This window comes from Cervus canadensis, chromosome 32 (genome assembly GCF_019320065.1).
Source record: "Cervus canadensis isolate Bull #8, Minnesota chromosome 32, ASM1932006v1, whole genome shotgun sequence".
Taxonomy (NCBI): Eukaryota; Metazoa; Chordata; class Mammalia; order Artiodactyla; family Cervidae; genus Cervus; species Cervus canadensis.
Window position 1 is genome coordinate 39,599,336 of NC_057417.1, and position 119,750 is coordinate 39,719,085.

General features: G+C 64.4%; 15 protein-coding genes, 1 long non-coding RNA gene and 1 other non-coding gene across 39 annotated transcripts; 10 read left to right on the forward strand and 7 right to left on the reverse strand.

Moving 5' to 3' along the window:
- Nucleotides 1-752: 752 nt before the first annotated feature.
- PRR35 (proline rich 35) lies at nucleotides 753-6,400 on the forward strand. Of its 4 annotated transcripts, none has more exons than XM_043455914.1 (3): nucleotides 753-1,404; nucleotides 4,169-5,314; nucleotides 5,584-6,400. In XM_043455914.1, the coding sequence occupies exons 2-3, from the start codon at nucleotides 4,206-4,208 to the stop codon at nucleotides 6,203-6,205; spliced, it is 1,731 nt and encodes a 576-aa protein (XP_043311849.1). In that variant the 5' UTR covers nucleotides 753-1,404; nucleotides 4,169-4,205; the 3' UTR covers nucleotides 6,206-6,400. The 4 variants fall into 4 exon arrangements, with proteins under 4 accessions (XP_043311849.1, XP_043311847.1, XP_043311848.1 ...); XM_043455912.1 differs by lacking the exon at nucleotides 753-1,404 and adding an exon at nucleotides 1,456-1,590; XM_043455913.1 differs by lacking the exon at nucleotides 753-1,404 and adding an exon at nucleotides 1,528-1,653.
- NHLRC4 (NHL repeat containing 4) lies at nucleotides 6,287-9,316 on the forward strand. Its single transcript, XM_043455223.1, has 5 exons — nucleotides 6,287-6,363; nucleotides 6,441-6,527; nucleotides 6,984-7,104; nucleotides 7,318-7,403; nucleotides 8,202-9,316. The coding sequence occupies exons 1-5, from the start codon at nucleotides 6,287-6,289 to the stop codon at nucleotides 9,184-9,186; spliced, it is 1,356 nt and encodes a 451-aa protein (XP_043311158.1). The 3' UTR covers nucleotides 9,187-9,316.
- A 336-nt stretch (nucleotides 9,317-9,652) lies between these two features.
- On the forward strand, nucleotides 9,653-22,815 carry PIGQ (phosphatidylinositol glycan anchor biosynthesis class Q). Of its 3 annotated transcripts, none has more exons than XR_006267072.1 (11): nucleotides 9,653-9,688; nucleotides 13,652-14,350; nucleotides 15,871-16,002; nucleotides 16,082-16,202; nucleotides 17,509-17,635; nucleotides 17,836-17,989; nucleotides 18,107-18,218; nucleotides 18,783-18,863; nucleotides 19,294-19,446; nucleotides 20,746-20,807; nucleotides 21,532-21,618. XR_006267072.1 is itself a non-coding variant. In XM_043456105.1 (11 exons), the coding sequence occupies exons 2-11, from the start codon at nucleotides 13,662-13,664 to the stop codon at nucleotides 21,682-21,684; spliced, it is 1,746 nt and encodes a 581-aa protein (XP_043312040.1). In that variant the 5' UTR covers nucleotides 9,662-9,688; nucleotides 13,652-13,661; the 3' UTR covers nucleotides 21,685-22,815. The 3 variants fall into 3 exon arrangements, 2 of the variants coding, with proteins under 2 accessions (XP_043312040.1, XP_043312041.1); XM_043456105.1 differs by having other exon boundaries at nucleotides 9,662-9,688; nucleotides 19,332-19,446; nucleotides 21,532-22,815; XM_043456106.1 differs by lacking the exon at nucleotides 9,653-9,688 and adding an exon at nucleotides 10,649-10,791 and having other exon boundaries at nucleotides 19,332-19,446; nucleotides 21,532-22,815.
- Nucleotides 22,816-26,369: 3,554 nt separating this feature from the next.
- On the reverse strand, nucleotides 26,370-28,379 carry LOC122433138. Its single transcript, XR_006267034.1, has 2 exons — nucleotides 27,958-28,379; nucleotides 26,370-27,871 (listed from the first exon to the last, which is right to left on the reverse strand). It is a non-coding gene; the product is annotated as an uncharacterized LOC122433138 (long non-coding RNA).
- A 42-nt stretch (nucleotides 28,380-28,421) lies between these two features.
- RAB40C (RAB40C, member RAS oncogene family) lies at nucleotides 28,422-49,981 on the forward strand. Of its 3 annotated transcripts, none has more exons than XM_043455733.1 (7): nucleotides 28,422-28,566; nucleotides 29,289-29,506; nucleotides 41,173-41,233; nucleotides 41,681-41,741; nucleotides 47,097-47,174; nucleotides 47,472-47,694; nucleotides 48,192-49,981. In XM_043455733.1, exons 2-7 carry the CDS (start codon nucleotides 29,365-29,367, stop codon nucleotides 48,470-48,472), a joined length of 846 nt encoding a protein of 281 aa, XP_043311668.1. In that variant the 5' UTR covers nucleotides 28,422-28,566; nucleotides 29,289-29,364; the 3' UTR covers nucleotides 48,473-49,981. The 3 variants fall into 3 exon arrangements, with proteins under 3 accessions (XP_043311668.1, XP_043311669.1, XP_043311667.1); XM_043455734.1 differs by lacking the exon at nucleotides 28,422-28,566 and adding an exon at nucleotides 28,573-28,708; XM_043455732.1 differs by lacking the exon at nucleotides 28,422-28,566 and adding an exon at nucleotides 45,222-45,292 and having other exon boundaries at nucleotides 29,097-29,506.
- A 137-nt stretch (nucleotides 49,982-50,118) lies between these two features.
- On the forward strand, nucleotides 50,119-53,871 carry WFIKKN1 (WAP, follistatin/kazal, immunoglobulin, kunitz and netrin domain containing 1). Its single transcript, XM_043455731.1, has 2 exons — nucleotides 50,119-51,419; nucleotides 52,294-53,871. The coding sequence occupies exons 1-2, from the start codon at nucleotides 51,249-51,251 to the stop codon at nucleotides 53,773-53,775; spliced, it is 1,653 nt and encodes a 550-aa protein (XP_043311666.1). The 5' UTR covers nucleotides 50,119-51,248; the 3' UTR covers nucleotides 53,776-53,871.
- A 338-nt stretch (nucleotides 53,872-54,209) lies between these two features.
- On the reverse strand, nucleotides 54,210-55,945 carry METTL26 (methyltransferase like 26). Of its 5 annotated transcripts, none has more exons than XM_043456169.1 (6): nucleotides 55,590-55,940; nucleotides 55,266-55,503; nucleotides 55,048-55,107; nucleotides 54,655-54,722; nucleotides 54,487-54,565; nucleotides 54,210-54,407 (listed from the first exon to the last, which is right to left on the reverse strand). In XM_043456169.1, the coding sequence occupies exons 1-6, from the start codon at nucleotides 55,784-55,786 to the stop codon at nucleotides 54,360-54,362; spliced, it is 690 nt and encodes a 229-aa protein (XP_043312104.1). In that variant the 5' UTR covers nucleotides 55,787-55,940; the 3' UTR covers nucleotides 54,210-54,359. The 5 variants fall into 5 exon arrangements, with proteins under 5 accessions (XP_043312104.1, XP_043312106.1, XP_043312102.1 ...); XM_043456171.1 differs by having other exon boundaries at nucleotides 55,266-55,428; nucleotides 55,590-55,935; XM_043456167.1 differs by lacking the exon at nucleotides 54,655-54,722 and having other exon boundaries at nucleotides 55,590-55,945.
- A 377-nt stretch (nucleotides 55,946-56,322) lies between these two features.
- Nucleotides 56,323-56,393, reverse strand: TRNAG-CCC. Its single transcript has one exon. It is a non-coding gene; the product is annotated as a tRNA-Gly (tRNA).
- A 6,676-nt stretch (nucleotides 56,394-63,069) lies between these two features.
- MCRIP2 (MAPK regulated corepressor interacting protein 2) lies at nucleotides 63,070-68,254 on the forward strand. The gene is made up of 5 exons (XM_043456173.1): nucleotides 63,070-63,241; nucleotides 63,350-63,464; nucleotides 67,180-67,307; nucleotides 67,539-67,640; nucleotides 67,866-68,254. The coding sequence occupies exons 1-5, from the start codon at nucleotides 63,190-63,192 to the stop codon at nucleotides 67,934-67,936; spliced, it is 468 nt and encodes a 155-aa protein (XP_043312108.1). The 5' UTR covers nucleotides 63,070-63,189; the 3' UTR covers nucleotides 67,937-68,254.
- Nucleotides 68,255-69,062: 808 nt separating this feature from the next.
- Nucleotides 69,063-82,767, forward strand: WDR90 (WD repeat domain 90). Of its 2 annotated transcripts, none has more exons than XM_043456707.1 (40): nucleotides 69,063-69,175; nucleotides 69,377-69,468; nucleotides 69,592-69,768; nucleotides 69,858-69,966; nucleotides 70,148-70,309; nucleotides 70,571-70,685; nucleotides 70,762-70,829; nucleotides 71,174-71,271; nucleotides 71,353-71,568; nucleotides 71,719-71,781; nucleotides 72,017-72,085; nucleotides 72,703-72,813; nucleotides 72,881-73,026; nucleotides 73,095-73,152; nucleotides 73,550-73,668; nucleotides 73,750-73,893; nucleotides 73,981-74,111; nucleotides 74,181-74,297; nucleotides 74,602-74,837; nucleotides 75,010-75,149; nucleotides 75,286-75,416; nucleotides 75,734-75,864; nucleotides 76,103-76,264; nucleotides 76,455-76,583; nucleotides 76,667-76,821; nucleotides 76,913-76,953; nucleotides 77,130-77,258; nucleotides 77,383-77,550; nucleotides 77,846-78,496; nucleotides 78,673-78,794; nucleotides 78,902-79,061; nucleotides 79,155-79,345; nucleotides 79,422-79,590; nucleotides 79,720-79,831; nucleotides 79,935-80,106; nucleotides 80,754-80,876; nucleotides 81,066-81,240; nucleotides 81,354-81,916; nucleotides 82,028-82,112; nucleotides 82,373-82,767. In XM_043456707.1, the coding sequence occupies exons 1-40, from the start codon at nucleotides 69,166-69,168 to the stop codon at nucleotides 82,528-82,530; spliced, it is 6,108 nt and encodes a 2,035-aa protein (XP_043312642.1). In that variant the 5' UTR covers nucleotides 69,063-69,165; the 3' UTR covers nucleotides 82,531-82,767. The 2 variants fall into 2 exon arrangements, with proteins under 2 accessions (XP_043312642.1, XP_043312643.1); XM_043456708.1 differs by having other exon boundaries at nucleotides 74,602-74,720.
- A 156-nt stretch (nucleotides 82,768-82,923) lies between these two features.
- On the forward strand, nucleotides 82,924-88,257 carry RHOT2 (ras homolog family member T2). 4 transcript variants are annotated; one of them, XM_043456712.1, is made up of 19 exons: nucleotides 82,924-83,094; nucleotides 83,198-83,256; nucleotides 83,329-83,410; nucleotides 83,488-83,531; nucleotides 84,382-84,435; nucleotides 84,848-84,900; nucleotides 84,977-85,085; nucleotides 85,168-85,269; nucleotides 85,341-85,439; nucleotides 85,567-85,675; nucleotides 85,767-85,887; nucleotides 86,083-86,167; nucleotides 86,241-86,383; nucleotides 86,467-86,567; nucleotides 86,652-86,782; nucleotides 86,871-86,957; nucleotides 87,067-87,189; nucleotides 87,280-87,479; nucleotides 87,694-88,257. In XM_043456712.1, exons 1-19 carry the CDS (start codon nucleotides 83,058-83,060, stop codon nucleotides 87,818-87,820), a joined length of 1,866 nt encoding a protein of 621 aa, XP_043312647.1. In that variant the 5' UTR covers nucleotides 82,924-83,057; the 3' UTR covers nucleotides 87,821-88,257. The 4 variants fall into 4 exon arrangements, with proteins under 4 accessions (XP_043312647.1, XP_043312648.1, XP_043312646.1 ...); XM_043456713.1 differs by having other exon boundaries at nucleotides 82,925-83,094; nucleotides 87,277-87,483; XM_043456711.1 differs by having other exon boundaries at nucleotides 82,925-83,094; nucleotides 87,277-87,479.
- Nucleotides 88,258-89,344: 1,087 nt separating this feature from the next.
- On the forward strand, nucleotides 89,345-92,253 carry RHBDL1 (rhomboid like 1). 6 transcript variants are annotated; one of them, XM_043456721.1, is made up of 8 exons: nucleotides 89,351-89,767; nucleotides 90,210-90,368; nucleotides 90,598-90,822; nucleotides 90,903-91,051; nucleotides 91,170-91,282; nucleotides 91,354-91,454; nucleotides 91,536-91,596; nucleotides 91,667-92,253. In XM_043456721.1, the coding sequence occupies exons 1-8, from the start codon at nucleotides 89,486-89,488 to the stop codon at nucleotides 91,936-91,938; spliced, it is 1,362 nt and encodes a 453-aa protein (XP_043312656.1). In that variant the 5' UTR covers nucleotides 89,351-89,485; the 3' UTR covers nucleotides 91,939-92,253. The 6 variants fall into 6 exon arrangements, with proteins under 6 accessions (XP_043312657.1, XP_043312653.1, XP_043312652.1 ...); XM_043456719.1 differs by having other exon boundaries at nucleotides 89,355-89,767; nucleotides 90,207-90,368; XM_043456718.1 differs by lacking the exon at nucleotides 91,354-91,454 and having other exon boundaries at nucleotides 89,346-89,767.
- Nucleotides 92,254-92,455: 202 nt separating this feature from the next.
- Nucleotides 92,456-93,859, reverse strand: LOC122433627. The gene is made up of 5 exons (XM_043456727.1): nucleotides 93,626-93,859; nucleotides 93,460-93,553; nucleotides 93,168-93,327; nucleotides 92,843-92,995; nucleotides 92,456-92,742 (listed from the first exon to the last, which is right to left on the reverse strand). The coding sequence occupies exons 1-5, from the start codon at nucleotides 93,751-93,753 to the stop codon at nucleotides 92,579-92,581; spliced, it is 699 nt and encodes a 232-aa protein (XP_043312662.1). The 5' UTR covers nucleotides 93,754-93,859; the 3' UTR covers nucleotides 92,456-92,578.
- Nucleotides 93,860-93,970: 111 nt separating this feature from the next.
- Nucleotides 93,971-96,335, forward strand: STUB1 (STIP1 homology and U-box containing protein 1). The gene is made up of 7 exons (XM_043456724.1): nucleotides 93,971-94,251; nucleotides 94,739-94,937; nucleotides 95,024-95,189; nucleotides 95,374-95,461; nucleotides 95,611-95,667; nucleotides 95,755-95,871; nucleotides 95,949-96,335. The coding sequence occupies exons 1-7, from the start codon at nucleotides 94,093-94,095 to the stop codon at nucleotides 96,072-96,074; spliced, it is 912 nt and encodes a 303-aa protein (XP_043312659.1). The 5' UTR covers nucleotides 93,971-94,092; the 3' UTR covers nucleotides 96,075-96,335.
- Nucleotides 95,224-98,083, reverse strand: JMJD8 (jumonji domain containing 8). 2 transcript variants are annotated; one of them, XM_043456726.1, is made up of 9 exons: nucleotides 97,889-98,083; nucleotides 97,702-97,800; nucleotides 97,467-97,515; nucleotides 97,293-97,389; nucleotides 97,135-97,203; nucleotides 96,928-97,047; nucleotides 96,792-96,841; nucleotides 96,555-96,689; nucleotides 95,224-96,462 (listed from the first exon to the last, which is right to left on the reverse strand). In XM_043456726.1, exons 1-9 carry the CDS (start codon nucleotides 97,978-97,980, stop codon nucleotides 96,382-96,384), a joined length of 792 nt encoding a protein of 263 aa, XP_043312661.1. In that variant the 5' UTR covers nucleotides 97,981-98,083; the 3' UTR covers nucleotides 95,224-96,381. The 2 variants fall into 2 exon arrangements, with proteins under 2 accessions (XP_043312661.1, XP_043312660.1); XM_043456725.1 differs by having other exon boundaries at nucleotides 96,774-96,841; nucleotides 97,889-98,082.
- A 125-nt stretch (nucleotides 98,084-98,208) lies between these two features.
- On the reverse strand, nucleotides 98,209-103,713 carry WDR24 (WD repeat domain 24). The gene is made up of 8 exons (XM_043456709.1): nucleotides 102,391-103,713; nucleotides 101,044-101,221; nucleotides 100,232-100,904; nucleotides 99,593-99,711; nucleotides 99,393-99,514; nucleotides 99,196-99,300; nucleotides 98,764-99,104; nucleotides 98,209-98,622 (listed from the first exon to the last, which is right to left on the reverse strand). The coding sequence occupies exons 1-8, from the start codon at nucleotides 102,869-102,871 to the stop codon at nucleotides 98,269-98,271; spliced, it is 2,373 nt and encodes a 790-aa protein (XP_043312644.1). The 5' UTR covers nucleotides 102,872-103,713; the 3' UTR covers nucleotides 98,209-98,268.
- Nucleotides 103,714-104,633: 920 nt separating this feature from the next.
- On the reverse strand, nucleotides 104,634-116,188 carry FBXL16 (F-box and leucine rich repeat protein 16). Of its 2 annotated transcripts, none has more exons than XM_043456716.1 (6): nucleotides 115,797-116,188; nucleotides 108,806-109,461; nucleotides 107,383-107,891; nucleotides 106,928-107,012; nucleotides 106,574-106,637; nucleotides 104,634-106,384 (listed from the first exon to the last, which is right to left on the reverse strand). In XM_043456716.1, the coding sequence occupies exons 2-6, from the start codon at nucleotides 109,445-109,447 to the stop codon at nucleotides 106,236-106,238; spliced, it is 1,449 nt and encodes a 482-aa protein (XP_043312651.1). In that variant the 5' UTR covers nucleotides 109,448-109,461; nucleotides 115,797-116,188; the 3' UTR covers nucleotides 104,634-106,235. The 2 variants fall into 2 exon arrangements, with proteins under 2 accessions (XP_043312651.1, XP_043312650.1); XM_043456715.1 differs by having other exon boundaries at nucleotides 115,802-116,187.
- Between the last annotated feature and the right edge of the window lie 3,562 nt (nucleotides 116,189-119,750).

Here is a 119,750-nt window from a genome sequence, read left to right on the forward strand (position 1 = left end):
CCTCCAGCCCTCCCACCCTGCCCAGTGGGCTTGCAGGGGGGAAGTTGGGTCTCCCCAGTTGTATCAGGGAGGGTGACACTGGACAGTCACCCTCACACCAGTGTCCTGGCACCGGATGCCCCCAGAACATGGCGCCCTGCTCCTTACAAACGCCGGTCAGGGTTGACTGGAGCGCCAGCGACAGTGCCGTGGCCAGTCACCCTCCTGCGCAGCTGGGGAAACCGCAGCCGGGCTCACAGGCCCAGAGAGCTCCATCCCAGAGACCCTACAGGACACGCCCTTGCCCCCAGAGTGCCCCTGTCCCCGCACTGAGTTGGCTGCCCTGGGCTTCAATGGGGGCTCTAGCAAAGGTGGAGTGGACGCTCACGGGGGCCTCCAGGGCAGCACACGCCCCTCCGACGGCCGACCCCACCCCTCCTGAGATGGACATCATGCACCTCCGGGTTCGGACACCGTCCCCTGAACAAAGGCAAACATCCCCTGAGGAACACAACTGGCCTGGCCTGCGGTCTGTGTCCACTTCCAGAACGGTGCTGGCTGCTCAGGGGGACTTCTGCTAGGACCCGGCTGAGACGTGGGGCCCCGGACCATTGAGTTGAACGTTTGGTATCAACATGGAGTCGAGCTCCACGGGAGGTGGAGTGGCTCAGGCTGTGAGGATAGAGGGGGCGGCGTTTCCTGGTGGGCCCTTTCCCCGCCCCCCCTGGCTCAGCGGCCCTCCCGAGAGGGACAGGCAGGGGAGAGGAGGCCTGCCAGCAGGGGGCAGGGGCAGGGCCCTCCCCAGAGCGCCTGCCAGGGGACTGGGGGTGATGCTTCCAGAAAGTGGGGGTGAGCGCAGCGGACCCCCTTTTCCCGGGTCAGTGACCATCAGTGGGCAGGGTGTGGGCTTGGGGGTGCAGAGCCATTCAGCCTCCTGTTTGGAGAAGAGAGAAGGGCACTGCAGGCAAGCCTTGGTCAGCAGAGGAGACTCTGCCCGGCGTGTGATGGGCTCTGCCCTCCCCTGCCGGCTCTTTTCTCCAAGGGCCTCCTGTCCCGGGGCTCAGCCTCCAGGCCCTGGCTCAGGCGGAGGGGCTGTCAGGGGCCAGAGCCCTGCCCTGACGAATGAGTGCTGACGGCCCCACTCCTGTGCCCTCGGCCGCTGACACCCCATCACACCGCTGCGGGGACCCCGGGAGACCTGGCTGCCTCTGCGCACCCCCGCGGCAGCCTGCAGGCGACGGGGGCGGGGACGTGCCAGGCGCCCCTCGTTCGGCCGCACACCTGCGTCTCCACTGCGCGCTCCTCCACGGGGCTGCCCGACCCTGCCCTGCTCGGGTGGCGCCACCGGTGTCACCGGCCAGGACTCCATCCACGAGTTGCGGGCGCGGCGCAGATTGCTGAGCCGGTCCTGGGCGCGCGAGCCTGGTGAGTGCGCCGAGGGGGCGACTGCGGGCCGGGGAGTGGGAGAGACGGGGGTGCACCTGAGGTCGGGATGGGATCGCTGCCGGCGCTCGGGCGCCTCCGCCCCCCTCGAGCCTGGGTCGGAGGTCGCCGCGCCCCCCGGAGCCCGGCGCCGTGGCGCACGCGCGGCCGCTCCTGCTGCCAACTTCGGTAGGTGCGAGTCGGCGTCGGGGAACGCGGTCCGTGGCGGAGGCTTCAGGGACTCGCTGCCTAGTGAGTGACCGCAGACCGCGCGGGGTCCCTCCGCAGTTTCCTTGGCGGAAATCGGGGTCGCGCCCCGAGAGCCCGTGCGGGTCCCGGGGAAGCGGGGTCGCGGCGGCGCCGGTAGGGGCGGGGCGGGAAGTTCCCGCGGGGTCCCGGGGCTACGCGCAGACTTATCGCGGCGCAGCAGGCTCCGCTCAGCCCAGGGCGCAGGTAGAGCGGCGCGGGCGGCGGCGGGTCTGAAGTTTGGGGGCCGCGAGGGGCCGACAGGATTGTCTGGGCGTGGGCAGGGCTGCCCCAGCCCCACGTCCCCCACTTCTCGGTGTCCAGGCTCCACGAACTATTAGGGCGCAGCAGCAGCCTCCTTATAGGAGGACGCCCTGGAGGGAGGCAGGGAGGGAGTCGGGGTCTGGACTTCAGCCGCGGAGGAGCCTGGTCACCTGCACCATGCCCTGTGGGGTGCTCCCAAGTCGCAAGGGCCACAAGCTCTAACCCCCCGGTGGCTGGTGGGGGCTCCAAGCGCTGGGTGCCCCCTCTCCCCCCTGGGGTGGGGCTCCTGCCTGGCCGGCCCTCAGCTCTCCCCCAGCCAGGGAAGGGTTAGTGGGACCAGGTGTCTGGGCAAGCACCCTGGGGCGCAGGCCGCGCTTGGGAGGCATGTGCGAATGAATATGCCTTTGGGGGTGTGGGGTGTGTGCTGGTGTCTGGGGGTGTCTTCTGCTTGTGCACAGTCATGCTGGGCAGGTACCAGGTGTTCTCTGGGCTCCCATGGGGTCAGCGGCGCTGAGATGGCTCCCTACCAAGCCCCCCTGCAGCCAGGTGACTGCTTCGAAGCAGCAACACAGGACAAGCCTCTTGCCTGCTGAGTCCAGGGGTCTAGGAGGAGCCCCCCCAGTCCAGGGGCCCGGCTGGGAGGTGGGGTGGTGGTGGCACCAGGCGGCACAGCTGTGTGGCTCCCAGGGCTGGGTGATCGATGGCCCCAGCACAGCCGCCTCTGTCTCTGGAGCACACACGCCCATTTGTCATCTGTGTCTTAGGGGGGTGGGGGGCAGGAGTGGGGCCTGCCTCTGCACCCACCAGCAAGTTCAGGGTGTGTCTGCGGCCCCTGGGGGCCCCAGCCCCTCTCCTCAGCCAGCCCCCTCCTCCCAGCCCTGCTGGGAGCCCTGTCCTTTCCCAGATAATCGCAGCCCTCCACACCTGAGCCCTGGCCGTGCTAGCCCCCTCCCAGGACCTGTCTGAATGGGCGGCCCCCTCTGCCCCTCTGGCCATTCCCATAATGGGGGTGCCTGCTCAGTGTTTGGAGGCAGCAGACGTGACTCCCCGCCATGTGCAGAGCCCAAAGGCCGGCAGGGAGGACGGTCTGCTCCCAATGACTGCCCCAGCCCTGCCCGGCTGAGCCCCAGGGAGTGGGACACATGCCCGTGTGTCCACGCCCGTGAATGACTGTGACCCTATGCGTCCTCGGTGTGTGTGTGCGTGCATGTGCAGTGCATTCACGTGGGCGGTGGCCTGTCCACTCTGAGTGGTCTGTGAGCCTTGTGTGCCTGGGCCCCCTGCCTTCTGGCAGCTGCCCGGCTCTGTTCCGAGGTGGCCCAGCTGTGCCGAGGTGGTCTCTGTGGGCGCTGCGTGAGGAGGGCTCGGTAGGAGCCCTGCATGCTTGTGTGCACGCACTCGCCGAGCCCCGGCCGAGGCGCGCGCTGGGGCGGTGGACGGCCCAGGTGGCAGCCCAGATGGACCGCGGAGTGGCTTCTGAGCAGGCGAGCGGGGTGTGGGGAGAGGAGGGTCTTGGCCAAGCTCGGCCGTGGCAGGCTCGGCCGCCGACCTGCCGGCAGTCACCCAGATGGAGCCGGGCTGAGCAGGTGGCCATGCTGTGGGGCCGTGCCGGACATCCACGCCCCTCAGCCTGGCCTGGCCCACGTGGGGTGACCCCCTCGGAGACCGCAGTGCCCAGAGACACCCTGCAGAGCAGGGACGTGCTGTGTCAACAGGCTCTCAGAGCTCCTGCTGGTTCCTCATCTCGGCTGCCCAGCTTCCGGGGGCAGGGGTCTCAGGGGGCGGGGTGAGACAAGGAAGGGCCGAGTCCCCAGGAGGGAGTCTGCTCATATGCTCATACTTGGCTTCCTCCACTCACTCACCAGTGCCCCCGGGGTAGACGGAGACACAGGCTCTGCCTGGAGCGGGGCAGATGGGTGTGGATGGAGTCACCCCAGAATTGGGCCTGCCGGGGACTGGCCGACATGTATGTAGGGTCAACCAAGAAAGTTCAGGACTTAAATTTTGGATAAACAACAAATAATTTTTTAGTGCCCAAATGTTGGCTCGGCCATGCTTACACTAAGAAAGCATTTGCTGTTTGTCTGAATCCCATTTCCCTGGGCGTCCTGCGTTTTTGTGTGCTGACGTGTCTGCTGACCCTCCAGGGAGGCCTGCTGGTCTGGGCATCAGAGGCCAGGGAGGCGGAGGGCCGCTGTGGTGACGGGGTGGGGGGCGTCGGCTAGGGCGCCGGCGCTGACCCAGGCCCCATCTGCAGGTGGCATGGGGCCGTGGCCCGCCGGCTAGCCACCGCCATGTCCCGAGAGGCCAGCTCCTGCCGCCTAGGCCCCGGGGCGCGCGCACGCGCGCGGAAGCCCAAGAAGCCGCACTACATCCCCCGGCCCTGGGGCAAGCCCTACAACTACAAGTGCTTCCAGTGCCCCTTCACCTGCCTGGAGAAGTCCCACCTCTACAACCACATGAAGTACAGCCTCTGCAAGGACTCGCTGTCCCTTCTGCTGGACTCCCCTGACTGGGCCTGCCGCCGCGCCCCGGCCACACCCCGGCATCCCGCGGCCACCCCGGGCCGCCTTGCGGACCCCTCGGCCCCAGCTGACCCCGGCACCCGGCCCCGAGGGGCCCGGCTCCTGGACGCCCCCGCCACGCCCGACCTGGACCTCACAGCCGCCGACATCCTCTCCCTGCGCAGCCGGGTCGGGGGCCCCCAGCTGGGGGCCGAGGGCTCCTCCCCAGGGACACCACCCCCTGAGGCCAGGGACATGCAGAAGGGTGCGGGCTTGGGGGGCCTCCTGGCTGAGGCATGGAAGCCGGGGTCGGGCGGGGGCCGGAGAAGTGCAGCCGTGGTGGGTGCAGGTGCCTCGGGCCCCAAGACCAGCGTCCCCTGCTACCCCCCGCCCAGCTCCGGGGAGCTCCCTGAGGCCCAGAGCCTCCACCTGTCCCTGCTGGGCGTCAACTACCCTCTCGGCCCGAGCCTTTTTTCCTACTTGGGGCCCTCCCTGGCCGCCGCCGCACACGTGCCCTTCCTGGCCTCGGCCAGCCCCCTGTTGCCCCCGGCCGCTGCCTTCCCTGCCCCACAGCCCCCCGAACGCCCCACCCTGATCCCCCGCCTGTACTACCCCCTGCTACTGGAGCACAGCCTGGGGCTGCCGGCCGGCAAGACCGCCCTCACCAAGCCCCCCATGCCCCCGAGAGGGCCCCCTGGGGCCCTGGTCCCTGGGCTGCTGAAGGTGCCGGTGCCGGGGCTGGGTGGGCCCTGGCCCCGGGGCGCCCTCAGGGACCCCGGGCAGGAAGAGCAGCTGGGGCGGGCTGCCCAGAGCGACCCCAAGAGAAAGCTGGCCCTGGGGGCCCAGCCAGAACCCCTGAAGGCCCCCTGCAGCCGAGCGAGCATCAGCGCCCAGAGCAGGTGGGTATTGGGGCCCAGGCATGGGGCACTCAGGGAGGCGGGAACAGGGCTGAGGGGGCAGGGTGGCCGGGCGCCCCCCCACCCCACCCAGAGCTCAGCCTGCAGAGGGGAACTTCAGGCTGCAGGGGGGAGACTGAGAGCACACGGCCCGCCTTCCTCCCTTCTGGGGTTCCGAGGCCCCCCGGCCAGGGTGCCAGGCTGGACAGGGTCATGGGGGGCGGGCGCCATGGGGACAGTGCAGCCTCCTGACCGGCTCCCGCCACCCCCAGCCTGCGGACCGGCCCCTCCGCGATGCTCTGGCCCGAGGACAAGGAACTGAGCGACCTCGAGACAGCTGGCCCCGCGGCCTCCCTGCCCCCGCAGCCACTGGGCCTGGCACTGGGGGGCCCCGGGCACATGGGTGAGGACCTGACGCGGGCCCTGGGCGACTGTGCCAGGGCGGAGCAGCGCCTGGGCCAGCTGGCGCCTGCCGGGGGCTTGGCCCCACGGCCCCTGCGGGAGCAGCTGGGGAAGATCCGCCGCGAGCTGCTCACCATCCACCAGGCGCTGGCGCGGGCTGTGAAGCCACCCGACGCGCCCCTCGACCTCTCTGTGAAACGGGCACCCACCAAGGCACACGAGGTGCCCGCGGGGCCGTGGGCACAGCCGGAGCTGGGCCCCACACTGGCCCGGGGGACCCCAGAGCCCCGCGGCCTGCTGGCAGCCCCGCCTCTGACCAGCCACACCACCAAGTGTGAGGCTGATTCCAGTGTGCCCCCGCCGGCCCTTCCCCTGCAGGCGCCCGAGGACCCTGTCATTCCCGGCAGCTGGGGTGCCCACGCTGGGGCTGGGGGCTCCTGGCCCCCCGAGGCTGTCCCGGGCCTGCAGAGCCCGCCGGGTGCCGAGGTCTGACCACAGCCCCCGCTGCCCCTTCCCAGATGGGCGCCCTCCTCTGACCCCGCGCCCACCGCCTGGCTCCCCTCCCGCCCCAGCATGCCCGGGGGCAGACCCCCACCCGCCGCGGCCACGCCTGTCTCTGGGGCCACGCAGTTACTGCCCAGGGCCCCTTAGTGAGCAAGGTTGTGGACATTAAAACGGAGACGACCTTCACACACCCGTCTGGGCTCCTTCTTCACTGCCGCTGCAGCGTCGTTGTCCACGTCAATGTCTCCAAACTGGGTGTCGGGGCACAGTGTCCTGGGCCCTCCCCGGGGACCCAGAGTCTGGGGAGAGAGTGGGGTGCTATCCACGGGGGCAGAGCGGGGGCGGGCAAGGCAGGCATGCACAGTTTCGGATTCTCTGCGTTTCTGCACTAGGATGGTGGGCAGGGACCCTGGGGCATGCCTCCAGCCCCATCTGGCCGGCCAGCCCTAATGTCCGATTCGTCCAGGAGGTGGCTCGCTCTGGTTAAACGGCACCCCACGTGCTGTGGCCCAGGGCTGGTCGCACAGCGTGGCCTCCACTGGGCCCTGGCCAGCCCCTGCAGCTGCGATAGGCATCGGGCGGCTTTCACAGCCCACTGCCTCCCTCCCAGCGCGGCCAGACTTGGCTTTCCCACAGCGGGGGGAGGGGTGCCCCGGGGACCCTTGGACCCAGCTAATTGCTTCTCTGCCCGGGAGCTGGCCACACCTCTGTGCCCACCCAGGAGTGGCCCCAGGAGGGCCGCTCCTGCCTGCTTTCGGCTCCCCAGGCTGGGCCGGCCGGGCTGGGGCCAGTTGGATCAGGACTGCTGCTGCCCATCAGCCGTGGCGACAGCAGATAGCATCGCGCCCACCCCCCACGGCCTCCAGAGCTGGGGTGCAGGCGGCTGGGTAGGGAGTGCTATGGGTCACAGACACGGACTGACCCCCACCTTCCAGGGGCTTCCTGGAGGGGCTTAGGGGCTGAGGGCTGAGCCACGCACAAGGGGTCTGGAGAACCCCCAAGTACCGAGTCTGAGGAAGCCTCCTCCACTTCAGCCCCCCGTTAGCACCCCGTGACTGCCGCACCCCGACTTCTCAGCACCCACTGGACTGACTCTGCAGGAGGTGTGTGACCCCCGCACCACAGGTGCAGAAACAGGACCCAACCTGCTAGCCTGTGCGGGGGCACCCCCACCCTGGACTCCTAGGTGGGTGACCTAGCCAGCAGGTCAGGGGCACAGCCCTCCCCCCAGTCCTGAACTTGTGGTCCCGCTGGAGGACAGAGGGGGTGCTATCCCCTGAGATGGTGGCGGTAGAGGCCCTGGATCCCTGGGGAGGGTGGCTGGGTGGACCTTGAGTGCAACCAGCTGGGCAGGCTGAGGAATGTCCCAGAGGCCAGTGCAAAGGCCCCGAGGCGGGAATGCGGCGGCGCTGGAGGGTGTCTGGCAGGGTAGCAGCTGAGCACCGGGCTCCTTCGGGCTTCCTTGGGCTTCAGCTCAAAGGCCGCCTGGCCAGAGCTCTGCTGGCCCCTCCCCAAGGCCAGGTGGCTCCTCCCACTCCCTTGAGCTCTGGTTTCCAACAACACAGGCCCGTGGCCCAGGGAGCCTAGCCCCAGGTAGGAGACCCCTCCCCCCCGCCAGAGAGGCCTAGGAAAGGACCCCTGCTTTACCCCTCAGGGGCTGGAGGTCTCCAACAAGGCCCCGTTCCTCTGCCCATAGAGAAACACTGCTCATCCATCACCCCTCCCCCACCTCGGACAGCAAGGTGCCCCGAGCTCCTCTTGAACCTCAGATCGGAACAGCAGCCGTGGGGGTGGGGGGGTCGTGCATCTCTCAGAACTGTGCTCAGGGACCACAGCTGGGAAAACAGGGCCCAGAGGCCCGACTGGCAGTCGGGGCATGGTGGGACAGTCAGGTCTGTAGGTCAGGAAGACACCAGGATGCCAGGAAGCGGTGTCGGGCCCGCAGCGCTGCCCGGCACATGGCGGGGTGTTACTTGTCTTGTAGCCCCACGCTTGGCTGGGCTGGAGGACCGGCTCAGAGAGGCCGAGGCCGTGACGGCCGCCCAGCGCCTGCTCCCGGGCCTCCTTCTTGGACTTCCTGGGCCTCCCCCACCAGTGCGCCAGCCACGGCCCAGGGACCGCGCCCCACACTGGACCTTCCCGGAGACCCTGCCTGCTGCCGGCGGCCTCGGCTGCTTGGGCGGATCCCAGTGCCCGCCACGGCTACCGGGGGACCCCGGGGCCTGCACTGCTCCCCAGATGGTCTGCTCTTCCTGACGGCGGGCGCCACACCCTGCGTCCACGTGCTGGACCTCGAGGGACGCTCCGTCTGCCACCTGCCCTGCCACGTGCCAGGGGCTGGGGCCTTTGTGCCGGAAGATGTGGTGGTGACAGCCGCTGGGCTCGTGGTGGTCAGCGACCTGGTCCACGGGGCTGTCCATGCGCTCCAGCACACCGCCCGAGCCCCTCAAGGCCGCTGGGTGACGGTGGGCTCCTTCTCCGCCCCCCGGGGGCTGGCTGTAGATGCCTTCGGCCGCCTCTCAGTGACAGACTACGTGCCTGGGGCTGTGCACAGCTTCACACTGGGCCCTGACTTGGTGCCACTGGCCCCCGCCTCCCTGCTGGGCCTGGAGGGCCCCTGCTGGGTGGGCCTGGCGCCCAATGGGGGCCTGGCAGTGAGCGAGGAGTTTGGGGACGTGCGGCTGTTTGGCAGTGCCCGCCAGCCCCTGGGGTCCCTGGGGGACCTGACCGGGCACCCCTTTGGCAGCCCAGCAGGTGTGTGCACCGACGCAGCGGGCGGTGTCATTGTGGCGGACCAGCGGCGGCGCCAGGTGACCCTGTTCCCCCAGGTCAGGGCGCCCATCTGCCTGGTTTCCGAGGGGCTGAGGCGACCCCTGGGTGTGGCCTGTGGGCCCCAGGGCCAGCTGCTGGTGGCAGACGCAGAGGACGGCGACATCAAAGTGTACCAGTCCCACCTGGAGTTGGCCTGATACCGTGGGCTTGAACCGGAACGCCCCTCTCTGTGCGTGGCATAGCCCCCCAGACCCGGACCACGATGGGAGAAACGTTCAGGGTTCTCAGGGTTCTCCTGGGCCGTGGGCCTCGCCCTCCTGACCCTGCACATTTGCAGACAGTCCTCAGCCCCGTCATACCAGGCCCTGGCCTGGTCTCCTCTCCTTCTCCTGGGGAGGATTCAGATTCAGGGGGCAGCTGGAATCAGCTGCCTCCAGCCCCCAGGGCCCAGGAGGCCTGCGCTTTGGGCCAGCAGCTGAAGCCTGGAGGTCTCCAGCGTGTTGGGCCAGCCGCCAGCACTTACCCGGGCCGGCTCTCCATTCAGTGCTCCAGCCCCAGCCTCCTAATCAGAGGGAGGCAGGCAGGGTGGGTGTGGCTGGGCTGGGCTGGGCTGGGCAGGGGTGCGGCTCCTCACTGTCCCCTGTTTTCAGAGACGCCTTGGGTGCCCAGACTGCTGCAGCTTCTCTGGGCCCAGCTGAGGTAAGGGGGAAGCAGAGGACGGGCCACCTGGATGCGCCCTGGGGTGACACAGGGCTGGGTTACCAGCCTCCATGCTCCGGGCCCACGTGAGACTGTCTGACCTCCTGGAGCTGGACCAAACAGCTCAGGCTCATGGGTGGGGGGAGAGTCCCTGGCAGTGGTCAAGAGCAGGAGAACCTTCCTGTGAGCAGACAGGAAAACCAGGCTGAGGGTGCGGAGGAGTGAGGTTCCTCTGAATCTGGGCCCAGCCAGGCTCCCGGCTCCCTCGGGGGTCCTAGGGGGCAGGCCACGCCTAGTCTGGCCCCAGGCGTGGTGAAGGGGTGGTCTCAGGGTCCCTCCATGTGTCCTGGCTCCTGAGAGCATGGGCCTGGATTAAGTGGGTCAGAGTAAGGAAGTGCAGGGAACAGGTGCTGCGTCAATGCTGACGGCTGCTGCTGAGTTAGAGGTCTTGTTCCCTGGAGAAGAGGGAGCCAGGGGCGCCCCCCAACCCCCACCCCAGTTGGCTTCACCCTCTGGACTGGCCCTGCAACCTCAGGGATCACTTGGCCTCTGCAGGGAGCAGAGTGCAAGGGGGCCAGCCCGGGGCTGGAGAGGCAGTTTCTCCTGGGACCCCCGGCGCCCCACCCGCTCCGGAGCCTGGGGGGTCCTTTAACCCCGCGGTGATGGGGCAAGGTGGGGTCTGGAGCCTTCAGAGTAGGAAACCAGGGACAGGGGAGGTCTGGCCACCGTGGTGGGGGACTGGAAGGCAGGGGTTTGGGGGACACTGTAGGTAGACCGGGGGGGACAGTAGTGCTGCGACGGGGACAAGGTCCTTGGGCACAGCGCGTGGGGAGACAAGGCCGCGGAGGGACCGAGGCACGGCGCGGGTCGGCCGCTGGCTCCGGGACCGGAACGTTGCGTGCGCGGAACGCTCCGGCGGGGGCCAGCGGGCAGCCCGGGCGCCTGTGCGGCGGACCGTCGCGCGGCAACGCCGGGAGCGGGCGGAAATGGGGCGCGTGTCCCGCGGCGCGGCCGCAGCGGGGCTGGGGGCCTGGAGCGCCGCCGCCCGCCCGGGCCCGCCCGACGCGGTTCCCGACACTAGCCGGACCCAGTGCGCGGCCCCGGTGAGCACCGCGGGGAAGGCCGGCGGCCTTGGGGCGTAACCTTGGGGGCTCGCCCCGCCGGGCTGTGCGCCCAGACCCCGCTGCGGCGGCCGGGGAGCCCGGGGGCCTCCGGAGCCGACGCGGGCCTCTTACCTCTCGGAGCCCCTGCTTTCTCAGCCGTAAAGTGGGGGCGCCACCGGAGGCCAGCCGGGGCGGGCCTGGGACGGGAGGCGCTGCGGCCGCGCAGCCCAGCGACGCCGGGTTCGCGGCGGGCCGCGGGGGCGCTCTGGCGGGGCGTCTGGAGCCCGGCCCTGTGGGGTGAGGGGCGGCCGGCCAGTGCCTTCTGGCCCGCCCTACCCGGTCCCGCCGTGGACCCGGCGTCAAGGGGTCAAGGGGACCGGCCATCAGCGCTGTACCGTCGTCCCTGATTGCGGTACAGGCCAAAACCCAGAGCCCTGGATTCGTGTCCTTTCTTCTGAAAAGAGAGGGGGAAATCCGTCTTTAAACACAATCCTTGTTGTTTTTAAACACAGACATAAGGAGTAACAAGGAATTCTTGTGAGCTACCAAGGGCAGTGATCAGGAGACTCCCCAGAGGATGATTTTAGGCAGTAAGGGGTTCTGGCCAGTCATAACTGGGCGTTTGCCTTGAATCAGTTCTGGCGGAGGACGACAGACTGCGGGCTTCACAAGGCAGATGGTTGAGTTCAGGTCCTGTGGAGAGGGGTGTCCCACAGACTGTTGCCTGACCTGGGATGGTGGGCTGAGTCACAGGGCACCTGGTGTCCTGGGTAGCAGGCAGCTTTCCCGGGCTTGTGCCCTTTATCGCAGTCTTTAAAGATGCACACGGTGCTGAGTTGCTGCCCCGCTTTCTCCCATCTGCACCTCTGCTATCGATTGCCTGCTCTTTCATCTTTTTCTGGCTGTCTGATCTGAGCAGACTTCTTTGTGTTGGTCACTCCCAGAGGCTGAGGTGGGGGTGGGGATGGAAACTTGCTCCTAGATTTAAGAGTTCTTTCTTACTGCCCCACAGATGGGAACACCACCATCTGCCTTCTGCTGCCTTCCCCAGACATGAGGAGCTCTTCTTCCCCTTTCTTTATTTTTTTTTAGGTAAACTTTGTAGATGAAGCATAAAACACACAAAGTGCACAGATCGTATGTGTACAGCTCGATGAATTTTCTGCAAGTGAACCCACCGTGTAACCAGCTTTGCCCAGAGCATCTGCTCACTGTGAGGCCAAGTGTGTTTGTCTTCTGACAGTAGCTATGGGCGGTTTTCCTTAGCTCCTGTGAGAGGAGTCCCCAAACAGGGGACCGTGATCCTGTCATTTGGCCGACCTGGTGGTTGCAACTGGCTGGTGCTGAGAGGCTTGGGCTGTGCTGGCTGCTCCCTGTTGGTGGTCAACATGCATTGGTGGGACTCTGACACACAGAATGCCTCTGTCCCTTTCATGATGCCCTTGACAGGTGTCAGGAGACTGGGCGGTCCTTGATGTCCCTGCCAGTGGCCACAGGGACTTGGCCCAGGGCTGCCTTTGGGCTCCAGGTTTCCCTGCAGACACCATGTTGCTTGCTGTCTCTGATCTCTGCAGGGAGGGGCCTTTGGGAGTTTGGCTGCTGTTGGACTCAGGGGGACCCTTTGAGTCAGAACCCACAAGTGGGAGAGGCCTCTCCCTCCAGCCTGCTCTGGGCGCCCTGGAGGGGAGGAAAGTAGCTGCCCCAGTTGCCTGGGGTTAAGTCCTGTGTGTGTGAGGCCCCCTCCAGAGCCCCACAACCCTCAGGAAAGGGCTCCCTCAAAGTCACACCTCCTCAGCCTCGCTGTCCCCCTGTTCCCGAGGGCCTGGTGAGCCCTGGGGCCTGGAGGGCCAGGCTCAGTGGGAGGCCTGTGTCCCTCCTACTCCAGGGTCTTAGCTCGGCGCTGCTGCTCTGCGCTTTGTGCTGCTTTGTGCTGACTGTGGGGTCGTTCGTGTCTGGGAGAGGGCCGGAGCCCCAGCGAGCGCTCACCAAGGCGAAGCTCCTGCCCGCCAGGCCCGCTCGCAGCCCCGCAGGACTCAGAAAGCATGGCCTACTGGGGAGGTTCTTGCTACCCAGGATCACGTGAAGGCTGGGACAGCTGGGGAGACCCACCCCGACCTCTAGAGCCTGCGGAGGTGGGGGCGGGGGAGGTCCTGAGGGAGGTGCTCAGCTGTGACAAGAGGGTGGGGCCCCAGGGAGGGGTGGGCCCCACGTAGTTGGAGGCTGGGGCTGGGTGGATGCTGGTGGCTCCCAGCCTGAGCACTGAGGCTCCCCGGGGGGTCACTGGGGCACCAGGCATGTGCCCAGACATCTTCTGGGGCCCCCACACCAAGGCTCACAGCTGCCAGCAGTGGGCTCACGCCTCACTTTGCTTAGCTTAGCAAGTGATTTGTTTAGGTGTCCCATCTTTGTTCTTGCTAGCTTAGTAAGTCAGTCAAGCTTTGAGATGTTTAAATTACTTTAATTGTTAATGAGATTGTAGATTTTCCCTTGTGCTACACTTCAAAAACTAATCAGTTCTTTAAAAACAAAAATTGAGCCCTGTACTCAGCACCCTGTTTCAGGTGCTTGTGTCTGGAGGAGGGAAGCCTGGCCCCGCCTCTGGGTGGGGGTGGGCGTGGCCTGGGCCTGAGCTCACTGCAGCCCAGGGCAGAGATGGGCAGCTGGGGGCTCCCTCGCCAGCCTCCTGACCAGACCTGAAGCCGGGTCGCCCCCACCTGTGGGCCCAGTGGCCACATGGACGTGTCTGAGAGGGTTGTCTGAGCCACGAGCCGTGGCCAGAGCCTGTCTCTCCGGCACTGGCAGGCACCCTGGGCCCTTGCGGGGCGGCGGCGGCTCTGAGCTGAGCCCTCCTCTCTTCCAGCGACCCCGGCATGGTGCTCAAGGCCTTCTTCCCCACGTGCTGCGCCTCGGCGGACAGCGGCCTCCTGGTGGGACGGTGGGTCCCGGAGCAGAGCAGTGCCGTGGTCCTGGCTGTGGTGCACTTTCCCTTCATCCCGGTCCAGGTCAAGGAGCTCCTGGCCCAGGTGCAGCAGGCCAGCCGGGTGGGCGTGGCCGTGCTGGGCACCTGGTGCCACCGCCGGCAGGAGCCGGAGGAGAACCTGGGCCACTTCCTGGAGGGCCTGGGCGCCCTCTTCTCCCACGAACCCTGGCTGCAGTTGTGTCGGGAGAGGGGCAGCAAGTCCTGGAGCTGCAAGGCCACCCGCCGGCAGGGGCCCGGCCCCCTCGCCCCTGCCTGCGAGGACCCGGTCATGCTCATCTTCTACGACCAGCGCAAGGTGTTGCTGTCGCAGCTGCACCCGCCTGCGGCCCTGCCCGAGCGCCAGGCTGGGGACGCCACGGCCAGCGCGGGCGGCCTGGCTGCCGTCTTTGACACAGTGGCACGGAGCGAGGTGCTCTTCCAAAGTGACCGGTTCGATGAGGGCCCCGTGCGGCTGACGCACTGGCAGTCGGAGGGCATGGAGGCCAGCATCCTCGTGGAGCTGGCCAAGCGCGCGGCGGGGCCCGTCTGCCTGCTGCTAGCCTGTCTGCTGTCACTGGTCTCCGCTGCCAGCGCCTGTCGGTAGGTGCCCCCGGGGCGGGGCAGGTGGGTCAGGCTCACAGGCCAGACAGGCCCTTCTGAGGCCCACGCCGCCCCTGCACCCCAGCTCTCGTCCTGTGCCCCATCCCTCCTGGGGGCTGCTCTCCTGGTGCCTCTTGCTCAGGGTAAAGCCAGCAGCCTCGGTGGTTGCCTGGGACCCGCTGGGTAGGGGATGTGGTGACCCTCAGACAGCTCAGGCCCCGACAGGGAACTTAGGTGATGGGAGACCCAGGGTCTGCACAGGGCCCCCTGTTGGTCCCCCGGCACTTGCCCACCCCCTTCCCTGGCGCTGCAGGAGTGGCCGCCCCGGGAGGCTGTGGGCAGTAGCCCCTTGCTGTCCACTGGGGGCTGGTCTCAGGGTTCACCAGAGCACTTCTGGCTGCGGACCCTCTCCCTGTGAGAAGCCCCCCAGAGGCACCACTGGGTGCAGAACAGCCGTGCTGCACCCCAGATTGAGAGGTTTGGCCTCAGGTCTGGGGACGGGCCTCGCCGACTCCCCAGGGGCTCTGGGGCAATGTGGCCCTGTCCCCACAGAGAGACCTCAGCAGCTGTGTATGGGCAGCACCTTAGGTTATGGGGACTGCTAGTGTCTTGACCTGCGGGGTGGGTTCCAGAACTTCATGACTCCTTGAAATAAGTCACGTGAAAGTGTCTGGGCTTGCCTGGTGGCACTTTGGGGAAGAGAAGTTCCTTTGCTTTTGTTGGGTTTCAAAGAACGCAAGAACGGCCGTGAGTTGCCATGAGTTGCTCGCGTGCCCCTAGTCCCGAAGCCCCAGGGGCAGGTGCTAGTCCTTGGTGGCCGTCAGGAGCCCCAGGACATCAGTGTGAGGCATGGCTGTGGCTGCAGGAGCGAAGCCCTGGGGTGCTGCCCAGGGCTGGCCTTGGCCTTGGGGAGACCCTGCCCATCGCCTGCCTTCCGCTGAGTGGAACAGGGGTGTGCTGACTGCATTTCTCTTTGGGAGTTGGGTCAAAGTCTAAACCTGCAGGGTCAAGGCCTCCTTCCCCCCTGGGGGCCTGAGTGTGCTCGTTTGGCGGCCCTGCACTTGGCAGGCGCCCTGCCGGCCCCTCTGGCCAACAGCAGGGCTCTGGCTTGCCCCGGAGTCAGGTGCTGAGTTGCCATTGGAAGCTTTGTTCACCTTTGCTAGAGAACACGTCTGCAGGTCTGTGAAGCGTCTGGTGCTTCCTTTGCCGCGTGAGGGGTCAGCTTTGCTGGGCTTGACTCTTGACACGGTCGTCCGTCCGGCAGGTGCTCAGCTTCAGTGCCTGGAGTCAGCACCTCGTGTTCCCAGTTGACAGTCACGAGCGACTGCCGCCCCCGCTGGGCTGCCAACCGGGGCCCTCTCCCGTGTCCGCAGCCCACGGAGTTCAGCAGTGTGACCATGGGTGTTTGGGGCCACCAGGGCCTTTTCTCTCTGCACGTCTGGGGTAGTGGCTGTGGCCGCAGCGGCCCCAGCACAGGGAAGCCAGAGGCCCCGAAGGCCCACCGCCTCCGTCCCTCACAGGGTGTTCCGGCTGTGGCCGCTGTCCTTCATCTGGAGCAAGCTGTCCACCTGCGAGCAGCTCAGGCACCGGCTGGACCAGCTTACGCTCGTCGTCAGCGCCCGCAGGGCCGAGGGCCCCGCCCAGCTGATGAGGTGCGGGCGCCACGGGCCCCCCGCCCCCACTGACCCCCGCGGCCGCCCGCACGCTCACGCCCGCTGAACCCGCTTCCAGGAAGGCCAACACGCTGGTCTCCGTGCTGCTCGACATGGCCCTGGGCCTCCTGCTGCTGTCCTGGCTGCACAGGAAGGACCGCTTCGCGCAGCTGGCCGAGGCGCTCGTCCCCGTGGCTGATGTGAGTCGGCGGGAGGGCCCCAGCTGCTCTCCAGCACCTGGTTCCTGGGGGCGGGCACTTCCTGGGGCAGCTCACTGTGGGCCTGTGTCCCGCGGGACCTGTGGGGCTGCACAGACGCGGGCCCTGTAGGTGGGCCACCCTGCCGTCCTGACGGTGCCATCTGCAGCCCCTATCCGGGCTTTGCAGGGGCGCCGCCTGCATGCCAGGCTCAGGCCCCGGCGCCCCGTGGCCCCACTGTGCACAGTCGTTTCTGCTCTCCTGGCCATCAGCCTGGGCCTCTGCATGGTCAGCGGATCAGCGTCAAGGAGACTCTGTGCCTCCAGGCTGCTCTCTGTGGCGCGCTCAGCCTCCCGCCTGCCCCCCCACCCCCGCGCCGGTTCTGTGGCTCCTGCACTAAGGGCCACAGGCCCCGGCCTCCTCTCCCGACCACAGCCGCCCGCCCGCTGTCCGTCCACACCGGCTCTGAGCCCTCCTCCTCTCTGCTGTCTCTGCACTTTTATCGGGAGCTTGTCTTTTTGCCTAGGGCAGCCCCCAGCACCCCTCCCCACCCACGCCCTCTTGGCCTGGCTGCAAGCCACTCAGATCTGGCTGCAGTGTCCTTGTGGGCTCAGCCATTCCTGCTATCGTTAGTGTCCAGTCACAGGTGGGGGCACTGGGCCTGCTGGTGGCCAGGAGCCCCCAGGCGAGTCCCGTAGCTTCTAAGGGAGGCCTGGCCCGAGAGGGAGGAGGGGGGCCTGGGGGCTAGGGAGGGGGCTCGGCCACTCTGCCCGTTTCATCCGCACTCTGCCTTTTGGCCAGTTTTATCCTAGGCCTCTTTGCTGCAGAATTGCTCAGAAATATAAATATTTAATTTAAAAATGAAAGCCTCTTCCTGCTGCCAAGCTCTTACCCTTTAAATATTAAATAAGCTCTATTTATAAAGAACACTCTGTTCCCTTCTCACTGCCCCAGACGTGGCAGAGGCCGTCACCCAGGGCTGGGAGAGGCCTGCGGGGAGGCGGGAGGGGCTGGCTGACGGGGCAGGGACAGGGCGCCCGTGGCCCCCCCATGGGTGCCAAGGCCCAGGCCTGAGGGCCCGCCCACCCCACTGGCACCGCTCTCCTCCTGGGGCGGCCGGGACAGGGTTCGGCTTACTGGCTCCTTGTGAGGCCCCGTGCTGGACCCTCACCCCTCGTCATTCTTCTCCCTCTGGGACCCTCCAGCCACTCCGCCCCCGCCTGGCTCGTGGGCCCTTGATGGGCTTGACCCCCTCAGGCTCATGTAGGGTCCCCAGGCGGGTCACCGGGTGACACCCCCGTCTTTGCAGCGTGTGGCCGAGGAGCTCCAGCATCTGCTGCAGTGGTTGATGGGTGCGCCTGCTGGGCTCAAGATGAACCGGGCGCTGGACCAGGTGCTGGGCCGCTTCTTTCTGTACCACATCCACCTCTGGATCAGTGAGTGCCCGCCAGCCCCATGGTGCGTGCCCTGGGGACAGAGGCCCAGCCGAGGGGGCAGTGGGACCCCTTGGCCTCTGCTTCCTGTCAGCCCAGCACCCTGTGTTTGGAGCCGGGCCATGCCTCAGGCCGCCGTCCTCAGGGAGGACCGGGGGCTGCAGGACCCTGGGCGCCCCTCAAAGCTGACCCCGTCCCACCAGGCTACATCCACCTCATGTCCCCGTTCATCGAGCACATCCTGTGGCACTTGGGTCTCTCGGCCTGCCTGGGCCTGACGGTCGCCCTGTCCATCCTGTCGGACATCATTTCCCTTCTTACCTTCCACATCTACTGCTTCTACGTCTACGGCGCCAGGTGGGTGTGCGCCCCACCCTGCAGGCTGGCGCGTGCAGCCCTGGGCCCTGGGCACAGACAGACTCCCAGGCCGGGCGGGTGTGGAGCGGCCCCCACCCTGACGGCCATGGTCTGCAGGCTCTACTGCCTGAAGATCCACGGCCTGTCCTCACTGTGGCGCCTGTTCCGAGGGAAGAAGTGGAATGTCCTGCGCCAGCGTGTGGACTCCTGCTCCTACGACCTGGACCAGGTACCAGCTCTGTCCAGCCGGCCTCGGCCTGCACCGGCACATGCCGCGGCTCGGGCATCACGAGGGGCAGCCTCGCTCCTGCTCTGCAGGCCCCAGGGGTGCAGGGAGCTGCAAGGGGCAGGGTGTACGCGGGGCCATGATGGGGCAGAACTCGCCGCAGGCAGGGACAGACCCTGCTCCCGGAGGCTGCAGGGCAGCAGGTGCTGGAGGTGCGTGCACACGGGGCCTGGCTCGTCCTGTTAGCTTGTCCACACCTGCCATGGGGACCCTGAGTGCTGCCCTCCAGGGTATTCTTTCCTGCCTAATTTTCAGCCCCCCTCCTGTCTAGTGTATGGGCTGCACACCTCTTAGCTGGTCCTGTCTACCCGCTCTCTGCCCTTGTTTCACCAGGTCTGGAGAGCAGGTGTCCCTCCCAGGACTGGGGAGGGCTGTCCCCAGCAGCGTCAGGCAGCTGGCGGGCGCTCCATCTCTGCACGGGCGGAGGGGCTGTGGTCAGTGCAGGCAGGGGCACCCTCAGCGCAGGGCTCTTGCTGCCGCTGACGCTGGTGTCCTTTCTCCTCGTAGCTGTTCATCGGTACCTTGCTCTTCACCATCCTGATTTTTCTGCTGCCCACCACGGCCCTGTACTACCTGGTGTTCACCCTGGTGAGCCAAGCACCACGTCTAGGGGCCTGGCCCACAGTGCTCGTAGTTAACTGCCGGCTCTGCCTGCCAGCGGGCAGCTGTGGGCAGACCACCACCCGTGCTGGCCACAACAGGGTGGCTATTCGGGACTCCGTGTACTGGGCCCTGGAGCGGGCAGGGGTTCACCCTTGGGGGGTACCACCCCCTACTGCCCCAGGACATGCCACTGGATGCATGGAGGGCAGGGGTCTCAATGGTGCAGTGGGGGCAGAGTGTGGCCAGCAGGAGGGGCGTGGTACCCGGGTGGCCGGGCCGAGGGGCCAGTGGCGTGTGTCCCTGGGTTGGAGTGCCCTATCTTCTGACCAAGCGGGAGGGGGTTTCCTGCCCCCCCCACCCCCGGGACCTGTCAGGCCGCTCGGCTCAGGCCTGTACAGCGTGGCTCTGGCCACAGTTCCAGGCCCAAGGCCCTGAGCGCCGTCTGTGCTGCAGCTCCGGCTCCTGGTGGTCACCGTGCAGGGCTTGGTCCATCTGCTCGTGGACCTCATCAACTCGCTGCCGCTGTACTCGCTCGGCCTCCGGCTGTGCCGGCCCTACAGGCTCGCGGGTAGGTCTGCGTGCTGGCTGGGGGGCATGCCCAGGGGCCCTGAAAGCCGAGGTGTGTGCGGCGGGCGGGCAGGGAGCACAGGGCCCTGGTTCTGGGGGTGAGCTGCAGGGGGAGCCCCGCCTTTAGGTTCGGAGGCCGCAGGCGCAGCCCTCCTGCCTCCTGAGCCTTTCCTGTGATGAGTGTGCAGTTTGCTCGGAAGCGTATCTGCAGTGTAGTGTGGGCAGCGCCTGTGTGGTTCAGAAGAGAGACGTGTCCCCTGTGGCTGTGAGGGTGTGTGCCTGCTGGCGCCCCTCCACTGGGAGCTGACCCCCCAGAAGACTGCCACCTTCCGGGGCCACGCTGGCCAGCCCAGCCGCCCCCGCTGGCCCCGCTGCAGGCAGAGGCCCCTGTTTGCATGCTGACACCAGCCACAGGTTGGCCAGATGCCCCTGACAGGAGGCTGTCCCCACTGCAGGCCTAGGGAGGCCTGACCCGACTGGTCAGAGTTGTGGTCCAGCCCACCCAGTGCAGGGTCTTTGAACAGTCGGGGAACCTGGGGGTTCCTGGCTTGGCCCCCAGGTGACCAGTGTGCCCAGGAGGCCCTGGGCTGGTTTGCAGCCAGCAGCTCAGCCCACCCCAGAGCTCGTGGTGGCTGCTCACAGCCAGTTTGGAGTCAGAAGACACGAATGTGTGTGTTTGTGGGCTTTGGGCCTTGAGTCTGCCCACCAGACAGCCTCAAACCCTCTTTCCAAGAGCTTCCTCCGCTGACCCCCAGGTGGCCCAGGCTCCCCCAGCCCCACCACACCTCAGCCCCCGGACCCAGCACGTCCCTGGCCCCACCCGCGCTCAGGCCGGCACGGTCCTTTTAACTTCACAGGAAAGGTCGCATATGCCGCCTCTTCTCTCCACTGTGTTGCCTTGGGGCCTCTTCATCAATTGATAATTAGCTCCTGTTTCTCCTTTTAAGAACTTTCCACCTTGGGGATCCCCAGGCGTGGGAGCCCACACTGCAGGCCAGAGTGTGGCTGGTCCCCGAGTCAGCCATGCTGGAAGGCGCTGAGATGAGCAGGGTGCCCACCGCCCAGCGGGTGCCTTGTCCACTCTCGGGAACCCCGGTCCTGCTCACAGAGTAGCACAGCCTGCTGGCTCTTCCCTGCCTGCAGACCCGGGGCTTTGGTCTCTGTGCGGTTCTGCCGGCGCTCTGATGAGGGGCGGATGGTGGACGGGACTGGAGAGGCGGCTGCTGCCCACAGCCGGCAGCCCTCCGAGGGGTGCAGTGCGGGGACCACCCTCCCTCACCAGGCCTCGCTCTCCTTGCAGCCGGCGTGAAGTTCCGGGTCCTGGAGCACGAGGCCGGCCGGCCCCTGCGCCTCCTGATGCAGGTAAGGCCTCCCTGCAGCCCTCGCATCGCTGCCCGTGGACAGGCGCCCCGCCCACCCTGAGGCCCCGTGTCCGGGGCATGTTCTCTGCCCCCCCTGGTGGGGGGCCTCAGGGGCCCTGGGGAGATTCTCCTGCCCTCAAGGCCTTTGGGCGCCGTGACCCCCTCTCTGCCTGGGCCCTCCCCCAGTGTGGAATCTCTGTGGTGTGCCAGACACCCTGGGGCACCCAGGCCCCAGCCTGCTGGGCCCTGCATCCCTGTTTCCTGCCCTGGGCCGGGGCTCCATCTCCAGGCAAAGTAGCAGAGACTTGGCACAGGCCGGCCCTGTTGGGTCAGGGCCTGTCCTGCTGGGGCTGTGGACCAGTTGCCGGAGGCGCAGAAGGCCCTGTTGACTGCAGGCAGCCAGGCTGGCCTGAGAGGAGAGTTCAGAGGCTGAGGAGCCTGTGTGGTTTTCTGGGGAGGCTCCTACGAATCGAGTGAGTCCTGGAGTGGGGAGTCAGCCCCCGCAGCCGGGCCAGAGCAGAGCACTGCTGACTGAGGCCCAGGCCTGCCTCCCGAGCTGCCCCCTCTGACCTACGTGCCCTGGCGAGACTGTGTCTAGCTTGGAGCTGGCCCTGCCCTGTGGTTGTCCAGTCCAGGGACCCCCAGGACAGGCTGCGGGGCCTGGAGAGGAAGTCCCAGGGGGTTGGGGGCCACATCCTGGCTGATCGCTGCCCTTGTGCTTCCAGATAAACCCCCTGCCCTTCAGCCACGTGGTGCGCACCTACCGCCTCCCCAGCTGTGGCTGCCATCCCAAGCACTCCTGGGGCTCCCTGTGCCGCAAGCTGTTCTTCGGGGAGCTCATCTACCCCTGGAGGCAGAGAGGGGACAAGCAGGACTGAGGGCCCGGCCCCCGGCCCGCCTCGCACCGCCACTTGGCAGTTGTCAGGGTGGCACACACCTCTTGCTGCCCCTGGTTGTCAGGGCCTCTGCGGGCCCCGCCTGTCGCATCTCCGCCCGACTCTGGTCCTGGGGGTGGTGAGCAGGGGGATGCACGCGGTCAGCCAGGCCAGTGCCCAGCTTCAGCACCATCACCTCCGCCTCAGGGCCCCCTGCTGACCTGTTGTGACGGCACAGTTCACCTGGTCCCACTGGCCCCTGGGCCTGCCCTAGACCCGGACGGGTGTGCAGAGCCCCGCCTCTGCCCGCTTTGCCCGTTCCCAGTAGGATGGGCCAGCAGGTCCTGGCTGCTCCCCCGCACCCTGCCCTGTCATGGGTGCACTCAAGTAACCTTAAGACTCTGGCCCCCAAGCGTCTCCTTCCCTGGGGGCTGCCCCCTGGGGTCCCCAGTGCCTTCCAACTTGTCTCAGTGGGGCAGCAGCCAGCCAGTCTGGGGGTCCAAGCCGCCGCCGACCCCCAGCCTGGTCCAGCGGTTCCAGGACACTGGGCAGCAGCGCCCCTGGCACCGAGTCACACAGGGCTTCCTGTCGACGCTTCTGCAGAGACTGCTCTGCAGCAGGAGCTGCCCACGGCCCTCTGGGTGTCTCTCTGTGAAGCCAGGCCACAGGGGGTGCCCCGGCTGGCAGCAGGGACCCACCCACCTGGCTGCCCGCTCCCGCCCTGCTCCCTGCAGGAACAGGCTTGTTGGCCATATCTTCCATCCTGTCACTGGCCTCTGGCAGGGGCAGGCAGCCCCCAGGCAGGGGTCCTAGCACTGGTCTGGACCTGCCTGGCAGCCACAGGCAGGATCTGGGTGTGGGTGTGAGCCCAGAGTCCCGAGGGTGGGGTGCCTCGAGGCAGTGGCATCATGTACAACGTGTCATCGTGAAGGTGGAGACGTGCATGCAGCAGGCGGTGGGGCTGTGCCCCCGTCCACCCAGGCACTCGGGACTGACCACCTGACACCCACGCTCCCCAGCTGGGGGCTACAGTGAGGAGTCCTGGGCGCGTCCCCCACACCCCAGGGTCAGGCGGGTGGGTCCTGGCTCTGTCTTTTCTGCTGGGACAATAAAGCCTCCGATGTATTTGGAGTACGCCACTGTGCCTTCATCAGCACTTGAGCGATGGGTCTAGGGAGGTGCCCCTTCTCCTGGGGCGGGGGCCCCCACTGTCTGTCCTAAGACGACAACCAAGCTGGGGGGCAGTGGGCACTCCGCGGGCCTCTGCAGATCTGGGGGCTGGGTCTGTAGCCCCTTGAAGATGTTCTGGCATGGATGGACGGACCCCGGGCCACTTGCTTTCTAGTTTGGGCCTTGCCCTGGCGTGAGGGGCTCCCAGAGCAGGACACGGGCCCCAGGGTGCAGACCTTTGGGTGAGTGGGTGAGCTCTGATAAGCATGTTGTTGTCTGAGACCTGGGACTCCGTACACGGAAGGGGTACTTCCTGATGGACTCTTCCGTTCTGCAGCCTCCAGTGCCCGCGGGTGGCTGCCCTGAGCCTGCTATCCGGGCTGTGGAGGAAAGGGTAGAAGCCTGAAGAGGCCACTTGGCAACTGCCAGGCCGGCCTCTCCACCGGGGCCAGCAGAGGATCTACGTGGGGCCTGGCGGGCAGCCCACGTTCTGCTGAGAAGGGTCTCCACCTTCAGACGCTGAGACTCAGAAACAGCACCTGGGGCCTGCCTCACCTGCTGAATTCTCCCCTGCTCTGCTCAGCCTGCTGGGCAGTGGTAGCCACGTTCCCGGCCTTGTCAGGCAGCTGTCACTCATTCTGGTTGGACTGCCTGCCCGTCTCCCAAGGGCCAGGCCTGGCCCCAGAGCCGGCAGAGGGAACACTGGCCACTGGCAGCCACCGAGACATGCCACCTGCACGTCCCAGCTGCTCCCATCCTGTCTGGACCTGTATGACTTTCATCAGTGGCCCCCACCCCAGCCCAGGGCTCTGACCGCCCCTACCATGCTGACCTGGTAGGGCTTTGTGCTACACACAACTCAGGCTCCCCTGCTGCTGCTGCTGCTGCTAAGTCACGTCAGTCGTGTCCAACTCTGCAACCCCATAGACGGCAGCCCACCGGGCTCCTCCATCCCTGGGATTGTCCAGGCAAGAACACTGGAGTGGGTTGCCATTTCCTTCTCCAGTGCATGAAAGTGAAAAGTGAAAGTGAAGTCACTCAGTTGTGTCCGACTTTCTGCAACCCCATGGACTGTAGCCCACCAGGCTCCTCCGTCCATGGGATTCTCCAGGCAAGAGTACTGGAGTGGGTTGCCATTGCCTTCTCCGCAGGCTGCCCTGAGAAATGGACAATTCCCCTTTCATCTAGGGCCGCTACCTCCCTGACAGGTCTTCACGGCCGCCAACAGAGGGCCCGGTACTCCTCTGGTGCAGACGGGCTCAGAGAGGGACGGCCAGCTGCTGAAGCAGGCAGCCTGAGCCCCACAGTGTGACCTCACCAGGAGACAGCCGGCACGCCACTTCTCGCCCTTCACCAGATCCCCGTGGCTACTGGCTTGCTGTGGCCGCTTTGTTGAGCTCATACTCTGATCATCAGTTGCCCCTAACTGTGCCCTGAAAGGCCCAGTGTGCCTCCTATCTTGGGGGCCAAGGCCTGATCTATGCACCCAGGGGACAGTGAGGGAAAGGGCGACTTAGGGCTGGGGCCGCCTCGTCCCCCGCTCCCTCTGCCCCCAAACGCCCCCAGCCCCGCTCTGCCTGTCCCAGCACTGGGGTCCTTAAGATCCCACCAGTCACTTGGTAGCCTGTCCCTACGTGGGGTTCATCTGATGATTCTGGGCTTCAGCTCCTGTGCTCTTGATGGGAACAGGCAAATGCCATTGTGACCTCAGGCATCACCTTGGGCGGAACACCGTGTTTGCCCGTCCCTGTGATGTCAGCCGGACACACCAGGGCCGCCTCTGCAAGCTGCTGTCCCGTCCATGTGACAGTGACCAGTACAGAGACAGCGGCTCCCTGTCCTGCCCCTCCTCCTGCTGTGGCCCACTGCTTGCAGTGTCCCCCACTGGTTCTTGCTGGGCGTGCACATGCTCCTGCGCCCTCCACCTATGGCACTTCAGTGGGGCCTCTCTTGGCAGCAGGCCCGGGCCCGGGGTTGGGGGTTGAGTAACCAGCGGGCCAGTTACTCAGTGACTTGTGTGAGTCACCCCATTGGGTAGACCCCAGGCCCTACTCAGTGGGGAAGGGGAGACGCCCCAGACCACTTCTTTGTTCCCCTCTCTGGACAGAGCCTGGGTCTGGAGGCCTGGCCCCCATCCTGGCCCCAGCCAGTGGATGGGGGAACTGCAGGAGACACCATCAGGCTCTTCACCAGAGGGGCCCAGAGTGACCCTCGACCACCCAGCATCTGGGTGCCTTGCGGGGCTGACCCAGGACTTATGAGCGAAGGGCTGTTCTGGGCTGCTGTGTCCTTGGCCTCAGGCTCCTCAAAGGTCATCCCTGCAGAAAGGTACGAGCTACGTGGAGGCCAGCTCCTCCACAGGGCCTCCTGGGCTCAGGGAAGGGCAACCGTCCGCCATCCCTCCCTCGTCTGGCCCCCCGCCACCCCCAGGCTCCAGACCCTGTGGGTTCTTGCCAAGCCCTTCTGCCCTGAGGCCGGGAGGTCAGAGGCCAGAGAGGACAGTGGCACGGAAACGCAGGACTGGAGGCACCTGGAAGGCCGCTGCGTCTTTCTCCCAGGACTGGACTCCGTGGACAGGTCTCGGGTGGCTGCGCCTGCGGCACAGGCTGTGCTGGTAAGGACCCAGTGGCCTCGCTCCACCCTGGGTAATGGAGAACCAGGGAGCGGGGGCCCCCAGTCCTGAGGTACAAAGGGTGGTTTTGACTTAAAATTCTCTTCAAAGTGGGATAACAGTTTCTCACCCACCATCCCTTCCAAGCAGCCTGAGACTCCGAGAAAGAAATGTCACCACCAGTGAGGAGTTACTTCCGAGCAGGGAGAAGGCAAGGCCAGGCAGAGGTGGGCTCCAAGGTTGGTGCAGTGACCTCTGCAGGAGAGGCTTGGCTTGGCTGTGGCTCCCCAGCTCTGCCGGCTGAGGACTAGCGAGACTCCACCCACTGGCTGGCATTTCTGCAAACGCTGTGTTGTGGGAGGATGTGCCCTGTCTGCCATGGGCCAGCATCCAGGCTATGGGCGCTCTGTGGATTATGAATGAACCAGGTGGCCCTGTCCACCCCGCTGCCCATGAGTGCCCCAGAGCCAGGAGGGTACCAAGAGCCTCTCCCTGCAGCAGGTGAGAAAGGGCCCAGTGCTCACCAGGTACTGTGCACCCAAAAGAGCGACCAGGCCTCCTTAGGAGGCCTCCCCAGGCGCCCCACCAAAGTGAAATAGCAGAGTCCACGTGGCTCACTGCTCACTGCAGGTTATCTGTGGCTTGTGGGGGGTGGTCACTCAGTCGTGCCCCTGCCACGCAGAGGTCTGCTCCCTGTGAAGACCACCTACTGCTGGAGAATGGTCCGGGCTCGGTGACCTGCTAGGAAGAGTTCCTGGTGCCCTCTTGCTCGCCTCCTGGACACGTGCCAGTCGAGCTGTCCTCAGGGCCTAGTTGATGTGCTGACGTGCTTGTCCCCTCTGCATGCAGTCTTTTTAGGGAGCTCCAACACACGTGGCCTCTGCCAGCTCGGGTCCTTTTCATTAACTTATTGTTTTCAATGTCTTTATTAAGGCATACTTTACATATTACAAAATTCACCCATTTCAAATGTACAATTCTTGAGTTTTACAAAATATTTGTTATTTGGCCGCGCTGGATCTTAGTTGCAGCATGTGGGACCTAGTTCCCTGACCAGGGATCGAACCCAGGCCCTCTGCATTGGAGCGCAGAGTCCTTGTCACTGGACCACCAGGGAAGTCCCTACAGTCACTGGATTTTTAATAGCTTTACCAAGTAATATAACCATCCCCACTGTTAGAACGTTTTCATTATCCCAAAGAGACGTTGTGCCCAGTAAGCAGGCTCTCACCATTTCCCCTCCCCCAGGTCCCGGCACCCACTGATTACTTTCTGTGAACTTGCCTATTCTGGATGTTTCATATAAATATAGCAGGCATCAGCACTTTACTCCTTTTTACGAATGAAAATCTGTTGTGTGGTTACGCCACATCTTGTTTATCCGTTGATTTGCTGATAGATGTTTGTTTACATCTTTTGGTTACTGTGAGTAATGCTGCTGTGAACATTCATACGCTATTTTTGTATAGGAGTATGTTTTCATTTCTCTAGGAGAGGAATTGCTGCATTGTACATTTATGCTGGACTTTAAAAATTTTTTTGTTTATCTATTTTTGGCTGTGCTGGGTCTTTGTTGCTGTGCAGGCTTTTCTCTGGTTGCAGGGAGAAGGAGCTACTCTCTAGTTGTGGTGTGCGGGTTTCTCACTGAAGTGGCTTCTCTTGTTGCGGAGCACAGGCTCTTGGGCTCCCAGGCTCTACAGGCTCAGTAACTGTGACACATGGGCTTGGTTGCTCCATGGCATGTGGAATCTTCCCCAACCAGGGGTTAAACCCATGTCTCCTACATTGGCGGGTGGATTCTTTACCACTGAGCCACTAGGGAAGCCCATATGCTAAACTTTTGTTAACTACATGTCATGTGTGAATATGTTCTTGGGAAAATGTTATCAATGAGAACACCACTCTCCATGCCCAAAGGAAATCATGCTGTCCATTTGGTGAGCATCCTTCCAGACTTTATCCTGTGCACACATTGTACATACAAATCTAGAATGAAACGAATTAAAATTATAAAGCATTCCTGTTAAAGTTACACTGGGTATAACTGTACTGTCATTTGTCTTCTCAGGTCAGTATTGTTCCCAGTTTACCTCATTGACTGAAGGGGCTGCCTAAACCTGGTTGATTTAATGGCACCCTATCCCGGGTCTAGGCGGTTTCACCACTTTCACCATCACTGCAATGCTACAGTGATTTCCTTGAGCTTTTTTCTGACAACTTCTCCAGACTAAAGAAGACACGGGATTATTAGGCTGTCCAACCTCCCTCCCAAAGAGCTGTTCCTCACATAGTGGCCCACACGTGACATTGCTGATCCGATGGGGAGAAAAGTATTATTTTGCTTTATTTTCCATCTTGAAGAGTAAAACTGTTATCTTCACACGTGTTCACACGCAGTTCTAACCCATCCTGTAAACAACCCCAAAGTCACTTCCTCCTGGAGGCCCCCTGGTCAAACCTCGGAGCCCCACGCCCTGCTCCCCACCCGGCCTCACCAGCTCCAAGCCGGCAGTGCCATCTTCTCTAGAGCCGGAGGAAAACCAGAGCGCTGAGCCCGCCATTCGTAGCGTCGGGCCATCGGAGCCCGGCTGTCTAACTGCAGACCTTGCCAGGTTGGAAAAGCAGAGGCATAGGACCGGAGGGGGACCTGCTGCGCTGGGGGCCCTGCGCCCCCTCTATGACCCGAGCGTCCCCACGGCGCCCCCAAGCATCCCCTCTTCACCGCCGCTTACCGCCCTCCTCGGTCCTTCGGGCCCGCCCCCTCCTCACACCTTTCTTCACTGCCCCGGCAGCCCGGCTGCCCAGGAGGCCGACGCGCCCACGCGAGAGCGGAAGTCCCGCCTCCCGCGGCCACTCCGAGACCGATTGGCTCCCCTCTCCACGCCACGCCCCCTTGGCGGAGAGCGCCGCTTCAGAGGGCACTGAGGCAGGTGGGCCGCTCCGTCCCGTCCGAGGTTTTCGTGGGGGAAGCAGTCACGACTTTCCCGAGAGCTCAGTCCTCCCGCGCTAGCCGCCTCACCCCCTCTTGGGGACGGCCGCCGTCCTGCTCCGTCCGCGGAAGCAGGAGCGTACGCAAACAACCTGAAGCTCCAGGCTCCTGATTGGTGAGCATCTCGGAAGGGGGGCGGGCTCAGCGGCCGAGCCCGACGTGCGGGCGGTCCAGTTGCTCTGGAGGGTCTGCAGCCGCGGTCAGTGGCGAAGGAGAGAGCGGGCCGAGGAGGCGCGGGAGCAGGGGCAGGGTTGCCGGTGAGTCCGCGATGCTCCGTGGGACGCAGCGGGGACGGCGGGGCTATGACGGACGTGCAGGCGGACCAGTGCTTCCGGGAAAGCGGACGGCAGAGGGCCAATGGCGACGGCGGGAAGGCGGGGCGTAGCGACGACGGGGCGGGGCATCTGCGGGCTTCTCCGCGCGGCCTGGGAAGCGGCGGGGCGGGGCATCTGTGATGGACCTGCGCTCGGGCTAATGGCCGCTGAGAGGGGGCGGGGCATGACCGATGGCGACGGCGCGGGGGCGGGGCGGCGGCGGGGCTGGGCGCTCGGAGGTCTCGCGGCGGAGTCTGGGAAGCGGGGGCGGGGGCTGGGGCGCCCGTGGTTCTGAAGGACGTGGCCGCCGGCCAATGGCCATGGGAAGGGGGATGGCGGACGACCAATGGCGGCGCGCGGGGCGGGGCGGGGCGGTGGGGCTGCGCGGCGCCTTGCGGGAAGCGGCGGGGCGGCGGCGGCGCTGAGGCGAGCAGAGAAGAGGCCTGGCGGGGGTGGTGGAGCAGGTGCGGGCTGGGCGGCCTCGCCGTCCCCCGGCCCCGCTCACCCGCGCCGGCGCCCACAGGTCGGCCGGAGGCCTCCTCCCCGGGCTTCGCGGCTCCGTGGGAATGCGGGCGAGGCCCGTGCGCGCGTGAGCGACGATGGGGACGCAGGGCAGCCCGGTCAAGAGCTACGACTACCTGCTCAAGTTCCTGCTGGTGGGCGACAGCGACGTGGGCAAGGGCGAGATCCTGGAGAGCCTGCAGGACGGCGCGGCCGAATCCCCGTACGCCTACAGCAACGGTAAGCTGGCACTTGGTGCCGCCCGGCGACCTGCGTCCGCCTGGCCGCGGGCCGGCGCCGGGCGGGGGCCGGGGAGCAGCGCCCTAGCTCGCCGGGGCCCGCCGCGGCCCGCGGCGTCTCTGGGGCGGAGGCTTGGTCTCGGGCCTCCGAGGAAGAAGGGCCTTGCTTTGGCCGCGCGGCCGCGCCAGGTGTGCACACCTGGGCGTCCTCAGAGAAAGGCGGTTGGCTCCGGGCACCGAGCATCAGCATCTTGTGCTGGAGGAAAACGCGCATTTCTGACGGGATTAAACGTTCTGTCCACGTTCCCGGACGTGTGGCCCAAACAGGGCACATACGCATCTGTGGCATCTGCCTGGGTTTCTCAGCGTCCGCAGTTGACGGGGCAGCGCGGCCCCTCCCAGGCTCTGGCGCTTCTTCCCCGGGACCTTCGTGCTCCTGGCAAGGCTGTCTTTCCTGAGGAATTCTGCTTCTTGGCGTTCTCGTCCTCCACACTCTTTGTGTCTGGGGTTCTCGCGAAGGCTGTTTACTAATCTGCTGGCCTGTGGCGGCCGAGACTGTGGGCGCTGCTCCTCCATCCTTTCCTTTCAGGACTATCGTGGGGCTACCTGGGCTGGCCGGGCCCCCTCCCCGAGCACGTCCTCCCAGCCTCAGCGAGGGTAGGGCCCTGGGTTCGTTTTAGGGGCGAGAGGGCCAGCGGGAGGCCTCCACCGCCTCTGCCGGGTGTCTCCAGACGCAGATGGTGGGCTCTTGAGTCATCCTCACCGAGTTGCTGCCCAGGCCGGTGGTGCGTATCCTGCAGATCTCAAAGCCAGGGCGCCATCAGGGCAGCAGCGGTTTCCTCGGACGAGACCTCTGCTGCTGAGGGTCCTCCCGTCAGTTGTGGCGAGTGCTGGGGACACAGCCACAGGTGGAGAGGGGACCCGCCTCCTCCCTGTGACAGGCGGAGCACTGCCTGAGGCATGGAGACGGCAGGGACCCAGGGACTCCTGGTGACCTGGGCCAGCGTGGGTCGTAGGCCAGAAACGGTGAAGGGAGCCCCTGGCGGGTGGTCCTCTCGCTCCCTGGGAGCTCAGATTCCTTCCTGCTAACACCCCGCCATGGGGCCAGGGGAGGCGTCCGTGCTTGGGGCAGGACTTGGCGTTGAAGCTCCTGTGGACCGGCTGGGAGTTGCTGGTACAGTGGTGGCTGGCAGGAGGGAGGCACTGGCAGCCCAGCGGCTTCTCCACAGACTCCGCTCCAGCGCTGTCTGCACTGCTGGGTCCCTGGGGCGCTGAGTGCGCCCCAGAGCTCGGAAGCCTTCTGCCACTGCTCAGGCCCTTCCCATTCACAGAGGGCAGTTCCGCCCTTCGCACCCTGGCTCCCAGAGTCTTCAGGGTTAGGAGCAGCGGGAAGACACGTCGTGGTGATGCGCCCACATCCTGGAAGCCTGGAGACCAGGCACAGCTCCGTCCTCACTGTCTGCTCCTGGCATCAGTGCTGCTGGGCGCGCGCCTCCTTCGAGCCCGGGGTGTGGGGGAGGGAGGGAAAGAGATGGAGGGGCCGGAGGGGCGAGCTGGTGTGAGCGGTGTGCTTGTGCGGTGGCCGGCCCGGGCTCTGCCCTGCCGGTTTTTTCTCTGTTTCTGGGACCCAGTGTGCCGCTGCGGCCCTGCACAGGTCCGGCTGTTTCTGGGGCTGGAGATTGGTTTCTGTCCTCAATGCCGACCCGAGGGAAGCTGCATCCTGGAGCTCTCATGCTGGGGTGTGCCCCCTGTTGTTTTCTCCGTTGTTTTGTCCCCAGTGTTGGCAGGAGACTCACGCTTGGGAGGCACAGCAGGCAGCCTGCTATGGCACCCCTGGGCTCACGGTTGCCACCCAAACCCTCCCAGTCTCTTCTGTTTCTTTGTGCTTTCTTGGGTGCCTCAGTCTGGAGCCGAGTGAGTTCGGGGTTGTCTTCCCTTGGTCGGGTGCTGGGTTCCGGGGTGAGATCGCAGCGGCAAGCCCTTCTCCCACTCGTGCCTACACCCTCGGCTGCATCTTTAGCCTGGGCCTGGGCCTGGCCTGCTCGCTGATGACCACAGCCCTCCACTGCAGCGCTTCGTATGTGCAGTGCGTCCCAGGAATTGACCAGGCGCACAGTGGCTGCTCCCTTAAGAGCTGGCCAGTTGCCTGGTTTGCGCGTGGGCAGTACTTAGTGTGGCGGACACGCCTGTCACAGGCTGTCGCAGGGCCCAGGACCATATCAGTGAGGACATCGTCCCTCAGTTGCTTGGAGAACGTGGGGAAGGTGTCAGTGTCTGGTGCCCTGACCTGGAGCGAGCTGCAGAAGGAACGCGGGAGGGGGGAGAGGTGGCGCTGGGCTGACTGTACTGACCTGGGTGCTCTGGAGAGCACGCTGGGACTGCGTGCGGGTGTCAGAGACCGTGTGCAGGTCCCTCTTAGGATGGGAAGCTGGACTTCATCAGTCCTTTGGGAATGAGCTGGGAAGTAGAAGTGAATAAAGCGAACTCGAGCTTCCCAGGTGGCACAGTGGTAAAGAATCCACCTGCCAAGGCAGGAGACGCAGGTTCGATCCCTGGGTCTGGAAGATCCCCTGGAGGAGGAAGTGATACCCACTCCTGTGTTCTTGCCTGGAAATTCGACGGACAGAGAAGACTGGAGGACTGCAGTCCATGGGGTCACAAAGAGCTGGACTGAGCAACTGGGCATGCAGGAAAGGTGAACTTGAACTCGAGTGTAAGGTGGTAACTGAGGTTTCTCAGACACATTTGGGATCTGGTAGTAGTGAGCAGATTCTGGTGTCCATGGTGGATTTTCTTCTGTGGAGGTTGGAACATCCAGACCCTCGTTGGCTGTGGACTTGTGTCCTTCAGAAGCAGGGGGACGGAAACAGCGGCGAGGGAGACCGGCCCCAATGGGGGCAGTGGGCACCACCGGGAGCACTCAGGGGAAGTGCTCTCACACGGGGAGGCTGCTCGGCAGGCAGGCTTCCAGGATGCTGGGCGGGCTCTGCCTAGTTGAGTCAAGGTGTGCAGAGGGCATGGTGGAGAGGACGCCCGTCCTCAGACGGAAGAGCAGAGTGGGGAAGGCCCGAGCCCTGGGAGTGGGCTGGTTCTCTGCCCACAGCAGGTGCAGGTCTGGGCAAAGGAGTCAGTGTCAACCCTGGACACAGGTCTTTGTGGTTGCTGTTTAGTTGCTCAGTTGTGTCCGACTCTTTGCAACCCCATGGAGTGTAGTCCGCCAGGCTCCATTGTCCGTGGGCTTCTCCAGGCAAGAATATTGGAGTGGATTGCCAGCATTTCCTTCCCTGGGGGATCTTCCTGACCCAGGGATTGTACCCGGGTCTCCTGCATTGGCAGGCAGATTCTTTACCACTGAACCACCTGGGAAGCCCCTGGACAGAGATCTTGGCTGGTGATCAACACCAAGGGTTTGTGAACCCGAAAGGCTACCTGGTGTGTTCTGTGGGTCAGACAGCACGGCCCCGTGGGCCCACAGTGGGCAGAAGTCCTGGGACCAGGGTGGTTCTTGGGGGCGTGAGCTGAGCTGACAGCCGCCTGCGCTTTCCCAGGGAGCAGTCGTCTGTCACCTGGTCTGAGGTGGGATGGTACCTGTGGACGAGGGCTGTGCATGCTGCTCTGGGAGGGGATGGTGATAGGTGCATGGGTTGGGGTGTGCAGGCCTGAGAATGCAGAGACGTCCATCTGAGGGGCACTGAGGTGCTGTGTTCAGGTCCAGAAGCCGCCACGGAGGCTGTGGGCGCTGCATTGCGGCCGCGTGGCCGGCCACCCGCGCCCGCCCTGTGGGCCGCACTGCCCCGGGGCTGCGGTGGCTCAGCGTGCTCTCCTTCCCCTCGTTTGGTCCCCCCTCTCTTCCTGGGTCCGATGTTGTCAGTCCTCAAACTGCTGGACTCTAATTTTCCAGCTGATGTAGTTTGGGTGGGAGGAGGTGTGTCCCTGAGCACAGGGCTCAGGTGTGACGTGGCTGCAGAAGCCTGTCAGCTGCAGGTGTGCATGCGTGCATACACACACCCCACGCACACCATGGAGCTGTGGTGATTTGACTTGGACCACGTCAGCAGCACCCACATCCCTTAACAGTGGGAGCAACTTGGTCATGCTGTTGCTGCTGGGAGTGTTCTCCTCTCTGTCACCTGCCAACACGGAGAGTCTTCAGAGGGGAGGTCCTGGTGAAGAGCACGTGGGGGACGCTCACCCCTGAGGTGCAGTGGGATGGGGTGCTCGCCTGTGAGCTTAGCACAGCGCAGCTCAGAGGAGGCTCGCTTTCCCGCTGGGTGTGCAATCGCCTGTGTCCATAGCTGGACGAGCCCCGCTTCTCACGAGTGATGAGGCGCCCACCCTGAGGAATTTAAGGGGCACATCTGCAGGAAGCAAAGCTTTTTTTTTTTTTAATAAAAATGAAAAACTTCAAGCAGCCCACAGGTCTGGCAAGGACATGTGGAAATTGGTAGGGTGAGATATTGTGGAGCCTTTAAAAATGCTGGTGTGGAGGAATATTGAATGAACATTCAGTAGTTAGAGAAACCTTTGTCATCTTGTCAAGTCTGTGTAAGTAAGACAAAGGGCAGAATCGTTGACTGAAACACTCGAGACGTTAATGGTCACCCTTGAGTTTTGGGATTATCAGTAGGGTGTTGTGTGTTTTTTTTTAAATAATGTTGGAGGTTTTGTGTGTGAAACATGGCTTGCTCTTCATGGACAGCAGAAAGCTTTTGCTGTGGTTGGTCTCATGTGGTTTTCAAGGTGTTAAGGGAACCAACCCATGACCTCCTTGGAGCTGCTCCCCAGCCCGAGTGCCCACTTGCAAGGGCGTCCGCTCCGTCCCTTCCAGGCCCATGACGGGCTGCCGCCTGCACCTGTGGTTCCGACCCTGTGCCGCCGGAGAAGGGCGGGTGCGGGGCCAGCAGGTGGTGCTTGTGCGGACAAGTCTTTGTGGTCAGCAGATCAGTGGGTAGCCCTGATCACCGTGTGACGCAGGCCCCAGCCGCCCCACCCCACACCCCCTCCAGCCCGCTTTCCTGCCTGAACTTCTGTAAGCGGAGCCGGATGACCTGGCCTCTCTTGGCTGCTCGTTTTGACCAGCAGGTTTCCATGTCTGGGTCACCCTGAGGGGCTCTGGTGTGCAGATTCTCACATGTGTCTTGGTGAGCAAGCACGCGTGTTTCTGTCGGGCGTGGTGAGTGCTGGGGATGGGCACTGCCTGGCAGCTCTCCAGTGTGGTTTCTGCCCCGCAGGGAGGGCGTGAGGGCTGCGGGCACTCCACGCTCACGGTGCTGAGGGCCACCTCCTGGTAAATCCTCCCAGCCGGCGAGTTTTAGACCGTGTTGAGTTGTTACAGCCGGCCTGAGATCACCGCCCCGGTCGCCCGCCCCCTGAGACCCCCGCCGCAGTCGCCCGCCCCCTGAGACCCCCGCCGCGGTCGCCCGCCCCTCGCCATCTCATCGCTCTGCAGGCGCAGCGATCAGTCAGGTGGGGCTGAGTCCCTGTTCCTTTGCTGTCGACAGAGGGCTGTCCCAGCCCCTCAGGGTCACCTGCGCTCCTCACCAGGTCCCCCTCCTCCACTCTGAGAGCCAGGGCAAGGCCCTCCTTCCATCGCGTCTGTCAGACTCACTGGCCAGGGGTGCCCACCTCTGACTCTCGATGACATCGGGCCGGGGAGCCCGGGGTCCTCTCTCCTCTTGAGGCCCATGACCCATCATGTCGGCAGAGCCCTTCGCCCTGTGGGAAGCATGTCCTCGGCTCCAGAACTAGACTGCCACAGCCCTACGGAAGGGTCTTTGGGTTGTTGGTGTCAGTTGGCTTTTGCAGGCTGGTGGGCGGAGCGCACATCTGTGTTTCTGCCCCTGCCAGCACTGGGCGGGTGTTCCCCAGTTGACACACTCACACCTGACCCCGGAGATGGTATCAGGAGGTGGGGCCTTCGGGAGGTGATCTGGTCAGGAGGGCTCCCTCGCAGCCTCCGCCCAAGGACACAGTGGGCAGCCACCCCTTCAGACGCTGGATCCCCCTGCACTGAGTGGTCTCCTGGCCTCCAGACAGCGGGAGATAAATGTCTGCTGTCTGTGAGTCTCAGTCTGCGGAATTGTTTCAGTTCCGAGCCGACCAGAAAGCGCCACACACGTGTCTGTGGGGCAGGAATCTGGGCCTTAGGGGCTCTGCGCACTCGTGGGCCAGGCCAAAGGCCCGCTTGAGTGTTGTCAGCGGCGGTGCCCGCCCTCCGTTCCTGGGCACAGGCCACTCCCTAGGAGCGTCCTGCTTCACGGAGCTGCAGGGTTGTCCAGGCAGTGTGACCGTGGTGGGGTCCATCATCACTGGGCCCTTCTCTGAGGGGCGGAAACCAGGCTCGGCCCCCATCGCCCTCAGGAGGACTGGGGCCTGTGCCGACCTGTGAGAGGGCCTGCCACACTGCAGGAGACCCTCCTCTGCCCTGGAAGGAAGCACGTGGCAAAGAGAGGCCTTGCTGTCCCCCCCACCCCTGTGGAGAGGGTGTGCAAGGGCTGGTCAGGTGTGTCCAGGAGGACTGCTTGGCCTGGTGCTTTCCGCATGGCCACGCATAGCCCCAGCACTTCCGCACGTCTGCCGCTTACAAGGACCTAGGCCTTTTTTGCCTTTGTTTGTCTCTGGGAACTTGGCGAGATCTGGTTTTCCCTCCCTAAGGAGTAGCTCTGAGGAGCAGCGGCTGCCTATCTGGGTTTGGGGCAGCACCCTGACTCTGGGCGTTGGCATCGTGTTGGGTCCAGGAGGGGAGCGGGGGTCTGGGGGCCGTGCTGGGAGACCAGCTTCTCCAGCACAGGGATGGCGGGGTGACAGCAGCCCCTCCATGCCCGGGAGCTGTGCACGCATGTCAAGCACAATGGAAGGCGTTGATCAGCGTTTTCGCCTTCGTTCTTAACCCAGTCTTTATCACTTGGTTTTTTCTCACTATTACGAATTTTTAACAAGTTATCCTATGGGTTTTTGTCTTGTTTGGAAGTGCCTAGGTGGATATACACTAGAGCTGCTGATTTCTCCGTAAGGAGTAAACTTGGGATGGAAGCGGGGCTGGCAGGTTGTTTTGTAGGTGCGGCACCCCTCCTTGCCAGTCCTGCAGACAGGTCTGAGTTTTGCCTGGACTGGTGCATGGGAAATGCCCCCCAGCCCCCAGGGGACAGACAGGCTGTGCTTGGCAGTCTTGGTCTTGACAGCTGTTGCTCCCAGGGAGGGCAGAGCCCTGGGCTTCTGAACACCCGTGGTCTTGGTTTGTGCACAGGCTAAAGCTGGGAGCTGATGCCGCTTGTCCCCTTCACCCTGCTGACCTTGTTCCTTCCCAGGGCTGGAGTGAAGGTGGGTCTTCTCGAGGTCTTTTGTCCTGCGTCGGTGCCCGCGGGTGTGGGAGATGTGGGTCCCAAGGGAGGACCGCTTGCTGCACTGCAGGGAGAAGGGCCCGAGGGAGGCGGCCCCCGCACCAGGCCGTCCTCCACAGGAGGGCCCTGGGGCCGTGGGGGGCCCACCAGGCTGCGAAGATTGGGGGGGGGGCGGGTTCCTGCTAGCTGATGCTGCCCGGCCTTCCTCCTGTGTGTCCCTACACACAGTCCCAGCCCCTGGTGCGGTGGCTGTCGGGGCCTGAGGGGTGCCCGGTAGACTCCCCCATCACCAGGACGTGGGCACTTGCCAGGATGGGACCTGAGTGACCTGCCTCCTCCTCCGAGCCCTGCTCTGAGCACCTCTGGGGAGGGTGGAAGCGTCGGTGCCGGGAAGTTCCTGTTGCGCCCGTGCCTCCCGGGCTGTGCTCCTCCCTGCTGGGCGGGTCCTGTGGGCCAGGGGACGTGGGGTCTGCAGGGGAGCGGGGTCCCAGGCGTTGGCCCTTCTGGACAGGTCTCTGCAGCATCCCCTTGACTGTCCTTGAGAAGGAGCAAAATTAGTGGATCACCTGTTCTGCCCACGCTGGTCACTCAGCGCACACGTCCGTAACGTGAAGCAGGAAGAAGGGGCGCGGACGGTGTCGGTGTCGTAAGGTGGCTGTGGCCGAGTGAGTCGGTGCCTGGGGACAGCTGTGCGACGCTGAGAGGGTGAAGGGAGAGTAGGCCCGGCGGGGGCGTCACTGTGCACCATGTGGTTTCTTTCAAAATGCTGAACCGTTCTTATTCAGATTCTGGGCAGACAACAGACTCCTAAAGTGGAAACGTCCCTGTGAAATGTCGGACCCCACACAATGTGCAAGGTGGGGTGTCAGCTGTGAACACCCAGCGGCGGTGGGGGCGCGGGGTGGAAGTCGACGCTCAGGCTGCAGTTTCTGGCTCGGGGCCACACGGGGTGGCTGGGGCCTGGCAGAGTGAGGCGTGCAGAAGGCCACCACGTCAGGTGAACCGCGCCCCTTCAGAAGCCCCGGGGAGCAGCAGACCTCCCGTGAGCCCCCAGGAGAGAGGGGCCAGCCGTCTAGGAGGCGCAGAGCTGAAGCCTGGGCAGCCGGGGCCAGCGGGGACACGGCAGGCCTGCTCTGGCCCCCAGCCGCCACCTGAGCCCTGCATCCATGGGAGGAGTGTCTGCAGTCCTAGGCCCCTGGCCGGGTCCTGCGGGGCCTCCTCCCCGTGTGTGAGGTGCCCTTGCCCCGCCCCTGTGTGTGCTGGGCAGTCGCCCTGGCAGCTGGGACTGGTGGTGTTCTGTGCCCACCAGGTGTTCCATGCATCCCATGAACCTGCTGGTCCTCAAGGATGGCCGGGGGACTGCAGTTCTGCCGGGATAGGTGCTGAGGCCACAGGGGGGTTCCGGGCTGGGAAGCTGTGGGGTCTGGTGCTGTCCCTGCGGGCGGGCCTCCCTTTGCACTCGAGTGTTTGGTTGTCTGAGTCTGTAACGCACACTGTACATTTCTGTCCAGATTTTGGGGGGTTGGTGGGTGAGCGGCAGTGTAAGCGTGAAGAGCATACTTGAGATGTGTTTTAACCACGCTGTGCGGCTCGTGGGATGTTAGTTCCCCTAGTGGTATGGGACCCCTGCCCCTGCAGTGCAAACACAGTGTCCTAACCCCTGGACCGCCAGGGAAGCCCCTCCTTGTGGTTGTTTAGAACCTCCGAGGCAATGGGTCAGTCTGCCGGCTCCTGTGTCTTCTGCTGGCCCCCCTGCCATTTTCAGCTGGACCCCGCTGTCTGCCCTGAGGATCCTCCGACCCTGGGCGGGCTCCTGGGCAGGCGTCCCACTGGTTCCTGTCCGTGGGCCCTCGGGCTCAGCTGCTGTGCGTGGAGGGTGCTGGGGGGAAGGCGGAGCTGGTCCCAACTCTGTGAGCCTGTCTGCACAGGGCCCTCTGGGGCATCTGGCAGTGCTGTGAGCAGAGGCCCTGAAGGCTGGGGGCTGGCCGTCCTCTCTGGAGTTGAAGTCCTGAGTGAAGAGTCGGGCGGGCTTAGGTGGGGGGTGGGTGAGGTCCCTGTGTCACCGCCCCTTGGCCACGGAGGCTGGCGTGCTTGCAGCGGCTCCCTGTGCCCTGCTTCCTCCTGGGCCCTCCCTGGGTGCCCGCTCCTCCCCACAGCTCCAGGCTGGCCCTTGGGCCCTGGCGCCAAGTCGGCCGCAGTCCTTTCGTGGGGGCGGCCTCGGGGTGAGTCTCTGTGGCCAGCACCCACTGGGCTGAGCCCCCACAGAGGTGACTGCCTAGAGGATGGGCGTCTGTGGCCGTCCTGGGAATCACTGTGTCCAGCACTGTCCTCACAGGGTCTGGCTCATGCAGCTGGAGAGCCCGGACCTTCTAAGGCGTCCGGGGCCAAATCTGAGCTCCCCGTTTGACAGAGAATTCCAGGAGTTCCCTCCCAAAGAAGTGGGTTGTTGGCAGACAGTTGAGGGGAGGTGAATGCACAGGAAAGATGGTGGAGACGCCCGAGTTCTGTTTAGCTCGAGAGTGTGTGTGGGAGAATCTTCTCTTCCATCTTGAAAAAAATTGTGGCAAAATATACGTAACATAAAATTTATCATTTTAAATATTTTAGGTGTACAGTTCAGTGGCCCTCCCAGCATCCCCAGAGCTTTTTCATTTCCCAGCTGAGACTCCCCACTGAGCGCCCCCCCCCACCCCTACACGGTCTCCAGCCCTAGGCAGCCTCACTCCCTCCACACAGTCTGAGGCTCATGCTCCAGGAACCTTGCAGAAGGGAGTCAGGCAGGGTTTGTCTTGCGTCTGGCCTGTTTTACTGAGCACAATAATGTCTTTAAGTTTCATTCCTGTTGCAGCATGTGTCAGACGCTCCTTCCTCTTTAAGGTGGGATAATACTTTATTGTACAGATGGACTTTGTTTTGATTATTCATTCTTTCATCTTTAGAGACTGGGGCTGTGTCCGTCTTTCAGCTATCGTGAATGGTGCTGCAGTGAGCGTGCGTGTGCAGATACATACATGTTGGATGGGCTTTGTGGATCCCGTGGTGATTCTGAGTTTAATTCTCTGGGGGAGCGCCGCGCTGTTCTCCATGGTGGCTGCACTATTTTCCAGCCCCACCAGCAGTGCTCACGGGTTCCAGTTTCTCTGCGTCCTCACCAACACGGCTTGTTTTCTGTTTTTTTGATAATAACCATGTGATGGGTGTGATGTGGTGTCTCATATGGCTTTGATCTGCATTTCCCTAATGATTAGTGATCTTGAGCACCTTTCATGTGCTTATTAGCTATTTGCATATCTTCATTGGAGAGACATCTCTTTTAAGTCTTTGGTCCACTTTTTAATTGGATTCTTTTTGTTGAGTTGTAAGATTTCTTTGTATTTTCTGAATACTGGTCCTTTTTCAGATACATGATTTGCAAGTATTTATCGTGTCCCATTTTTTGTATTGTGTTTTCCTTCTGCTGAGTGTCTTGATGGGTGGGAGCCAGGCTTTGACACGTGGCCAGCCGTGAGTGGGGTAGAAGACCCTCAGGTTAGAGGCCCCTTGTGCAGCGCTGTGGTGGACTCGGCCCACGTGCCGGGTCTGCATGGAAAATGCCCATTTCCAAGCCTCCCTGGAGCAGGTGTTGTGAATAGCCGAGAACCTGAGATGTTTAAGGCTTCAGGGAGGAGGAGGAAGGACTGAGCTTTTAGGACACCAGTTGAAGATGTTGCGTGTAAGGTGATGTGTCCAGCACTGTCCCTGCTCCTGCCAGGGACGGGACTTCTTGGACTTCTTCCTCATGAAAGTATAAGAAGGTAATAAACAGGGAACTGCTACATAATATAAGAAACTAAATTCAATATGTTATAATAACCTATGATGGAGAAGAATCTGAAAAAGGATACACGTATAAAACTGAATTGCTTTGTGGTATAGCTGAAGCAATTGTAATTCAACTATACTTCAATTTTAAAAGTATTCAAAAAATGAAAAGTAAAGACGTGGCCAGCAGAGGTTCTCTGAGAGCTTTCCGGAGAAGCAGCATTTCAGGTGCCACTTTGTCATTAACAGTGCTCTAGACACACTCCAGTTGTCAGCACCTGGGTGCTGGGTGAACCCAGGAACTCAGAAAACCCATTAGCTCTGAGAAGCGCGTGCCATGGCCAGTGCTGAGACCAGCCACCACCCTCCCTTTGGCTCGCGCTTTGGCACCCACCTCGGGCCGCTGGGACGCCAACTCAGGTGACTGAGATCGCTGGGCTCCCCGGCTGCAGCCGTGACTCCTCTGGGCTGCAGAGACCGGGTCCCGGCCAGGCGAGTCCTTCACCCTCTCTCCGCTTTATTGCAGGGATCGACTACAAGACAACCACCATCCTGCTGGACGGCCGGCGGGTCAAGCTGGAGCTCTGGTGAGTCGGGCTGCACGCCCAGACGCCTGGGCGGGGGCTGCTGTGCTTCCGTTGTTGCTGGGGCCGGGGAGCAGGGTGCAGTGAGTCAGGGTCCTTAAGGAAGCCCCCAGCACAGCAGCCGTGGAGACACAGGACCACATGTGGTGCAGAGACCAGAAGGTCAGGGCTGCCTGTCCTGGCAGAGCCCAGCTCCCTTTTGCCCATAAAGACATGTTTCCAGGGGCCCCAGGCCTTCCCTCCTTGCCCCGACTGGACTCCACATCGAGGGCGTTTGCAGACCCTCGCAGTTGATGTGTGACTTCCCCCGCACTTGGGTTCTCCAGCCCCACAGGGCAGTCTCTGGGGTGTTCAGGCCAAGGAGGTCCATGGGGCGCATGCAGAGTGGGAGGGGCAGGGCCCTTCATGCAGCTGGGCTCCCATGGGTCGCATCCCCCCACTTTGTTTCAGGGACACCTCGGGCCAGGGCCGGTTCTGCACCATCTTCAGGTCCTACTCGCGGGGTGCACAGGTAAGACCTGCACAGCCATCCTCCGGGGGGACCGCAGGGCTGTGGCACCATGTGCGGAGCACGGCAGCTGTGGGCTCGGGGCCAGCCGGCGGGACAGAGGGCTGAGCCCCGTGGGAAGGGCTGCTGCAGATCCCAGAGGGCGGACACAGGCTGTGGTGGCGGGCCTGCAGCGGGGAGCTGCGGGGCTGGGCTGTGTGCAGTGCGGGGGCTCCTGGGGACCTGCTCGTCCCTGTCCTGGGCGTCTCACGGCGGCCTGCGTGCAAACCGTCAGTGTGAGATTTGAGGCTGCACGGAGGGAAGCAGCAGTTGTGTGAACAGACCAGCTGCCCACTCGCTGCCTTTGCGAGGGGACTGGCTTCAGGGCACCTGTGGGGGGCCCAGACTCTGACCAGGTGGGGCCTGCCCGCCGACGGTGGACTGGACAGTGGAGGCCAGGCCTCCTCTGCTTGGCGAGCAGGAGCTGACCCTTTTGCAGGCGCCTCTCAGGAGCGTCCGGAGCTCCGCTTCTTGCCGCGGGCGGGCGGGCGGGCGGGCGGGCATGTGGTGGACAGCCCCCGGCGGGGCTCCCGGCTGTGCAGGCCTCCACCGAAGTGCCGGCGACAGTGCTGCTGTCAACCCGCTTAGCCTGGCGGTCCCACCTGGAGCAGCTGCTCCCAGGCGGTCAGAGCCGGCAGCCCGCAGACTGGCCGGCTCCAGCGCGGACACAGGGGTGCGGGGCCGCCCTACAGCCCAGGACTGTGGGAGAGCAAGGGCGCCCAGGAGTGTCCCGCGGCCCGGTCTCTGCGGAGCTCTGACAGGGAGTCCACACGTGCACGGGGGGACGGGTGTCGGGGTCTGAGACCATGGGCTTCCTGACGAGGTCTTTGGTCTTCCTGTTGCTTTTGAATGTTTCCCAATGTTTACGACGCACTCGTTGCTACTTTTTCAGTAAAACAGGAAATGAGGTGGGGGGGGTAGTTACCTCGGTTTATGGGGACAGGGCGATCGGGGAACAGCAAGGAGGCCCTGGGGGCCTGAACGCAGGCGGGCTCCGCTGGGACGGGCGCAGGCGAGCCGGCTGAGGGCTCGCCTGCAGGGGCCTGGGGAGGGGAACGCCTTTCCGCGTCCACTTCTCTGCAGGGCAGTGGGCATGGACATGTCACTTGTGCTGACTGACTGCGCTAGTTCTGGAGGCTCCTGTTGCTTCTGGGCTGGAGGAACCAGTCGTGGATCCTGAGTGTGTCTCCAGCCTGGGTGGTGGGTGGGGGTGGGTCTCCCACTGGGAAGCTGACCTCGGATCTCCTGCCTGGTCGATGCCCCACGCTGGCCGCAGTGTGGCCTGTGCGGCCCGGGGTGCGATCAGCAGCTGGTCCTCCCCAGGTCCTGTCTGTTCTGTCGCCCTCCTGCCCTGGCGCAGTCCCCAGAGGCCCCACAGGTGCCTGGGCCCCACAGCCGCCGACGCAGCCCTGGCTGCACTCACAGGTCTCTTCCTGGGAGGCCCTCTCTGTCTCAGGTCTCCTGACTTGTGACTTGTGACCCTTGTTTTCTGTTGCTGAGGTGGCCACGTGTGGCCCAGGCGGCCAGCTTGGGGGACCGTGGTCCCCTGTGCCAGTTCCCGTGGGCTGGGCATGTGGTGGGAGCCAGGGGTGGGCAGCGTCCTGTCGAGCTGGGGCTTGGGATCAGCTGGGTTAGCACCAGGGGGAGCTCAGCCAGGCACCGGTCTCCTGGAGAGAGGTGAGTGATCTGGGCACACACGCCCTTCCAGCGAGTGCCTGGGCGGGGTGTGTGCGGGTCGTCTGCCCCCCTCGTCAGCGCATTCGTTTCTGGGCAGAGTCATGCTCGCGCCATGGGGCATGGGCAGGGGCGTTCAGCCACAGCCTGTGGTTCCTTGGCCGCTGTACCACAAGCGCGTGACTCAGCCCCACACTCTCTGACCTTGGTCGGGCGGTGATTGCGCAGGTGTGTGTTTGTCCAAACTCATTGAACAGGTCACACCTGAAATCCCTACGTTTTTTGGTGTGTAAGCTCAATAAACTACCTTGGCAACAAGGGTGCACACGCCCACCCCACACCTGGGAGGTTTTCTCTCGCAGCTCGAGTCGCCGGTGTGTGCTCAGAGGCTCGCCGCTGATGTTTGTGACAGAATGAGGTGCGTCACCTGTGACCCAGCAGCCACGCCCGCTGACGAGCCTGGGGCGAGAGTGGCTGCTGCCGGGAAGGGCCCTGGCGTGCCGGGCGGTTTGCACCAGGACCCTCTCTGGGTCAGGAGACGTCTGTGGGCACTTGAAAGACAGCAGCAGGTGACTGGGGGTGGGGGGCAGGACCAGAGCCTCTGTTTCTACCCTGGAGTGCTTACTAAGTTTTCAGAAGCTGAGCCAAAGTTAAGAGAAACGGGACGAATACAGTAAGAATGTCTTTCCCACTCCTGTGGCTCTCTGAGGTCACAGCTGACTCTGGGGTCCTTTGGAGGGGTCCTGGTGACCAGGAGCCTCATTTTGGGGTCTCAAGGAAGCCACCTGTGCTCACTCCCAGGCGTCTTTCCTGCCAAGTCTGTGGTCCCTTTGGTCCCTGCCCACAGTTGGCCGTCTGGCTGTCCTTCATCCTGTGACGTCTCTGTCATTACCCTGACCTGGCAGACACGGGTGGTGGCGGTAGGCAGAGACTGGCGCCAGTTAGGAGACCAGCCAGAGGCTCTTCGACAGCCTTGGGGTGCACTTGAGCCTGAACCCAAGAGATGGGCTTCTCCCCATTTGCTTGAGCTTCTAAACGTTACTGGTCCCCTCTTCTTCCCCACCTACCCGCACTGGCTTGGTGGGTCTGTGCGATTGGCTGGGGCCCGCTCAAGCTGCCAGTGAGGTGAGCTGTGCGTGAGACACAGCTTGTGGGACCTGGATCCCTGACCACGGCTGGAACCCGGGCCCCCCGCGTTGGGAGACTGAGGCCCTGGACCTCCAGGGCAGTGCCTTTCTGGAGTTTTACATGTGGAACCTCCTGGAACAGGCAGGTGGACTGAGTGGGAAGCTCTCATCAGTGCTCAGCTGGGGGAGGATGTCTGAGGAATTCCCGTTCACAGTGAAGAGGACATGTAAGATGAATTAGTGCTGACAAAGTTACAAGGAAATAGAAACATGGAGATGGGGATCTTGCAACAGATTTGATAGTGCTGACGTTATCCTTGCAAGTCAGAAAACTGAAGCATAGTATTTATTAACGGCTGGCCAAGACTCCTTGTCAGGCCAGGCGAAATCTTCGGCAAGAACTGATGGGACGTGGACGTAGTGTGCACTGCATACTGGATGGCTCAGGAGCCAGGACCACCCGGAGGCGCTCCTGGGAGTGGGGTGTGGTGGTGGGAGGAGCGTCCCTGCTCCTCGTGCTCCCGGAGCACAGTCCGCTCAGGTTCTGGAGCACGACGGTCCGCTTCTGACGCTTTAACAAGCCAGGACGAAATCACTGAAGATGTCCTATCGGCCTCTGGCTTGACGGATATTCTGGTTTCAGGGCTCCGGCAGGCGGCCAGCGGGAGCATTCCCAGCACTGCTGCCTCACCCTGCTCGCCGCTGGGAGCTCAGGTCAGGCTGGTTGGAGCTCAGGGCAGCTGTGCCCACAGCAGGGTGGAGTTCAGCCTTCAGGCCATGGCCAGCACCCGGGCCCCCACAGCCTCAGCAGTCCTGGCCTTTTCCGGTCAGCCTCAGTGGCTGCCTGCTCACCCCACCTTGGCAGTTACCCCGCACACTGGCATGGCCAGGCCTCTGGTTGCACGGCAGCCCCTGCCTCTCGCCCTGGTGTGGCTCCAGGCCAGACGGGGTCCCGTCAGCCCCGGAGGAGGTTTCCCCTCCTGAAGGCCACGCTTCCATGCTCCCTCTGATTGGGGCTGCACCCGACCTGGACTGGGCTGTCAGTGAAGGCTCAGTCAGGTTCCCAAAGAGCACTGCTCTCTTAACGTGATGTACTAAAGTAGATTCCTTTTTATAGTATGTGTAAAATGTAACATTGATAGGTTAATAAAGATGCTTGAACCAAAAACATCACATAGAAAGCATAAGCAAGGAAATAAGTCCCCGTCCAGCCCTTCCACGGGCAGTCACGTCTGTGGAAGTCTGTTCTGTGTGGTGTGTTTGTATTTCTGTTTTCTAAAACTGCGCATGTATGGCATTGGGGTTCATGTTTGTCACCTCACTGTCTGTGGTGCCCGTGAGCAGTGTGGGTGAGCGCAAGTGCACCCTGCCTTCATTGCCTGCCTGCCTGACTGCTGGGGGGCCTGGGGGCCACGCGTTTAGTTTGTCTGTTGACGTTTGTTTTATGAGCAGTTGTGTGTTGAGTATCTGCAAAGACTGAACACGGATGTTTGGCCTGGCCCTTGGTCCCTGTGCCTTTTGGTGGACTCTGCCCCCCACAGCGGGCAGCTCCCCTCCAGGCTGGGTGTCCCCCCCCTACCCCCCGCCCGCAGGCAGCTCTGCCCTGCCCTGAAAGCAGTCTCCACCTGCTCCTTAGCAGGGCCTAATTCGAAGCACAGTTTCAAGGGGAAAGGCTTCAGAATTCCTCGTTTTGAGATGGAGGGTGCCTTCCATCGCAGCTGCACTCTCCCCTTCCCCGTGTGTGACGGAGACGTGGGCTAGATGAAGGCGACTCCCTGCACAGGGAGGGCGTGAGCCCTGCTGGCGGGTGGTTCTCACAGAGCCTGTTTCAGGGTGGAACATGAGGCCAGAGACAGGGGTGAGCCCAGAGCCCCGAGGTTTGTGAGAGGTTGCCGCCAGGCGGGCGGAATAGTGGTCTCCAAGGGCTGTGGTAGGGAAGTCTCCGCAGTAGAGCCTCTGTGCGGCTCTCTCGGGGGCAGCTGCTCCCGGGCTCACGTCCCCTGCAAATGTGGGTGGGACCGCTCAGAAACACCTCTGCTCAGCACCCCCTGGTTTCCCCAGGAAGAGTGCCCCACACCACAGCCCTGTGTGCGCCTGCCCATCTCAGGTGGAGTGATTTTTAAACGATGTAGGGTAACACAGTGTGCTTGAAGGAAAGACATGGAAAAACTGTGGTTCTGCCCCAGCGGATTCGTCACGTGGAGGGAGGCAGTACTGAGCCCTTGAGGTCCCTGACAGTCAGATGGCCCCCACCCAGACGGTGGACAGGGCAGGCCGCGGTGAGGAGACAGTTCAGGGCTAGGTGAGCCCTGTGCACAGAGCCCCCTTAAGCGTAGGAGGAAGGTTCAGAGCTCATTTTCCTGTTGGGTAAACTGCGTGTCCACCTGAGAGCTTGGCTGGTGCCCGAGCGCCCCCGGCCCTGCCCATGTGGGGAGGGAGGGCTGTGGGGGAGAGCCTGAACAAGACCCCGTCCATCCGCGGGAAGCTGGACCTCGTAATGCCCGCACTTCTCTTGCAGGGAATCCTGCTGGTGTATGACATCACCAACCGCTGGTCCTTTGACGGCATTGACAGGTGGATCAAAGAGATCGATGAGGTAGGTGTGCTGCCCCAGACCCCCTTCCAGGGCCACGCCCATCCCTGGCACGTGGGCCGCCATCCCCCACTTGCAAGGGGAGCCTCTGTGGTCCCCACTTGCAGCGCTTCCCACGCCCAGGTTCTGTGCGTCCCCATCCGCTGGCTGCTATGGCACCGTGGGTTGGGGTCCTGGGTTCCCACGGGCCCCACCTCAGCATGGAATTGATGGAGGGCCTGCCCGCGGGCTGGGGGCCGGGGGTGGGTGCAGAGGGGCATCCCGCCACTGCACCTCTGCTGAGTCCTGCACACCCCCTAGCACGCACCCGGAGTCCCCCGGATCCTGGTGGGGAACCGGCTGCACCTAGCCTTCAAGCGGCAAGTTCCAACAGAGCAGGCGCGCGCCTACGCGGAGAAGAACTGCATGACCTTCTTCGAGGTCAGCCCGCTGTGCAACTTCAACGTCATCGAGTCCTTCACTGAGCTGTCCCGCATCGTGCTCATGCGGCATGGCATGGAGAAGATCTGGAGGCCCAACAGAGGTGATGCGGGGGCAGGGGCTCGGAGGGGAGGGGCCTATTGCGGGGGCGGGGCTCAGAGGGGAGGGACCGGCTGCGGGGGCGGGGCCTGGAGGGAAGGGGCCGGCTGCGGACTGACCTGTCCAACCGCCAGCCAGAGGACAGGTTCCAGGCCCCAGTCCCACCAGAGCAGAGCTAACGAGCCGGCCAGGGAGGCTCAGTTCGCACCCAGGGTGACGGGTTTGGGTGTCTAGCCGCCAAGCCCTGCGGGGTGGGGAGGAGATGGGGGCGGGGTGCCCAGTGGCTGCTCTTGGCTTGCCTGGCGCCAGAAGGAGGTTGTTCTGCTTCAGGAAACCTGGGAGCTTTGCGCACCGCCCCTCCCAGTCCCCAAGCCCCTTCTCTGTCACTTGTGCTCATCTGATGGCGAGATTGTCAGTTGCCACCAAGACCCCCCACTTGACCTCCCCATGACCTGACCCCTCATCATCTGATACCGCCCCCTGCCCCGCCCCGCCCCGCAGTGTTCAGTCTGCAGGACCTCTGCTGCCGGGCCATCGTTTCTTGCACCCCCGTGCACCTCATCGACAAGCTCCCTCTGCCCGTCACCATCAAGAGCCACCTCAAGTCCTTCTCGATGGCCAATGGCATGAACGCCGTCATGATGCACGGGCGCTCCTACTCGCTGGCCAGTGGGGCCGGGGGCGGCGGCAGCAAGGGCAACAGCCTCAAACGGTCCAAGTCCATCCGGCCGCCCCAGAGCCCCCCCCAGAACTGCTCGCGCAGCAACTGCAAGATCTCCTAGCCGCGGGAGGGTCAGCCTGGGAATGCTCCTGGCGGGCTCTGGGCCCCGTGCTGTGTGCTGGGGACTTTGGCTACACAGCCCCTCCTGGGAGGCATGGGGAACGCACCTGGTAGGCTGGTGGTCTCGGCCAGACCAGCTGCACAGGACAGCGGGGACCATGCTGTGCGGATGCTGGCGGAACATGCCGGGACCCCGAGGAGCGGCTGAGAAGGGCCCTGAGGAGGCTGTGCCTGGAGATGGCCTGAGGACTGGGGCCAGGCCCCCTTTCTTATTTATGTAAAGGATGGTTCACCTGTTTTGTACATTTTTAAAGGACCAGCAGGGAAGCCTCTGTGCAGCCACGCAGTGAGCGCACAGCCGCTGAGGGGATGAGCCCGGGGACACTGGGGGAGGGCGGTGAGGCTGAGGCCGGAAGAGAGCCACCATCCAGGCCTGAATCTGAACTCACAGTGCACTTCACACGGGGCATGGCCATGGGGGCCAGCGGGGGTCACGGGGACCCCCAGCTGCACTGTCGGCCTCTGAGCATGGTGGTCGGTGTGCCTGCCCCAGGATGCTGGGCTACAGCTTCCAGGGCTCCCACCAGCCCTCCTGGAGGACAGTCCTGACCTGTGGGATCAGGGCCAGGGGTGACTCAGAGGTCTCAGGTTTCTTGGAAAAGGAAGTGGGCATACCCCCGTGTCCCTCCCCCGCGCCCTCTCCCTATTCAGGGGCTGGTAGCCTTGTGTGATTCTGCACCTTCAGTTCCGTTTGTACCTGTTGCCACATGAAGTTGGCTTGGCCTCTCTCCGAATTGAGGACACAGAGCTGTTTGTAGGCAAGCAGTGCTTGCTGGGCCATGAGGCCAGGGTAGGTCTGGGCTGAGCCAATCCCACTTGCCCCGGAGTTTCTAGACCCTACTCTGGCCAGCTTCAGTTTCCTGACCTTGGGTGGGGTCCCATAGCTGCTCCTCACCCAGACTCACCTCTCTGTGAGGTCACACGTCACAAGAACCTTCCTCGCCCGTTTTTTCGTCGTGGACACTGAGCCCCTCCTCGAGGACCCACCAGCCAGCCTGAGCTGGAAGCTTAGCTTCCTTCCGTCCACCTGGCTGGTGACGTGACCACAGGTCACACTGGTGCTCAACTCTACCTCCTGCCTGTGGGCCCCTCCCTGGCCTGTGACCCCTTGATCAGGACTTCTGTGGTGGGTGCCCCGGGGGCTGCTGTCCTGAGAGGTGAGGTGGGGGGGCCGCAGCATCTGTGGACAGGTGCCCAGCTGCCAGCAGGGCCTGAGGAGGAGGCCCACCCTTCCCGTCTGCCAGTGGGCGCCCCTTTGGACTGTTTGGAGGGAACAGACGGCCCTGCGTTCACCGTGTCAACACTACCCCTGCTACTGTCCACACTTGCTGGATGGTCCTGCGTTCACCGTATCAACACTACCCTTCGCTGCTGTCCACACCCGCACCATTCCTGGGCTTGTCTTGGGACGGTTTTCATTTCTTTGTTCAGTAAACATAATTCAGCTCTGGTCTCTCGGCTTCATTGGGAAGGAATGAAGGTCTGGCTCTAACGGGCTGGGCTGGGTGGTAGATGGCACTGCAGACGGCTGCTTTGTCCTCAGTCCTCCGTACCTGGGGTGTCTCCTGGTGTTTGGACCAGACCAGGCTCTTGGGACCCTGCCTCTGAAGTCAGCAGGTCAGACGCAGGGCGGCAGGATGTTTTCCTGTAGGTCTCAAAGTGGGTAGTCCAGCCCCTGGGCCCTGATCTGCCCCTGCCCATGAGGGGCTTTCTGCCTGCCGGGAGGGTGACTCCCTGTCACGGGGCCTGTAGGGGACGGGCCATGGCCTTTGGGTCCTGACTGTTCTTAAGCTCTCCTGGGACTCTTCTCAGGGTGCTCCTAGATGCCCTTGGTCTCTCTCAGGACTGCACGGCCCCACGTAGGGCGACACATGGCAACTGAGTCTCAAGTCAGTCCAAGTAAACACTCAGCCTGTCTAGTGTCCACGACTCATGTGATTAGGACTCCCCTTTGCTGGCACCCACTGTTAGCCAGTTGAGGAGAAGCCTGGACCAGGGGTTGGGTGCCTGGGTGGGGGTGGGGGTCCCCTAAATGGAAGAGTTCTGTCCTACATCAGCTACCCCCCACCACCACCAGAGCAAGCCCAGGCAACACCACCCCCCAGGTACCTTTGTGCTGCGAATGCCCCTCTCCAGCATGCCTGTAGGAAGGAGCAGGGGAAGAGGCTCCGCTGGGAAGGGTGTAGAACCCCATGGTGCCTGGGCTGGATGCGGAGCCCCTGCAGCTCTGCCTGGACACGGTCACTCCCAGGGGGCGGCCTGCTCTGGGGAAGGGGCTGGCCAGCCCTGCCCCCTCCTGCAGGGCAGCTTTGATCCCAGGGCCTGGAGGGAGGAGGGGCTCCGGTTACAGCAGTCCCCCCTCCCCTCTCTGGCCAGAGCCGCCCTTCTCCGCCCCTTGGTGACCCTCGTCGCCAGTGTCTCTGCTCCTGAGCGCCAGCCCCTCCCCGGCCTTCCTCCCGTCTCCCCGCCCCCTGCCCTGAGCTGACCAGAGGGGCCAGGCGGGGGAGGGGCCGGTGCCACATGCACGGACTCTGCTCTACCCCGTCCGAGGCCAGCGTCTGCTGTGGGCTCCGACCTGGGCACAGGGGAGCCCAGGGCAGACAACAGGGGCACCGATCGCAGGTCTGGGAGGGTGGATGCCTGCAGGGCGTGGGGCTCAGCAGGGTCTGAGGAGGGGCTAGTGGCCACACCCCCCACCCTGTGGGCCCGCGGTCCTCATGCCGGCCCTGAGGCCGCTCCTGCCGCTGTTGCTCCTGGCTGGGCTGACTCTGGGGGCCAGCCTGCCGCCGGGGCCTGGGGGCCACCCGGGGCTGTGCCCCAACCAGCTCAGCCCCAACCTGTGGGTGGACGCGCAGAGCACCTGTGAGCGAGAGTGCGTCGGAGATCAGGTGAGCACCGGCAGTCCCCACCAGCCCGGCTGTTGGGGAGGCCAGCTCCTGGGGGGCCCAGGGTGTCTGGTCGGTCGGCGCCGGAGGAGCCCAGACCTCACCCCTGCCCCAGGCCTTGCCTGCACTGCAGAGGACCCAGCCACCCTTGACCCTGGAGGTCATTTTTCTCTTGGGGCTCCCCACTCTTCACACTGAGCTCCAGGTGAAGGGCCCTGGGGACAGACACGCCCAGATGCTGCCTTCACGTGTCTGAAGATTGAATGGGCTTCCCTGGTGACTCAGCTGGTAAAGAGTCTGCCTGCAATGTGGGAGGCCTGGGTTCGATTCCCTGTGTTGGGAGGATCCCCTGGAGAAGGGAATGGCTACCCACTGCATTATCAAGGCCTGGAGAAATTCATGGACGGTATAGTCCATGGGGTCACAAAGAATCGGACACGACTGAGTGACTTTCATTTCTCAGTCCTCAGACCTGCCCACCTCCGCCCTGAAACTATCTGTTCTTGGGCCCAGCAAGGCAGAGGCCAGGGCCCTGTTTGAATGTGCTGTCCCTGCAGCCTGACTCCACAGCACTGCAGTGGCCTGAAGAACATTGTACGTCCTCCCCAGGCCTTCGTGTCCTCATCTGTACGATGGGAGTAACAACCACCTGCTTTGGGGGCCAAGGGTCTGGGGGCTCAGTGAGGTTCAGCAAGGTGACCTGTGAGGGGCTGCTGACAGTTGCGGCTCACCCCCAGATGGAGAGCAAACCTGCTCGGCTCCGGAGGACACTGACGAAAGGAGGGGCAGCAGGCCTCCCCTGCCCAAGCTGGGCATGTTGGGGCTGGGCGGGAGGGAGCATTCAGGTGCCCGCTGAGCTGTGCCCCCCGCCCCCCAGGACTGTGCGGCCACCGAGAAGTGCTGTACCAACGTGTGTGGGCTGCAGAGCTGCGTGGCTGCCCGCTTCCCTGACGGCGGCCCGGCCGCACCCAGGCTGGCGGCCTCGTGTGAGGGCTTCGTGTGTGCACAGCAGGGCTCCGACTGCGACATCTGGGACGGGCAGCCGGTGTGCCGCTGCCGGGACCGCTGCGAGAAGGAGCCCAGCTTCACCTGCGCCTCGGATGGCCTCACCTACTACAACCGCTGCTACATGGACGCCGAGGCCTGCCTGCGCGGCCTGCGCCTGCACGTCGTGCCCTGCAAGCACGTCCTCAGCTGGCCACCCAGCAGCCCCAGGCCCCCCGAGACCACCGCCCACCCCACACCCGGGGATGCCCCAGTGCCGCCCGCCCTCTACAACAGCCCCTCCCCGCAGGCAGTATATGTGGGGGGCACAGCCAGCCTCCACTGCGACGTCAGCGGCCGCCCGCCCCCCGCCGTGACCTGGGAGAAGCAGAGTGACCAGCGGGAGAACCTGATCATGCGGCCAGACCAGATGTACGGAAACGTGGTGGTCACCAGCATTGGGCAGCTGGTGCTTTACAACGCCCGGCCCGAGGACGCCGGCCTCTACACGTGCACGGCGCGCAACGCCGCTGGCCTGCTGCGTGCCGACTTCCCGCTGTCCGTGGTCCAGCGGGATCCAGCCAGGGCTGGGGCCCACGAGGCTGCCACCGCCCCGGCCCAGTGCCTGCCCAGCACGCAGGCCTGTGTCGGCCCCCCGTCTGGCCGGGTCCTCTGGCACTTTGACCCGCAGCGGCGCGGCTGCATGACCTTCCCCGTGGGCAGCTGTGCTGGGGGTGCCCAGGGCTTTGAGACCTATGAGGCGTGCCAGCAGGCGTGCGCCCGTGACCCCGGGGACGCCTGCGCGCTGCCGGCCGTGCAGGGCCCCTGCCAGGGCTGGGAGCCACGCTGGGCCTACAGCCCGCTGCTGCAGCACTGCCACCCCTTCGAGTACAGCGGCTGCGAGGGCAACGGCAACAACTTTGAGAGCCGCGAGAGCTGCGAGCACGCCTGCCCGGTGCCGCGCACGCCGCCCTGCCGGGCCTGCCGGCTCCGCAGCAAGCTGGCGCTCAGCCTGTGCCGCAGCGACTTCGCCATCGTGGGGCGCCTCACCGAGGTGCTGGAGGAGCCTGAGGCGGGCGGCGGCGGCATCGCACGCGTGGCGCTGGACGAGGTGCTCAAGGACGACAAGATGGGCCTCCGGCTCCTGGGCACCAAGTACCTGGAGGTGACGCTGGTCGGTGTGGACCGAGCCTGCCCCTGCCCCAACGTGACGGCCGGCGACGGCCCACTGGTCATCATGGGCGAGGTGCGTGACGGCGTGGCCATGCTGGACGCGGGCAGCTATGTGCGCACCGCCAGTGAGAAGCGCGTCAAGAAGATCACTGAGCTGCTAGAAAGGAAGGCCTGCGAGCTGCTCAACCGCTTCCAGGACTAGCCTGCCCACCAACCCACGGCCCCAGCTCCCCACCAACCTGCTAGGCCCCGCCCTCCCCACACCCTCGCCCTCTGCCTGGATAATAAAAGTCCTGGACCTCATGGCCTGTGGGTGCTGGGGGCCCGGCCCCGACATGCGCACGTGGCTCTGCTCTGAGATCGGGAGGGAGCACCAGTGAGCAGCCTGGGAGGTGGGTGCCACCTCCCCCCAGCAAGAGGACCAGGCAGTCCGCTCAGTCCTGCCTCAGCATTCCTGGGGCTTTTCTCCCTCGTCCCCTCACTGGTCGACGGGAGCAGCAGAGTCCAGGATGCCCGGGAGTCCTGACCCACAGGCCAGACCCCTCCTGTGCCCAGTATGGAAACCTCAGAGACAGAGACTGCCCACAGGCACCCTGCACGGGTGCTCCCAGGAGATGACATGGGAGATACCAGCAGTGGGGCAGCAGGAAAGACTTTATTCTCAGGTTCTCAGCAGCCCTGTGACCACTGGTCAAGAATCCCCAGTCTGGGCAGGGTCACACCCCGCAGTCTGGCCCAGGGTGGCAGAGGCTTTGACCAGGAACACAGGCATCGTGGAAGAAGGAGTTACTGTTTCCGGAAAATTAGGCACTTGTTGTTGGCTGGCATGTCCACCTAGGGGAGATACTTGGGCTAGAGAAGCTGCTCCTGGTCCCCAGGGAGGCTGCCCGCGACCATAGTCCTCGCCACCTACCATCCTCTCCAGGAGCAGGCCGCTGGCCTGGCCCAGGTCCTTGAGAAGGGAGGTGTCCCGTAGCCCCCATTCGGGGTTTCTGCATGAGGAGAGGAAGCGGGGTCGTGGCCTGGGGGTCATTCGACCCACCTGCCCCCCAGCCAAGCCCCCTACCCACCCAGCTCTGACCTGCATCTGAGAGTCAGGTCAAAGTCCACGTTACTCTGGGGAGAAATCTTCCCGTTGACAGCATAGGCCTGTGGAGATTGGTGACACGGTTCTGCCCACTGTCCACAGGCTCAGCCGTCCCCAGCCAGGCACGGTGCACACTCACAGGATGGCACCCACAGAATGGAAAGGACACACCCCTCGATGCCCCCAGACAGGGGACAGTGGAGGACAGTGCTGAGCAAGGGCAAGTGACAGGGGAGTGTTGGAGAGCAGAGGGCTTGGGTGTGCTTCAGTGCGGACAGGAAGCTGGAGGGAAAGGCAACTGAAAATACCAAGAGAAGGCAGTCCAGAAAGGCCCAGATGGCCAAGGTTGCCTGCCTGGGGAGGCCCATCTCAGGCAGAAGCACTCACCCCATAGGCGATGAGCACAGCCTTGGGTTTGAGCAGGTGTCCTGCTGCTCTGAACAGGCCCTGCGGAGGGGGGAGGCAGGACAGCAATGAGGAGCTTTCCCGGGACCTTCCCAGGCCTGAGTCCCCATCGCTGATACAGGGCAGATCCGGCATTCCGCTCCCTCCCCACGTGGCGCAGGTGGGTGGCCCCTGGGTGGCTCACCCACGCTCCCACAGACCTCAGTGCAACTCAGGGGGCTGATGTGGCTCAAGTTGATGCAGAGCAGCAGGTCCAGCGACTGCGGCAAGATCCCGCCCCACTGTTTCCAATCCCAGGTCACGTCCAGGTACATCGGGGCCTTCACGTTGGGCAGCCCGTGGGCCTGAGTGGTGGCCAAGATGCTGCGGGAGGACAGCCCGTGGTGGGGGTGGCCTGTGCAGCCTTTTCTGAGCCCCTGCAATCCTGCTTGGGGGAGGCTTAGAGGAACCACAATAGCGGGGGTGTCCCAGGGCAGAAGGACGGGGCCCACTTTCATCCGCAGGGTCCCACCTTCCCGCCGCACCTGTCCAGGCAGCGCTGGTCCACGTCGGACGGCTGCCATTCTGCATGGGGGAAGGCTCGCGCAAAGTGGGCTATATGCTGGCCCGAGCCCGAGGCCACTTCCAGCACGCGGACGCCGCGCTGGGCCGAGTCCACGTACTGCCGCAACACCTGCAGGATGGGCTCCTTGTTCCGCTCTGCGGCCTCCGCAATCAGCATCTTTCCAGCCTCCCGCGGAGAGCGCCTTCGCGAGTTTGGCACAGCCGGGAGCGTCGGGGGCGGTAGTCAGGCACCGCGGCCCCTTCAGCAGTGGTAGTCCGACGCCGCGGCGCCAGTCGCGAGTGGTATTCCAGAGCCGCGGGGCCCGTCGGGAGTGGTAGTCAGGCACCGCGAGGGGGCGGGGGCTGTGGCCTGGCCGCGTTGCAATTGGCCTTCCCTCTCCACGGACTACAATTCCCAGGAGGCCACGCGCCGCGCCTTAAAGGCACCGCAGTCCCGAGAGGCCCACCGCGAGCCGCGGCCTCGGGACGGGAACCGGGGGCAAGCTTGGGTCGTTAGTTTACAGGCGTCCATTGGCTCAGCACCCGGTGCCCGTGGCTGTCCTAGCACTTTTTCATAGTGCTTGTTACCCCGAAATTGTCTCATTCGTGTCTCACTGGAATGGATTCCTTCCCCTTGTCTGGCTTTCTTTTCTTTTAATTAAATCCCTCGGGAGTTTGGGGGGCTGAGAGGGAAAAAAAACTTGAATCGCAACCTGCGCCGCCCGGGAATCGAACCCGGGTCGCAAGAATGGGAATCTTGCATGATACCACTACACCAGCGGCGCGGCTGACTGCGACTGTGTCCGCGAGACTTAGGAGATTGTGACGCAAGCGCCGCCGCTCAGCCCCAGACGAAGTCGTCAGAGCGCAGGCGTCGCTGCGGCGCGAGCAGCAGGGCTGAGAGCACTGGACTTGAGGGGCGGGGGGCGTGAAAGCCGGGGTCCCGCCGAGTCCCTCAGGCACCCAGCACTCCAGGGGAAGGAGCGGCGATGAGGGACGCGGTTTCTGGCCGACTGGATTCGAACTGGCGCCGTGGAAACCATAGCAACCGCGGCATTCCGGAAGTTGTGGGTACCGGGCCATGGGAGGGCCTTCGCGGTTGGACTAGGTTCCTGTCTGAGCGGAGCCGCGGGTGGGCGGGGCAGCGGGGCGGAGCTCCCTGCGGTGGGTGGTGGCACAGGGCGGAGCTCCCTGCGGTAGGCGGGGCACGGCCCCAGAAGGGGCGGGCCGCCTGCGGAGGCGAACCTGTACTGCTCAGGGGTCTCTGTGGCCTTGAGATAAGCAGCGCAAACCCGGGGTTCACGGGTGTTGAGGGGTCGGTGACCTCTGAGTCTCGTCGGGGGCCGGTTTGTGTGTTCGATCGCTCTTCCCTGGTTGTCTCGGGACCCGTGTCTCGGAAAGGGCCCTCTTAGCAGGCGTGAGGCAGCGCTCAACTCTCAGGTCTAGCTGATCTCCTTTGCTTGGCGATTTTTCTTGCGCGAAACGCTCCCTGCCCCCCGCCCCCCCCCCGACACACCCAGGGTCGCTCTGACAAGAAGCTCTACGAATGGCGCTGACCGGGCTTTAGTATGGGGTTGCTCTCTTGGGGGCATGCAGAGTGGGACCAGAGACTACGGTATGAATGCGGTCAGAAGGGAAGGACAGCCTTGCCTCTTAGGGCTAAGAGGTGGTGTAGGGTTGGCCAGTGTGAACACAAGGCCCCTGGAAAAGCTTTCACTCAGTGGGCCGGCCTCCAGACAGCCCCTTAGCATTCAGCGGTACCACACTTTTCTTAGCCGACTTTCTCATTCATAAGCTTTCATTACCTGACTCACTTCTGCCTTAAGTTCTGGTTTGCTGGGGCTTCCCAGGTGGTGCCAGTGGTAAAGAATCAGCACTGTCAATGCAAGAGATGCAAGACACATGGGGTCAATCCCTGAGTCGGGATAGATCCCCTGGAGTAGGAAATGGCAACCAACTCCAGGATTCTTACCTGGAAAATTCCATGGACAGTGCAGGAGGCGACACAACTGAGCAACATACGCATGCCTGGTTTTCTGGGTATTTTCTGCGTCTCCAAGTGGACAAGAGGTGTCCCTCAATGTGAATCTCTGCCCCCTACCTGTGATGGTCAGTGGCCAGCTGGGGCCTCTCCACCCAGGCCCCTCAGCTTCCTTGCCCACTCAAGAGGCACAAAGCTTCCTGGCATTCCTGGGCTATCCTGTGATGTTATCATACAATAAAAAATACAGGGCCTTCTTTGGTAGTCCAGTGGCTAAGACTCCTCACTCCCAATGGGAAAGAAAGTGTTAGTCGCTCAGTCAACTTTTTGTGACCCCATGGACTGTAGCCTGGCCAGGCTCCTCTGTCCATGGGATTCTCCAGGCAAGAATACTGGTGTGGGTTGCCATGCTCTTCTCCAGGGGATCTTCCTAACCCAGGGACTGAACCCCGTCTCCTGCACTCAGGAGGCACATTCTTTACCTCTGAGCCATCATCCCTGGTCAATGAACTAGGTCTCACATGCCACAACTAAAAAGCGTGCATACTGCAATGAAAATCAAAGATCCCCTGTGTGGCAACAAACACCCAGACACAGAGCAGTCAAAGAAACTTAAAAAAAAAAAAGAAAGAAATGGATATTTGGTCTTCATCCTGATTTCTGAATAGAACTCTTAAAACCCTGGGATTTCCTGAAGGAAAGGGTGAGAGGAGCATCTGTTATGCATAACAAGCCCCTTTCAATGTCACCTGGGTTCACACCGGACAGGTGACAAGTCAGGAGGAGTGGGGGGGGGGGCGGTTGCCAGGGGAAACTTCAGTCCCGCTCCTGACCTCTGACCTCCTGGGATGGGGGCTGGAGACACAGCTAATCTCCAATGGTCCAGGATTAACCAGTCCTGCCCATGTGATGGACCTCCACTCAAACCCCAAACGGAGGGGGTCAGGGAGCTTCCAGTCAGTGAACGTGGAGGGCTGAGAGGGTGGCTCCTGGGGAGAGTGTGGCGCTCCGCACCACTTCCCACACCTTCCCCGGGCATCTGTTCCCAAGTCGTGTCCTTTGTGGTAAACCAATAAGGTAAGCAAAATGCTCCCCTGAGTTCTGTGAGTCATTCTGGCAAGTTACAGGACCCTGATTTACAGCTAGCTGGTTAGTCACAAATCCACCTGTAATGCAGGAGCTGCTGGAGACACTGGTTTGATCCCTGGGTCAGGAAGATCCCCTGGAAAAGGGGATGGCAACCCACTCCAGTATTCTTGCCTGTTGTGTTGTGGGACTGAGCCCTGAGCCTATGGATCTGTGTGAGCACTGGGTGGCTGGAGTTAGAATCCACTTAGATTGTAGGATACCCAGTTGGGGTCCAAAGAGAACTAGAGGATTGCTTAGTAAGAAAAGCCCAAACTCTTTGTCAGAGGTGTGTCCTGTAGGAGGGAGGGAGCCTTCATGTTGTATGTGCTGCCCACATGCCCAGCAACGTCTTCCATTTAACAGTCCTTGACCTCAAGTTGCTCTCTGCCTGCCTTTCATCCCTCTGGGCTGGATTCTGTGTGAACTGACACCTGCCCTCCCTCCACCCTCATCAGGCTCAGAGCCTGGGGCAGAGGCAGAAGCAGTGGACAGAGCAGAGCAATGGGCTTCACTGCAGTATGAGCACGCATGCGTGTGTGAATGCTTGCATGGGAGCACCTGGGAGCTGTGTGAACATGTGTGGGCACACACTTTCCATAAAGTCCCCGATGTATGTCAGACTCTGAAGCCCCCCAAGAGATGCTCAACATCGGACCCCTGGAAGCGTCCCATGCCTGGGCCTGCACTAGTGCTCCCTCCTGAGGTTGTGTCCTGAGGGTTACTGTTGGAGCCAGAAGGGCCCTCTCGGCTACTCCTGCCGCCTCATGATGTCCAGAGCCAACAGCGGCGTCCAGCGTCCTTCCTGGGGTCCATGCCCAGGCGCCCACCACCTGCTGAGCTCCCTCCCAAGCCCTGCAGTGTGTACCCCGGGTGCTCACCCACTACTGATTCTCTCAGTATATTGATTTTCCAGAGCTACAGTGACAAATTACTCCAAAGTGTGGTGGCTCCAAACAACAGTTTCCTTTCTCACAGTTCTGCAGGCCAGAAGTCCAGAATAAAGATGTCGGCTCCCCGTCGGCCCTACCGGAAGCTCTTTCATCAGCACAGCTTCCTGCTCCTCTGAGGCTCCAGGCACTCCCGGGCTTGTGGCCGCCTCTCTGCCATCTCTCCTCTGGGTCTCTCTGTGTCCTAATATCCCTCTCCTTTTTATCTTTATTTAAAATTTTTTTTTTCTTTTTTAAGTTATAAAAGTATGATAACACATTTACAGGATACTTGGAAAATATAAAGTTCCACTATATATGACAATTATTTTCTTAAGTAAAGTAAGATTTTTAGTTGGAGTTTCAACATCAAACTCTTAGAAATTAGTAGAATTTAAAAAATTAATAGGATGAATAGACACGTAGAAGGCTAGAGTAGACCTGACAAGCACTATGAACCAATTTGACATTAGGATTTATACAGGATTTATAGGATTAGGATTTATACATTTTTCACACAATGGGAGGATACGACTCTCTCCTTTCCCAAGGACAGGCTTCACTAGATTTTAGGGCCCTCTCTCATCTGGGATGACCTTATCTCAAATCCCTTGCTTTAATTATATCTGCAAAGACCATTAAAAGAAGGTCATTTTCTGAGGTTCCAGGTGGTGTTTCTTTGAGGGGCCACTGTTCAACTCACTGTACTTGGGTGTGGGAATGGGCAAGCCCTGGGAATTCCCTGGCAGTCCAGTGGTTAGGATTCGGTGCTCTCACTCCCGGGACCGGGGCTCAATCTCCGATTAAGAAACTAAGATCCTACAAGCTGCAGCCAAACAAACAAAAAGGGGTGGGCAGTCCCTCGACACTTGGTGGCAGGTACGGGAGCACCTGCCAGAGCTTTTCCTGGGGCCACTGCCCACGCTTTGTTGGCAGAAGCCCATCCTCCAGTCTGGGTTGGTGAGGGCATGAACTTTAGATCTGCAAAGTGACTGAGGATGGCTGAAAACTTAAACTTTCTCCTCTAATACGAAATTTCAGTATCATATTTAGAGCCTTTTAGAAGAGAAAGTCTAGAGCAGGAACCGGCAACCCACTGTAATATGCTTGCCTGGAGAATTTCATGGACAGAGGGGCCTGGCAGGCTATAGTCCATGGGGTCACAAAGAGTTGGACACGACTGAGCAACTAACACACGCAGAAGAGAAGTGCTTCCCCAGTAGCTCAGCGGTAGAGAATCTGCCTGCCAATGCAGGAGACGTGGGTTTTATCTCTGGGTTGGGAAGAACCCCTGGAGGAGGGCATGGCATCCCACTCTAGTATTCTTGCCTGGAGAATCCCAGAGACAGAGGAGCCTGGTGGGCTAAAGTCCATGGGGTTGCAAAGAATCAGACACAACTGAGTGACTAAACAACAGCAAAGAAGAGAAAAACCCTAATGTCTTCATTAGGGTTAACTGTAGTCAGTAAGGTAAAGGTACCTCCTTGTTATGACGCCCATGTTCTCTGTGTGGCTCCAGACGTTTCTGGGCTTGTGGCCGGGTGCTGGGTGAGGCTCCTGCCTCCCATTCAGCTGCCTGTGACTGACTCTGGGCTGGGTTCCCAGCCTCTCTGACAATAGGGAATGTTTGCCGGCTGCAAGACGCTGTCTCTGGGGGCTTAGCAGGTTGCTCACTGTCATGGACAGGGTAGTCCAGGCAAGGCCAGACTGGCCAGGCTTCCTACCCCAACTGGAGAACCAACCTGAGCTCTTGGTCGCAGACCGACTAGACCCCGACCTCTCCCAGCTCAGGCTGGGCCCTCCCCGTGCCTCCTGGCTCTGTCCCCAAGTCAGGGTGGGTCAGGTGCTCAGGCTGAGTTCTGGCAGCAGGGAGTCTGGGAAGGCCCCTGGGTGGCGGTGGGGGTGAGGAGATAGGCCCTGCCCTCCAGCACACAGGTGTCAGGGCTGTGCTGCCTGCCCCCTGCAACCTGGCCTTCTTCCCCCTGGCTGCCTGCTCCCCCAGCTCAGTGTCTTTGGGGGCCCTCTGGGTTCCTTCACCCCCCTGCCCCCAGCCTGTCCTGCACCCCCTCCCCTCTCGCTTGGCAGGACCATTCCTCTTCTGTGGCTTTCTCCTGGAGTCTTTCCAAGGGCTCTGGACCCAACCTTTGACCTCAGACAAGGGCCAGGGGCAGGGCTGGGACATTAGGGTATAGCAGCCTTGCCCACCATCAAGGCCAAGCCTGCCTGCCCATCAGCAGGGTCCTCTCCACGCTGGCCTGAGGGGGTGTCCATGAGAGGAGGAGCGCTTAGCTCCGTGTCAGCCCCGGGGCCTGGCTCCTCCTGCCCAGAGCATTTGCCTTCTGGAAGAGACCCTCCCCACCCCTAGGCCCCTCACCCTTCAAAGTCTCCCCAGCGTGGGTTGGCATTGTGCTCGAGGCCACTGAACAGGCCAGGGCCGCCAGCACAGATGACGCAGGACCATGCTGGCCTTGACACAGCTGGGGGGAGGGGCGGGAGATGGGCCCCAAGGATGGAAAGGGGGCCGAGCGTGGCTGAGCGTGGGGGCTGTGCTCATGCCCTGGGCATGCTCTCCCCTCTCAGCTCAAAGGCCTTGTGGGAGGGGGGCAGGTCCACCTCACCCCCGGGAAGGAGCCGTGTGGCTGGAGCCCGGGCAGGCTAGGGCCCAGCGCCCAGACCCCTCCCCTGAAGGCAGGTCTGGTTCCTCTTGAGGCACTGCAGTATGTCTTGAGTCGGGACCCCAGTGCCTGGGGGGTGGAGGAGTAAGTGCTCTTTCTCCCGCGCGGGATGACAGGCAAGCTGGACTCCTTCACTTGCCTTCTGCACCCTCCAGCACCCAGGGTGCTCCACCCTGGGAGCCTCCCTCCCGCCTCCCTGGGGTCTGCAGACGCACACGTGGCAGACGGTACCCTGCTCCTGTCCCGTGTGGGGTGAAATGGAGATCCCCAGGGTGCCATGTCTCTGCCCAAACCCGGGGGCCGACCCGCTGTTCTCATCTTTGACCCCCCTCAGTCGCGTGTGAGTGAACAGCAGTGGCCCAGGCCGGCCCAGGCACCGTGGCGGAGGGTCTCCGACGTGCGGTGCGTGGGGACACCCTTGCTTCCAGGGAACACACAGATCTTTCCCAGCGCCTGTCAACGCTTCGGCTCCTGGGACACCACCGCCGACCCCACGAGGGCCTGAGCCAGAGCCTCGCCACATCTGGGTGCCCGTGCCCCCCTCCCCGCCCCCCGAGCCTCCTCCAGTGGCGAACGGCGGCCCAGGCCCTGCGAAACTTGCTTAAACTCCGCCCTCAGACCTCTCCGGGAGGTCCCGCCAGTTTCCCCAAGGCTCGAGCACCACCCCTGCCGCGAGCCTCGGCGCGGGCCCTTTAAGGTCCGGGGGTGTGCGGCGGGCCCGCCCCCTCCCCGCGGCGCCGGCCGCCTGTTAAAGGGGCCGCGCCCTCGGCGCCAGCCGAGTGCCAGCCGGGCGGAGGGCGCGAGATCTGGCCGCGGGCCGGCGGGCGGGGAGGGCGCGGAGGGCGCGGGCGCGCTGCGGCCCCTCCGCACCATGTACACCATCACCAAGGGACCCAGCAAGCTGGTCGCGCAGCGGCGCACAGGTGCGCGGCGGGGGCGGGCAAGGCAGGGAGGGGGCGGGCGGGGGTCCGCACATGCTGCCCGCCCCCGGCGCGGCGCCGGCGGCTGACGCGCGCTCCCGGTGCCCGCAGGTCCGACGCAGCAGCAGGTGGAGAGCAGGCTCGGCGAGCTCCTGAAATGCCGGCATTCCGCGCCGATCCCGCAGCACCCGCGGGCACAGCCGCCGGGCCCCTGGCCCCTGTCGAGGTGAGACGCGCGGCCCTCCCCTCCCCCGCCGGCCGCCGCGGGGCCGCGAGGGTGACCTTGGGGAAAGGTTAGCGGAGCCCGGGCCACATGCTCCCGGCGGGCGCGGAGGGGGCGGAGCCCGGCGACCCGGCCCGCCTGCGGCTCGCAACCGCGACTCCGCGCTTCCGCCTCACCTGGCACCTGGCTGGGTCGGAGGGGATTGGGCTGGGGGTGCGTGACACACCTCCGAGCCCTGGGGCCTCATGCACCCAGCGTCGGGAGGAAGCCGACCGGCTTCTGGATTTTAGGGGCTCCAGGCGGCTGAGTCAGGTGCCCGGGCCGACCTTGGGCGGCGAAGGCCAAGCTTTGAAAGGAGCTGCCGCGGACTCGCCCCGGAGGGCGGGAGCGGCCGCCGCCGGAGGCTGCCAGCCCCGAGCTGGCCGAGCAGCGGGGGAGAGGTGCACGTGGTTCCCTCCGGCCCTGCCAGGCCGCTGCTCTCCTCCGCCTTCTCCCCGAGCCCCCACCGGCGCTTTTCTGCCTTTCCTGACCAGCAGTTTTGCTGGGAGCCTCAGTTGAACCACTGTGGCCCCCAAGTCACTGTGCCCAGGAGGTCAGAGCCTCCACCTCCGGGACTGAACCTGTAACTTTTTGGCTTGGGTCCTGTCTCTGGTCTTACTTATTCTCTGCAGGCTCAGGGCCCAGGGCTTGGTCTAGGCCACACAGGCCTGAGGCTCCTGTGGGCTGTGGGTGGGTGGGTGGGGGCAGCACTGACAAGCCTTGGGATTTCTTCTCTAGTTGAGGACAGATGACCTCCGGGTTGGTAAGAGCTGGGGGCTGTGTTGCTGCGCGCCCTCGACCTGCCCTCCCCCTCAGTACCGGCCTGAGATGCCACAGGTAGGGGCAGCCTGTGAGACCCGCGTAGGCTGAGGCCCTTTCCGGCGGCCTCCTGCTGGGAGCACGCTGACACTCTGAGGCTGGTCCTGTGAGGACCACAAGCACCTCCTGGGGAGATGGGTGCCTTCGGGGGCGTGTCCCGGGGCACACTGTGCTGTGACCCTGCCTTGTGACGTCAGTCTGGTCCTCAGCCGCCCTGCCCCCCCAGGGAGGGAAATGAGGCACAGGTGTGTTGGCTTCAGGCCCAGTCACCCAGGCAGGAAGCCCCCACTGTCTTACCTGGAGAAGCTTGTGCTTTCTCCATGCACCTTTGCCAGGGAGTGGGGGAGGAAGCGTGCGGTGTGTGCAGGGTCCTGGGAGAGATGGAAGAGACAAGGGGCTGCAGCCAGCCAGGTCCCGGTCGGTCGGGGGTGCTGGTGCTCAGCCCCCGCCTCCGCAATCCCGTCTGGCAGGGGGGCAGCAGGAACGCAGATTGTGCTGGTCGTGCCGTCCCCCCTTCCCTCTGAAGTCACTCCTTCCCTGAGCCAGTCCCCTCCCAGCCTCAGGGGCGAGCCCCTACTGGGAGGCCAGAGCACCTACGGGTCTCCCACACAGGGACCCCCAGCCTTGCTTCTGAAACTTCTGGGGGGGGGGAGCCCACCAAAATCACTCCACCCAGACTTCCGGTCCACCCGTCCTCAGCCAGGCTTGCCGGGGAAGGAGGAGTCTGAGCCACTGGGGGTGCTCTGTGCCTGGCGCACCGCGGGTGCCCCAAGCGTCGGCCCCTGACTGGGCTTGGGTCTAGGCTGCCCATGGTGGTGAACAGGCTGTGTGAGTCTGGGCCTCTTGATCAGCTCTCTCCCTCTGAGCCAGAGAGAGTAAGACCTGCTTTCGGGGAGAAGAGCAAATGGAACCCTGTGACCAGCTGATGGTGCAGGGGATGCAGGCTGATGGGGGAGGCGACTTGGGAGCTGCACTGCCTCATGGGCTTAGGGCTCAGACACGTATACGGTTCTGATGCTGCTGTCCACTCACCACGTGTGACCCTGGACAGGTCACTTCTCTCTTGAGTCTGGGCTGAAAATAGGTGTGTGGCCTACATTGGAGGATAGTGAAGGGGATGAAGAGGAGGCCCTAGTTGGCAGGGCCTGAGCAGGGAGTCCAGAGCCGCTGCTGCCGTGGGCAGGGCCTGCCAGTGGACCGTGACCCTGGGCGCTGGCACGAGGGTGGAGGTGGGGGTGGCACCAGACTCGACCATAGGCGCACAGGGGAGCAGTGCCCTTTCCTCCAGAGGGCCCACGGAGCCACCTTATGTAACTGCCAGCAGGGGGCGGGCAGGTGCCAGCCTGAGCCCCTTCTCAGCCCCAGCCAGGCCACCCTCTGGTGGTTGAGTCACTAAGTCATGTCTGACTTTTGTGGCCCCATGGACTGGGCTCTCCAGGCAAGGATACTGGAGTGGGTTGCCATTTCCTTCTCCAGGGGATCCTCCTCCAGGGATTGAATCTGGGTCTCCTGCATTGCAGGTGGATTCTTTACCACTGAGCCACCAGGGAAACCACTCTCTTAAGTACTTGGCAGTTCGTAGCCTTTGACTGCAATTCTTTTTTTCCTTCTTGGATGCTCAGTCTCCAACTTTCCTGGTGTTTGTGGCCTTGCAGGGGTAAGGTTAGCAGGCAGGCGAGGGGCTGTCCCACTTGAGGACAGACATCCACGCCCTCTGGTTGGTATCGCTCAAGCCTGGGAGCAGCCCTGCCCCTCCACGTTCTCTGTGGCCACCCGACCTGCCAGCCTGGAGCTGGTGGGACTGGTGCCCCTCAGGATGCTCCTCTTTATTTTAGTGCCCCTCTCAGCTGAGGAGGAACCCCGCGCGGCGGTGGGGCACCTGAGCCCAGGATGGCGAGCAGGCCGGCGGGACCGCGAGTGCCTGGCGGAGTGGCACGTGCAGCCCAGGACTCCCGGCTCCCACCTCCTGCTGTAGGTGTGGGCCCCGCTCTCTCCACGGCCCTGTCCCGGGCTTCATGTGTGCAGGGCTGGGCCAGCTGCCTCCGGCCAGGGCAGACCATCCATGCCCTGGGCCCGGCTGGCCGGGGTGGGCCCAGTGGCCACTTGGACATTGAATGCCCACCAGGCCAGGCTCCAGCACCCAGGGCCATCTCCGCACTCAGCATTCCTGCCCTGTGGGCAAGAGCACGGTCCTTGCCTGGAAGCTGCAGGGGTGGACCAAGGCCACGGTCGCCCTCCCCACTCAAGATGGCCCACTCAGCACTTGGCACTGTCTAGCCAGACCAGGAGCTGTCTCTGGGGCCGGGGCAGCTGCGAAGGGCAAAGTCCACCTGCTCTCGTTCGGGTCCTTCCTTCCATCCTGGGGGCATTTGAGATGAAGAGGCTTCTGTGGGGGAGAAAGTGACCAAGAACTGTACCTGGGGGCGGGGTGGGGGCGGGGTGGGGGCGGGGTAGGGCCGGAAAACCTGTTCACTCAGGTCAGAACCTGGGCTGCTGGAGGCCTGGCCCGTCAGTGGGGAGGTGGGAGGCAGGTGGCAGTGGAGGTTCCTGAGAGACCCATGGGGGGCCGTCTGTGTGCCTTGAGCATGGGGCTCTGCGGGGATCTGGGGACACAGAGCCTGTCTGCAGCCTTAGACCTGCCTCAGGGCCAGGGGCTGCAGGTCTGAGCTGAGCTGTTGGGTGTAGGTCTGCAGGAGAAAGGCCTCGGCCACTGGCTGCAGCCCACAGCTGCCCTGCGGTTCAGGACGTGCCCTGACTGGGCCTGGCCTGTGGGGCAGGGTGGCCTGCGGCTGCTCCAGGAACTCTGCCAGGTAGCACCTGGCCTGGGAATGTGGCTGAGTGTCTCCTCGCCTTCCCACAGTCCAGGGCCGAGGCTCGTGTTCAATCGGGTGAATGGCCGCCGGCCGCCTGCCACGTCCCCATCCTTCGAGGGAACCCAGGAGCCCTACACACTGGCCCACGAGGAGAACGTCCGATTTGTGTCAGAAGGTAATGCTGAGGCCCGAGGGAGTGGCCCAGGCCACTGGTCCCCTTCCCACTGTAACCTGAACTTGAAGTTGCTGGAGGGCTGGGACGTACCTGGGCTCTGGGCCCGTCTATCCTGTGACCGTCCAGCAGGCTGCCCGTTCCCGTTCCCAGCTCTGGGCAGGGGTCCAGGCTAGCCACTGGTGTGGGAGGGTGCCAGGGGCCTGGCTCAGTCTGACCGTCCTCTCCCCACAGCCTGGCAGCAAGTGGAGCAGCAGCTGGGTGGTGGCCCGGCCGGTGAGAGCGGGCCAAGGCCTGTGCAGTATGTGGAGAGGACCCCCAACCCCCGGCTGCAGAGTGAGCCCTCCCCCACCCGCAAGGAGCAACCCCCCCTCTACCCCTGACCTGGCTCAGCCAGGTTCTAGCCCCAAGGGGGTGGGGCGAGGAATGGAACCTGATCCACTCTTCCCAGTGTCTGCTATAGCTGGGATCTGGGTGAGGGGCTTGTGGCCAGCTGGAGGTGGGATGCACACTGGTCTGCCAGGAAGGTGTGTCACTGCCCAGCCTTCTGTTTCTCCACAGACTTCGTGCCCATCGACCTGGACGAGTGGTGGGCACAGCAGTTCCTGGCCAGGATCACCAACTGCTCCTAGTCACAGCTTTGGAAGGAAGGCTGTCTTGTGCAGGGCCTGGCCCTGCCCCACGCTGGACCCTCTGCCAGGAGAGGACCACGGCGCCCTGTCTACCTGCTGAGGCAGGCCGTGCTTCACTCTGGGCCTGGCCAGGCGCCGGCCACACCTGAAGTGCCAGCATTTGGACTTTTGCCCCTGCTGACCCCTTGGCCCAGCTGTTCCAGGCTGCCGGGGGCCAGGGGTTGAAACTGTCTGACCTCAGTCCTGCTCACTGTGCCCGGGGACCAGCCCGTGGGGCTGGCAGAGAGGAGCTCCAGGCTAATAAAGTTGAGAAACTGCCTTTTGGAGAGGCCCTGACTCGGTGGGCTATGGGGAGTGGGTGGGGGAGAGAGAGGTGCTCATGTCCGGGACCCAGGCCCGGCACGACTTGCTCTGTAGCCTCCTTTCCCCACAGCTGAAGCTCTGTCCAACTTTGGCACCTAGCCTCCTGCCCAGCTGCCTTCCTGTGTCTTGGGCCAGGTCATTTTGCATAGACGTCTGTAAATGCCAGCCAACCCCCCACTGACACCCATGCCCCCTTCCTCTCCCTGTAATCATTGTCGGGTGTCGAAACCTGCTCTCAAGATCCAGAGATGTTACTTAACTGACCCTGAGATGGGGTCTCAGCCACCCAGAATTGGGGTCAGGTTTCAGGATGCCTGCTGTCGTATCTGAACCCCCCAGGTCTGGCGGGGAGCCTTCGGGGTCCTGTGGGGCCGGCGGCTGACATAAGTGTCTCCAGAGGGCTAGGCAGCAGCAGGGGAGGGGAGGACCACCCCCGCCAAGTGCGGTCAGGATTTCTGGGCTGCATGTCACTCCCATCGCGAACACGTTACTCAGGGTCAGGAACCTCCCTGATCAGACCCCACGGCGGGGGTGCCGGGGGTGCTAGGGCATGCCCACGGGGTCCCGGCTTGGGGATGGCCGCAGAGGCCCGGGGGCGGAGGCTCCTGCCCCGTGGCAAGGCAGCAGTAGAGAAGTGGCCGCACATTCCCAACTCGGCGCGACCAGAGGAGAGGCAGCCAGGCACACTGGGGTCTGGCCCCGCGCCAGGCCCCGCCCCGCGCCGCGGTCACGTGTCAGGCGCGGTGACGTACCTGCCGCCGTGCAGCGTCAGTGGCGCCGTTGCCAGGCTTCTGTTGCTAGGCACGCGTTGCGTGCCCTGCGTGCGGTGCGCGTCGGCAGAAGCGGGAAGTGCGAGTTGCGGCGTCATGGCGCGAGGTAGCGGCGCGCGGACGTGGGCCCGGGGCGGGGGTCTGGGGTCCAAGGGCCGGCGCCGCCGCGCACGGGTTGGTGCTGAGACTCGGTCGCAGCCCAGTCCGCGCGCCGCGCTGGCCGTCACCGCTGGGGAGCGCGCAGGCCCTGCCGGGCCCTCCCTGGACCTGCGGTGGGCCTGGCACCTCATGTCCCGTTTTCCCCCAGTGTGGCAGCAGCCGTTCCTCAACGTCTTCAGACACTTCAAGGTGGACGAGTGGAAGCGCTCCACTAAGGAGGGCGACGTGGCTGCCGTGACGGTGAGTGGCCGGGGCGCCCGGCGGCGGGAGCGGCGGCCTCTCCTCTCTTCTCCCTGGACGTTTGTTTGCAGCCCTCCTGGCCTCCCCGGGTTTAGGACGCCTGCAAGACGTCTCTCTCTCCAGGACAAGACCCTCAAGTGCACCGTGTACCGCGTGCGGGGCTCTGTCTCTGCGAGCAACTACATCCAGCTCCCCAAAACCAGCACCCAGTCCCTGGGGCTGAACGGACGGTACCTGTACGTGCTCTTTCGGCCACTGCCTGCCAAGCATTTTGTCATTCACCTGGATGTGTCCACTGAGGTGCCGACCTGAGAGGCGGAGGCTGCCCTGGGCCTGCCCCGCACTCCTGCAGCAGCCTCAACCCCTCATGTCCATGCTGTGTCCCACAGGACAGCCAGGTCATCCGAGTGTCCTTTTCCAACCTCTTCAAGGAGTTCAAGTCCACAGCTACGTGGCTTCAGTTCCCTTTCATTTGTGAGGCTGGGACAACCAGGGAAGGTAACGTGCAGATGAGGCATGAATGGGACAAGGGCATGGTCTGGGAGAGGCCTCCAGTCAGAAGGCTCAGGGGGAGGTCTGGGTGGGGCTCACGTGGTTGTGGCCGTGAGACTGGGAACAGGCCGAGGACACAGTGCTGTGGCCGGTGCTGACCTTGGCATGAGTCTTGCACACCTGCCAGGTGTGGCCTTCCCTGGTGCCCGCTGGACCTGCCTGCAGCTTGACCTGCACGACATCCTGCTGGTCTACCTGCATCGATGCTACAGTCACCTGAAGGGCGTCAGGCTGTGTGCCAGCATGCTGGTCCGGAGCCTCTACACCAGTGACCTGAGCTTCGACCCTGGTGAGGGCCACAGCTCTGTTAGCCTGCAGCGCACCTGCTTTCGCTCCCTGGGTGCCACCCTCCGCTCCATCCCTGGCACTCCGTAAAAATGCCCATGCTGTGCCAGCTTTGAGCCTCCCAGCTCCCGAGGCAGCTATCAGAGGGAGTAGTGGCTGGGCTGGTGACCAGGTGGGACCCTGCTAGCCCCTGGTGTTGAGACCCCTGGACTGGGAGAAGGGCCTGGATGGTTCCCTGGACCTGGACCAACTCTGCTCTTTGCAGCCATCACTGTTGCTGAAGCCCGGCGTGCAAAACTGCCTGTCACCCCCATACCTCGAGAAATGGCTTTCCCGGTGCCAAAGGGGGAGAGCTGGCACGACCGCTACGTCCACATCCGGTGAGTGCCTCTGCCGTCCCAGGTGCAGGGAGGGCAGGGCTGTCCCAGAAGCTGACTCTCCCTCTACCCCGCCGAGGTTTCCGAGCGGCAGCTCGCACGTGCCCTCCGAGCTGGTGCAGAAGAGCGGTTTCCCTCCTGAGGCAGGTGGGCCTGTGGGGCAGCGGTGACCGGGTTCAGGTCTGCAGGGCCCATGGTGCTCAGCAGGAGAGGGGGCCTGATGCTGCATCTGGGGAGGTGACCCCAGCAGTGTGGTGCCTGCAAGGGCGCGGGGAGGCAGCCCTGGAGCAGTGGGAGATTGTGACTTGAGTGCTTGGGGCTTCAAACTTTCCTGCTGGGATGGGTGTTGGGGCCCCTGCTAGGGCGGGCTGCTGCTATCAGCCTGGCTCCTCTCCTGCAGAGCGGGCAAGGCCGGGCCCCCTGCCGCCCCGCCCAGTGTCTTGTGCCTGTCTGCACTCTGCTCAGTCAGTTCTTCTCCACTGCGGTCTTAGCGGGGCACGTGCCGCGGCTGCTCCCTTCCCCAGCAGCCTGTAGCAAACCTGCGCGGGACCCCAGGGCCCTTGTGGTCCAGAAGCATGACCCCACAGCCGTGAGTGCCTGGTGCCCTCGGAGGTGGGGCTGGGGGTGTTGGCCTCAGGCAGGGTGCTCATGGGCACTTGTCCTCCTGCAGTCCCGCTGGGCCCCCGCCATGCCCAGGCCCCTTCCGGAGGTCCGCGTGTCCTGTGAGCGCTCAGAGGTCTCCAGCGTGGCTGGCCCTGGTGGCTGTAGCCAGGAGCCCTCGGCCTGGGTGGAGACTACTGAGGAGCATGCAGCCAGTGACGGCCTTCACGTGTTTGCCCATCAGGCGATGGAGCCCACGGCCCCAGAAGATGCAGCTCCACACGAGGTGCGTGCCTTTCCCGAGGAAGGTGGGGCTGGACTGCGCCCCCAAGGGAGTCATGTGGGGACGAGCAGTGGATGGAGGGCTGCTGAGATGTTGCCCACGGGGAACGGGCAAGGGGTGGGCGGTCCCCTCTGATGGTCCCTTCCCATCCAGCCTCCTGGCAGGAAGCAGAACTTACCGGAGGCAGCTTTGGGCAAGAAGTGTTTTCAAGAAAGAGTAAGAGAGTCGGTGCCCTGCCCCCAGCCCCAGTGGTCTGCAGGGGGACCTCGGAATGGGGCACCTGGAGGGTCCAGCATGGTGACTGCAGTTTTGGCTTCCTGCCGCAGAGTGGCTGGCAGGAGCTCAGGACTGGGTGGCTTTCTTGGGAGGCCGGAACTGGCTCTGGGCGGGGCAGCCCTGCTGCAACAGGGACCCTGCCACCTGGCTCTCACTGTGCGTCTGCCTGTTTCAGAGCTTCCTCCCAGATCCGATCCTGAGGCTCAAGGGGGTCATCGGCTTTGGGGGTCATAGCACCAAATGGGTGAGGAGTTCTGTGCTCTTGTTGGGTCCTACAAACATCAGCTACACCGAGCAGACAGCGGGCAGATGCCACGTTTCCCTGCCTTGGCTGCGTGAACCTCTGAGCTCCCCTAGGCACTGGGTCCCTGCACTGCTGTGGTCACCCGGCCCCACCCACATCCACACACACCTGGTGCCTCCTTGGTGCTGTGATGTCCAGACACAGGCGGCCCTTTGTGTCGTGAGCACCAGCCGGGGCGGTGCTGGTCCAGATGCTCGAGCTTTGAGAGACCTGAGACCCTTGTTTATCCTTTAAGTCTTGGATGCATGTCGTCCAGCCAAGTGGGCCTTGGTGTGGACGAGACAGGGTCCCTGTGGAGGCAGCCGCGGGAGAGGTGGCTGTGTGCTCACCAGGCTGTCCTGGATGTGGGCTCTGAGTCTTTGTGGGCTCTCGGGCTCTTGTTAGTTGAACCCCATAGTTCTTGCTTAGCGGGAGCGTGCCCGCATGCGACTGGGCTTTTTCTGCCCTTTTGGCTCATGCAGCGCGGTGACTTCTGTGCTTGTGCCTGGGGAGGCTCACGGGTGGTGGGGAGTGAAGCTGACAAGCCTGTGACCTCAGCCTCTGGCCCCTGCTCGCAGGCCCTGTGGACCCCGGATGGGGCTGCTGTCGTGTACCCTTGCCACGCGGTCATCGTCGTCCTGCACATTGAAACCCGGGAGCAGCGTCTCTTCCTTGGCCACACAGAGAAGGTGGGCAGCCCTGGCCTGGGGCAGCCTGGTCTGCTGGCCCGTACCCTCCCTAACTCCCTGCCCCCAGGTCTCTGCTCTGGCGCTGGACGGGAGTGGCTCGCTGCTGGCCTCGGCCCAGGCCTGGCCCCACAGCATGCTTCGTCTCTGGGACTTCCAGACGGGGAGCTGCCTGGCCCTGTTCCGGAGCCCGGTCCACACCCTCTGCTCCCTCAGGTGGGTGCAGGGCCTCCGGGGAGGTGGGGGCCAGCCCCCGTGATGCTGACTGTCGCCTCTGTCCACAGCTTCTCCAGCAGCGGGGAGCTGCTCTGCGGCGTTGGCAAGGACCGCCATGGGCGGACGGTAACTGGGCTGGTGGGGAGGTGGGGCAGCCGTCCCAGGGTACAGGCAGGCGGCAGGGACCCCCGTTGGCCTCCTTCAGCCTGGCCGGGCACCCCCACGTCACACACTTCGCAGGGCATCTGTCTCGCCCTTGTGGATGGAGCTGTCCTTTGAGTGACTGGTCTTGCTCTCTTTGCTGGCGAGTTCTGCAGGCCTGAGATGGATGTTTTTTCACGCCAGTGTCTCTGAAGCTGGGTGTTCCCCCTGGGGCCTCCCCTCCACTTGTGGTTGCATTTTCTGCTCCTCTCTGCAGACAGACATCTGCGGACACCCTGGGTGGGCACGGCAGGTTCCTCTGGCTTCTGCTGGAGAGGCCGGGTGGGCGGGCGGGTGGGCACTCAGTGCAGGCTTGTTGCAGACGGTGCTGGTGTGGGATGTGGCCCAGCTGGGGAGAGGCAGAGAGGCCATCATCCTTGCGAAGGCACACAGTGACGCTGATGTCCAGGCGTTCCAGGTGGCCTTCTTTGACGAAGCCAGGTGATTGCCTGCCCTCTCTGGGTGCTGGGGCCACTGAGTCGTGAGCCCGCCCCTCACCCCGCTCACCTCCCACCCTTGCAGGATGGCGTCGTGCGGGCGGGGCAGTGTGCGGCTGTGGCGGCTCCGAGGTGGGGCGCTGCGCTCCTGCGCTGTGGACCTGGGGGAGCATCACGCGCTGGAGTTCACCGACCTGGCCTTCGGGCCAGCCCAGGATGGCCACACTCTGTGAGCACCCCACCCCCCGCCCTCTTCCCTGAAGGCCTGGCGCCCTGCCCGTGGTGCCCACAGCCCTCACCTGCCGCTCCCCGGCAGCTACGTGTGCAGCCGCAGTGGCCACATCCTGGAGATCGACCACCAGCGCATGGCCGTGCGGCATGCTCGCCGTCTCCTGCCCTTGCAGAACCCCCGTGACCCCCTTGCACAGAAGCAGACCTTCAGTTTGGGTAGGTGGGCCTTGCTGTGCAGGGGGAGGGGCCCTGCTGCTGGGGACTGACCCGGCTCCCCCCACCCAGGCCCCGGCATCGCCATCAGCAGCCTCAGCGTCTCCCGGTCCGTGTGCGCCGTGGGCTCCGAGGATGGCTACCTGCGCCTCTGGCCGCTGGACTTCTCCTCCGTCCTCCTGGAGGCAGGTGGGGCCTGCACACCACCTCGCCCCAGGGTTGGCACAGGAGGGCCATGTCCCCAGGCTGGACAGCGTGAGGCTCCACGGGGCTGTGTCCTGAACCTGGGAGTGGGTGGTCACAGTGGTCACAGGGGCTGGTCCTAGCTCACAGGGAAACGGGGCTCCAGACAGCAGGAAAATGCACTTCTTGTTGTTCTGGACAAGGGGCTAGGGGTTGGTACAGCCTGGCTGTGGTCAGCCTGCCCGGGTGGGCCCTGGTGCGGGACCCGCCCCACTGCAGGCCCGGCGGTCACCGAGCCCCCTGCCTGCAGAGCACGAGGGCCCCATCACCTCCGTCCGCGTCAGCCCCGGCGGCCTGCGTGTGCTGTCCACCACCTCCTCGGGCCACCTGGGCTTCCTGGACGTCCCGTCGCAGGCGTACAGCGTGCTGGTGCGCTCCCACACCGCCCCGGTGCTGGCCCTTGCCACCGAGCGCAGCCGGGGACAGCTGGCCACCGTGTCCCAGGACCACACTGTGCGCGTCTGGGACCTGGTGACCCTGCAGCAGGTGGGGTGTGGCCAGAGGGGTGCCGGCCCGGAGGGCGGTCTGGAGGCCACAGGCAGGCGGGCCCGAGGTCCTCCTGCCCGGGTTTGGGGCCCAAGGTTCAAGCCTGCTGGGGAGACTGGCTCTCGGGGCCCCGCTGTCCGCCCCTCATGCGGCTCCCCCCTTCCCCCCCCAGCTGTATGACTTCGCGTCGCCCGAGGAGGCCCCGCGTGCTGTTGCCTTCCACCCCATGCAGCCGACCTTCTTCTGTGGCTTCAGCAGCGGGGCCGTCCGCTCCTTTAGCCTGGAGGCTGCTGAGGTCCTGGTGGAACACAGGTGGGCGCCCAGGCGGGCCTGCCCCACAGACACCCGCGGTGGACGTCTGGCTGGCGTGTGGACTCCCTGGGAGAGCCCGCCCTCCGCTGCCCCTGGACACCCTGTGAGCGTCTGCACACCTTTCCGTGTGGGGCAGGTGTCACCGAGGAGCCATCACCGGCCTGGCCACCAGCCCCGACGGTCGCTTCCTGTTCAGCACCTGCTCCCGGGGCACCCTGGCCCAGTACCACAGCGGCGCGCCCCGGTGCCGCGTCCTGCGAGTGGCAGGTCAGGCCCCCACGCCCAGCCCCACGTGGGCCTCCCAGTACCTCCCTGACTGTGGCGCTGCGGCCCATAGCCTCGCTCACAGACCCACGGGGCCAGGTGTGGTCTTAGGACTGCCCAGCACCCCGGAAGTGAGAGATCAGTGTGTGCCCGCCCTGTGCCAGGAAGTGGGCAGGGCCGGCCTCCTCCCGTGGACACTGTGTCTCGGGCCAGCCAGGCGGTCTCTGGGTGGTCACTGGGAGAGTCCCGGCGCTCTGGCAGTGCACACCTCCGTGGGGTCCGCCCTGCTCAGCTGACTGCCCGCCCCTGTGTGCTGGCAGCTAACGTGGTGTGCCAGGAGGCCTGCCCCAGCTCCAGCGTCCTGGTGGTCAGTGGGGACAGCCGCCTACTGGCCTTCGTGGGTCCCTCCAAGTACACGGTGAGCGTTGTGGACGCAGCCTCGCTGGATGAGGTGAGTCAGCCGGAGCCCTGCATGTGTCTGCTGAGGGTGCACGGAGCCTGTGGGCACCCCTGACCCTAATGGCTGGGTCATTCCTGTGGGCGGGAGGCCACACTCATTGCAGAGAGGACATGTGAGCTGTGGGTGGCTGAGCAGGGCAGAGTGCCCAAGGCTGCCCACCACCTGGGCCTCGGCTCGGGGGCTCCAGCTCCGCCTGGAGCTCGTGGGGGCAATACTTACTCCCCCGCAGCTTCTGAGGGTTGACGTCAGTGCCCTGGACCTGGCTGGCAGCTGCCTGGACTCGGCTGTGGCCCTCTGCTTTGGTTCCTCACCCCCTGGCCACCTGCTGGTGTCCACGTCCTCAAACACGATCGCCGTGCTGGACGCCAGGTCGGGCCGCGTGGTCCGGGAGGTGAGCTCGGGCTGAGGTTGGCGGCCTGGCCCCCTTCCTCCCGGCTCCGGCCTTGCTGCCCGCAGCGCCCGCGGCGGGGCGGCCTTGGGCTGCCTGCTGCGCCCGGGTGGCGGCGCTCTGGGGAGGGCTCCCCCGGCCAGCGGTCCTGGGCACACCCAAGTTTCCTCACAGCAAGTGCGCTCTCCCACAGCTGTCCTGTGGCCGCCCTGCGGCGTGCGCCTCCCTGGCCCTCAGCGCGGACGGGCGCTTTCTGCTCACAGCCGCCGAGCGGGCTGTCAGGCTGTGGGACTACGCGGTGCAGGCCAGCCCCAGCTGCCAGGTGTGTGTCCCGGGCCGGGGGCAGCAGGGTGGAGGACAGCCCCCAGCGCCCCGGGCTGACCCCGCGCGAGGGCCATTCCTCAGGTCTGCGCGACACCACCGCCCCAGGTGTACATTGGTCACTCGGAGCCGGTGCGGGCTGTGGCCTTCACCCCCGACCAGCAGCAGCTCCTCAGCGTGGGAGACGCCATCTTCCTCTGGGACATTCTGGTTCCCCGTGAGGGGTGCCCCCCAGAAAGGCAAGTGTCTGCCTTCACTTGAACCTGCTAGGCCTCTCTGGGCCCCTGCCTCCCACACACACACTGACAGTCTCTCCTGTTGCCTCTGCAGTGTCCAGGGTGCTCCCGGGGCCCCCCTGACCTGCGAAGCAGGTGAGTGGCCCCACCACGCTGGCAGGCCCTGCGGTGACCCCTGGTGTGGGAGGCACACACTGATGCTGTGCTGGGGCCCCAGGGCAGAGCTGGTTGGGAGTCGGGGGCTGGCACACCTCCTGCTCTGCGCCCGCGCCCCTCAGCTCTTGAGCACAGCCTGGCTCCTCCATCTGCAGACCCGGATGCAGAACAGCTGGAGGGCGTGGCATCCGGGGCCAGAGGGCCCCTCCAGCAGGTGTCCGTGTCACCCCCGGCGCTCCCGCCCCGGCCAGGTGTCTGTGCTGGGCCCCCTGAGGGCTTTGATGGTGAGGGCAGGGGTCCTGGGAGGGGGAGGCTCCCCCTGCATGCTCTACTGCTCCTGGCCTGGGGGCGGGCTGGGGGCTCCGGGCGCCTGCTCGCCCACCGCTGCTGTCTCCCCAACGTCCCTAGGCGCCCTCTTCCCGTCAGACGAGAGCCGTGGCCCCGAGGATCCCCGTCAGGCCTCAGGCCCGTCCGTGATGGTCCAGAAGGAGGCTGGCCGGGCTGGCGAAGGGGCCTGCGGGGTGACAGGAAGCCCCCGGGACTTGGGCAGGCGCCCCCACCCCTGTGGCTGGCCCAGTAAGCAGGCGGGACAGCAGCGTGGGGCAAGGTCTCACATCTGGGCTGGGGCCCAGGTGCATGCACCGTGTGGATTCCAGGTGGTCTAAGAACAAAGCCAGCTGCCCCAGCAGACAACGGGGGGTCACTTGCAGGGCAGATAGAGAGCCTGAGGCCCCGGTCGAGCCAGGTGGGCAGGGTGATGTGGCCCGTCCGTGCCCTCTGACCCCAAGCCTCTGACCAGCCAGGACAGGGCGACAGTGGGGAGGTTGCCGTGTGGTCCCGGGGGTCCACAGCCTCTTGCCCTGCCCAACAGGCGCCTGCAGCACAGGGGGAGCCAGGGCCTGGCCCCCCGCTCACCCGAACTCCTACCGGCACTTCACTGCACGCTACAAGGCCTCCTCGCCGGCCCAGGTGGGTGGGGTGGGGGTCCTTCTGGTCCCGGCCACTGGTGGATGCTGTGGAGGCCAGGCTCAGGCAGCGCAGCCTGTGGTGTCGGAGGGCTCCCCCCCAACCCCGGCCCCGTCGTCAGCAGTGGCTCCTGGTGTGTCCCTGGGGCAGCTCTCTGGGCCGGAGGCTGCTGGTCACCCTCCACCTTGCGCCCAGCCCGTGCCAGTGGGACTGGGAGTGTCCGGTGCGCCAGCCCACCGTGCCGGCTCCCTCCTGCCTCCCCACACCTCGGCCTTCTCTAGGCTCCTCCCTGCCCCCCAGGCCCTCCCCAGGAGCCCCTGCCTGGCCTCCCTTCTCTCCCACGCTCCTGCCCTCTGCCGCCTCCGCCCGGAGCCACACCTGCGGGCTCCATCCAGGCCTGGCCTGAGGGCAGAGTCTGAGGTGGGCACCCGCGTCCTGGCCGCTTCCCCGCAGGGCCTCTCCCTGCCCCCTGCCGGTGACGAGCAGCTGCGCCTGAAGGCCGTCGTGGGCTATAACGGGAATGGGCGTGCCAACCTCGTCTGGAGGCCGGACACCGGTGCGGCCATGGCCCAGGGGCTGCGGGGGGCCTGTCCTGCTGCGCCTCTGGGCCTCCTGTCCCCAGCCCTTCTCCATGGGGGTGGGGGGCACGGGTGTGAGCCCCTGTAGCTGGGCCCACGGGGAGGCGCGCCGTGCCGTGCCGTGCCAACCTGCCGGGCTCTGTCCGGCCCACAGGCTTCTTCGCCTACACATGTGGCTGCCTGGTGGTGGTGGAGGACCTGCACTCGGGCGCCCAGCAGCACTGGCTCGGCCACCCCGAGGAGATCTCCACGCTGGCCCTCAGCCACGACGCCCAGGTGCCCGCCCTGCGGCACCCCCGCAGGCCCAGAGTTGAGGTGCCCCTGCAGCCCGAGCGGGCCCGTGGACCGCACCCTCCCTGCTGACAGCGCCCCTCCACCGTCAGGTCCTGGCCTCGGCCTCTGGCCGAAGCAGCGCTGCCTCCTGCTGCCAGATCCGTCTCTGGGACGTGCCCCGGGGCTCCTGCCGGCAGCTCCTCGGTCACCACGACACTGCGGTCCAGGCTCTGGCTTTCTCACCAGACGACAGGCTCCTGGTCACACTGGGTCAGCGGGCGGAGGTGGAGGACGGTGGTCTCTGAGCCCCTGCCGGTCCTAGGACCCCTGGGCTGCTGACACAGGCCCTCTGCGTCTCCCCAGGGGGCTATGGCGACGACACCCTGGCCCTGTGGAACATGGCCACCTGCGAGCTCGTGTCCTCCACGCGCCTCCCAGAGCCGGTGCACGGTGTGGCCTTCAACCCCTGGGACGCCGGCAAGCTGACCTGCGTGGGCCGGGGTGTCCTCACCCTGCAGCTCCTGTGGGGGCGGGCGGGTGACGTCAGCCTCCAGGTGCCGGGGCTCGGAGGCGGCCTTGGAGGACAGGGTGTGGTGGCCCGGGCGTGGCTGACCCCTGTTCTCCTGCCAGGCCCACCGGGAGCCTGTCCCCGAGGAGGCGGGGGGCTGGGAGCTGAGCTCACTCTGCTACGGGGCCACACCCCTGCTCTACTGCGGCTCCAGTGAGGGCCAGGTGTGCGTGTGGGACACACGTGCCGGCCGCTGCTTCCTTGCCTGGGAGGCAGATGACGGCGAGATCGGTGGGTGTCTGACGAGCCCGCGGCCCTCGGGGCTCGGTTCCCCCTGGGAGTCATGATGCTGGGGCCGCGGGACGCCTTCTGGAGCCCCAGGCCTTGGGGGCGCGGTTCACGCCCTCTCCTGCTCCCCAGGAGTGCTGCTGTGCTCAGGCACCTGGCTGGTCAGCGGCAGCAACACGCGGCGGCTGCGCCTGTGGGCCGTGGGGGCCGTGCCAGAGCTGCGGCGCCGGGGCTCGGGGGCCAGGTGAGCATGGGTCCTCCAGCTGGCTGGGCCTGTGCCCAGGGGTGTGCTCGGGTGAGGCAGTGCCCTGGGCTCCCGCCGTAGCCCTGTGACCCCTGCTCTCCAGGTCCAGCTCCGTGTTCCTGGAGCGAGAACTGACCCTCGACGGGGCTGTCGTGAGCGCGGTCTTCCACGACAGCATGGACATGGGCGTGGTGGGCACCACGGCGGGCACGCTCTGGTACATCAGCTGGGCCGAGGGCACCAGCACTCGCCTCATCAGTGGCCACCGGGGCAAGGTGCGTGCCGGGCGGGCCGCTGCTCACACGGTGGGGGGCCACCGCGCTCCTTCCCCCGCGCCCGTGGGCGCTGTGTCCGTGAGGCATCCCCGCAGCAGCCCCAGGCCCGTGGCCTTCGCGACCTGCTTGTCCCGCCTCTGTTGCTTGTAGTGTACTTGTTGGAGAAAGCTGGTCGTGCCTCCTGGGATCCCCTGCCAGCGGGCTGGGTGTGCCCCTCTAGGGCCCCTGGGGTCTGGAGGCCAGGCCGGGGTCTAGGTCTAGGAGGCGTTGCCTCCCTGGGGAGCGCTGTCTCCCCAGCAGTGCCCGTGTCTGGCAGCGGCAGTGGCAGTGGCCTTGTTGGTGCCGAGCCCCCCCGAGCTGGTGGTGACTGTGGCCTCGTGGGGGACTTTGGGGAGGGGGTCTTCACTCAGGCCTCATGGGGGACCTCGGGAGGGGGCCTTCACCCAGGCCTCGTGGGGGAGCTCGGGAGGGGGCCTTCACCCAGGCCTCGTGGGGGATCTCAGGAGGTTGGGACAGTGAGGTTGTGTCACGCGGCAGGGCTGGGGCCCGGCAGGCTCCAGGGGGAGGTGGATGCTCTCCAGAGCCACGTGGCTATGCTGTGTCCCTCCATGGCCATGGGCCTCAGGCAGCCTGGTGGCTCCTCACAGGTAAACGAGGTGGCCTTCAGCCCCGACGAGTCCCACTGTGCCACGTGCAGTGATGACGGGAGCGTGAGGGTGTGGTGCGTGGCTAGCACGGAGCTGTTGATCCAGTTCCAGGTGCTCAACCAGGTATTCAGTGGTGCCACGGGGCTGGGGGCACGTCTGGGGCTGGGGGCACGCCCGGGTAGAGCCTGGGCCAGGTGCCTGCTGGCCTGGCTCTTGCAGGCCCCATGGCCTCCCTCCAGCATCAGTGTCTGGCTAGGCCTCGGCCCTGCCCCTTCCTGGGGAGTCCTGATGTTTTCTGCCTGTGGTCCCCAGAGCTGCCTCTGCCTGGCTTGGAGCCCCTTATCGTGCAGACGCCCGGAAGAGCAGTACGTGGCAGCAGGCTACAGCGATGGGGCGCTGCGGATCTTCAGCATCCCGCGCACGGCCGTGGAGCTCAAGATGTATCCGCACTCGGCTGCGCTCACAGCCCTCGCCTTCTCTGCTGATGGTGAGACTGGGCTCCCGGTGGCGGCACGGCTCTGCGGCTCTGCCTTGTCCAGGTCACGCCTTTGGGCTTAAGGCCAGGTACACGAGTGACAGCACAGGGTCTGCCTGGTCCAGGTCAGACCATCGTCTCTGGAGACAAGGACGGGCTCGTGGCCGTGAGCCACCCCTGCACGGGGATGACTTTCCGGGTGCTGAGTGACCATCGCGGCGCCCCCATTTGCACCCTCCAGAGCACAAGGAAGGAGGTGACATGGTCCTTCCTGGGTGGGGCTGGCCCAGGCCAGGGTGCTGGCGGGACAGCGAGGGAGAACAGGGCAGGCGACACCCACCAGCCCTTGTCCTCCCAGTGTGGAGACTTCGGGGCAGAGGGCACGGACCTGTGGCTGGCTGCCAGCGGGGACCAGCGAGTCAGCGTCTGGGCCTCCGACTGGCTGCGCGACCACTGTGAGCTTGTGGATTGGCTGAGCTTCCCAGCGCCCGGCCTCACAGGGGTAAGCGTCCTGGCGGCCCCGTGGGCGCGGTGCCCCGGCCGCCCACCCTGCACTGTGCCCCCACAGGCCCCCGGCTGCTTGCCACCCTCGCTCGCTGCCTTCTGCCCCTGGAACCCGGCGCTGCTGGTGTGCGCAGGCCTTGGCGTGCACCCCGAGGTGGTCTTCTATAGCCTCCGCCAGAAGCAGGCACGTGCGTCTCTCCATAGTGCTGGGAGCCTGCGGGCCCCAGGGCTGGGGAGGGACAGGTCTCAGGGCCAGGGGACCCCTCCCCCAGAGCCTCGTGCTTGCCGCCTGCAGGTGGTGGAGAAGATCCCACTGCCTTTCTTTGCTGTGTCCATGAGTCTGTCCCCTGGGGCCCACCTCGTGGCCATTGGCTTCTCTGGTGAGTGCTGGTGACTTGAGTGGGGCCGGCTGGGTACCAATGTGTACCCTCACAGAACCATACTCTTCACCATTGGGCCCTGGGTTCCTTGTCCCTGTAAGTGGACTGAGGACACCGCTCCCAGGGCTCACAGATAGGATCTGTGAGGGGGTGGGGTGCCAGGTTCCCCAGCGAGGCACCAGCTCCGTCTGGGGAGAGGGCCAGGGGGGCAGCAGGCCCCCCGCCCCCACCCTGGCCCAGCCCCTGCTGTCTGCCTGCAGAGCGCATGGTGCGGCTGCTGGACTGCGCATCGGGGGCTGTGCAGGACTTCGCGGGCCATGACGACTCCGTGCAGCTGTGCAGGTTTGCCCCGTCAGCCCAACTGCTCTTCACGGCGGCCTACAGCGAGATCTTGGTGTGGGAAGTGACAGGCCGCTGAGCCCTACCGCTCAGCTGGGCCCTTGGCCTGGGCAGAGGCTTCACTGAGAAGCTGGGTCGGCCCCGGGCCTTGTGCTGGTTCCGTCGGCCCAGTGGGCTCTCCGCTCTCTGCACCGGCGCCTCAGGAGCGTGTGTGAAGCATCAGGAACCTGAACATGTGTGAAGTACTCGGAGCCCCTCTCCCTTGGGGTTTTGTTTCTGCCTTGTACAGAATAATAAATGTGCGTGTAGCGGTGAAGCATCGTCTCCTGGTCACTGCAGACTACTGCCCGAGCTCAGCTTCCCCGCAGCCCCAGACCTCCGCCGGGCCTGGACCACGCGCGCCCGCAGTGCCCGGCGCGCCCACGCGGGGGCGCCGCCGCGCTCTGCCGCCACGCTGGCCCGCCGGTCTCAGTGCGGCTGCGCGGGCGGGGCCGGAAGTGCGCGCTCCGGGAGCGCTGGTCCGGGTCTGGGTCGCGGTCGCGGTCGCGGTGGCGGTGGCGGGTGGGCGGGTGTGCCCAGGTCTGGGCCTTAGCTCCCGGCGCCACCATGAAGCGGGACGTGCGCATCCTGCTGCTGGGCGAGGGTAGGCGCTTGGGTACGGGGTGGGCAGGGGTCTCGCGGCCGGGCCGGGGCGGGGAGGGGCGGTGCGACCTCAGCCTCCGCGCTGACCGCGCTGCCCCGCGCAGCCCAGGTGGGGAAGACGTCGTTGATACTGTCGCTGGTGGGCGAGGAGTTCCCCGAGGAGGTAAGGCTGAGCGCCCCGCGTCCCCGCACCCCCGCGCTCCTGCCCGGCTCCCTCACGGCTGCGTCTGCCCAGGTCCCCGCCCGGGCGGAGGAGATCACGATTCCCGCGGACGTCACCCCGGAGAAGGTGCCCACCCACATCGTGGATTATTCAGGTAGCGCGGCCGCCCGCCCGCCGTTCCGCCCAGGAGCCGGCGTCTCTGGCAGGTCTGCAGCGGGGTCTCTTTTTCAGAAACTGAGCAGACGGTGGAGGAGCTCCAGGGTGAGATTGACAAGGTACAGGGTGTTCTGGGGGCTGCTGGGCACCGGGTCAGGGCTCACGGCTTGGGGGCGGAGCCACCGCGGCCTGATCTGCTTCATCCTCCGAGGGAGCGGATTAAGGAGCCACAGCCTTGCTAATTCTGTCCCGACCTGTCCGCGTGGAGCTCTTCGGGCGGGGGCGGGGCTCTGCCTCTCCTGCCCACCGGGTTGGTCAGCCCTCCAGCCCTCCTCCCCTCGTCTTCCCTCTTCTGCTGGACCCTGGGGAGCAGTCTCCAAGTTCTTGAAAGTGATCCGTTGGACAACTGTGTGCCCACACCCCCAGTCCTGACCCTTTAGTCCAATGCACCGTCCTGGGTCTCCCGGTTGCACTGGGCGCCATGACCAGGGCTGTGGGCTCTCTGCCTTCCTGTTTTCCGGAGAACCTGGGCCTGGACTAAGCTTTGGGTGCCGCCCCTGCAGCCTCCGCTGTGTCCTGGGGTGCGGCTGGGCAGGGTCCGGGCCACAGCCACCGTTTTACCATCACCCCCGTTGTGCTGTCGCCCTCTATCTGCTGTTGGCGGTAGGGGCCAACGAGCGAAGAGCTGAGGCTGGGGTTGGGGCGCCAAGTGTCAGGATGGCTGTGTCCTGAGCCCTCACGGGACTCAGAGCTGGGTCTGTCCAGAGCTGGGTACTAGGGCCTGGCTTCTGCAGCGGAAGTGGGCAGCGAAGGGCTGACCGGAGGTGTGGGTGGCCAATGGCCAGTGACTCAGCCTGGGAGCAGCTGGAGCGGTGGGCTTCCCTGGTCTCTGAGCCCCGTCCTGTCTCGCCTGTGAGCAGAGCAGGAAGCTTCAGGTCCCTCCGTGCGACCTCTGCCCTCCTTCAACAGGCAGACGTGGTGTGCGTGGTGTATGATGTGTCTGAAGAGGCCACTGTCGAGAAGGTGAGCATTCCAGGTTCTCGTCACTGGTGCTCAGTCTGGTCACCTGCCTGTTCTCCACACACACCCCAGGCTGGCCCAGGTTCAGGGCAACTTGCACCCGTGGCAGACCCCATGTCTCACGAGGGCTTTGGGGAGTCTCATGGGGCCCCTGGCATCCATCTTCTCTGAAATTCCCCAGAACGTGTCTGAGCAGAGATGGTGGATGGCCTTACATCTGAGTCTCTTTAGGCCTGGGGGAAGGGCTGCTGACGCCAGGCCCTTTGTGAGTGTTTGGGAACTGCCTGCTGGCTGCTCTCCTGCACTGGCCGTGACTTCCCTCCTCAGTGGGCCTGTCTTGAGCCAAGTGAGAGTTGCACCTGGGAGCTGTGGGCCGGGTGGGCCCCAGCCCTCACGGGCAGCTCTTACCTTTCAGATTCGAACCAAGTGGATCCCGCTGGTGAACGGGGATACCAAGAGGGGACCCAGGTAGTAGGCAGGGCTTGGGGAGGAGGCTGGGCCCTGCCAGCTCCCTGATCCCTGGTGACCGTGGGCCTCTCCCCAGGGTTCCTATCATCCTGGTGGGCAACAAGGCAGACCTGCGGCCAGGGGGCTCCATGGAGGCCGTGCTGCCCATCATGAGCCAGTTCCCCGAGATTGAGACCTGTGTGGAGGTGAGTGGACAGGGCTACGGGGCTGCAGAGGCGAGGGCGTGTGTTTTCACGTCTCACCCGAGTCTGCTCCCACATGTCTCAGTGCTCGGCCAAGAACCTGAAGAACATCTCAGAGCTGTTCTACTACGCTCAGAAGGCCGTGCTGCACCCCACAGCCCCCCTCTACGACCCCGAGGCCAAGCAGGTGGGCAACGGGCGCCGGCGGTGGGGGGAGCAGGAGGGAGCGGCGAGGGTGCTGAGCCGCTGTCTCTACAGCTGAGGCCCGCATGCGCCCAGGCGCTCACCCGCATCTTCAAGCTCTCAGACCAGGACATGGACCAGGCGCTCAGTGACCAGGAGCTCAACGCCTTCCAGGTGCGGCCCCACCTGTCTCCTGGTGCCCTACCCCCCGCCCCCCGGCGGCAGCAGCCCCCACTCCTGGGCTGCCCTCGAGACAGAGGGAGAGGGTGCCCAACCAACAACCACTTTCTCTTGGAGACAGACGTCCTGCTTCGGGCACCCACTGGCCCCGCAGGCCCTGGAAGATGTGAAGATGGTGGTGAGCAAAAACGTGGCGGGAGGTGTACGTGACGACCGGCTGACCCTGGACGGTGAGGCCTGACGCCCTTCCTGCCCGGGGGTCGGGGGTGGGCGAGGCTGGGCTGTGCCCGGTGCCACTCCGTCCTCTGCATCCCTGAGCAGGCTTCCTTTTCTTGAACACGCTCTTCATCCAGCGAGGCCGCCACGAGACCACGTGGACCATCCTGAGGCGCTTTGGCTATGGAGACTCGCTGGAGTTGACAGCTGACTACCTCTGCCCACCGTGAGTGGCATTCAGGCTCCGGGCTCGCCTCCACTCTGTCTCGGGTTGGGCATGGGGCTCCTGGACCCTGCGTTGGGGGCCCTTGGCGTGCTCTCCCTGGGCTGGGGGGCTGGCTGCCTGCCTGGATGGCCTGTGTTGGGAGGAAGTGCCCTGCAGTGCCCGGGAGCTGAGCGTAGCCCCACCTGGTGCCCACAGGCTCCGTGTGCCCCCTGGCTGCAGCGCCGAGCTCAACCACCGAGGTTACCAGTTTGTGCAGAGGATGTTTGAGAAGCACGACCAGGTGAGGGCGCTGGGCCCCGGCTGCGCCCCCGCAGCCTCCTGAGCGCCTGTCACCGCCGCCCCTCTGCTCACAGGACCGGGACGGTGCCCTCTCCCTGGCGGAGCTGCAGAGCCTCTTCAGTGTGTTTCCCGCTGCTCCCTGGGGCCCCCAACTCCCCAGCACGGTCCGCACCAAGGCCGGGCGGCTGCCCCTGCACGGGTACCTGTGCCAGTGGACGTAAGTGTAGCCCTTGCCCGCCCAGACAGGCCCATGCCCTCTGCCCCGCAGCGATGCCACGTGCCCCCCTCTCCCGTCCCCAGCCTGGTGACCTACTTGGATGTCCGGCGCTCTCTTGAGCACCTGGGCTATCTGGGCTACCCCACGCTCTGCGAGCAGGACTCCCAGGCCCACGCCATCACAGGTGGGTGCCCACTTCACCCCGGCCCCTGGCTAACACCTCCCTGGCAGCCCCCACTTCCTGCTCATCCTCTCTCCCTGCCCACAGTCACCCGGGAGAAGAGGCTGGACCAGGAGAAGGGACAGACGCAGAGAAACGTCCTCCTGTGCAAGGTGGTGGGGGCCCACGGTGTGGGCAAGTCATCCTTCCTGCAAGCCTTCCTTGGCCATGGCCTGGGGGTGAGCATCTGGGAGACTGCGAGGGGACCTGGGGGCTGGGCTTCTGGGGTGCGGCCGAACCGTAAGCTGCAGGGGCCTCCCTCCTCAGCACCAGGATGCCGGGGAGCCTGCCGGGGAGCCTTCCGTCTATGCCATTGACACAGTGCAGGTCAACGGGCAGGAGAAGTACCTAATCGTGAGTGCCAGGGGGTCCCCAGGGTGGGCCTGGCGTGTGCACACGGGGGGCACTGCGCAGCGTGGCCCAGGGACCCAGCCCTGTGCCCCTCTGCGGCCATCCCGTTTAGCTGTGCGAGGTGGCTGCGGACAGCCTGCTGACCGCCTCGGCGGACGCCTCCTGTGATGTGGCCTGCTTGATGTTTGACGGCAGTGACCCCAGGTCCTTCGCGCTGTGCGCTAGCGTCTATAAGGCAAGGTCCCGCCCGTCCTGGGGGCCTGCCGGGTAGCAGGGCATGAGCAGGGACCCCCGGCGCACTCACACGGCCCCCGCCCTGCAGCAGCACTACATGGACGGACAGACCCCCTGCCTCTTCGTCTGCTCCAAGGCTGACCTGCCCGGAGGCGTCCCACTGCCCGGCCTGTCGCCTGCTGAGTTCTGCCGCCGGCACCGGCTGCCCGCCCCCACCCCATTCTCCTGTGCCGGCCCAGTCGAGCCCCGCTTGGGCATCTTCACCCGGCTGGCCACAATGGCCACCTTCCCGTGGGTACCAGCACACAGCCCCGTGGGAGACGCACCCTGTCCCAGGAGGGCGGCGTGGCTGTGGTGGGGCGGGGCAGGCCCTAGGGGCCAGGCCTCTCAGGCTGCCCCTGCTTTGGGCAGTCTGTCGAGTGGGCGCGGGCAGGGAGCAGCTGCGGCGGCTCGGTGGTCTCTGGGAGACGGGGGTACAGCAGCAAGGGTCTTCTCTCTCCTGCAGACACCTTGTCCACGGGCAGCTGCAGGCCACCTCCTTCTGGCTTCGGGTGGCGCTGGGAGCCGTGGGGGCCGCCGTCGCTGCCGTCCTCAGCTTCTCCCTCTATAGGGTCCTGGTGAAAAGCCGATGAGGCCCCGGACCCCGCGGTCTATCTCAGGGTGCTGGGGGGGGCAGGGCTTCCCCCGGTCTCCACTTTCCTCCTGAGGACAGCCCCTCACTGCCCTGCCCCTGCCCCTGCCCCGCCCGCAGGTAGGCTGGCTCCCAGCTGCTGCAGGTGCTGGGTGTGGCCTGCCTCTGTGGGCAGGTGTTGGAGGGACCAGGGGTGTTTGAGCAAGTCAGTGCCCCCAGACCCGAATTCTCAGGGCTCCATCCCTTCTTCCTGGTCCTTGGTGTATGGCCAGTGGGTGTGAAGGGGTTATGAAGGCAGGAACTTGGGGCTAAAGGCAGGGGGTGGGAGCAAGAAACGGCTGGACCAGCATGTGCCCCCCCCCACCCCCGATTTGAAGACCAGTCCAGGGCAGATGTGAGATTGGGTTTCCTGATTAAATGTCATTTGTGTCTTTTCCACATTGAGTCCTGCTTACTGAAAACGACTTCTTGAATTAATTGAAGTGTGTCCTGTGGGTGTGGGCTGGGAACATTCCTCCTGAGCTCATGCCTCCCCTCTTGGCCTGGGTCACCATCCTGGGGCCTTGGGTCCAGGTTAGGACCAGTTCGGCCCCGATGCAGCCTCAGAGCCTTGGGGACCGTGGAGTCCACGCTGGCTGAGGGTGAGGCTGGGGTGCCTGATACTGGAGGTCCCACTGATGCGACCCCCTCCTCACTGCCAGGTGTACCCACTCTCCAATCTCAGCCTTCACCTGTCGGCTTGGCTGAAGTGTGCTGAGGCTCTGGGGCTCTGGGATGCACTGGCATGCCCTGCTCTGGGGAAGCTGCCTTCTTCCTCACCACTACCCCCGCCCCTCCCCAGAGCCTCTGTCCCTCCCACTGGGCAGGGGACAGCCTGAGGACAAGGGGGCAGAGAGCCTTCTTGGGGCTGAGGTGGGGGCCCGGCTTGGCATTCAGGCCCTCACGCTGGCGTTCATCCTGGGCTCCTGGGTTCATCCCGTCCCCTCCATCCTGCACTTGGTCTTCCTGTGCAAGGCAGGCCCTGGGCCCAGGCCCTCTAGCCCTGACAAGCTGTTTCTAGGGGGCGGGGAGCTGCCCACCCAGCAGGGATGCTCAGAACTAGCCCAGTAGGGGCTGGGGGTCTGACCCGGAAGTTGTCCGACCATCCCGGTGGCCCCCATTTCCACACCCGAGGCTCCTGGTGCCAGGCCTGGCAGGATGCTCTTTGCTGCTGCGTCCATCCCAAGACCCAGCTGCACGGGGGTGAGAGTGGCCCTGTGGTGCACGTCCTGAGTGCCACCTTCCTTACTGGAGGGGGTCTGCCTGCCCTCCCTGGGGGCCAGGCCCCTCCCCATCCCAGCTGTGGCCACAGGCGGGGTCAGAAGCCTCCAGCCCAAGGTGTGTGGGTCCCCACCCGCTAAGCAGGGCCAACTGCAGGCCCTCCCTGCCCCCTGCTATGTGGGCTGGGCCTGATGCTAGGCTGTCAGGCTGGGCAAGTTGCCTGCAGGGAGGTACCTTCTGGGAGCCCCCGCCTGGAGAGTCCTAGCAGTGGGTTGTTCCCTGAGGCCTTCCCCAAGGAGGTGCGTTGGCGCTGAGACCCCGCCCGGGAAAACGGGTCGTGTGCAGGAGGGTCTTGGGTACTGCGCGTGACTCAGTTGCACGGCTGCCGCCCCGCGGGACTAGCAGGATGGGAACCGGGAGCCGCGCACCGTTCTTGCCCGGGCACGTCCTCGTGCGGGGCGCGCGCGTGTCCCGACCGCGCGTGGCTGGGCGGGCGTCGGCGGCGTGTGCGGCGGGGGCGGGCGGCTCCGTGACGCGGCGCCGAGCGGAGCGGGCGGAGCCGGAGGGCCGGGGCGGAGCGGAGTCGTCCGCAGAGCAGCCCCTCCCGGCCGCGGCCGTCGACCCCGGCCCCGGCCCCCGGCCCGGCTCTATGGACAGGAGCTCGCTGCTGCAGCTTATCCAGGAGCAGGTGCGTGCGGAGGTGGGGGGCGACGGCACCGCCCCCGCCGCGGCCCTTCGCCCTTGGGTGGGCCGGGGAACGGACTTCTCAGAGACCCTCAGCCCAGAGTCTCCCTGCGCGACCTTAGCCTCCTGCCCAAGACCCAGGAAAGGGCGAGCCAGAGCAGGGCGCTCGCAGCATGGCGGGAGGCGGGTGACTGCCCTCATACCTTGGCCCTACCCTCCAGGATGGGCAGGGCTTAAATGAGGGGGGAGACCCCTGGAGAACTAGCGGAGCTTCAGGCCAGGGACCTAGGCGCTGGTGCCTGCAGCTCCTAGGACCACGTGGGTACAGGGACCTGGACCTGGGGTGTTCAGAGGCTGCCTCTCCAGGCTGACCTGCCCAGCCCTGTGGTCTGGGGGCCAGGCCCACGCTCAAGCCCTGGCTGCTGGCCTCCCCCTAACCGCAGCAGCTGGACCCTGAGAACACAGGCTTCATTGGTGCAGACACCTTCACTGGCCTGGTGCACCGCCATGAGCTGCCCCTGGACCCAGCCAAGCTGGACATGCTGGTGGCACTGGCCCAGAGCAACGAGCGGGGCCAGGTCTGCTATCAGGAGCTGGTGGACCTGGTCAGTGAGCTGTGGGCGGGCAGCTGGGATGGGGGCCCGGCCTGGCATGTACAGTCCCTTGGCTGGAGTGGGGTGGGCAGGTGGCCCCTCCTCCCTGCCCTTTCCACTGGGGAGGGCTGTGGACATAGGGCAGAGCCTGGGACCCTGTGAGGAGCTGGGTGGACCCCTCAGGAGGGGCGGCCCTGGGTGGGGGGAGTATGGTGGTCTATGCCTGGGCCCCGCCCCCTAGATCAGCAGCAAGCGCTCAAGCAGCTTCAAGCGGGCCATCGCCAACGGACAGCGGGCACTGCCTCGGGACGGGCTGCTGGATGAGCCAGGCCTGGGTGTTTACAAGCGGTTCGTGCGCTACGTGGCCTACGAGATCCTGCCCCGAGAGGTGGACCGCCACTGGTATTTCTACCGGCACCGCAGCTGCCCGCCCCCCGTATTTATGGCCTCGGTCACCCTTGCCCAGGTGGGCCTGCCTGTCCAGCCAGCTCCCCGGGCGCCTCCCTCGCCCCTGGTCCTGCCTGGCCCCAGCACTTGTCCCCTCAGATCATCGTGTTCCTGTGCTATGGGGCCCGGCTCAACAAGTGGGTGCTGCAGACCTACCACCCCGAGTACATGAAAAGCCCCCTCGTGTACCACCCCGGCCACCGCGCTCGGGCCTGGCGCTTCCTCACCTACATGTTCATGCATGTCGGGTGAGCACCCCCCATCTGGGTCTGGAGAGCTCAGCCCCTCGAAGTGGGGGCAGGGGGCTGGTAGCCCCACTGTGGACCCCACCCTTCCCTTCACACCCGTTTGCCCCTCCATGGCCAGGCTGGAGCAGCTGGGGTTCAATGCCCTCCTGCAGCTGATGATCGGGGTGCCACTGGAGATGGTGCATGGCCTGCTCCGCATCAGCCTGCTCTACCTGGCGGGCGTGCTGGCAGGTGAGGCAGCTGCGTGCGCCGGGGCCGCCCCCGCCGGCCTCACCCTCACGGCTCTCCCCTTGCTCACACAGGCTCCCTGACCGTCTCCATTACTGACATGCGGGCCCCTGTGGTGGGGGGCTCCGGCGGGGTCTATGCCCTGTGTTCTGCACACCTGGCCAATGTCGTCATGGTAACGGGGCAGCCCCTGGGGTGGGGTGAGGGGAGGGGCCCACGAGACTTATCTCACCGCCTCTTCTTTGCACCCCATCAGAACTGGGCTGGGATGAGGTGTCCCTACAAGCTGCTGAGGATGGTGCTGGCCCTGGTGTGCAGTAAGTAGGGAGCCAGGGCGGGGGCCTCAGCCCCTGGCCAGGGGGCCTCACCTGCCGCCTCCCCCTGCAGTGAGCTCCGAGGTGGGCCGGGCCGTATGGCTGCGCTTCTCCCCGCCACTGCCTGCCTCAGGCCCACAGCCCAGCTTCATGGCGCACCTGGCGGGCGCGGTGGTGGGCGTCAGCATGGGCCTGACCATCCTGCGCAGCTACGAAGAGCGCCTGCGGGACCAGTGCGGCTGGTGGGTGGTGCTGCTTGCCTATGGCACCTTCCTGCTGTTTGCCATCTTCTGGAACATCTTCGCCTACGACCTGTTGGGTGCCCATATCCCCCCACCACCCTGACAGGGTCACAGAGGCCAGGGTGCAGGACCCCAGGGCCAGCCACCAGGCGGGCCTGCATGTCCACCCTCAGTGAATGTAGTCTCGAGGCTGCTCCTTCCCGGTGTGGGCTGGTGGCCCCTGTGGCCCACTGAGTCCAGGCCAAGCCTTACACCAGCCCTGGCCACCCCCTCCCAGGCTGGAGGGACAAGGACTGCTGGCCTGGGCTGGGGGGTGGAAGTCCCCAGGGGTGGCCCCAGAGGAGACCCTGCCCCCACCTCTTCCCTGAGACTTGCAGTCTGAGCCTTTTTGAAGAATGAATAAATATTTTACACAGCATCAGCTGGCTGTACTGGGGCCCTGGGCTGAGCTCCTCTCCTCCTCACTCTGAGAGAGTTAACTAACCAGTTAACTAACTGTGAGAGCCCTTCCCTCCACGAGAGTGGCTGAGGTGCCCCCCTTGCTTCTCTGTACCCAGCGTGAGGTGTGTCTGTGGGAGCCGGGAGCCCTGGGGAGGGGCTGTGGGCCTCACATTCAGGTATCAGTTCAGCAGGCATTTATTGAGCTTCGAGAGCAGCCAGCTTCCTGGTCAGCCAGCCTCCTGTCCAGAGACTTATGGCCTGAGGTCACAGGGCAGGTGAGCAGGCTCTGGGCCGCAGCCAAGTCACTCAGCCTGGGTCCTGCGCTTCTTGGCTGGCCTGATGTCCTCAGCGGGGACCGGGCTGGGACCCAGGTTGGGCAGCAAGTTCAGGCACATCTTCCGCCCTACAGCCCAGGTCCACAGGGCCGTCTCCACGTGGTGTGGGGTCCACAGCCCAGATGCACTGCCTAGAGAAGGGCAGAAGGAGCCTGGGGCTTGGAGATACCGATCTTCCTACCGTCAGAGAGAGCTCTCCGTGACCACCCTGGCCGCCCGTGGTTTCCGCACCTTGGCTCAGGGCTGTGGCACGCTCCTGCATCCGGCTCAGGTAGAGCAAGTAGTGCTTGACAGTGTACTGCAGGGCGGGCAGGCCGGGCACTGCGGCCACTGCCTCCTCAGACATGAAGGCTGCCACCTCAGGAGCTCCGGCAGCCAGTACCGCTGTGGGCGGTGAATGGACAGCACTCAGCCCCTCGTGGGCCTGGGGCTGCTGTCTCCAGCAACTCTCCCGCGTAACGTATCTGGCCGTCAGACCATTTCACGGATAAGGACACTAACAGGCCAGGTTCCGCCCGCGACCCGGCCCGGGGGTGGTCCAGCTTTCCCGACTAACCCGAGGCGGTAGCCGGGCCCACGCCGCGGAGGGTGCACAGAGCCATGACCGCTGCGTGCATGTCTGGCAGAAGGCGGAAGGCGGCGGCCGAACGCTGCACCACCAGCTCCGGAGAGTTGGCGGCCACGAGCTGCCGCAGGCGCGGTCGGAAGCGGCCCCTCTGTGGCCAGGTCGGGTCGGGTATAACGGGTGGTGGCTCTTGCCAGGAGCCCCCTCAAGACTGCCACGAGGGTGCGCCCCCAGGAAAGCCCCGCCCACGTGGCTGTGCCGCGCCCCACATGTGAAGCCTTACCGCCAGTTTCCACGCCAGCAGCCGCTCCAGCTCGTCTTGTGTCACGTGCTTCTCCGCGCGGGCCTCGATGGCCGCGGGCAGCTCCTCTCGGTACCTGGGGGGAGGCGGTGCTAGGGAGTCCGGTCCACGGGGCTCGGCCCGCCCGCCCCTGCCCCCTCCGCCCTACCACCGGTCCAGCGCTTCCAGCCGCCCCTGGGGTCCCGCGCGTGCCCGCAGCACTGCCCCATGGCACTCCAAGACCGCGGCCCACCGACTCGGGTCCGCACAGCTCCAGAGCCCGCCGGCCGCGGCCATCTCCACGCGCCAGGCGGGGCCTCGGGGGCGGGGCGTCGGAGCGCGGCCGCTGCTGGCGTCTGCCCGGGTGACCCGGCCCTTCGCAAACCGCGACGCCGCGTCGCGTTGCCAGAGCGTCACGCTCCCCGCCGGCCCCGCCCCCGCAGCGCGCCGGGGGCACGCGCGGCCCCGCCCACCCGCGCGGCGGTCCGCTCCGCCGGCCCCGCCCACCTGCAGACCGGAAGTTCCGGTGGCGGAGCGCTGGACCGGGCCCGAGCGGATCGCGGGCTCGGGCTGCGGGGGCAGGGCGGGCTGGGCGCGGAGCCTGGGAGCGGAGCCCAGGCGGTGCCGCGCGGCGCCATGAAGGGCAAGGAGGAGAAGGAGGGCGGCGCACGGCTGGGCGCCGGCGGCGGCAGCCCCGAGAAGAGCCCGAGCGCACAGGAGCTCAAGGAGCAGGGCAACCGGCTCTTCGTGGGCCGCAAGTACCCGGAGGCGGCGGCCTGCTACGGCCGCGCCATCGTGAGTGCGCCCGCGCTGCGGGAGGGGCTTGGCGTCCGAGCCAGGGGAGGGGCCGGGCTGCGGCTTCTGCCCCGCGCCCTCCCCAGAACACGTCGGGCCGTGCCCGCCAGACTTTCGGAGGGAGGGGTGGGTGCTTGGGGTCTGGGGCCAAGGCCGCGCCTTTCCCGAGCCAGTGCGGGTTGCCAGAGAACTGTGTTGGGTGGGAACTGTAGGTGTTCGAGGCCCACTGGGCTGGGGACCAGGCACCCTTGCCCCTTGAGTAAAACGCGATGCTGGGGATTTCCACGAGTCTGGGAAAGCTACCTTCACAAGACTTATTGGAGTCCAGAGAGTGGGCTCACGTAGGCTTCACCCTCCCTCAGAACCCAGGGGCTTGGAAGCTGAGAAAACGCTAGTGTCTTGGTCCCAACTGTGGGCCTCAAGTTGGGACAGAGTGGGCAGGCTGAGCTCACTCCCTCATGCTGACTGGTCTGGCCTTGGTCCCCAGACCCGGAACCCCTTGGTGGCAGTGTATTACACCAACCGGGCACTGTGCTACCTGAAGATGCAGCAGCATGAGCAAGCCCTGGCTGACTGTCGGCGCGCCCTGGAGCTGGACGGGCAGTCTGTGAAGGCACACTTCTTCCTGGGGCAGTGCCAGCTGGAGATGGAAAGCTATGATGAGGCTATTGCCAACCTGCAGCGAGGTGGGCTTACAGGCTAGCCGGCTCCAGGGTGCCTGGGACCAGGTGGGTGGACCGGCTGAGGTTTACCCATATACTCTATCCCCCAGCCTACAACCTGGCCAAAGAGCAGCGGCTCAACTTTGGGGACGACATCCCCAGTGCTCTGCGCATCGCAAAGAAGAAGCGCTGGAACAGCATCGAGGAGCGACGCATCCACCAGGAAAATGAGCTGCACTCTTACCTCACACGGCTCATTGTGGCTGAGCGTGAGAGGTGGGCTCCCCCCTCTAGTCACCACTCAGGTTAATTCTGAGGTGTGAACACAAATGTTTATTGAAGGCCAACTCTGGCACGCAGGAGATGGAGGGGAATGAGGCCTGAATGAGCCTAAGACTGGAGTGGAGTCTGACTGCCCCTGGCCAGACCCATCTTTGATCACCTTTTGGTCAACCCCCAGGGAACTGGAAGAGTGTCAGCGGAACCACGAGGGTGATGAGGACGACAGCCACATACGGGCCCAGCAGGCCTGCATTGAAGCCAAGCATGTGAGGGTGCCCCAGCCCAAGTGTGGGTCCTGTGTGTGTGCGCGTGCTGTGATGTGAGGTGCCCCGGCTCCTGTCGGGTCTGTGTGTCTCGGTGCCTGGGGAGGGGAGAGGGGTGTCAGGCCCACAAGTGGCTGCTTGGTTCTTTGCAGGACAAGTACTTGGCAGACATGGACGAGCTCTTCTCCCAGGTAGATGAGAAGAGAAAGGTGAGCTGCCCGTCCTCTGGGGCCTGTGGGTAGCCAGAGCAGTGCCCCTTCCCAGCCCCTGACCTGACCCTACCCTGTGTGCTGCAGAAGCGAGACATCCCCGACTACCTGTGCGGCAAGATCAGCTTTGAGCTGATGCGGGAGCCCTGCATCACGCCCAGCGGCATCACTTACGACCGCAAGGACATCGAGGAGCACCTGCAGGTGAGGGCCTGTGGGTGTTGGCAGCGGAACCCCCACCTATTGAGCAGCTCCTAATTCTGATCCTATTGTCACTACAGCGCGTGGGCCATTTTGACCCTGTGACTCGGAGCCCCCTGACCCAGGAACAGCTCATCCCCAACCTGGCCATGAAAGAGGTCATCGATGCCTTCATCTCTGAGAATGGCTGGGTAGAGGATTACTGAGCAGGGTGGGTGTATGGGCCACCCACCTGCCTTGCCCAGTATCCTTGCTCAGGAGGGCCTTGGGGCAGTAGCCCCTAGTTTTCTGTATATAGTTTGTGTCCCTGGATCCCTACCCTGGTGTCCCCATCCCCACCCTCATCAGTTCTGCTGGGCAAGGCGCCTCTCATCCTCCTTCTGGGCCAGAAAAGCGGGGTGAGGGTGGGCTGGGCTGAGGCTGCTGCCACCACCTCTGTCCCTGTAATAAAACCTGTGAGCACTGCAGGGATGTGTGCTGGTGTGCAGTGGGCTCGCCAGCCACCCCCTTTGGCTAGCTGAGGAAGGTAGAGATGAAGACGCTGGTGTCGAGGTTGAGTGTGGCATGCCACCATCGGTCAGGGAAATACAGCACCTGGCAAGGGGTAGGGGGGGACATGTGGGTTGATGGGTTGGCTGGGGGTCCTTGGCCCGGCTCAGCCTGGCCCTTGCCTGCCAGCCACTGACCTCACCAGCCTGGATAGTGCATTCCAGGGGCCGTGCAGATGGTGTCAGGGCCGGGTATGTGTCCCGGAGCCAGGCCAGTGTGGTTTTGTTGGGGTGGAATTCCGGTGTCTTCTCAGGAGGGTACAGGAACCAGCGCTGGGGGTTGGGGAGGGAGCAGCAAAGTTATGCTTTGTGTTTTGGTCAGTGAACCCAGAGTCTCAGCCCACACCCTGTGCTGACCTTGCGGCCATAGATCACCTCCGAGAACCCGGGTCCGTGCCAGTGGAAGGGCACCCCAGAGCCAGCTCCTGTGGGGCGAGTTATGAGCACCTGGTTGCCAAGCTTAATCCTCCCCACCCAGCCCCCAAGTCCCCTCATCCGGCAAGGCACCCACCTGCAATCCCAAAGCTGTAAGCAGGAGTTGTACCCAGTAGGCTGAACGGAGGTGGAGAATAGTGTCGAAAGAGGGAGGCCCATTCAGTGAAGTTGTTGTCCCCAAAAAAGTACAGAGTGTCTGCCAGCAGAAAACACAGGAGGAAACGGGGATCTCCAAGTCACCCCCCCACACACATACACACCCATGGCCACCTGTCTGGCTCACCATTGCCCATGGAGATGGGGTCCTGGGGGTGCAGCATCTGCTCCACATACTTCTGAAAGGGCAGGTCCACTGCAGTTTGAAAGGCGTTGGTCAGGACTAGTTGGTGCTGCCTGCAAGATGCTGGCAAGTAGGCTGGGCTGCAAGGTGGGGCAGCTCACCTTTCTGGTAGGAGTAGGTGTTAGCGGTGCTCAACCGGACCACGCTGTCTCCAAAGGAGGCTAACAGCCTCTGACGGGTGCATAGGTCCCGGAACCTCTGCGGAGGTAGAGAAAGGACTTAGGGGCGGGGCCCTGCACTGGAGAATGGTGGTCGAGAGGGGCGTGAATACTCACCGAATTGTCCGTGAGCCCCCGCAGAATGACAGGTCTGGAAAAGGCGTAGCTAGAAGGAAGGGCAGGGTCACGGCCAGGTCTGACCCGCGCCCACCCTCGGCTCCCGCCCACACGCGCTCGAAGGGGCTCAAGGGGAAGCGGCCTAGGGAGGAACAGTGCGCGTCCTCGGCGGTGCAGGGGACAGCTCTAGGGACAGGTTTCCGGGAGGTGTGGCCCCGCAGGAGGGTGCAAGTACCGCTGCACGAACTCGGCGTAGCTGAGGTCGGCCCGGCGCTCCACAGTGCAGTGCTCCTCCTCCGTCACGGCCGCCGGCGCCCCGGGCCCGGGCCGCCGCCTGCCGACACAGCGGCTCAGTTGGCCGGCCGCCCCGCCGCGCTCCCCGCCCCGCCTCGTCCCGCCTCGCCCCGCCCGGCGCCGCTCACCACCCTCCGTCGGCGTCCTCCCCGGAGCTCCGGGCGGGAACCGCCAGCGTCCAGAGCGCGAGCCACAGAAGCGGCCGCACCCCCAGCGCCATGAACCCGCCGCCGCGAGGCACGCCAGGAGCGCCGCCGCGAGGCTACCGACCGGCTCGGGGGCCGCTTCCTTCGGCCCGGAAGGAGGGGGCGCTTCCGGGGGGCGGGGCGAAGGCCACTCCAAGGGCTGCTATTGGCTCCCGCGTCTTGGAGGCCCCGCCCTCCGCCCGGCAGAGGAGGCTGCGCGGGGACCTGACTCCAAGCGACGCGAGCAGGTAACAAGCCGCTCAGAAAGTCTCCCGCGTCCTTTATTTGGTTCACAAGCCCGTCCCCACCAGCCCGGCAGCGGGTCAGGAGTACTCGCACAGGTGGCCGCAGCCGGCGGGGCAGTGGGAGCTGCCCTCCAGCCACTTCATGATGTGCTGCAGGTGGCCGCCGTGGCTGCAGCCCTGGCACCACACGAAGAGCCCCTTGACCACGTGGTGGCAGACGGCGCACATGCTGGCGCAGCGGCGGCAGCGGTCGCACACCCAGCCCCGGCTGCTCATGGGCCGCTTGCAGTGACTACAGTTGACATGCAGGGTGGTGGAGGCCTGGTTGAGGCAGCTGATGGCGCGACTGGTGCTGAGCTTGACCACTTGGTTGGACACGTTCCAGAGGCAGAAGCGCTGCAGCAGGTCGATGTAGGACGTGTACCAGTGCTCCTGGCGGCAGGACAGGGAGGGTGGAGTAAGAGCCCGGGCTTCCCTGGGCACAGACACAGGTGCGGGTGTAGGTGGGGCGTGCAGGGGCAGTCTTCGGGGTGGCAGCTGCTCCGGGGAGACCCCCCAGACCCTGTCACCCACCTGGGTCTGCTCGTCGATGTCCTTGCGCACACGCTCACCCAGCACAATGAGCACGGACACTGCCATCTGCACGTCACCCTGCTCGGCATAGAAGCGCAGCATGTCACACACCAGGGCACTGAAGAAGTCGGGCGGCAGGCGGCTGTCACACAGCGCGTGCGAGACAGAGATGAGCGAGAAGGAGGAGTCCACAGGCATCAGGGAGGCTGCATCGGCCTCACTGCCGCTCACGTGGGGCGAGTCGGCCTTGTCTTGCAGGTGCTCGGGCCCCGGTGGGGTGTCCACAATCTCGTGGCGCAGGGGGAAGGCCTCCTGGGGCAGCACATACTCGGGCTCCTCGGCTTGACACATAGGCAGGAAGGGTAGGCAGGCTCTGAGCCTCTGGCCCTGCCTCCCAGCCCCACCCCACCCCTTCCCCACGCCCCCACTTACAGTGGGCATGTTCCGGATCCAACAGGTAAAGCTCATCGTCCTCACCTTCCACGTCGCCCAGCAGGTAATCAGTGGGCACGTCACTGCCCTCAGTCTCCTCATTATCTGTCCAAGGGAGGGAGGCCATTCCAGGACTGCCTCACGCTGGGAGACCCAGCCCCACTCCCACGCAGGCCCTCTGCCCGCCCCCACCCTACCTTCGTTGGTTATAAGCGTGGCTGAGGAGTCCAGCAGCACTGTGTCGCTCCGTGTATCACCCTTGCTGCGGTCCAGCCGAGTCTCACTGCCCAGCCCTGGGGCCATATCCTTCAGGTTGAAACTAGGGGCAGGGAGGGCCGATGGGTGGGTAGGTACCAGCAGTCCCACCCTCTGGGGAAAGCCGCCCCCAGGTGTCTACCTGTTCATGAGGGGCAGGCCACAGGAGCTGCCCTTGCCCACACTGTGGTTGAGATTGGTGGTGGGCACCAGGCCAGGACTACAGTAGATGATCCGGAGCATGGTCCATGTCTGAGCCACCTAGGGGTGGGCACTAGTCACTCATGGGGGTCCTGGGTCCCTGGCACCCTGCACAAGCCCCCCTCTGCCTGGATAGAACCACAAACCCTCAGCTTTCAGCTGCCCCAGGGACCCAATGTCCTGTCCCACCCCAGGTGGGAAGCCGAGGCCCACAGGAAAAACAAACACCCTAGCCTCCATCCTGTAGGGGCAAAGGAAACATGGAAATGGGCCTGAGGTCCCAGGGAGGTGATGAGAAAGGCAATGTGGACATTCTCTGTAGGGCTGGACACCCTGGGAAGTCTAGAAGCAAGGACAAACCAAGAGGGGCCAAGACCCCACAACACCCAGGCCTGCAACCCCAGGAATGGCACTGGCGTCAGCCCACTCCTGGGGCTCTGTACACTCTCAGTTACTGGGGCAAGCTGGGGGTGTCCTCAGCCAGAGCTGAACTCTGAACTCAGGGCAGGGTCCAGCCGCATCTGTCAGAGGAGCTCCAGGCCCTGTACCAAGATCCTGGCCCTCAGCCCACCCTGTGTACCTGGTTGCGGCCAAGCTCTCGAGCCACTTTCGCATTGTGGTCACAGAGTTCAGCCAGTGGTCGGCCGGCCAGGGCATAACGCTCGGCTGTGTCCACGAACCAGCTCATGCTGCCACTGCCGGGTTCTATCTCAAAGACATTGAGGGCACTGGAGGCGAGGCCTGCAAAGGGCTCGGCAGGGTCCAGCTTGCGCTTGAAGAAGATGGGGTGGCGCCGATCCCCAGCATAGGGTTTGCGCCCCGACTCAGTGGCCACGAGGCTCTCCTTGGCTGCGAAGGCCAGGTCCCCAAAGAGGCCATAGCAGAGGCCCTCAGGGTTGGCACGCTCAACAGGCTGGCTGGCGTCGCGGAACAGGTGCTGACACAGAGTGCTGTCCTTGGAGCCGGAGAGCAGGAAGGAGGGGTCATGTGGGTGGCGCCAGGCGATGCCCGTCGTGACATCCCGGTGCTCCTCAAACATGGCAGCAGGCACAAAGGGGCGGCGCACGTCCCACACGTAGACGTTGTGGTCCACCATCATGGAGCATGTGGCGAGGTGGTGGCGGCACTCGGGCCTCCACTTGACTCTGGCTACGGAGGCGATGGTCTGCACGCAGTGCACCTCCTTGGCACGGTGTGTGGCCATGTCCCAGACCTTCACCATCTTGTCACGCCCACCTGTGGCCAGCCAGCCCCTGGGGAAGGCACATGAAGTCCCCAGTGACCTCCTTCGGGGTGCGAGGGCTCCCCACTGTCTCACGGGTCTTGAGGCAGTGAGAGAGCCCTTCCACAAGCCCACCCACCCTGCCCTGCTGCCCTGGCCCCTACCCACACCTGTCTTCGGGGTGCCAGTCGCAGCAGAATACAGGCCCATTGTGGGCTGTGAACATTCGCTCACAGCGGTCAGGCCGCCGAATGTCCCAGAGCTGCACATTGCCATTCTCGAAGGTGGACGCGAAGGTGAAGTAGTCCCGGATGCTGAACTGGACATCACGAACGCTCTCAGACTGGCCTGTGAGCGGACATTAGTGGAGGGAGAAGGTTGGGGGTGGGGGACGGGGTGGCCCATAGGAGCTCCAGAGGGGAGAGCAAGCAGCCAAGAGGGATTCCTCGGAATGGATGTGGGCTGGTGTTGCATGCCTGCTCGTGGCCCAGACTAGAAGGCCCGGAGGGTGGCGTAGACACTGCCAAGGCCTGTCCAAAGTGGACAGGGGCGAAGAGAGGCATGGCAAAGCAGGCATGGCAATAGCCTAGGCAGGTGAGAGGGACACCAGGCATCAGGTGGTTTTTAACAGACTCCTGGACCTTGATTTTCTCTGGATTCTGCATCTGACATCCATTCTCGTGCAAAGCTGTCACTGCTTCAGGAGCAGGTGTCAGAGCACTGTGTGAACAGGAGCCTTGGTGGGCCAAATACAATCGTCTGGAAGCCTCAGACCCCAGGAGGCAGGGATAGAATGCTCCGGGCTCTGCCCAGGCCCTACACCTTGAGCTGGAGCTGCCAGGTTGGCCAGCCCCCAAGGACTGGAGACCTTGAGGGGACACGTCCAGCCCTGAGAACCACCACACCAGGAGCCTCCGAATGCAGCACCCAGCTTTCCCCCGCACAGGGAGCTCAAGGGCTGTCGTAAGAGACTCCCTGATTATCTGAGGGCTCTGCCCTGTCCTTCATTTGGTCTCATCGAGGTAAAAAGGAGAGCTGGCTCAAGGCAGGGGTGTCAGGAGCTGGGCCTGCTGGGAAGGAAACTGGGGGGAGGGGGGAACCAGGCAGTGCCCCACTCCCCACTGCTTCCCTGGCTGAGCACCCTGGAAGCAGACTTCACGCAATGAGGTGGCCTGGGGTTCTGAGGCATGGCGAGAGGAGGTTAAGCCGCCAGGGCAGCCACCCACTTGCCCTCTCCCTGATCCCACACTACCCTCGCCTCCTGCTGGCCCTGCAAGTGCATCAACGCTGTGCCCACACTCCAGGTACCCCTCACACTTCCACCAGGCCCACCCCTGCCCCTTCCCTGCTGACCAGCACCCCCTCCTCCAGTGCCAGCTCAGCTGGCTCCTCCTTCAGGAAGCCCTCTGGGAGCACACCTGAGGGCCTCTGTCACACACAGCGCTTCTCAACCTGCCTAGACAGGCCGGCCACCTGCAGAGATGCACACCTGCCCGACCTGCCTCCCGGGGCCTCACCCGAGAAGGTGCTGACAGAGTCCTTCCTGCGCAGGTCAAAGCACTTCATGAAGCCATCCTGGGAGCCGCTGAGCAGCACGTGGGCCTCAGTGGGGTGGAAGCAGACTTTGTTCACCGTGCGCTTGTGCTCCGTGAACAGCTGGTCCTGCTTGTTGCGGGACGGCCGGCCCAGGTTCCAGGTGACCACCACGCCATTGGTGGCCGCCGTGGCCAGCAGGTTCTCGTCCATCTGGTGCCAGACAACATCTGCACAGCTCAGGTTGAGGGAGGGCTTGCGGCCCACGCGCAGGTTCAGCTTCTCCACAAACTGCTCCTCCTCAATGGCATAGATCTTGAAAATGCTGCGGCCTGCTACGACCACCTGGGCCGCGTCACGGCACACGCTGATGGCGTTCGCCGGAGCATCCAGGTGGCAGTGCATGGTGCGACCCGTCAGCACGCTCCCACTGAGGGCCGTGGTCACGCGGGACATCTTCTCCATGGCTGCAGGGGTGGCGAGGACAGATCGGCGAAATGGGCAGGCCTGGTCAGCCTAGCGGCAGGGGCGTGTCCGTTCAGACCCTTCACTCTGGGTGGTTCCTCCAAAACTGCTTAGTCCAGAGGAGTCCACCGTTAGTCGGTCTGACAGGCAAGTTTCATCACCCTGGCCGGGCAGTCGGAGGACGCCATGGCTGCCCTGAGGCTAGCCAGCCCCATGTCTGACTTCTGGGGGAGACCTTACCTGGTCAGCCCCAGGCCAGGCCACTTCTCCAACACCCTAACTGCCAGATCAGGATGGTCACTGGACCTTCGGGCAGTCAGTCCCGTCAGGGAAGCCAGATGGCTCCCACCGTGCACAGTCGGCCTCTGGAAAAGGGGCGGGAAGACCAGAGGCGCCCGGAGAACACAGGCTACAGAGGCACGAGGGTCAGAGGGACTTTCGGGACCGAGCTGTTTACGGAGACCGAGGGGTGGCTGGCGCGACCGCTCAGGAGAGCCCGGCGGCGCGGAGGTTGCGGCGGGAGCTGAGACAACGGGAACAGAACCGGAGGAACGGAGAAGTCTCTCCTTCTGCGGGCACCTGAGCCATTTCCCGAAACTGCCGAGCCGGGGAGGAACGGCCGCGCCGGAAACAGCCCTTCTCCGTCCCGCCCCACGCCGAACGTGGTCCTTTTCTTTCCAGCCCCGCGCCGGAAGCGGGTGCCCACACTACAAGAGTTCCGGAACGGGAGCGCGCCGTGGAGGCGGAGGGGCGAGCAGAGGCCGGGGAGAGGTTCCGCAGATTCCGCCTCCGGTATTCTTCCTCTTCCTCTTTTACTCGCGTTATTTTAACTCTAGTGCTCATCTCTGCCCCATGGTCCATCAGCAAGCTCAGGCACCCCCAGGCTGGCCCCACGCCCCTCCTCCGTCTCCGCCTTCTTTTTCGCCCTCTTCGGACCCGGGAACAGCCTCCTAGCGGCTCTCCAGAGGTCCCCCCCTCCCGTCTCATCTGAGCCTGGCACAGCCAGGGACTCCGGCCTGCGGGCCTCCACACGTCCTCACCGCGCTGGGAGGCAAATCCCGAGCTCCCGGCCGCGTCCTCCCCGCGCACCTCCCGCCAGGCGGCTGCCAGCCGGCCGAGCCCTTGCCTTCCTCACGGTCATCGCGTGTGCTTGCTCGGTGTCCTCCCCAGAACGCTTCTTCTCATCCCTCAGAGTTCAGCTTCAATGGCACGTTTTTAGAGGCCTTTCCCAGCCATCCCATCTAAGTGGCCTCCACGGCGCTCGTCACAACCAGTTCCCCGGTATACTGATTACATCTATTTCACACGAGTGTGAACTCGCATCCGTCTGTCTCCAAGAGCTCTGGTGCCTGACTGGACCTGCTCACACAAAAGGTTCAATCAGTGACCCTCTCTGAGCCGCCCTTTCTCTCCTGGGTATGCGCCCTGACCTGTGCTTGCTGCACTGTGATCTTCTAGGATACCCCTAGCAGCCCTCATTTTTGTCCTTGTAAGAATGGGCTAGATCCTAGATATTTTGGAAGGAGTGTTATATGTAATGATTTTAGCGTCTGTCCCCGCTGACACAGTGAGAGGTTAGGGGCCTTCTGTGGTGGTCACTGCTGGGTTTCCAGTCTGGCACAGTGTTACCAGTCTCTGCATGTTTATTGAAAGAACCAATAAACCTGATGAGGGGTGCACAAAAATTCAGACTTGGGCCACTCAGGACAGATAACACCTTCCCTCTACCGTGGTGTGATGACCTAAAAACAATTCAGACATGTGTTTTTACAACTTTTTTAATATATATTTTTATAAACAGGTCACGTGATAAAATAGCACAAGAAACACTTACCAAATATAAGGTTATATCTTCCGCATATACAGGAGAATGAGGTCGTTATGTACAATAAGAAAATGATTTTAGGGGTTGGTTGGTTTTGTTTTCCTCTGTCCCCCTAATTTTTCCTCCTACAGTCGTTGGAAATATCACAGCTTCAGTTGCATTAATACTTTGGACAAATGGACAGCTGCCCCTCCCCACTGGGAGCTGTGGGGAGGAGAGGCTGAAGAAACTGGCTCCTGACCATCTCCGCCCTGGAGCCTCTGACCAGCGCTCCAAGGGCAGGGAAATCTTTGGGCTGTTGAACTGTCTCTCTTCAACAGCATCTCTCGCTCGCTCTTTCTCTTTCTCTCTCTCTCTTTCACTCTCTGGCTCTCTGGAAACTGGCTACTCTCTTCCAACCAGATTGGGGTGGGGGGGAGTGTCCCAAGATAGGGTGTGGGTGCTCAAGGTTGGGATGGAAAGGGGTCCCAGCCCCCTCCTCAGCAATCGCCAAGATGGGCCAGCACCCCAGGACTTCCCGATGTCTTGGGACTGGACAGAACACGGTGAGCCCACGTGGGCAGGTGGAAGTCTGGGAAGCTGGGGAAAGGGAGGCTGTGGCTACAAAGGAGCTCTCCCTCTGGGTGTTGAGGGGGAGCTGGTCACTGGAAGATCGGTCACTGGCTAGGGCCCCCCTTTCCAGCTTCCACCTGGTGGAGACCTGCCCAGCATGAAGTGTTCCACTGAGGGGCCTGGGCCCAGCTGGCTACAAGGGTTGCGGGGCAGGGTCCACTCAGGACTGCTCCCAAGGCCTGCAGGCCCTAATGGTCGCTCCAGCTGCAGGCCTCTCAAGGTAGCGATGCCACCCCTGGTTTAAGGTGGACTGGGGCCAGCTGGGCTAATGTTGATTATGCCAAGGTCACTGTCAGCCTGGTGGCCCCTCTCCTAATCCAGTTCTGCCCTAGCCTAGCCAGGGTCCAAGGACCTTAGGCCTGGGGGTGGGGGTGGGGGTGGGGCGAGCCGGGCCTGTCTCACACAGCGGCAAGGAAGAGGGGAGGTCGCTGGGGGTCAGGCTGGCATGAGTGGGGGAAGGGCGGGTGGGACTTGGGCTCCTGGGCGGGCCATGGCTTTGGCGGCGGCCTGTTTCCCCTCGCACCCCTCGGAGGGCTCCAGGCGCGGTGCAGTGGAAGGTGCGGAAAGCCCTGGGTGCTCTTCCGGGCCCCTGTGTCCTAGGGGACCCAGCTCCCCTCAATCCCCCTGGGCCCTGCCCGGGGTGGGGAGACAGAGCGGGGTGTGGCGGAGAAGGCGGTAGGGGCGGCCGTCTGGCGAACTCAAAGCGCCCCCAGGACCGAGCCCCAGCGCTCCCCCTCCGGCGGGCGGGCGAACGATGGAGGCGACTGTGGCGTGGCGAAGGGCGGGCGTGCAGTTGCGGGCGCGAGGGGCATGCACAAATTCCCCGAGCGTGCGTGCGTGCGTGCGCGGGGCTGGCCCGCCCGCCGCCCTCCCTGCTCGGGGCGGGGCGGGGAGGAGAGCGAGGGGCCGAGGGCGGGGAGGCCCCGACTACTCGACGACGAGGCAGCGGGGCAGATGCTGCGAGAAGTACTTGAAGAGCTCGGGGGTGGCTCCGGGGCAGTTGGTCAGCTCCAGCTCCTCCAGGTCCTGCAGCTGCACCAGGCCGGACAGCCCCGTGGCGGTCAGCAGCGGGCAGCCTGCGGAGGGGCGGGGCTTAGTGGGCGTGGCCCGGGCGGGGCGAGACTCCGCCCTCTGGCCCGGTGGGACCTGCGCCACGGCGAGTCAACACCAGGAGTGGGTCTGCACTAGGGTCCCGACAGTGCTGGCGGAGTCGGCCTAGGTGGGGATGAGTGGCCACTGCCCAGGAGGGCGGCACAGGGTCTCACCTGCCAGAGACAAGAGACGCAGACTCCTCATGGCCAGGAGGTGCTTCAGCCCGAAGTCCTGCACCTGGGCGGGAAGGCGGGGCGAGTTAGCTATTTCCGTTCGCGCCTCGAGGGAGCCCCACTCCTAGCGTCAGGCCGTAGGGGGCAGGGGTTAGGTTCTCAGGTCCCCACGGAGTCGCTGAGGGCCCTGGGGACTCCGTGCGCGCCGCTTGGGTGTGAAGGGATCCCAGACTTCCTTACAGGATCTGAGTGGGCCGGGTGCAGGTCAGCGGCATATCTGGGTGGGGGCTTTCCCCGCGCCCCCCCACCTCCCCCGCCTACTCCCCAGTCTCTGGAGGCGTGGAGGGCTGATACCTGGCAGCACCATCGCAGGTAGAGGCTGCGGAGGGACGACATGGTGGACAAATAGCTGAGGCCAGTGTCCGTGATGCGTACACACCTGTGGCCGCAACAGAAGGGGTTGCCCACCTTCAAAACACCTGTCCCCGCCCCTCAGCTCCGGCCCCTTCCTTTTCCGCCCCAGACGCCCGGAGCTGAGCTACCTTTCTGCCCCACGGTGCCGCGCCCCACCCAGGCTCCGCCCCCAACTGGCCCCTCGGTCGTATTCCCGGCGGGGGGGTGGGGGGCGGGCACTGCTCAGCCCCGCCCCCTTGTTATAGTCCACACTAGGTTAGCCTCTTGTGAGGGCCCCGTTCCCCTCACTGCAGCCCCCCTCTAGCTCCAGGCTTGTCCACTAGGCTCCCTTCATAGAGTTCCAGCAGCCTCGCCTGGCCCTGCCCTCCGTGGCCTAGGGGTGGGGCCGTGCACACCTGTCCAGCACAAGCTCCTCCAGGCGATGCAGGTCACAGGCTACATACTCGAGCGCCATGTCAGTGATGCGCGGGCACCAGGAGAGGTCGAGGCTGCGGAGCTTCCGCAGGTTCTCGGCCACGAGCTCCACGCCGTCGTCCGTGACCTTGGAGCAGCCAGAGAGGCTGAGCGCGGTGAGGTTGGGCAGGCTGTGCACCACGTTGACCACGCCATGGTTGGTGATCTCCCAGCAGGAGAGCAGGCGCAGCGTGTGCGTGCTGTGGCCCTGGCGCGCCGTGAAGTAGGCCAGGGCTGTGTCCGTCACGTGGTAGGCCTGCAAGCTCAGCTCGGCCAGGTTGGGCAGCAGCTGCGAGATGGCCGCGATGGCGTCGTCGGCCACGTTGATGCAGTCGCTCACGCTCAGCGAGGTGATCCGCGCACTCAGGCTGGACCACAGCCCAGCCTCGGTGAAGTCGTTGCAACCTGACAGCTCCAGGCGCACCACGCCCTGCATCTGCTCCAGCATCACCTGCGGACAGGTGCAGGGTCAGGAGGGGGTCAGGAGGCCTCCATGGAACTCAAGCCTACCGTGGTTTCCCAGGCATGACACTCCCCACGGGCATGGCGGGCTGATAGCAGACAGGGTGGAAGGAGCCTGCCGAGGGGCAGGAAGCTGTGTTCTTGAGGGTGCAGACAGTGTAAACACCCATCAAGCTGGACTCTGCCAAGTGCACTTTACAGTGTGTTCGTTACATATAAACAACATTCTTAAGAGAGGAGGCAGGGCACAGGAGATCTGGGAGTCCGAGGCCAGGCTGGAGCAGGTGCTCAGAGCCCTTGGTGTTAATGATGCAATGATTCCTGGGGAAGGGGCCACCTCCACAGCTGCTCCTCTGACCTTTGCCCCTGCTTCTCCCACCTCCTCCAGCATCCTCCCTACCCAAGGCGACCTTCTCGGCATGCAGGGTCTCACATTTGTCTGCTTTGCTGTTGCATGCATGAGTGCTAAGTCAGTTGAGTTGTGTCCAACTTTGCAAGCTCTGTCCATGGGATTCTCCAGGCAAAAATACTAGAGTGGGTTGCCATACCCTCCTCCAGGGGATCTTTCCAACCCAGGGACTGAAGCTGTCTCCTCCACTGGCAGGTGGGTTCTTTAGCAATAACTGGGAAGCCCCTGCATTGCTGTTACTGTCTTGAAATCCTTAGTTATCTTTGAGCAAAGAACCCGAATTTTCATTTTGAACTAGATCCCCCAAACTAAGTAGCCAGCCCTGCTCCCCCCCACCCCAGAACCACACTCCTCAGGGCACCAGCCCCACCCTCGGCCACTTTGCTGCTTGCCTGTGAAAGCTTCTCCCCGCCCTCACCAACACACACGTGCTGAATGGCTGCTGCCTGGCCCAGCCCCCACCCCTGCTCCTCTGGGCCCGTGGCCGTGCGCACCTCCAGGCCGGCGTCAGTGATGGTGGAGCGCTTGAGGCTCATGGCCTTGACGCCCTTCTTGGAGAGCGCGTAGTTGTCGATGAACTCACAGATGTCCAAGTCAGAGACGCCGACCAGGCAGAAACCCTCAAAGCCACGTGCCGCGAAGCCCTGCAGGTTCACGAACTCCTTCTCACCTCCAGGCAGCACTGTGTAGAGCTCCTTGGCGTGCAACACAGGCGTGAGGCCCGCCCAGAACTTGGGCTGGTAGAGCACACGCCTCCAGGCCTTGCACACCTGCGCCAGCACACACTTCTCGCAGGCCGAGAAGTACCAGAAGAGGCCATTGAGGATCTTCTCATCTGTGGCCAGGGGTGGTCGCTCTGCTGGGGGCCCGGACACTGGGACTAAGGCTGGTCCACCAAGGGGGAGCCCTGCCTGGGGGCACAGGCCCCCGGCCAGGGCAGCCCGGGGCGGCGGGGCAGCCAGGCTGGGTGGTGGGAGGGTGGGCGGGGGTGGCTGGCAAGGGCGGTTCTTGGCAGCTGGCGTGCCCTTGGTGATGCTGGCTGCGCCCAGGCCGTTGGGCTGGCCCGGCAACTTCACCAGGCCATTGCGAGGCAAGCATGGAGGCTTGGGGTCGCCGTCGATGCCCGGGCTCGACATCTTCCTCGCTCGGGCTGCAGACAGGGTCCAGGAGACGGCAGTGAGTCCTGTGCAGGAGGACTAGGCTCCGCCCCATCCCCCCGGCGGCCCCTCCCAGGCCATTCTCAGAATCGCCCAAGAGAAAGGGTCTGAGTGTAAGCCCTGCCTCCCTGACTGAGCAGGTGCAGGAAGGCAGGGCTGGTCATGACTACGACACTCCCGAGCACCTGCTGTATGCACTGAGCTCAACCTCCACCCACCACAGAGCTTTTTGACCCCCAGGTTCTATGGAGGACAGAACAGAGGTGGAGGGACACTCACTGGTGACTGCCCCCTTCACCTCTGCTGCCCACCATCGGTGCCTGCCAGGCCTCTCTCTGCCAGGCAGGGCTGGGGAACTGAGGGTTTGGGGCATTCTCTGGCCACTCCTCTATGCTCTCTGGAATGGTTTAAGTGCTCCATCTGAGGCTCATGCACTGAGAATCTCCGTGGCTGCAGGAGATTCTGTGGCTCAGAACGTACCCAGAGAAAGGGCAAGTGTCTTCCCAGGGTACTCACGGTGATGCCAGCACTATGAGCCCTGCACACATATTGTTTCCTTAATCTTCCACTCAACCCATGGAGGATGAGGCTTTGATGATTGTACCCATTGTACAGATGAGGAAACCATAGCTTGAGGCAGTGTGAATTGCTTGCCTGAGGTCACAGTAAGTGGTGGAGCCAAGACACAGACAGAGAACTGGCTGCGGAAGGCTATGTGTAGGGATCTTCCCACAGGGTGGGGCTGAGACCACCCCCGGTCCCCCTGCTCAGGCCTCCAAGGCTGTGAATGGGTGGCAGAGGGCACTGGATGCAGATGACCCCAGAGAGAAGAGGCAGTGGGTCCCTCACAGGGCTACCATCTGCCTCTCGTTGCAGATCTCCTGCCGTCCCCACCTCTGACACTCAGCAAGGAGGTCACCCCAAATGGCTGTGTGGCCTTGGGGAGCCCTTTACCTGCTCCGAGCCTCACTGTCCTCACTTCAAAGCCTGGGGGTGACGACATGCCCCATGGAACAGCACGAGAAGAAGAGGATAAGTGCAGGGCGAGGCTCACAGGGAGCTTGCTGGCCCCGGGGGGGCGGGGGCCAGTGGTCCCGCCCTGCCCTTCCCAGCATCACACCCCCCACTGGTTTCCAAGCCCTGGGCAGGACAACACTGGCTGGCATTCCACATCCTGGGCTGGGCCCAAGGGTCTAACTGGGACACATGGCCCTCGTGGCTGCCAGCCCAGCTTTGAGTCCAAAGGCCCTCCTGCCTTGGTAGCCATGAACCTTCAGGCTGCCAGTCCACGCCCCAAGAGGAGACCCCCACACCTTGGCTGCCCCTTCATTGCAGGTCATGACCAGGTAGTTGCATTCCTCACCTGGGCTAATACACGACATCCCTAACAGCACTTGCCGAGTGCCCACTGGGATAATTGTGTATGTCAGCCTCACAACAGCCCGGCTGGGGGGCACAGGGGAAGCACTGCTGTGATCACGGTTTTCACACCAGGAACCTGAGGCTCCCAGGAGTTACAGCTGCCCACAGTGGCAGGGGTGGCCCAGCGTGAGGGCTGCCCCAGACCCCTTAATGCCAGTACATAGGAGGGGCCATCCTGGGACAACCGCGCCGCATGGAGGGACAGTATGAAGCCCACAAGTGCCCCCCCATCCTGGGGCCAGGTGGGAGAGTATCCTGGCAATTCCCTCGTGTGGGCTGCGCTGGTTAGAGGGGCAGCCCCTGTCTGAATACTTTTTGCGTCCCCAGAGCAGGGCGCGCCCGGCGGCGGCAGGACCATGGACAGCGCCCCCGCAGGCGCCTCGTGCGAGCTCCGGGGCCGGGCCGGGTCGGGCCGCGCCACCACGGACAGCGGCAGCGCGCGGCGGGTAGGGTACGGCCCGGCAAACTCAGCTCGGCTGGGAGGGGCCCGGGAGGCTTGCGAGGGGAGGGGGGAGAAGACGCCCGCTCGGCTAAGATCCGGAGGAGGAGGCGGCGGAGGCGGCACCAAGGGAGAAATAACTCAAGAGCAGTGCCGATTTAGGTTGAAAATTCTCCCAGCCATGGGTGCGCACGTGGAGCCTGAGTCGAGGGGATCACGTGTATGCCCCGGGCATCCGCGGGGCTCCCTTCCGTCCCCCACAGGAACTCACATTTGCATACACCCACAGTCCCATCCCCAGCCCCCAGACCTCTGGGTGGAGCCCATCCACGGAAAAGAGCTTACAGCAGCCTGCAGGGAGTGTCCGAGGCCTGGCTGCCCCTCTTTCCACAGCCCCTGGCCGGCCTGTCGGTTAGCCTCCCCGCCCCCTACGTTCTGGGTTTGAGCATCCTTCCCTCAGAGGCAGGCCTGCTGCTCCCCGACCTTGTCCACAGTCTTGCACTCCGGCTGCTCCTCACACTCCAGCCTCGTTGACTTAGTCTGAGCCCTGGATCTTCAGCTCAAAACTGGAAACAGCCACACCTTAGCGCAGGGGTCAGGGCTTTGGGACAATGCTCAGATCAGAAATGGGTCTTCCTGCCGGTGAGGCAAGGGGCCCCTCAGCCTGGCTCTGACCCCCTGACCCAGCAGACGGTGGCAGAGCCTCCGCCTTCCTGGCACCTGCCCCCACTGCACCCAGTGTGTCCAGGAGGACCCACCTGGTCTTCCTGTCAGGACGGGGCAGGGGCAGCCAGTCCACTGGGGACTGCTCCCCTTTAGGGAGAAGCACCAGCAGCTAACGCGCAGGGAAAGAGGCTTTTAAAATAAGACGGTCAGGCTCGCACTATTCTCAGCCTCAGCCCCTGATGTGCTGTGTCTCCATGAAGGGTGGGATTCTGGGGGAGGGCTTCTCCTGTGATGGCTGCAGGGGCTCCGGGCTCCTGGTTCACCACAGGAGGAGGGAGGTGGTCACTAGTTTAGCTTCTTGTCTTCACCAGCTGAGCCAGAGGTGAATCAGGGGGAGCAAACCAGGCCTCTGCTTCCCCAGCAGACTCATGGGAACCATGGGGGCCAGAGGGCACCTGGGGAGCAACGTGAGTCCTGCGAGGACTCCAGACCTTGGTGGCTTCCAGGTCTGGAGATGGCCACGCTGGGGCTTCCTGAGGAGCTGCCTCTTCTACAGATGAAGTCACTGGGCCCCGAGACCCAGAAAGTCCACCTTAGAGCCTCATTTCCAGCCCCTTTCCAGACCTGACCCTACAGTTCAGCCAGACCTGCTGTCCTGTTCTCCCCTATCCCTCTGCCCGGGCACATGCTGGTCCCCTGCTTGCTCAGGAGGCCTCCGGGATCCTTAACCCCGCAAGCTCCTCCTGTTCTATCCTTCGGTGTGAGCACCGCCCTGCCTCTCCCCATGTGACCCCTGGCCTGAAAGCATCTCCAGATGTCCGCCATGAGGTGGACTATCATCACTGTCTACCTGTCTGTCTTTCCTGAGGACAGACAGCATGACGGCTGAGTGGCTGAATGAATGAAGAATGCCAGTCCAATGATCAGGGTCATATAGAAAGGGGTGGTTTCCCCGGAGGCAGGACGGAGGGCAGTCGACGGAAGGGCTGTGGCTCAGCTCCTCAGTCCAGGTTGTGACAGAGGCCGGTGTCCATGGGGGAGTGAGAGAGTGATGCCAGGGTCTCTGAGAAGGCTCCCAAGGCCCTGGGGCTTGGGGCGGGCTGTGCCTTTACTCAGACCTTCAGGAAGGGGACGGCTTGTGTGTCCTTTTTGGCCGAGTCCCCCCCTTGAGGGCTGCAGGGTTGAGGGTGCTGGTTGCCTGTTCCCCATGGTCGGGCCGGACCAGGGGGGAGGGGACAGGAAGCATTAGAAGGGAGGGAAGCTTCCCAGCACCACATCCCCCCTCTGCACTTCTGATCTCAGCCCAATCACACACTGCCCAACCACAAGCCGGGACAGCAAGTTTCAGAGTACATTTTCAGAAGTTGCACAAAGCTAGGATTTGACCCCAAGTCCTCCAGCTGTCTGACTCCCAAGACTCAAGCCAGGCATGGCTGTCCAGAGTGCAACCCTGCGCCCCCACCCACCCACCCCGCCTGCTGCTGCCTCCTTTCTCTGCTCTGTTCTGCTTCAGTCCCTATGCTCTCCCAGCCTGGAGCCCTGGGCCGGGGGCCTCTCCCAGCGTGCCCCCTGTCATGCCCCTGCTCTCCTTCCAGAGGCTGTAAGCTGCGTGTCGGCCACTGAGACACTCATCTTTGGGACTGCTCATACCCTGGAAGAGTGCTCATACCCACCCGTCATGGTCCTCAGCTCAGAGGTCTCTTTACTCATCCCTGATACCCCATCTAAAACAGTAGAACCTGCACTGACCAGTTCCCCCTACTGGCTGAGGGCCATTGAGCTGGACAGGGCATGGGTAGCCAGAAAAGCTCATATCAGATCAACCTGCAGCGGCAGCCCAGGGGCTGGGGTGACGACCGGGGTAGCTTGGGGTTGGGGACACGGCGCGGGCTGACAAATTCCGTGACAAAGCTCTGTGACTCAGGCACACTCACATCCCTACCACGTTGCACACGTCCTAGCAGCAGCGCTCCCCTCCCGCCCCCAGCTCGGAGATGCTTAGGGGTGTGGGTTGCCCCACCCAGGCGCCTGGGGCTCTGGAAAGGCAGCATGTGGGGCTCAAGAGAGAGTCGAGTTGGTGCTCCACCAGAGCACGTCCTGTGGCCAAGCTCAGGGCAGCTCAACCACGTGGGACTGGGCGCCTCCAGGAGTATGTGCCAGGCTCCAGGCCTCTCTGCTCTGAAGGGTCCGCGCCCTCCAGGGCCTGGGGCATCCAGTGCCTCAAACACTGCCCAGGGGATGCACGTGTCCAAGCCCACCCTCTGCAATGGGTCTGACTGAGGCTCCCCCGGGCCACTGGGTGGGGAGGTTCCGGGCCACCCACTTCGCTGCCACCTCCGCTCGTCCCTCAAGCCAGCCCTCAGACACAGCAGCAGCTCCCACGTGTGAGGAGACGGGGGCTGCAGACAGCTCACAGTGCCAGCCCAGGAACCCCTTCCCCAGCCTCCAGGCAAGAGGTCTCCCTGGTCCCCGCAGCACAGCCCTTCTCGAGGCTGGGCCCAGCTAGCCTGAGTGTCTGGGTGCTCCGACCTCCAGCCACTTGTTTCCTTCTGACCAGTGGGTGACAGGATTTGTGCAAGTGCCCTGAAAGTGGGTGTGAGCTGGAAGGCGGCATCGGCCCCGTGAACCTCTGCAGCATCAGAGATGCCCGTAGGCCTGGCCCACAGCAAGGGGAGGCAGATGCCCCCAGGCCCCTGGTGAGGGGGAGCCAGGCCACAGAGGCAGCAAGCACTGGGCTAGGTGAGTCCTGGGGCCCCCTGGGGCCTGCATGGCCTCCCTGCTCTGCGTGTTTGGGACTGGGCCTTGAATCCCCCTCCTCCCCAGACAGCCTCGGCCAGCCCCAGGGCCATCTCCTGTGGAGCCAGTGAGTCGCCCTGGGGGAGCCCAAACCTCTCAGGCTCCCAACCCGCCAGGCCTCCTGCCCCAAGGCTGCTGTCCGGTATCCTTCGAAGGCATCTGTGGGCAGAAAGGGCCCCAGGCTCTGCCCAGCGCCAGGGGGCCCTGGGCTGACCCTGGTCCATGGGCCCTGTCCATGGAGGGAAGGCCTCCCCTGCAGAGGCTGGGAGGGGTGGAGGAGCAGCCGCCAGGCTGCAGGCTCTTGGAAGCTCCAACAGCCAGACCTTCTCTCCTTCTTGGGTCATGGGTGGGGGACTCCTCGACCCACTCAAACCCCCAGAAGGACAGACCCTCCTCCAGCAAGTCTCAGGGTGCCCAGCTCTGCTTCTGGGGCCCTCCAGCCTTGGCCAGCGCCCAGCCCCTCCTCCAGAGCACACGTGGCCAGCGCCCTCCCTTCCTCTCGACCTCCCACTGTGGCAGCTCCGTGCAGGGCCGGGCTCAGGTGTCCAGGGGCAGGTCAGCCACCGGCCTCGCGTTCACAAGCTCCTCCTGGAGTGTAACTGTATCTAACACCTGTCTCCAGGCCCAGGGGCTCACGGTGCTGGGCTGAGGAGTTCCGAGTGCTGTGGGGTCGGGGACCTCACCCAGGCAACCCGGCTGGAGGCCTGTAATTCGGCGTCCACGGGGGAACAGCACGGTGGCACCGACCCACAGCCTTGGTTCAGTTGCCATGGGGATCCGGCCTCAACCAGGCAGCCACTGGGGTGAAGGGCTGGGGGGAGGCCCGGCAGGGCTGGAGGCCCAGCTGCAGCCGCCAGGGAAGGGGCTGCGGTTACGTAAGCCCGGGGGAGGGGGGGTGTGTGTGGCGGCGCTGTCCCAAGCCCCCTCCCCGCCTCCTGCTCATTGTGGCCTTCTTGGTGTTGTGGCCTGCCCCCTCCCCGCCTTGTAGCCTGGCCCGGCACACACCTTACCTCGGCCCGGGCTCCTGGCTCATGCCACGCTGTCCACCGGGCGTCCTCCCGTCATGGGGAGCCCGGCATGGGCACCGGCGAAGCGGGGAGGCGACCGAGGTGCTGGCCTGGCCGGCAGGGCCCGGCCGCGCCCCGCGCCCCGCGTCCGGCCTGGCCGGGCCCCTCCGCTGCGCCCCGAGAGGAGCTCCCCGGTGGGAGAGGATCAGCCGCCCCGAGCCTCCCACCGGGGAGGCTATGGCTGTGCCCAGATAAATAAGGCCGCTTTGCAGGGAGCCGGGCGGGCGCCTCCTCCCTCCCCTCGCCCTCCTCCCCGCGCTCCTCCTCCGCCCTCCTCCCCGCGCTCCTCCGCGGCCGCCGGCGGCGCCGCGCGCGCCCCCCGCCCGGCCTTACGCGCCGCTCCCTCGCGCGCTCCCGGCGCCGGTAGCCAATCCGGGCTGGCGAGCCCGGGCGGGGGTGCTGAGGATGCCGAGCCCCGCCCCGCCCCGCCGCGCCGCGCCCTCCCGCGCGCACAGCGCGCTCCCGCCCCGGCGCCCACGGGCACGCGCCGGCCCGGCACGGGCTCCCGCTCCCCCTTGCCACGGGCGCCCGCACAATAACAAACCCGGCGCGCGGCGGGGCGGGGAGCGAAGAGGAGGGCCGGTGAGGGCAGGAGGGAGGCGAAGGAAGGTCCAGGCCCGCGAACGCAGAGCCAGGCTGGAGCGAACCCTGCCTCGGAGGAGCGGCGGGGACCCCGAATCCAGCGGGGCCCAGAGGATCGAGCCTTTGGGCGCCAGCGGTCCGACCCTTCCCCTCCCGGCCCCTCTTGCGGAGCGGACGGCCGGGCCCCCTTCACCGCCCGGCCGTCACATCCTCCGCGCACCTGTGGGTACCAGGCCCCGGAACCTCCCTCAGCCGGGGGCACAGTTGCGTACCCGCAGAGCAGAGTAACAATTGACCAGTAGATCATTTCGGAGAGGGAGGAGCGCGATGGAGGTTCAAGAGGGCCACGTGATGGAGACCTCCGAGGATGGTGGTGGTGGGGCTCCTGAGGACAGGACACTATACTGAGTCCCTCAAGGGAGAGAGGGCAAAGGAAGGTGTTCAGGAAAGGGTGTGCAAAGGTCCTGAGGCTCGTTCCCTCTGGGATGGGCCTGGAGAGACGGTGGGACGGGGCGGGGCGGGAGGATGCGGAAGGCTCTGTCTGGGCCCCTGGGGATGCCAGGCCTCCCGGCAGGCTCGGGATGGAAGACCAAGGCTTATGCTGCCCACCTCGGGACCTCCTGGGAGACAGCAGAGGGACCAGGTGTGGGGAGAGCAAAGTGGGGTCTTTGCACCAGGGAAAGAGCCCCAGGGCGGAGAGGGAGCCCTCTGAGAGCCTTAATAGAAAATGAAACCGGCTGTTGTCGGCAACGTTTTGACAGGAAGCAGACCCAGCGGGGCTGGTGTGAGGCGGGGCAGCTGGAGAGGGCAGGCTGGCCCGCTCAGGCAGCTGTGTGGGGTGCTGGCGGGGTGAAGAGAGCTCTGTGTGTGGTGGAGACTGGCCCCCGTTCTGCTGACCCTGACCGAAGGAGGCGGCTTGGCGGGGTGGGTGGGGGTGCGTGAAGACCTGAGGTGACTGGGGAGTGCTGTCTGACCCAGCCCATCATCTCCACCTGGGCTCAGCGCCCGCTGGGCAGGGAACGGTAGGGCAGCCCGGACCGACCCTGGTGTGCAGTGGCCTGACTGGGAGGCAGGCCTTCACTTTGCACTTTGCGGGGCTCTTGCCCCTCAGCAGGTGCCAGGGCCCAGGCAGAGAGCAGGCTGTGCCCTCACCTGGAGCACCCTCACCTGGAGCACCCCTCATCTTGATGGCTGGGCACAGAGGAGTCTCCCTAGCCCAGGCAGCTGGGGGTCTCCAGCTCTGGAGCATGAGGGGGTGAGGACGAAAGGCCATTGGCACACTGTGCCCTGAGAGCCTGGGGGTATGAGAGAGGGAGCCACAGTCACCTCGGGGAGCGGAGCTGCTTACCTCGTGGCTCTGCAGGCCCGACCTGCTCACGGGGTTCCTTCCTCAGGCCTTTCCTTGGGGTGAGGTGTGTGCTCCAGGATCACAAACCTGGGCTCAAGTCCGCCCTCCCTGGGGCCTCAGACAAGCAGGTCCCCTCTTGGAAAGTGAGTGTGGGGCCCAAGGGGTCGCCCTGGAGATCCTGGTGTAGCATGGGTGGGGACAGCCCCATGCTCCCCAGAGGTCAGGCTGCCCTGGACCCGCAGGGAGGACGGACACTGTGCCCCCACTGCCCCTGCTCCCCACCCACAGGCAGGGGCCCCAAGAGGGCCTGCGGGGGGACCACGTGGCGTGGGGAGGCCACAGGTGTGTTTGGCAGTCCTCAGCACTCTGAAGCCTGATGGGAGCCCAAGGAAGTGAGAGCCTCGCAGCGTGGGGTGGCCCAGCAGCTGTGGGAGGCGGGGGCGGTGGGTGGCAGGCCTGTGCTGCCTCCAGCTTCTGCTCCCTGCCTTCCCTCCTCCTGGAACCCAGGCCCGACTCACCAAGGCAGGGGAGGGGGTGCGGGGGGTGGAGTGGCCAGGGCTGAGGATGACTCAGGGCCCAGCTGTCACCAAGGCAACCCTGTTGCCTAGCAATGGCGGTTTCCCAGTAACGTTGTCTCCTAGCAATGGGATATTTTCCCGGGCCCTGGCTGGAGCCTGGCAGTTATTTTTAGCTCAGCTGCAAATCAATCTGCAGCTGCATTTTTGGCTCCTGGAGAAGATGCAAGGTGTATGTGGGGCGGCGGGAGGGAGGCAGTGGACTTCTGGTCAAGGGAGGAAACTTGCCATGTGTCCTAAGGTACAAGCTCATAGGTGGGCTAGGCCAGAGTCCACCTGGGAGCAGGGTGGGGGCTGTGCAGGTGAAGGGGAACCAGAGGCTGTTCAGGCTGCCCGGAAGAGCTGACAGATGTGACTGTCTCCCTGATGGGGTCTCTGGGAGGGCCATTCCCTCCAGCACCCTGGGGCTCCCTAGGTCAGGCTGGCCAGGAGCCTTCCAGGCTAGTGTTGATGGTGGGCACCCCTGGAGTGTGCCACAGGGTGGCAGCTTCCTGGCACCACGTGGCTCTGGGTTGTGGGAACCATCCTGGTGTCTCCAGCCCCCAGCCCCTCCAAGGGTGACAGCACCCTGCCCCAGGTCAGCTGGAGCACACCTTCAGGAGGTCCTGGCTGCAGGGGTCTGGGCGCCCACAGGCTCAGCTGGCCTCTGCTCAGCCCACGTCTCTCCCTCTCCTCGATTTTGCTGAAATGGGAGCCCAAATGAGAGGTCTCGGCAGCTGGTAGAATTTGACCCCTCTGGGCTTTCCCACCATTTCCTCAGGAGCTCGACTCGCCCACCCCTTGAAGCCAGTTCTCGCCTCCCACTGGCCAGCTTCCTGTTCCTGGTTTGCCCTGGGCGCCAACCAGACCTGGGGCGTAGTTCCCATCCGTCCACCCCCACTGACTCCCCTTGGGCTTTGTGTGGCTCCCACAGGTTCCGGACAGCCCCACCCCACCCCGATCTTGCGTGCTCCTCACCTGTGCCCCCCTGCTGGAGGGCACGGCCCACCTGAGACTGCTCCTGGTTCCACCATCTATCTGCTGGTCCCCAACCAGGACCTGGGCTTTGAGTGGGAAGTGGAGAGAGGCCCATTTTGAAGGGTCAGGGTACTGTAGCATCTGGAGTTGGAGGCACACGCAAGAGCCTCCAAATGGAACACAGCGTCGGGGGAGTTACCTGAGATTTTGGGTGTCATTCGTCCATCCACACACTCTCTGGGTATTTACCGAGCACGTCTTCTCCTGCGCCCACAGCCCTCTGGGCTTCTTGATGTGGGCAGCAGACCTCTGATGGCTGACCGCACTGGGCGCTTCAGAGAAGCACCCCTCGCAGGCTGCAGGGCCAGGAGCTGTGAGCAGAGGCAGCCTGCGGGGTCTTCTTCCGCAGGTGACAGTCAGCGCCACCACC

Excerpts from the sequence above, each read along its gene's own strand:
- PRR35 (XM_043455912.1), top strand. The coding sequence starts at position 1,472 with ATGGGATCGCTGCCGGCGCTCGGGCGCCTCCGCCCCCCTCGAGCCTGG. Across the intron at positions 1,591-4,168 it reads CGCTCCTGCTGCCAACTTCG|GTGGCATGGGGCCGTGGCCC; the intron begins GTAGGTGCGAGT and ends CCCCATCTGCAG. Across the intron at positions 5,315-5,583 it reads AGCATCAGCGCCCAGAGCAG|CCTGCGGACCGGCCCCTCCG; the intron begins GTGGGTATTGGG and ends CGCCACCCCCAG.
- NHLRC4 (XM_043455223.1), top strand. The coding sequence starts at position 6,287 with ATGCCCGGGGGCAGACCCCCACCCGCCGCGGCCACGCCTGTCTCTGGG. Across the intron at positions 7,105-7,317 it reads GCTGGGGTGCAGGCGGCTGG|GAGGTGTGTGACCCCCGCAC; the intron begins GTAGGGAGTGCT and ends CTGACTCTGCAG. Across the intron at positions 7,404-8,201 it reads CCCCCACCCTGGACTCCTAG|CCCCACGCTTGGCTGGGCTG; the intron begins GTGGGTGACCTA and ends CTTGTCTTGTAG.
- PIGQ (XM_043456105.1), top strand. The coding sequence starts at position 13,662 with ATGGTGCTCAAGGCCTTCTTCCCCACGTGCTGCGCCTCGGCGGACAGC. Across the intron at positions 18,864-19,331 it reads ACTACCTGGTGTTCACCCTG|CTCCGGCTCCTGGTGGTCAC; the intron begins GTGAGCCAAGCA and ends TCTGTGCTGCAG. Across the intron at positions 19,447-20,745 it reads CCGGCCCTACAGGCTCGCGG|CCGGCGTGAAGTTCCGGGTC; the intron begins GTAGGTCTGCGT and ends CTCTCCTTGCAG.
- RAB40C (XM_043455732.1), top strand. The coding sequence starts at position 29,112 with ATGGCGGCGCGCGGGGCGGGGCGGGGCGGTGGGGCTGCGCGGCGCCTT. Across the intron at positions 41,234-41,680 it reads CGGGTCAAGCTGGAGCTCTG|GGACACCTCGGGCCAGGGCC; the intron begins GTGAGTCGGGCT and ends ACTTTGTTTCAG. Across the intron at positions 41,742-45,221 it reads CCTACTCGCGGGGTGCACAG|GGCTCCGGCAGGCGGCCAGC; the intron begins GTAAGACCTGCA and ends TTCTGGTTTCAG.
- WFIKKN1 (XM_043455731.1), top strand. The coding sequence starts at position 51,249 with ATGCCGGCCCTGAGGCCGCTCCTGCCGCTGTTGCTCCTGGCTGGGCTG. Across the intron at positions 51,420-52,293 it reads GAGAGTGCGTCGGAGATCAG|GACTGTGCGGCCACCGAGAA; the intron begins GTGAGCACCGGC and ends CCCGCCCCCCAG.
- METTL26 (XM_043456167.1), bottom strand. The coding sequence starts at position 55,786 with ATGCTGATTGCGGAGGCCGCAGAGCGGAACAAGGAGCCCATCCTGCAG. Across the intron at positions 55,504-55,589 it reads GACCAGCGCTGCCTGGACAG|CCTCCCCCAAGCAGGATTGC; the intron begins GTGCGGCGGGAA and ends GGTTCCTCTAAG. Across the intron at positions 54,566-55,047 it reads CTGTGCTCATCGCCTATGGG|AAACCCCGAATGGGGGCTAC; the intron begins GTGAGTGCTTCT and ends CTCCTCATGCAG.
- MCRIP2 (XM_043456173.1), top strand. The coding sequence starts at position 63,190 with ATGTACACCATCACCAAGGGACCCAGCAAGCTGGTCGCGCAGCGGCGC. Across the intron at positions 67,308-67,538 it reads CGTCCGATTTGTGTCAGAAG|CCTGGCAGCAAGTGGAGCAG; the intron begins GTAATGCTGAGG and ends CTCTCCCCACAG. Across the intron at positions 67,641-67,865 it reads CCCCAACCCCCGGCTGCAGA|ACTTCGTGCCCATCGACCTG; the intron begins GTGAGCCCTCCC and ends GTTTCTCCACAG.
- WDR90 (XM_043456707.1), top strand. Across the intron at positions 77,551-77,845 it reads CCACCCCTGTGGCTGGCCCA|GCGCCTGCAGCACAGGGGGA; the intron begins GTAAGCAGGCGG and ends CCTGCCCAACAG. Across the intron at positions 78,795-78,901 it reads CCCTCAGCCACGACGCCCAG|GTCCTGGCCTCGGCCTCTGG; the intron begins GTGCCCGCCCTG and ends CTCCACCGTCAG.
- RHOT2 (XM_043456711.1), top strand. The coding sequence starts at position 83,058 with ATGAAGCGGGACGTGCGCATCCTGCTGCTGGGCGAGG. Across the intron at positions 84,436-84,847 it reads AAGAGGCCACTGTCGAGAAG|ATTCGAACCAAGTGGATCCC; the intron begins GTGAGCATTCCA and ends CTTACCTTTCAG. Across the intron at positions 85,270-85,340 it reads ACGACCCCGAGGCCAAGCAG|CTGAGGCCCGCATGCGCCCA; the intron begins GTGGGCAACGGG and ends CTGTCTCTACAG.
- RHBDL1 (XM_043456717.1), top strand. The coding sequence starts at position 89,486 with ATGGGAACCGGGAGCCGCGCACCGTTCTTGCCCGGGCACGTCCTCGTG. Across the intron at positions 91,052-91,169 it reads TACATGTTCATGCATGTCGG|GCTGGAGCAGCTGGGGTTCA; the intron begins GTGAGCACCCCC and ends CTCCATGGCCAG. Across the intron at positions 91,283-91,535 it reads CCTGGCGGGCGTGCTGGCAG|AACTGGGCTGGGATGAGGTG; the intron begins GTGAGGCAGCTG and ends GCACCCCATCAG.
- LOC122433627 (XM_043456727.1), bottom strand. The coding sequence starts at position 93,753 with ATGGCCGCGGCCGGCGGGCTCTGGAGCTGTGCGGACCCGAGTCGGTGG. Across the intron at positions 93,328-93,459 it reads TGCTGGCGTGGAAACTGGCG|AGGGGCCGCTTCCGACCGCG; the intron begins GTAAGGCTTCAC and ends ACCTGGCCACAG. Across the intron at positions 92,743-92,842 it reads TGCCACAGCCCTGAGCCAAG|GCAGTGCATCTGGGCTGTGG; the intron begins GTGCGGAAACCA and ends GCCCTTCTCTAG.
- STUB1 (XM_043456724.1), top strand. The coding sequence starts at position 94,093 with ATGAAGGGCAAGGAGGAGAAGGAGGGCGGCGCACGGCTGGGCGCCGGC. Across the intron at positions 94,938-95,023 it reads TATTGCCAACCTGCAGCGAG|CCTACAACCTGGCCAAAGAG; the intron begins GTGGGCTTACAG and ends TCTATCCCCCAG. Across the intron at positions 95,668-95,754 it reads AGGTAGATGAGAAGAGAAAG|AAGCGAGACATCCCCGACTA; the intron begins GTGAGCTGCCCG and ends TGTGTGCTGCAG.
- JMJD8 (XM_043456725.1), bottom strand. The coding sequence starts at position 97,980 with ATGGCGCTGGGGGTGCGGCCGCTTCTGTGGCTCGCGCTCTGGACGCTG. Across the intron at positions 97,390-97,466 it reads GGGGGCTCACGGACAATTCG|AGGTTCCGGGACCTATGCAC; the intron begins GTGAGTATTCAC and ends CTACCTCCGCAG. Across the intron at positions 96,690-96,773 it reads AGGTGATCTATGGCCGCAAG|CGCTGGTTCCTGTACCCTCC; the intron begins GTCAGCACAGGG and ends CCCAACCCCCAG.
- WDR24 (XM_043456709.1), bottom strand. The coding sequence starts at position 102,871 with ATGGAGAAGATGTCCCGCGTGACCACGGCCCTCAGTGGGAGCGTGCTG. Across the intron at positions 101,222-102,390 it reads CTCTGTCAGCACCTTCTCGG|GCCAGTCTGAGAGCGTTCGT; the intron begins GTGAGGCCCCGG and ends GTCCGCTCACAG. Across the intron at positions 99,301-99,392 it reads CACGCTTATAACCAACGAAG|ATAATGAGGAGACTGAGGGC; the intron begins GTAGGGTGGGGG and ends TCCCTTGGACAG.
- FBXL16 (XM_043456716.1), bottom strand. The coding sequence starts at position 109,447 with ATGTCGAGCCCGGGCATCGACGGCGACCCCAAGCCTCCATGCTTGCCT. Across the intron at positions 107,892-108,805 it reads TCACTGACGCCGGCCTGGAG|GTGATGCTGGAGCAGATGCA; the intron begins GTGCGCACGGCC and ends ACCTGTCCGCAG. Across the intron at positions 106,385-106,573 it reads GCGTCTCTTGTCTCTGGCAG|GCTGCCCGCTGCTGACCGCC; the intron begins GTGAGACCCTGT and ends GCCCCTCCGCAG.